A 144,179-nucleotide genomic window follows, 5' to 3' on the forward strand; every position below is an offset into this window, starting at 1 on the left:
GTAACGCCTCTGCGTTTGTGTCGAAGAACATGGGGGCGTGGTCTGAGCTCGTGAAGGTACCATACTTTATAAAAGCGTTCGGGAATTTATGGGCGAAGCTAGTGCTAGCAATGGCTCGATCTAGTCGTTGATATAATCCTGGGTGGGATTGGGATTTCCAGGAGAAAGACTGTTGCAGACAAGCGATGTCTGTAGCAATGGTTCTATTGATAAATCTGGGAAGTCTTTGACATTGGTTTAGAGTGACCGGGTTACCTCCGAGCTTATCTGAAGGTTGTAAAAGTTCGTTAAAATCGCCGACAAGAATCCAAGGGGTGTGGATATTTTCGTAAAACGTAGACATTGACTCCCAGAAAGGGTCTTTGTCTGGGTTTTGAGCGGGAAAGTATGCCCCTGATACTAGAATCTGTTCGTTAGTTGGTTTATATAAAACGTTAAGGTGAGCACACCGATCCACAAGCGTGTAGTTTTGAACCAGGATTGAGTCGTTATTCCAGCAGACCCAAAGTCCACCACTATGCCCCATAGGGTTGATGATTATATGTTTTTGGAAACGAAAACCTCTGATAACATTTCTACTAGTGGAATTAGTCGTCATAGTTTCAAGAATGAATAAAATGTCTGGTTTAAAGGTGGTGATGTAGTGGTTGATATCACCAATTGCTTGGAGTTTTTTACCTCCTTGAATATTCCATGTGAGAATTTTCATAATTATGAATTAGCATAAATAAAAGGCCTTTAGCCCATACGTTTCAAAGCGGAGCAAAGTCCGGTTCCAGTTAGCCCAAGCAATGGAGGCTAAGATCAAACGAATAAAAGCAACAACTTTGTAATGAAAAGGAAAACTTATTACATAACCAAAGTTAAGAGGAACATTATTAACATTCCAGGAGAAGGAGCAAAAGATGTTCGAAGTCCAGGAGTGGAAACGCCATACTTGTGCATTGAAGGTATGAGTAAAATACCAACTGAGAATGCAAAAAACAGAAGTGAGAGTTAGCCAGAAGTTTCTAAACAACATTTGCACAGTTGACCAAGACCCCAAGTAAGGGAGCCAAATTGACATGAGGAGGTGATGGTTATTTAGAACAAAAAGGTCCTCAGGTAGGAAACATGTAATGTTTCTTACAACATCATAGGAGATGAACCAAAGGCTATCTTTGGACTCAACCAAAAGGCACCAAGCAAAGAGCTTCCTGAAACTTAGGTTCCTCCATTTGAAAGGGAACCAAGAGGTGGTCCAAAGACTAACCTTGATTCTGATCAAGGCAAAAGAAATGTTCCACAGTTTAAAGTCCAAGATAACATGAAGCCAAGGCAAACAACGAAATAAGGAGAGCCAACACAGAACAAAATCCATTAAAGTCAAATTATCATTAATATTACAATTAAGCACAATACAAGATTGCTGAAGCTGATTAACTACAGTAGAAGTATGCCTAGCTAAGAAGCTACCTACAGGTTTGCAAAAGCAGAAAAAAAAGAACCTGTAGGAGACAATAGACCAGTAGCACAAGCTAAGCATATTACTACTAAACCCTAAAGGCATAACTACCAGTAAGAACTGGTCAAAAAGATGTGTTGAGATAATTGATATAAAAAAAGAAGTAGAAGGAGACACACAAGTCAACCAGCAGAAGGAGAAGGAGAGAGATCACCATCACCTCTCTTCCTTCTCTTAGAGTTCTCAGTTTCCATGGGAGGAGCACAGTCAGAAAATATTGGGTCATTCTCATCAAAACCATCACCATCACAAATCTCCAAGTCCATATCAAGCTCATCATCCCCCTGAACATCCTTGACACCAAGTGGAGCAAGCTCCAGTGGGTCAAAATCCGGCAGAATATCCTCATAGGGTTGAACTGCAGGAGGATTGAGAGTAATGGTGTCTCCAGTAGACACTTGAAAATCCTGCAGACCCTGAAAGCTGTTGGCAAGGGGAATGACAGGCAAACCAGCACCCAACCCTTGAGAAGGGGAGTGTAAAGGTCTAGTCTGGACAGGAGGAGGATGATGATAAGGCTTGGCATGGGACTTCCTTGTATTACTCCTGGGCTTGGCTCTTCTTCTTGGCACCACAGCCAGCCAGTCAGAAGGAGTGGCTTGTCCTCCACTATCCCCAGGCATCCCCATGGACAGTTTTGCCTCATCCAGCTGAGCCACAACCAGCTCAAGACAGGGAGGAGGCCTCTTAGGACAAGCATTCAGAAAGTGGTTTGGATCACCACAGAGAGGGCAAACCTCCCAAACACCTTCATAAGACAGAAAGTACTCCTGGATATCATAACCAAAGTTAAGAGTGATAGACCTAGGCACAGGCTTGGTTATATTAAGGTTGAGACAGACTCTAGCAAACTGACCCTTTTCAGTGTTTTCAGAAGTGAATTTATCAAGTTTGATGGGTTGACCTACACAACTGGCAATCTGGTTTAGGTAGTGCCAAGTCCAGTACTCAGTAGGGAGAAAGGGGATTTTCACCCATTGATCCACATGGGTAATGGAGCTAAACTGAGCTTTGAAGGAGGCTCTCCAAGGCAAAAGAACAAAATTAAGACCCTGCACAAACCAAGGTCTACCCTCCCAAACCTCATCCTTGTCAAGGGGGTTAGAAAATTTGATGAGAAACCAACCATTCCCAATGAACCTAAGAGAAACCTCACCCCTTAAAAAAGACCAGTCTTTCTTCATCCTAGCTATAACAGCAGCCTGGGGCACAAATTCCCCCCATACTTTCCCAAACAGACAGGATGCTTCCATAAGCTTGACTTGCTCATTGTCAAGTTTAGGGGCATCTAAGGTGATGGTGGCACTATTCGAACCAGGAACCTGTGGTGCATTACTGTGTGAACTGTCCTTAGGTGGGGGATTGGAATCATGATTAAGACTGCTACCTCCCAAGAGAAAGGAGCTATGGGTGGGGTGGCTGAAGAAGCTGGAAGAACCTGGATCACTAGGTAAGCTGGTAGGTTGAGATTCATTGGAAACTGGAGAAGGGTTCTTCTTAAGAAGTGAGGCATAGCTAGACACTACAGGGTTGTTAGACATTAAAACCCAAAGACGAGGACTGAAACTGGGAATTTTCACTAAAATTTGGAAGTTTAATCTTGCAAACACACAAAGAGAAAATACAGAGCTAAATTGATGAAGACTGGAAAACGTGGAGAAGATGCTACTACTGAGGAAAAAAGACCAGTATTTATAGGCTTGATATAAAGACTTAAGAATACTAATGGTTGCAAGAAAAAACCACATCAGATTGAAAACAACCACAGAAGGATCTAGAAAGCCAGAAATAAATTGCAGCAACTGAGTAATCATCACACAGCTAAAATCGAAACACAAACCAACAAAAAGCAAGCATTGAAAAAACGCGAACCCAAGTAATAAATGACAGAATTGGAGTGAAAAGGCAAAGAAGAGTATAGAGAAGGACTTCCCTGCGACATTTTTTGGAAAAAGAAGAAATCTTAGTGCTCCTGCAAATGGATAAGCTCCTCCATTGGCCCAAACAGGACGGTAAAAATGCATTAGTGGAGTAAAACCTTTAATTAACCCCATTAAATCATCATTATTGTTGAAAAACCCAAGATCTAGTGACTCAGCATCGATCTCCACCTTTGGATCAATCTTGCCTTGCTGAAGAAGGCAATCTGAAGGTCGGAAAAGAGGAAGAACACCTCGATACAAACGATGCACCAAACTGCTGCCAAGGAAGCCATAATTACCCCTATTAAAGCTTAGTCTAGAGATTTTTTGGGGAATCTCATTCCGGTAAGAGGACAAGGAGGAAGACGAAGAGTTTTGCAAGGCAAAACTTAGATCTGTGAACAATTTGAGCTTGAGAAGGGGGCTAGACCAACCTAGGGTTTTCACTCTCTCTCTAGAAAAACTTAGGCCTCTCATGTTTCTTTTTTTTTCTCTCTCTTTTCATTTTTTTAATACGGAGTATTCAAATAGATAAATATTACTAATGAAATTTTAAGCATGATTGAAATATACTTCAATTGCTTCAAAGTACTAATATAAAATTTATTACAACAAAAAACGAATCTAGTAAATATGATGAAATGAAAAAGAAAGTGTGAGTAATGTTTTTAGGAGAAAAATATGTAAAGTACCAAGGTTGATAGTGGTTGTAATAATAGGCAATAGTAGGACAAAAGAGTTATTTTCAACCACTTTCTCAAACCTCTAATTGAAAAAAGTTGAGCTTTTTCAAAATTAGCTTTTTCACCCCAAAACTCTTTTCCATTCCTCTCCTAACCAAACACTCCCAATTAGCTTTTTTTAAAGGTCAAACCTCTAATTCACCCTAAAAAGCTCTTTTTCCCTCAAACCTCTCCTAACCAAACACCCCCAAAGCAAATATCGAAGGAATCCATCGCAATATTCGCATGTAAAAGTAAGGATATTCGCATGTAAAAGTAAATGCCAAATGATTTATAGATAGATATTGTATTAATGTTTGTACGGTCTTTATATGTGGTGAGAAAGGGAAGAGGGTCGGCCCCTACGTTAACTTGAGATACTTGACGGTGGTGAAAGGCTGAATAAGCTCGCTAGTTCTGAAACGATAGAGATTAGAGACCACATCTTGAAATCTAGTTTGGTAGTACAAATCACGGCAAGGACCCGCGCATCAATGGCATCATTCATGTCATGTCGCCAAAAACAGTACTGGTAAAAAAACACCCATCAAAATAAAGTGAAACCATGCCTTAAACAACTTGGAATAGTGTTCCAAAGTTTTAGGAATGGAAAAGTACTACTAAGACTTACATACGAAATATATACGGAGTATAGAATTTGATAGAAAATACTTCCTTCGTTCTTATTTACATCACACAATTGAGTTTTAGACAATATTTACATAAGCTTTTTTGACTTCCTTTTGTGAGTTATTCTTAAGAAAAAACATAGTCGTGTGGGATCTTATTAGATTCGTCTCAATAAATATTTTTTAAATATCAACTTTTTATAATTTGTTCTTATCCATAATTGAAGATATTAACGTTTAAAACCGTGTATTGACAAACGTGCCTAAATAATTGTGTCATTTAAAAAAGAACAGATGAAGTATAATTCTTTTAGGATATAAATTGTACAAATTTAGTTACCTACATACATCCACCAATACATGGTGAGCCACCCATCACTCTAACCAGACTACCACCAACCTCCCCACAAATGCAAACTGTTATGGGTCGTTTGGTATCGCACGTGTCGTGGTTGGATCCTACATTCAAGGAGTTGTTATCTACATTTCATACTTGATGGACAAGGTCAATGAAGCCAGAAAGGATCTTTCAAACGGTTAGAAGAGACAACATTATTCTCTCTTCTGTGTCAAACCTAGTACTATATTAGTATATACAACCTACAAGGGCAACCCGATACCTACCGTATAACCTAGCTAATACCTCCCCACTAACTACATTACCTTACCATTACATTATTTCCCTAATGCTACTTCTCCCCGTAGCTCTTACACTTAATAGCAATGAGCTTGTTTCTTTCACCTCCACATAAGCATTCCACCATTACTTTCCATACCACTGCTACTATATTTTATCCCCACCATTCTCCTAATCATCACTGCCTAAATCCCTTTGGATCGCAAGTACGTACTAACCAAATACCTTCTTCCTGATATATACTTCATGCCTCAAAATAACCTTCTGCCGTATTACCAGCGGTATTATCCTAATCTACCTATGATCCTATACTATATTTTACTTATGCTTATTGTCAGCTATATTTACATATATGCATATAAACATTGTACTTGTGTTTAATAAGGCTTTTTATGCCAACAACATTGTGGATTGATGGATTCATTGCCACCAGCGGTTTTTATCCCTTTCGGGTTTTCCACGTCACCATCTCTTGTCTCACGTCTCTTTATTATGTCATTTATTTTCTGTTATTTACTTAATCTAGTTAATCTAGTTGTCTATGTCTCAACCAAAGGTCGTCCAATACACATATCCACAGTTTGGCGCTGTCTGTGGGGAGATGGCTAGATTTTACCTCCAAACACATATCCACAAAAATCCTTTCCAAACACAAAATCCAACCCGCTTGAGTTCACCAAAAACGTTGTCAGCAGGTTATGCGTCGTGGCCATACTGTGTCGCCACCAAGAGATGGAGTTACGTCAGGACACATGTCGTCGCCATGTCAGGCATCCTCATCAAACTACGTCGTCGCCAGAAGATGGAATGACACCAGGGGACATGTTGTCGCCAGGTCAGGTGTAGTCATCATACTGCATCGTCCCTAGAAGATGGAATGACGTCAGGGCACATGTCGTCTCCTGGTCAGGCGTCCTCATCAGACTGCGTCGTCCCCATAAGATGGAATGGCGCCAGGGGACATGTCATTGCCAGGTCTGGCGTCGTCATCAGACTGCGTCATGGCCAGAAGATGAAATGACGCCATGGGACACGTCGTCGCCAGGTCATGTGTCGTCATCAGGCCCGTCGGTCGCTAAAATGTGGAAGGACGTCAAGGTACATAACATCGCCAGATTAGGTGTTGGCATCAGAAGGTGTTGTCGCTGGAAGTGACGCGTCGGAGTGGTCGAATTCAACCTAGATGATGCGGATCGTGACAACAATGACATCGGCCCTTAACAACATCGAAAATAGGTACTACTCCCTCCGTCCCTTAATACTCGCACCGGTTTGACCGGTGCGGAGTTTAAGACACTTGAATTGACTTATTAATTTAATGGGTATTAGTTGATAGTGGGGTATTTTTTTTAATATAGTTAGTGGGAAATGTGTAAGGGGTGGGGAGTGGTGAGTGGGGAGTGTGAATTTTTAAATGATTTTTTGTAGGGAGTAGGAGTGTAGGTGGGTTAGTAGGTAGGTGTGAGAAATAATATAATATTGGTAAAATTTTCCATTTATAGAAGCGGTGCAAGTATTAAGGGACGACCCAAAAAGGAAAGCGGTGCGAGTATTAAGGGACGGAGGGAGTAATATTTATAATATTCAATTCTAACCATTTGGCCTTGTTTTCGAATACGTGATAGGTTTCGATCTAGACGTCACCACCCATAATGTAGATTTCACCACAAACGAGAGACAATATGAGTCGTCTCGTACCTTATCAGGCTCTCGAGGTGACTGATCACTTGAAGTCACGAAAAGTATGGTATAAAACTCAAACACAGTGATTTTCAATTAAACTAATATTGTTTCTAGTCCTTGTTGTCACTAAAACAAATATGAGCATGTGACGTCATCCATCAATGACATGACATGACGTCAACGTAGTCTTGTCCGATGTCTCCTCCACATCAGTCGGCGACGTCTCCACAAACGAAGGCGAAAAATGGAGATTCAGCAGCAAATTGTCGGCAACACCATATCTTGTGGCTAACTTTAGTCCAAGTGCCAAGTAGGAGACCTTGTAACTGTCCTGAAGTCGTCACAGGGGAGCATATAGTATACTCTATCTGATTTAATTTTCATATAGTACACTTTATTTGATTTAATTTTTATTTGTTTTAAAAACACTTTGAAGTATATGTTATATGTTGTTGTCCCACTTTTTGTACTAACGTCGTAACCGCTTGTCGTCTGATCATGTCGTGTCGCCAGGTATTGTCTTGTCTACAGGTATTGACTTATCGCTTGGATAAGTTGTGTGTAAAGCAGGCGACCGACATTAGAAGGCAGGTGACAAGTGTTAGGTTATGATACATATGAACAACATAAATCATGCGGAAAAACCTTAATTCCAGGAATCATATTAATTGCACATAATCATATAATTAGTCTAGGATGCATACACTTTGTAGCGTGCCCTCCCTAGCTGCGCCCGAACCGAACAAGAACAAGTCTTTAGGACTCCAAGTGTCGTCCCTCCGTAGAAAGTCCACAGCACGTCCGGATCCGCCTTAAGATTGACCAACTAGAATCTCCCTTAAGGTACTATTACTTTCGGCTAGATAGGCAAGGTTTATGGCTGATTTTTCTGCTTAAAAATCCTAGCTTTTATTATTTGAATACCTATTAAACTCGTCTATGAATTTGTGACCCTAGGCACATACTTATATAGTTATGGAAAAGGATTTAAAATCCTATTAGAATACAAAATTATTTAATTAGAATCCCTTTAGAACTCTATTTAATTAATTTCTATCTTCTAGGATTATGATTTAATCATAGCACGAATTCCTATAGCTTTAGGATTCGTATAGCACACGACCGCACACGAGCACGGGCACCGCACAGCCCGCGCGCACGCCTCGCGGCCCACGCGAGCTGCACGGCGTGCAGCCCTTTGCTCGCAGCCCACTTTGTTACGCGCGCGCCATGCCTTGCTGGGCCTGGCCTTGCGCTGGGCCTGGCGAGGCTTTGGCGTGTGTGTTGATGCGTATGGCTTGCTGGGCGAGGGCCTGGCTTCGTGCTGGGCCTTCGTCTAGCAAGTCTCGTCCGATGCTAATTCGTACGATACGCTTTTGATTAAATTCCCGATTCCGGAATTCATTTCTGATACGAACAATATTTAACATTTCCGATTCCGGAATTAATTTCCGTTTCGAACAAATATTTAATATTTCCGTTTCCGGAATTATTTTCCGATTCCGATAATATTTCTGATTCTGACAATATTTCCTTTTCCGGCAATATTTCCGATTCCGGTAATATTTTCATTTCCGATAATATTTTCCGATACGTACCATGTTTCCGTTTCCGGCAACATCTACGACTTGGATAATATTTATATTTCCGATACAATCCATATTTCCGTTTCCGGCAATATCATCGTTTCCGCAGTATTCATTTACTTGCCTTTGACGATCTCAGCTCCCACTGAAACCAAGATCCGTCGATTCCGAATATCCATAGATGGAGTATTTAATGCCATTAAATACTTGATCCGTTTACGTACTATTTGTGTGACCTTACTGGTTCATTCAAGAGTAAGCTGTGGATTAATATCATTAATTCCACTTGAACTGAAGCGGCCTCTAGCTAGGCATTCAGCTCACTTGATCTCACTGAGTTATTAACTTGTTAATTAATCCTGAACCGCATTTATTAGACTTAACATTAAATGCATACTTGGACCAAGGGCATTATTTCCTTCAGTCTCCCACTTGTCCTTAGGGACAAGTGTGCATTTCCTAATTCCTTTGTCGCTTGATGCTTGCTCTTGAACATAAGGTAAGAGTTGTCATCCTTATTATGTCCAGAGGTGTTTCTCGGTTTCAGAGTTCAACTGATCAAATAAACTGATAATCATAGCCTATGATTCATCTGAGCACGGCCATGCATTTTACAGTTTCTAGCTCTCCGAGTGGCCTTGTACAACTTTCAGTGTCTCATCCCGATTGATGGGAGGACAATCCCAATCTTGCAATCTTGAGATTAGACTTCGTTTGATAGGTGATTACCTGAGCGTTGCCTTTATAGCCTCCTTTTACGGTGCGACGTTTGACAACGTCAAAGTAAGCAGTTCTCAAACAAGTAGTCTCAAATCACTCAGGTATTGAGGATTAGTGTCTAATAATTTTAATGAAATTTACTTATGACAGATTTTCATCTCTTATAGTAAAGTTTCATAGGTCTGTCCGATACTAGTCTTCTCAAAGTAAGTATCTATGCAAATGATTACGACATTGCCATGTCCACATAGTTCAAGAAACAGAACTACTAGTCATCGTGCATTCTAGTCGTCTAACGTTTTCTATGCGTCCATCTTTATATAAAACTCCGACCAGGGACCATTTTCAATTTTTTTGACATTCAAGTTCACTTGATAGACATTTCTTAGTCACAGGCCTGGTTCTGACAGTCTATCTTGAATATTTCGTCAAATTGAAAGGACTCATCATTTAATAAATCACAAATTAAATGGAAAAACGAATTCTATTCATTTATTATGAATGATTGACCCATAATGTTTTACAAAGTATTAAAATCTAAAACTTTAAAACATTAAACAAGGACATCAAAGCCATTCTCCAATATGCGAGTGGTGTGCGAGTTGTGCTTCGCCTGCGGCAGAGGTTTAGTCAATGGATCTGAGATGTTATCATCAGTTCCAATCTTACTTATCTCGACTTCTTTTCCTTCAACGAACTCTCGTAGAAGGTGAAATCTACGAAGTACATGCTTGACTCTTTGGTGGTGTCTAGGCTCCTTTGCCTGTGCAATAGCTCCGTTATTATCACAATATAGAGCTATTGGTCCTTTAATGGAGGGGACTACACCAAGTTCACCTATGAACTTCCTTAGCCATATAGCTTCCTTTGCTGCTTCATGTGCAGCAATGTACTTCACTTCAGTTGTAGAATCCGCAATGGTGCTTTGCTTAGCACTTTTCCAGCTTACTGCACCTCCGTTGAGGCAGAAGACAAACCCAGACCGTGATCTGAAATCATCTTTGTCGGTTTGGAAACTTGCGTCCGTATAGCCTTTAATAATTAATTCATCATCTCCACCATAGACCAGGAAATCATCTTTGTGCCTTTTCAGGTACTTCAGAATGTTCTTGGCAGCAGCCAAATGTGCCTCTCCTAGGTCTGACTGGTATCTTCTCGTAGCACTGAGTGCATACGCAACATCCGGGCGTGTACATATCATAGCATACATTATTGGACCAATCAATGATGCGTATGGAATCCAATTCATTCGCCTACGCTCATCAAGTGTTTTTGGGCACTGAGTCTTGCTTAGAGTCATTCCATGAGACATGGGTAGGTAGCCTCTCTTGGAGTCTGCCATCTTGAACCTTTTAAGCACCTAATTGATATAAGTGCTTTGACTAAGTCCAATCATCTTCTTAGATCTATCTCTGTAAATCTTGATGCCCAGTATGTACTTTGCTTCTCCTAGATCTTTCATCGAAAAACATTTCCCAAGCCAAATCTTGACAGAGTTCAACATAGGAATGTCATTTCCGATAAGTAATATGTCGTCGACATATAATACTAGAAAAGCAATTTTGCTCCCACTGAGTTTTTTGTATACACAAGATTCGTCTGCGTTCTTGATGAAACCAAAGTCACTGACTGCTTCATCAAAACGTATATTCCAGCTCCTTTATGCCTGCTTCAATCCGTAGATTGATTTCTTAAGCTTGCATACCTTTTTAGCATTCTTTGGATCCTCAAAACCCTCAGGTTGTTTCATAAACACAGTTTCTGTTAAAACACCGTTTAAGAAAGCAGTTTTGACATCCATCTGCCATATTTCGTAATCGTAATATGCATCGATTGCTAACATTATCCGAATAGACTTTAGCATTGCAACTGGTGAAAATGTTTCATCGTAATCCACACCATGGACTTGCCTGTAACCTTTTGCAACCAATATAGCTTTGAAAACTTCAAGTTTCCCATCCTTGTCCTTTTTCAGTTTGAAAACCCATTTGCTTCCTATGGCTTGGTAGCCATCTGGCAAATCGACCAAATCCCAAACTTGGTTTTCTGACATGGAGTCTAATTCAGATTGCATGGCTTCTTGCCATTGCTTGGAGCTAGGGCTCGTCATAGCTTGCTTGTAAGTCGCAGGTTCATCACTTTCAAGTAATAGAACGTCATAGCTCTCGTTCGTCAAAATACCTAAGTATCTTTCCGGTTGAGATCTATATCTTTGTGATCTACGCGGGGTTACTTTTCTAGATGGTCCATGATTCTCACCAGGTACTTCTAAAGATCTTTGAGTTTCATCCTGGATGTCATCTTGAGCATTCTCTAGATTTTGTTGTTCGACTCGAATTTCTTCGAGGTCTACTTTTCTCCCACTTGTCATTTTGGAAATGTGATCCTTTTCCAAAAAGATACCATCTCGAGCAACAAACACCTTGTTCTCAGATGTATTGTAGAAGTAATACCCCTTTGTTTCCTTTGGATAGCCCACAAGGATATATTTGTCAGATTTTGGATGAAGTTTGTCTGAAATTAATCGTTTGACGTATACTTCACATCCCCAAATCTTAAGAGAAGACACATTTGGAGGCTTTCCAAACCATAACTCATATGGAGTCTTTTCAACAGCTTTAGACGGAGCTCTATTTATAGTGAGTGCAGCTGTATTTAGTGCATGTCCCCAAAATTCTATTGGAAGTTCGGCCTGACCCATCATTGATCTAACCATGTCTAGCAAGGTTCTGTTCCTCCGTTCCGACACACCGTTCCATTGTGGTGTTCCAGGAGGAGTCAATTCTGATAGAATTCCACATTCTTTCTAATGGTCATCAAATTCATAGCTCAGATATTCACCGCCTCTATCAGACCGCAGTGCCTTAATCTTCTTGCCTAATTGATTCTCTACTTCACTCTGAAATTCCTTGAATTTGTCAAAGGATTAAGACTTATGCTTCATTAGGTAGACATAACCATATCTACTGAAGTCATCAGTGAAAGTGATAAAGTAGCTGAAACCACCTTTAGCATTTGTACTCATTGGTCCACATACATCTGTATGGATTAAACTCAATAGTTCAGTTGCTCTTTCTCCAACTTTAGAGAAAGGTTGCTTTGTCATTTTGCCAAGTAAACATGATTCGCACTTACCATAATCCTCTAAGTCAAATGGTTCTAGAATTCCTTCTTTTTGAAGTCTTTCTATGCGTTTCAAGTTAATATGGCCTAATCGACAATGCCACAGATAGGTGAGATCTGAATCATCCTTTTTGGCCTTTTTGGTATTTATGTTATAAACTTGTTTGTCGTGATCTAATAAATAAAGTCCATTGACTAATCTAGCAGATCCATAAAACATCTCTTTAAAATAAAACGAGCAACTATTGTCTTTTATTAAAAAGCAAAATTCCTTAGCATCCAAGCAAGAAACATAAATGATGTTTTTAGTAAGACTTGGAACATGGAAATAGTCTTCCAGTTCCAAAACTAGCCCAGAGGGCAACGCCAAATAATAAGTTCCTACAGCTAATGCAGCAATCCTTGCTCCATTTCCCACTCGTAGGTCGACTTCACCCTTTCTTAACCTTCTACTTCTTCTTAGTCCCTGTGGATTGGAACATAAGTGTGAGCCACAACCTGTATCTAATACCCAAGAAGTTGAATTAGCAAGTATACAGTCTATAACGACAATACTTGAAGATGGAACGACTGTTCCGTTCTTCTGATCTTCCTTTAGCTTCAAGCAATCTCTCTTCCAATGCCTCTTCTTCTTGCAGTAGAAGCATTCGGATTCAGAAGTGGGTTGACTGACCTTCCTCTTTTCAGACTTGGCGCCAGTTTGCTTAGTCGGGCTGGCCTTCTTGCCACCTTTCTTAGCATTCCTCTTCTTACCAGATTTCTTGAACTTGCCCCCACGCACCATAAGCATATCTTGCTTATCACTTTTGAGCGTCTTTTCCACGGTCTTTAGCATACCGTGAAGCTCAGTGAGCGTTTTGTCCAGACTATTCATACTGTAGTTCAGTTTGAACTGATCATACCCGTTATGAAGAGAATGGAGGATGGTGTCTACAGCCATTTCCTGAGAGAATTGCTGATCCAGCCGACTCATATTCTCAATGAGTCTAATCATTTTGAGAACATGTGGACTTACGGGCTCGCCTTTCTTAAACTTGGTCTCAAGAATTTGCCTATGAGTCTCGAATCTTTCGACCGGAGCCAGATCTTGGAAACTCACTGATGGTCGTGAAAGCATCTGAGTTGATGAACGTTTTCTGTAGATCTGCACTCATGAGTTTCAAGCATTAGACATTTCACATCCTTGTTGGCATCAATCCAACGATTGAGGGCTGCCTGAGTGACCCCGTCGCCCGCGGCTTCGGGCATCGCCTCTTCCAGGACATACTCCTTTTCTCCTTCTTAAGAACTATTTGCAAGTTCCTTTGCCAGTCAAGGAAGTTTTTCTCGTTCAACTTCTCCTTTTCGAGAATTGATCGAATGTTGAATGAATTGTTGTTTGCCATAGTTAAAACTACAATTGAAAAAGAATAACAAATAAATAATCATTCACAGTTTCTCTTAATAAACTTAAATTCTAGCATGCATGCATAATTTAATGTTCATTAAGCATTTTATTCAAGTTATGTGTTCCGGCAAGTGTGAATAAAATGATTCCAAGACCCTAAAACCATTGAAGAATTAAGCAAATTATGTATTTAGACTCAATTCTAAAATATTTTAGGTAAGCAAAAGCCTTTTGCTAATAGTCTAGAAACTACTCTTGGTTAATAGGTACGTCTAAGTACTTATTAGGTAAACCTATCAATTTTGCCACGACATAAAAGGACTCCTTACTTATATCGTTGAGTTTCACCAAAACTAACATGTACTCACAATGATTTGTGTACCTTGCCCCTTTAGGATCAATAAGTAACACCTCGCTGAGCGTAAAACTATTACTAGATTGATGTAAAGGTTATCCAAGTAAGTGTTATTTTGGCATGGCACCTTTTAACTCAATTTTTAAAGTTTGGAACTTAAGGCTCTTACTATGTTGGTTAGATTTTAAGTGAACTAAAATCCTTAATCATGCAACATAATCAAGCCATAATCTCATGCATAATTAAGACATATTTAAAGCAATAAATAACTTAAAGTATGCATAAGATAAACGTGATCTAGTATGGCCCGACTTCATCTTGAAGCTTCAACTTCAAAGTCCGTCTTGAAAATGGATTGGAAACTCCGTCTTGAATTTCACCATGGGAGGCGCCATTTTCTTCAAATAGGATAAGCTATAATTAAACTAATTACAACTATTTGATGGTACGCAGACCATATTTGAATTGAAAAACAAACTTTGGTGCATTAGACCAATTACATTCAAATCCTTAATCATGCAACATAATCAAGCCATAATCTCATGCATAATTAAGACATATTTAAAGCAATAAATAACTTAAAGTATGCATAAGATAAACGTGATCTAGTATGGCCCGACTTCATCTTGAAGCTTCAACTTCAAAGTCCCTCTTGAAAATGGATTGGAAACTCCGTCTTGAATTTCACCATGGGAGGCGCCATTTTCTTCAAATAGGATAAGCTATAATTAAACTAATTACAACTATTTGATGGTACGCAGACCATATTTGAATTGAAAAACAAACTTTGGTGCATTAGAGCAATTACATTCAAATTAATGGTACGCAGACCATATTTTCTATCCTATTTGGGCCATACTAGTCACTTCATAACCTGCAAAACAGTACATATACAATATATACCATTCACCCATTCATTATCATGAATAGCCCACATAGCTGGTTAGTAAAACACATTGTTATGCATCACATAAATATTTGCAGCAATTAATCAAGGGCACCAATAATCTACCAATTATTCAGTCCTTATTAACTCTAATTAAGTTGTTTTAACCTTAAAGGATTTGTAGACCTAATCAAGAGTTTATGACTAAAAATTCTCCCACTTAAACCAATAACTTTATATGCTTTACTAATTTTAAACATAAAAATGTATTTCTAGTCTAACCGGAAACATACAAGTTTAACTAAAATTTAAAGCTCATATAAAATTATAATCGAATCCATTAATTTAATTTATTTTCGGTTGAATTAAACGAATTTAAATTAATTCAAGGTTTAATTTTAGTAAAATAATTAGTATAAATTAAAATTTATAATAATTATAATAATCAAAATTAAATCCCGAGAAAACAATTTAAATTATTAATTATAAAATTAATTAAAATTATTTCCGAACTGAAAATTCAAAATTAAAACCAAAACGTGTAAATCGTAGCAAGACGAGGCACTTGGGCTTGTGCCCAAGCCCCATCGAGCCACGAGGCCGCATCGGCCCTCGACTGACCGTTGCACAAGGCACGAGTGGCAGCAGCCACGCGCAAACGCAGCAAGCCAAGCCACGCTAGCGCGCAGCCTTCCCGCGCACATCGCATCGCATCGCAGCAGCTCCCCTCGCGAGGCATCGCTCGCTGCACGCGAGCCATCGCTCGCTGCGTGAGCCAGCTCTCGCTGGCGCGAGTCATCGCTCGCTGGCGCGAGGTGTGAGGGGGTCGAAAAAGCACGAGGCTAATGCATGACCTCGTCCCTCGTGGGCGGGACGTTGTCAGATCAAGTGTAGTTAGATTTCCTGTGAGTTTACACCCAATCGACTAGTAATATAGGAGTCGCCATTCAGTTTTTAACGACAATGAGAAAAACTGACAAAAGTCGGTTATCGTAACATAAAGGGAGTGCAATTATGTTCGACCACGACGGCCATAGGTTTCCTTGTGATCCCTGGTGTGGGGATCGCTCAACGTACACCCGCAGGGCAGAGATTGAGAGTTCGGGGGACTGTAACTACCGAGAGGAGTGCTCATCGATAACTCCAGAGGCAGGTTATCCTTACTAGCTCAGCATAAGTAATTGCAGGGAGATGCGTTAAACTATTAAACTATTCTGAATTGATTTTAGCAATATGCAACACATAATACTAAATCGATCGTGATTATCTTATTTAGATTGATTTAAGGTACCTAGCATGATAGTTCAATTGTCCAAGGTATTATCTTTATTAGGCGTGATAGATCAATCAAATTAATAGTTTAACAATTTTATGAAAGGGTGATGAAAGCGATTAAATCATACGAAGGGACACATTACAACGCACCCTTGAGAGGTGCGTTGTGGTTCTTAGAAAACTAACCACTTTGGCTTTGCTATTTCTCCTTTTATTTAACGGCTCTCGGGTTTCCAAGCAATGTTCCAGTATTTAGGCTTAAATCATCAGCTACAAGGGGCAGGACGCGTTCTGTTCGACTTTTGGGTCGATTGCGACAGAACGCGGGATCAATTTCGCAGCGTGAGGCTAGGCTTTAGGCTAGAGTCAATACTCAGGTTATGGAATTGTGTGTGTGTCCTCTTCACGTCGGTTTTGAGGCTATATTTATAGGGAAAGAGTTTGTGGAAAGATAGATTTTAAGATACTAATCCAAAAAGAATCCGGAGATAAAACGGATCCAGGCATTTTCAGTGCCCAGGGCTGGGCGTTAAAGATTTCGGCGCCCAGCTCTGGGCGTTGAAAATGGGATCTGGGCCGTTTTCCTTGTCAGATTTGGACTCTTAGAACACGGAGTTTCTTGAGACTTATCCGAGTCTTTTAGTGCATATTAACTTATGACGGAATGCGCCTGGGCCCGTTACGAACTCTAGGCTCGTTAGGAATTTTAATTAATACGTAACTCTTATTTTTGAATTATACTAGGAACATAATTCCTTTTGTAAATTCTATCTCTTTTAGGATTTATGTTGGAGTGCAACACCTAATTCTGACAGGTTTCTATCTTTTATGACTTGCCACTTTTAACAACTACCTTTTATGGCAGTTACTATTCTTAGCAGGTTTCTATAAATAGCAGGTTTGGCTGAAATGAAAAGGGTGATTGAGATTCGTTATTTTATAGGAGATGCGTTGCCAAGTGGAGATTTATGTTCTCATCATCGAACCTTCCCTTTCGGGAATGGGGACAAAAGTAGGTGTCTACAGTTAGCCCCCACTTTGACTGAGTCTCGAGATGAGACGATGGTCAAAGTACTAGACGGAGTGCGTCATACAAGCCATGGTGTATGTGACCTGTTTTGCGAGGGTCTCACGAGCCCCCGAGTGATAACATTTAACTTAAGGGTCATCACATGAAGTGTTAACACATTCCTCACGTGTCATTGGAATTTGTTAAGTATAGAAACTCCCTCACTTTGTCATTGGAAGTACCTACAGATGTATAGAGACTCCCTCACTTTGTCATTGGAAGTGTCTATAGATGTTTTCGAAATCAAAGCTATAAAGTGTAACCAGGCGGTAAAAATGTTTTTAAAGATTCTCATTTTCAGGGTTAGCTAAACGAGAAAACCCCCTTGTTTTTATAGGACGTAAAACGAAGGAAAATCCAGCACATCGCTCTTTTTTGGAAAAACGGAAAACCAATCCTTTAATTTTTGGAAAAAGGGAAAACCAGAAAAAGTTATCGCTGCAGCGACTAAGGACCTGCGCGGTTAGTGGCGCATACCCCGCCGGCTGAAGGTGGCGAGCCTGTCCGCTGAGGGTGGACACCCCGTCCGATAAAAGTGGACGAATCTGTTTTGATGTTTTTTTAAAAATAAGGACCTACGCGGTTAGTGACGTAGCCCCGCCGGCTGAAGATGGCGAGCCTGTCCTCTAAGGGTGGACACCCCGTCCGATAGAAGTGGACGAATCTGTTTTGAAGTTTTTTGAAAATAAGGACCTACGCGGTTTGTGACGTAGACCCCGCCGGCTGAAGATGGCGAGCCTGTTTTTATTTTGAAGATTTTATTTTCTTTTCATTTTCGAAAACTGAGGACTTGCGCGGTTAGTGACGCAGGCCCCGCCCGCTGAAGGTGGGCGAGCCTTGTCCGCTAAGGGTGGACGCCCCGCGCGCCCGCTGGAGGTGAGCGAACCTGAATTCGTCTTTTCAATTTGGGACTCGCGTAGTTCGTGGCGCGATCTTGTCCGATTGGGGTGGGCAAGTCCCTATTTCGTATGTTCTTTCTTTTGAGAATTTCTTTTATTCATTCTTGTAGGAGCGAATTCTTTAGAGGGATGCTCGGATTTAGTTGTAACCTGAATGTGGGTTGACAACGTGCTTAGACGGACCATTGTCTCGTGGTCATCGTCTTTCATGGTTTTGAGCTAGTTTTTATGTCTCAATTTTGCCACTACCTCGGTCCTTGATTAGGGGACTATGTATAAGTATCAACGACGACCTTTGTCTTGAGGTCGTAATCCATTTTTATCTTTTGAGATTATCCAAACACGGGACTTCGTACAGCATAGTCTGGGAATATTGTTTTAACTTTGAATACTCTCTTTTGAAAGATATATTTTCTTTCGAGCCCTCAAGCACTCGTGCTTGACGGTCATTTCTTGTCAAAGAGGTTCCTTGGGGATACGCATTTTGTAATGTTCTTGATCGTGTTTGGGATCGTGCTCGTAAGTGCGAGCGGTCTTTGTAGTGGTGTGCTACTCTTAACAAAGCCTTGAGGTGCGACTTTCAGTAAAGAAATCGACAATTTTCGAGTCGAATGGATACGGCAGGGCCCTATAGAAGTCAGGGCTTTTTTTTGGGCCTGGGCTCATTTTCGGCGCCCAGGCCTAGGCGTGGAAATAATTCACGCCCAGGTGGGGCGTTGAAAATGTTGTTTGGGCTGGTCTTTTGATGACACAGTTCGCCTATTGTTCGTTCGTTTATTTCACTTGGAAATTCTACGTATTCTATTCTCTTTTGTTTTTCTTTATTTTTGGTTTTCAGCGCCCAGAGCTGGGCGTCGGAATATCTGGCGCCTGGTCCTGGGCGTTGAAAGTGCGTCCCAGGCAGGAATTTCTCGTGATGATTTCTCGAGAAGCCGTAGCCGATTGGTGGACTACGGTGTTTGTCGCTTTGGGGCGATTATTTAAAGGAACTGTTGCTCTTAAGGCGTACAGTTATTGCAATAGTCGGGCGAGTCTATATGGCCCGAGGAACATACCTTGAGGCGTAAGACTTTGATCGCTCTTGTTGTTATTTTGAACGTATATATTTTTTCCTTTTGAACGCGTTCATGAATGTTCGATTCTTAGAACGATGATATGTATGTGCGAACGAGCGTTCATAGAATGGTCGTTGCGTGCGGTCCATTAATCAGTTCGCTTGAATCATTTTTTTTTTGAGCAATGACTGATTTTGAATAGTTTGCTTAGAAGCTTGATAGGGGTCAGGCCCATTCACGAAGTGGGCTCAAGCATCGTGCCCTTTCGATCGTTCAAACATTTGCCTCGAGATTTTTTATTTTGCTATGGTCGTTTCTTAGCTTGGAGCCCCCAAGTATGCATGTTGGGATGCTTCCTTTTGGCGTACGATTTTTGTAGGTTCTTTCGAGAAAGATGCCTTGGGGTTCCGCTCATGTAGGTGCGAGCTATCCCTTCCGTGGTAGGTAATATTTTGCTACCTTTAATCCTTAATGTAGAAGTCGTGTGGCTTGCATTTTGAATTTGGGCGATAAGTAGTCTTTACCTCATGCTCTTGGTCGTGCCCGCATTAGTGCAATATGCCTTACTCTTTTTTTTAGACTTGTACTGTGGGATGGTTGAACTTATGGTGCGACGTAGGCTTGTGTGGCCTAACAACATGTATTAGAACATTTCTCCAGGTGTTGGGATATCATTATTATTTTTTGCATTGGAGTACTTCATCACGCCTTGTTCAGGTGCTCGAACAAGTGTAGCACCTTCTGCGTGGGTGTGCACGGCTTATTACTTCGTTCGATGCGAGGATTCATAGATGTTTCTTTCTTGTTTTTATATCTGGGAAAAATTTGGCAAGCCGAGAGAATCTGCGCCCAGGCTGGGGCGTTAAAGATATCGGCGCCCAGCTCTGGGCGTTGAAAATGATTTCTGGGCAGAATTTGACAGTTTTTTTTATCCTTGATTTTTCTTTTGCTTTTGCTTTGGAACGACGTAGACTGTGTAACAGGCGCTTGTAGGGCGAGCGTTATGTGCAGTAGTTTGATCGGAGTTTTGGTGACTCGCGATTTTCAGTTACCCTTGTTAGTGGGGTAACTTTATACATTCTAAGTAGTGCTTAGAATTAGGGAGGGGTTGTAGCCATTCTAAGGTTTGTTCGATTAAAGCTTAGGATTGTGCCCCTATGACGTGTGTATAGCATTAGCGTCGAGAATTTGCAATAAAATCATCATTTCGAGCATTTTTATAGTGTTTTTCTCAAGCCCCCAAATGTAGCTACGGGATTGGCTTGGTGCTATAATGCTTGGCATACGTCTTTATGCATTCATGGTGACATGGATCATGAATAGTTTGAACCAGACTCGTTTAGTGCGAGGTACGTTCGAATAGTGATTTGCTACTTCTCTTGTAAATGTCGTATTGTGCGACATTGCCATGGTCAAGGTAGTCACATGTTGAAGTGTGCCTTGACCAAAATCTAGGTGCCTTTCTTTACCCATAATCATATTTAGAAATCTTTTTGACTCACTTGCAACATCGAGATAAACGCATACTTAGATTAAACCAACGACACTTTATTATGTTCGAAGAAGTCTTTGAAAATTATTTGAAATCCGAGTCCTACTGTGTACAATCCGAGGTGTCCTAAGTAAGTTGGCTTATAGAAGGGTTCGTACAGGATTACATGAGTGAATCAAAATACTGTTACGATTTTCAGGATGATGTGTAAGGATTCGCTGGAAGCCAGGGTGCAGGCGTCAAGATATTACTTGTGCCCGTGTGGCACATGCTTTAGGCTTTTAGAGCCATCTTTTCCAGAATTGCGGGAATATAAACCGTTTTAGATTTACTTGGTGTATGTCTGTACAAAAGGTCAAGGTACACTTAGTTCTTTCCCTAGCTCTTTCATTTCAATTTTTAGCCCCCAGTTGCTATTATGTCTTCTCATTAATGATGCTTTCAGATTTCGATTTTAGATGCCCGTGTCATATGTCTGAGTAGGGTGAGCCTTGGTTAAGTGCCAAGTCCTATTGATTTTTGGGATTCGCAAGCATTTGAATTACCATGAACGGGTGCCCTGAGTTCGAAGGAACGATGGGGCGATGCCTTAGAACAATCCTCTTTATTGCAAGCTTAAATCCTTTACTACTTGTTGGCGATTATGACTGTGTCTAGCGGTGAAAGAAGGTCTTTAAGTGAGTTACTTTGCTTTAGGGAGGGTCAAGTCGAGTACTTTGGGGGTCATGGACGCTCGTGCTAGCCCCCATTCAATTGAGGCAAAGCGATCTTTTGAGTATTGGCTAAGTGCCTAGGAGTGTGAGTGCTCCTTCTGGCAAGGGTACGTGCCCTTATTTATTTTTCGATGTGTGCTTGTTTTGGCATCTTGATGACTTGGATTCTTCCTTTGACTTAAATTTTTTTCGACTTGGATTGCAAGTAATTAAATTTCAATAAGGGACTCTATTTTTTATTCTTGTTATTCTATAGGCTTTAACATTTTTGCAAATTGGTTGGACCGAATCATGGATTGCCTACGTATCCGCCTTAAATAGATTTAATTTGGAATCAGGTCTTGCGTAGTTCTTAGTCAGAAAATGGTTTCTTAGAATGCCAATTTTAAACAAGTACGTTCGAGTGGAACCGTAATGTTTGAAATAAGTGTACGAAAATTTTGCAGCGCGCGTATTTTGCGTATTTTATATGATATTTTAACCCCCAAGTGTTCGTTATTCTTCCGCATGTATATAGGAAAATGTACGAACACTTTTAGAAATTGGGAGTTGAAAAGTGATAAGCAGGAACGGCGCCCAGAGCTGGGCGTTATTATTTTTGGCGCCCAGGGCTGGGCGTTGAAAATGCGTTCTGGGCTACCTTTTGCGCTGCTCCTTTTCGTTTTGTGCCAAATATTTGCGAATTTTTTTTGTGCGCTAAATGCTTCTTTTTTGTTTTTTTAGACGAACTTTAAAGGCGCTTTGCAAAGTTTCTTTTTTATTATTTTTTTACGTTAAGCGTAGAATGTACTTTTTGCTTGTCCTTTTTTACTCGTGACTCAAGACGGTTTGAAAGATGGGTTGAATGAGATAGGATAATTTGTATAGGTATTAGTCAAGCATGAGGATTGGAAAGGGTAGAAGATCGTAGAACTTTATGTAGTTTTTGTGGTATGATTTGGATTGGTTGACTCAATTCTTTTCCTTCGTTTACTTGGGTAAATTTCGCACTTTGGGAGGTACGGGCTAACTCAATTCTTTCCCTTCGTTTACTTGGGTAGATTTCGCACTTTGGGAGGTACGGGCTAAGTATTTAATGGCTCGCTCTTTTCGCTCTCCCTTTTCTTTCTCTTTTTTCTTTTTTTGCTTGGGATTTCTCCCCCTTTTTATTTGGGCTAAAAGGTAGATGGTTGTGGTCTTTCACTAGTAGAAAAAATCACATTTGCAGCGCGGTTAAAACGGGTTTTTTGCAACGTTTTCGCGCGCTGCAAATGTGATGGCTGCAAATACTGTAAGATTTTTTGCAGCGCCTATGTTCGCTGCAAATAATAGGTTAATTGCAGCGCGGGTATACATGTATAAGTTGTAAATAGTGTATTAGTTGCAGCGCGGGTCAACCCATATAAGTTGTAAATAAAAAGTATTTGCAACGCCTTGTTGTGAAATACGCGCTGCAATTAGTTGTCATTTTGCAACTTGGTGCTACCACACGCGCTGCAATTTATATATATATATATTTTTTTTTAAATAAATATAATAGCTACGATCAGATGCATATTTATATATTTATCCCTGGACAATCCTATTATTTTGACAAAAAATTATAATAAAAACATTATAAATAGTTTAATAGGTTGCAAAATTTTTGCCATAGTATCCTTTGTAATTTGCGAAACCCGGCAAAACGGGAATTTATAAATTAGACCTGTATATTACATATATGTTCCAACAACCATATATATGCTCCAAGTAGCATCCAACGTCATATCCAACACATAACAAAAACATAAAACATAACATTACTAGACAACAAACTCATTCGCCGGCATCCATCAAATAGTTGTCCTTAAAATACTTTGCCCATTGTTCTCGAGTTTCTTCTAATTCCTCAACAGAATATGGCATTTCTCTTTGTACATAACCCTTCAAAAAACAAAAACTTGGTATTAATTACTCGAAAACTAATTTAAGAGAAAATTGAATCTTATACCTAATTAAATAAGTTCACGTACGTACCTCAGACAAATTATCCTTGTATTCATTGTATACTGTGACAACATCATGCATGTATTTCATCACATGATAACCACTATCCACTGCATCAACTTGTTGAGCACACTATTTACACAAATGAGGCACGTATATATGTGTCAAAGCAAATATTTTCAAATTAAGAGATTTAAGGAGTACAAACTTTAATTAGTACCTTCATCTGTATGAATCGTAACTTTTGTGACTTAATCTTCCGTTTGTCATTTTCAAGATTAGTCCAATAAATTCTATATGCCCTACATAAATAATAATTATAACACTTTAGTTCTCTATCAAAAATCTAATCATATTACTTTCAATAAAGAAATTAAATATAGCATGTGTTTTATTGACATAATATAATGAGTTGCAAATGGGTTTGTACATTCAACTTACATTTGTATACAATTGAACCCTTCTAACTTCCGTGTCTCGGGAGGGGGAGGAGTGGCCGAATCAAACACGTATGCTAGGCCAAAGACAAGATCAAGGACGATAAGAACCCAATGATTCCTATTATAAAGTACCCAATTATATGATTAGTTGCATGAAAACAAGAGTTGTAATAATATTAAAAAATAAATAACATATATAAAAGTTAGCAGGTTATATAAGATACCCTTCATGGTAGGGAGCCAACAAGAATTTTGACTGCACATCCTTTTTCCTTCATTTAAGAAAGCATCTTTTATATAGTCAATAACGCTTAAACGATTCTTCTTCATTGCGGCACAAGAAATTGCATCGGGACACAAAAAGTTAATATGAGACAACTGTAAGGGGCATATGTATTCATGATACAAGTACCTACATATGCAAACATAGGGTCATTAACCATAAGATCAAAGGATGACAAAGATTTTATAAATCGCCATGTAGGTAGAATCAAATGAGATAGCATAGGCAGAATAACATACATCATATAAACTTGAAGTACTTTAATACCGGCGAAATCCTTCGTGAGAAACTCAGAGATATCACGAGATTTGACAGAAGTCAGTGTGTCCTTTTTGTACGAGAAAATTGAAGCAGGAAGTGATAATGCTGATGAAAATTTAGGCATATTGGACATCATGTAAGATAGTAGTTCACACTCAACCTAAGGCCATCAACTTTACTACCAATGGGGTTATCACTTTTTGATGCATCTTTGTTTTTTGATCCAGATCCCTTTTTAAGGACACAACTACCTTTGGTGCTCCCTTTCTCACTTCCTTTACCATGGTGCGGTTTAGCCTTCTTCTTTGGCGGCGGCGTCACCATTTCCTTTAAAACAAAAAAACTCTATGAAAAAAGAAAACGGAAAGTTGCACTAATGCTTTCAACAATATAACTAAGAACATTGAGAAATCAGTAACTTAAATGGTTTAGTGACATTTTCGCTCCCATTTTAAACCTAATGAACCTAATGATTCATTTTAAACATTGAGACTTTTTTTCAAAGAACAGTCTTCGGTGTTTTTTCCTGTTTTCCGCATTTACCATAACTCGTTTCAATATTCTTGATCTTCTCATAAATTTATTTTCCAGTCAAAGGCGTACGAGCTTGTCTTTCCTCCGTGCACCCATTGAATTGCCTTTTCTTCTTACGATATGGGTGATGACGAGGGAGAAACTTTCTGAATTCCAGATACACATTTTTTTTTGAAGTAGTCCAACCATTCGGGTGTCATCTCCTCCTCACAAATAGGGCATGCCTTCTCTCCTTTAATCTTGTACCCGGACAAGTTCCGGTAAGCCAGAAAGTCATTAATGGTACAAAAAATCATGGCCCGCAAAGTGAAGTCAGTTTTGGTATGGGCATCATACATTGGAACACCTTCATTTCACAATAGCTTCAAATCATCTATGAGGGGTGCCAAGTATACATCTATGTCATTTCCGGGTTGTTTAGGCCCCGAAATTAAAAGTGACAACATCAAGTACTTACGCTTCATACACAACCAAGGAGGGAGATTGTATATCTCTAATAAGACCGGCCATGTGCTCCAGTGACTGCTAAGTGTACCATACGGGTTCATCTCGTCCGTACATAAAGCAAGTCTAAGATTTTTAACCTCCTTTTTAAATTCTGGATATGCCCTATCAATGTTTCTCCATTGCGGAGAATCGGCCGGATGCCTAAGTAACCCATCTTTCTTTCTCCCTTCATCATGCCACTTAAGATTCTTAGCATCACTCTCAGTTGCAAACAGACGCCTAAACCTTGGTATTATCGGTAGATACCACATCACCTTTGCCGGGGGGGCTTTCTTTTTTGGATCATCACCATCTGTTCGTTTGTAGCATGATTCGCCGCACTTTGGACACTTATCCAAATTTTCATACTCTTTTCGATAGAGTATACAATCATTCGGGCATGCATGGATCTTGATATAATCTAACCCAAAAGGACACATTAGTTTTTCTGCGTAGTAGGTAGAAGAGGGGAGGGTATTCCCCTCTGGTAATATTTCACCAAATTTTGCTAACAAATGATCAAAGCCCACGTCAGAGATATCGAACTTTGTTTTCACATTATGAAGTTTTAAGGTACCAGACAACTTTGTGAACTTCGTACAACCAGGGTACAACGGTGTTTTAGCAGCCTCGTTCAAGTTTTCCGTCATCTTAGATTGTGGTTTTACATGATCTCCAATCCCATCCATCATATCACTCATCCGGTCTTCCTCGTCGCCATCTTCTTCATCCATCTCATCACTCTCAACACTTTCTGCATCACTACTATCATCATTATCCTCATGATCAACACCATCTTCATTCATTGAATCAAGACTCTCACCATGCCAATACCATGTGTGATAGTCTTGTTTAAACCCGCGACGAACCAGATGGTCTTCTATGACCTCTATGTCATCCCATCTCTTGACATTTTTGCAGTCACAACAAGGGCAAAATATTGTTCCAACCCCAATACTCCTTTGGTGTTCCACAACTTGTCTACAAAATTACTCCACTCCGGACAAGTATTCAAGACTAGTCCGTTTGCCGTCTATCCCAGGACGCCTAATTTTCAACAAATAACACCTTACATATACATGAGTAAACCAAACATATAAATATATATATAAAAAAACATATGAACCATTTTCGCTCCCAACTTTGCACTACAAAACCTAAGGACTCATTTTAAACTAATTACATGTTTTATATGCTTTGTTTAAACTTTCTAAGACTCATTCCAATTAAGTTATGCACGTTTTAGTCTTGTGGGTCGTTATGGAAATATTTAGGCTAAAATGAGACATTTTCGCTCCCATTTTTTAACTAATGAACCTAAGGACTCATTTAGAACTAATTACATGTTTTATATGCTATGTTTAAACTTTCTAAGACTCATTCCAATCAAGTTATGCACGTTTTAGGCTTGTTAGGTCGTTATGGATATATTTAGGCAAAAATGAGACATTTTCGCTCCCATTTTTTAACTAATGAACCCAAGGACTCATTTAAAACTAATTACATGTTTTATATGCTTTGTTTAAACTTTCTAAGACTCATTCCAATCAAGTTATGCACGTTATAGGCTAGTTGGGTGGTTATGGACATATTTAGGCTAAAATGAGACATTTTCGCTCCCATTTTTGAACTAATGAATCTAAGGACTCATTTAGAACTAATTACATGTTTTATATGCTTAGTTTAAACTTTCTAAGACTCATTCCAATCAAGTTATGCACGTTTTAGGCTTTTTGGGTCGTTATGGACATATTTAGGCTAAAATGAGACATTTTCGCTCTTATTTTTGAACTAATGAACCTAAGGACTCATTTTAAACTAATTACATGTTTTATATGCTTTGTTTAAACTTTCTAAGACTCATTCCAATCAAGTTATGAACGTTTTAGGCTTGTTGGGTAGTTATGGACATATTTAGGCTAAAATGAGACATTTTCGTTCTCATTTTTTAACTAATGAACCTAAGGACTCATTTAAAACTAATTACATGTTTTATATGCTTTGTTTAAAATTTTAAGACTCATTCCAATCAAGTTATTCACGTTATAGGCTTTTTGGGTCGTTATGGACATATTTAGGCTAAAATGAGACATTTTCGCTCCCATTTTTGAACTAATGAACCTAAGGACCTATGTTACTCAGACACGGGTGTCGGTGTCGTGTCCGACACGTGTCGGGTGTGGTGTCGCGGGTCGGGTCGTGTCGACACTGACACCCACCGCCGGAAGAAGTGTCGGAGTAACATAGCTAAGGACTCATTTAGAACTAATTACATGTTTGATATGCTTATTTTAAACTTTCTAAGACTCATTCCAATCAAGTTATGCACGATTTAGGCTTGTTGGGTTGTTATGGACATATTTAAGCTAAAATGAGACATTGTCGCTCCCATTTTTGAACTAATGAACCTAATGATTCATTTTAAACTAATTACATGTTTTATATGAACCTAACTCGGAAAATAAATAACACAAACAACTAATAAGAAACAATTTGTAAACCTACAAAAGCTATTAAAAAATTATCTCGAAACTCACATATAAGAAAATTATATTAAATTAAAATGGAAGAGGAGAATGACAGTCGGGAGATTATGCTCACCTAGTAGAAGAACTCACGCCTTGATAGTTCAAATGGATGATTTGGTTCAAGAAACTAGCAATACCAGCAAGGGGTCCTGAAAATGAAAACATACAAAATTGAATAAATTTATAATAATATTACTTCAAACAAGTCAAACAATAAATTTTATGATTATACACATAAAATTAACAAAAAATCTAGGGTGTTCCTGCAATAATCAGAAGCGAATTACGGTCATCTTTTACAAGGAGAGAACAGGAACAACAATAGCAATAATTCAATATTCCGAGCAACAGCAATAATTCAATATCTTGAATTCATGAACTATCTGCTTCAAATGTTGTTTTAAGTCCATTTCATATAGTCAACATGATCAGAAGCAGAAGCAAAAACAAAAAGTTATTGAAGTATTAAACACACACTAACATCACATCAGCTTATTACACCAAGCTACCTCTTTCAGAAATCGCCCTTTATTTTGGTTGCTTATACTGATTAACAAAATCTGAAGTCTGAAATTTCTTGATAAAACCATTCAGACTTTAAAAAATGTAAAAATTGGACAACAATTTATAGAGTAATGCTAAAAAACCAGCAAATGAGAAACATGAAACATATTGGAATCATCAAATAGAAAAAGGCTTGCAAGGTATCAGCTATGTTCTGTGTCACTGCGATAGACCAAAGAAACAACACTAAAACAGATATTTCCGGTTGTCGGTTGAAAACATGGATAACAAGGATGAGTAGGAACTCAAGTTAATTAACAGATAAGAAAAACATGTTCCGGAACCACATGACGTCAAGAATAAGTATTAAAAGAGAACTAATGGCATCCAGCCCCAAAAGATTTTCAACAACAACATGCTTTTAGATGACAATTAAAATATGACAATCTTTTCTTTACTATCTTCTTTCAACAAAGGCTTTCATGATATACAACCCAAATTTGAGAGAACAGGCCATAAAGGCCTAACCGCCCAACAATCTGCGAAAATTCCACATTAAGACATTCAGTTGCAAAATTGAAGAGATTAAAAATAAAATTTAACAATTCATCCTATTCCTATCAGCTACAAAACTGATTCCCTACATTTCTCAGAAAATTACACTATTCAAATTTAACAATTCATCTACCAAAGCCCACTTTGAAATAAGTGGTATTCAGAAGTTCCAAGTTAACTCAAAACTGAACCCTTGCACTCTTCAACATGCCAGAATACAAAAGTAAATTTGAATCAATGATGTGAAATTTTAAAAAAAATATGGCCCCTTTTATCAGCAAAAATCTTATCAACAAAGATTCCTGTAAAGAGAGGGGTGATATGATTACTGATACTCCACACCTACAACCCAAAGGATTTTGCTCATAATTATAGCCATCTCTTCAAGTATCTGCCAAAACCCCATTTCATATTTTTCGTATTCTCCACGGAGGCCAAAAAAAAAAAACAAGGTAAAGATTTAAGACTATGAATTGTAAGTTTGTAACCAAATGTTGAAGAAAAGAAAGTCCCAAAACACATCTACAGGCTCGTGTTTTAAGCATCTTTATAGAAATATTACCAGCCAGGCACAGACAAAGGAATTCAAACAATGGGAAATACTCGATAAAAATAAATCATAAAAACCAACTCCATATATGTTACAAACTAGACTAATCAATGTCGGTATTGGTTAACATTGATCCAAATGACAAGACTACAAGACTCGTAAAAGTGAAGATGATGAAGATATCAAACAAAATACCATTTCCATTGTGAATCTCGATTTCTAAGACACTTTATTCGAGACATTGCAAGATTAACAAATTCAATCAAGCACATTCATGATTATCTCTAAACAATAACAAGAAAGAATGAAATTGCAGCATTCCCACCAGGTCAAAAACTGCACAACGATCTAATTTCAACGATTAATCCCCATAATAGCTAACAAAATCATATGAAACGCGAATTGAATTGCAAAAATCATATGAAACGCGAAATGTGAAATTGCAGAATTGAATTACATGAAACGCGAAATTAATTCAACAAAATTAAAATTGGGAGAATATTTTTTTTATTAATTCAACAAAATTAAAATTGGGAAAATTAATTCAAGAAATTATAACAACCGAATTGAAAAAGAACAGATCGATTACCTTTCCCGTGAACAGATCGAAAAAGAACAGACGGTGGAGCAGCGGAGAAGAGGAAGGTACGTAGTGGAGCAGAGGAGAAGATGAAGGTACGCAGGCGGTGAAGATGCGGAGGAGCGAGCTGCAAATGCGGAGGAGCGAGCGAGCTGCGGTGAAGTAGCGAGTGGCTATGGAGATTGGGAGAATATGCGGAGGAGAGAGATTGCGATTCTAGATCTGTGGTGGCTGGGTTGAGAAGATAGATTGAGATTGCGAATTGAATGTTTTCCGAAAAAATTTCCTTGAATTGCAGCAAACTCGAGACATGGAGGCTGTGAATATTATAAGTTGCAGCATTCAGTACGGCCACAAGCTGCGATTAATGAGTTTAATTTCAACTTGTACATGCTTCCCGCGCTGCGAAATCCTCTTTCAAAAAAAAAATTAGCTTTTTCGTAGTGCTTGGTCAATGAAGTTGCTGCGAATAGTTCATTAAAACGTTGACCCGCGTTGACCAAACCCTTGTTGCAACTCGTATGACTTGCGTGGGTTGCAATTGATGAGTTGCAAATGACGATTTCTCTACTAGTGTTTGAGTCACGAGGCGAGACTGAGTGAGCCTCGTTTGGTAGGCCTATAGTGGACCTTTAATTTTAGTAGGCCTAGGGTGGACCTTTAAATTTAGTAGGCCTAGGGTGGACCTTTAAATTGTCTTACTTTGCAAGCATATTTAGTCGTTTCTTAAAATGTGCAAATAGCGTAGATTCAAAATGTTGTTTTTACTTTATTGAAATTTAACGAAAGAATTACATCGAAAATAATTTTTTTGCTTATTTTCAGATTCCAGTTTCCGGGATTTAATTAGAAGTTGTGATTTAGACTCGAACTTTCATTAATTTTTCTGATTATAACCCGTGTATGAATACGAGGAGGTGGCCTAGACTCAAAATAATGACGTGGCGTAAGCCTATAATACTTGACCAAGCAACTTTCAGACTTAGGCTAATTGGACCATAACTTTCGTTGGTTGACACTTTAGATTTTAACCCTTGGGTGTTCATTTGTCATGCGTCATTTTGCTTAATGTTGGCAAGGTAGTTAGTTGAGGAGATCAAACTTTCATTTTTGCAAGACTAGAATCATTAGTGCGGCTTCCCTCTTAGTGTGTATTGCTTTACCCCAATGGTAGCCTTATGGTATGCTGATTTGGGTATTTTCATGGTTCTTCATGTTGCATTCATGGAAAATCTTTTAGTCCGTACCTAGGAGTATTTCAAGGAGCGAGTGGCTCGAGAGGACTATGATAGTCGTGACCCAATGTGATCATAATCCTTGAGGCCATTAATTTTTTCTTGCCAATGATATTGACATCTTAGGCTCACTTTGGGGGTTGTGCGACTTGAAGGAAATAATGCCCTTGGTCCAAGTATGCATTCAATGTTAAGTCTAATAAATGCGGTTCAGTATTAATTAACAAGTTAATAATTCAGTGAGATCAAGTGAGCTGAATGCCTAGCTAGAGGCCGCTTCAGTTCAAGTGGAATTAATGATATTAATCCACAGCTTACTCTTGACTGAACCCGTAGGGTCACACAAATAGTACGTAAACGGATCAAGTATTTAATGGCATTAAATACTCCATCTATGGATATTCGGAATCGACGGATCTTGGTTTCAGTGGGAGCTGAGATCGTCACAGGCAAGAAATGAATACTCCGGAAACGATGATATTGCCGGAAACGGAAATATGGATCATATCGGAAATATAAATATTATCCAAGTCGTAGATGTTGCCGGAAACGGAAACATGGTACGTATCGGAAAATATTATCGGAAATGGAAATATTGCCGGAATCGGAAATATTGCCGGAAACGGAAATATTGTCAGAAACGGAAATATTATCGGAATCGGAAAATAATTCCGGAAACGGAAATATTAAATATTTGTTCGAAACGGAAATTAATTCCGGAATCGGAAATATTAAATATTGTTCGTATCGGAAATAAATTCCGGAATCGGGAATTTAATCGAAAGCGTATCGTACAAATTAGCATCGGACGAGGCTCGCTAGACGAAGGCCAAGGCCATCGCCCAGCAAGCCACACGCATCACCAACACACGCCAAAGCCTCGACCAGGCCCAGCGCAAGCCAGGCCCAGCCGAAGCCATGGGCGCGCGCGGACAGTAGCATGGGCCGAGCGCTGTGCGCTCAGCGTGGGCCGTAAGGCCTGCGCGGGTGTACGGTGCTCGTGCGATGCTCGTGTGCGAATCCTAAAGCTATCGGGATTCGATAAAAGATTAAATCCTAAACCTATTAGATAAAGTTTATTTAAATAGAGTCCTAGCAGGATTCTAATTAAATAAATTAGTATCCTAATAGGATTCCAATTCCTTTTCCATACCTCTATAAATAAGGGGCCTAGGGTCATTATTTATACATAAGTTTTCAAGTATTCAAAGCTAGGATTTTTAAGCAGAAAAATCAGCCATAACTCTTGCCCATTTAGTCGAAAATAAGTAGTACCTTAAGGGCGATTCTAGTTGGTCAATCTTAAGGCGGATCCGGACGTGCTGTGGACTATCTACGGAGGGACGACACTTGGAGTCCTAAAGACTTGTTCTTGTTCAGTTCGGGCGCAGCTAGGGAAGGCACGCAACAAAGAGTATGCATCTAAACTATGCTAAATGATTATGTGTAAATAATATGTTTTTTCCTGGCTTTATGGTTTTTCCTGGCCGAACCCAGAATTCTCAAATTCGAAGCCTAACTATGACTTTTTGGAGGTTTTAGTTTTTCGAATGCAAAATTTCGTAAATTTAAGATGTTAAATTAAATATTTGCGATTCTTGTTGATAAATCTTGAATTTTTGATTGACCTACTGTATATGTTTAACAAGTTTGAATGCCTAGCCTTGTTAATTATGCAATCTAATTTGTAATTATGATTAATTTGTTGAAAATTAGAATAATTTAGAATTAATTTGATTTTCATAATTAATTATAATTTAATTAGATACCTATGATTAAAAACCACCATAAAAATTGTAAATTTATGTTAAATTTTAAATTTTTATGACCTAGACTTGAATCCATGTTAATCGGAAATCAATTGAATAATAAATTTTCGATTTTTCGCCCTAAAATTATGAAATTAATATTATTTATTAATTTGTCATTAATTTTGAATATAAATTTTAAATTTTTATGCGATTCGCTCATATAACTTGCACGCACAAAGCAATGGACGTTACGTGTCACCCTCAAGGGGTGTTGTATAGTGCGGGCATGTGACGACGAGCAAGGGAGCTCGTCGCCCATGCGGTACGAATGCAATGAGCAAGGCCATGGTGCACGAGCACAAGGCAGCAGCCCTGCCTTGTGTCGTGGGCTGTGTGCAATGGGCGAATGGGCGAGGGCGAGAGCAAGGCACGAGCAGTCGCGTGTGGGCAGCAAGCGAGCTGGGCCACAGCGCGCACTGCCTCGCGCAAGCGTGCGGAGCCTCGCGCGCAGCGAGCGTAAGCTCGCGTGCCACGAGTGCTGCGCCAAGCATCGATCGCTCGCGCGCACCGAGCGCTATTGTGCGTGCGACGAGCGCTGCGCCCAGCGATGGCGTGCGAGTGCTTGTTGTGCGTGCGACGAGCGCTGCGCCCAGCGATGGCGTGCGAGTGCTTATTGTGCGTGCGACGAGCGCTGCGCCCAGCGATGGCGTGCGGGTGCGTGTTGCGACGTGCGACGAGCGCTGCGCCCAGCGATGGGCTGCGGCAGCATGCTCGTGCGTCGAGCGCTGGCGCGCGCAGCGAGCAAAATGCGTGATGCCTTGCGATGGTGAGCAGCAGCGATGCGAGGCAGCGCATGGGCTGCGTGCACATGGCCAGCGATGGCTGTGTGCGTGTGGCCCATGGGCGTGCGTTGCGTGGGATTGTTGCGTTGCGATTAGATCGTTTTGAAAAATTAATTTGAAATTTTCAGTTTACGTAATTTTAATTAATTTTAAAATTAATAATTTAAATTATTTTCTTGGATTTTAATTTTGAATATTGTAATTATAATAAATTTTATTTATTCTAATTATTTTACTAAAATTAAAATCATGAATTAATTTAAATACGACTGAAATTAAATTAAACTTTTTGGATTCAATTATAAATTTATATGAGCTTTAAATTTTAATTAAATTTGTATGTTTCCGGTTAGACTAGAAATACATTTTTATGTTTAAAATTAGTAAAGCATATGAATTTATTGGTTTAAGTGGGAGCCCCTTTTAGTCATAAACTCTTGATTAGGTCTACAAATCCTTAAGGTTAAAACAACTTGATTAGAATTAATAAGGACTGAATAATTTGTAGATTATTGGTGCCCTTGATTAATTGCTGCAAATGTTTATGTGATGCATAATGTGTTTTACTAACCAGCTATGTGGGCCATTCATGATAATGAATGGGTGAATGGTATATATTGTATATGTACTGTTTTGCAGGTTATGAAGTGACTAGTATGGCCCAAATAGGATAGAAAATATGGTCTGCGCACCATTAATTTGAATGTAATTGGTCTAAAGTACCAAAGTTGTTTTTCAATTCAAATATGGTCTGCGTACCATCAAATAGTTGTAATTAGTTTTAATTATAGCTTATTCTATTTGAAGAAAATGGTGCCTCCCACGGAGATTTTCAAGACGGACTTTGAAGTTAAATCTTCAAGATGAAGTCGGGCCATACTAGATCACATTTATCTTATGCATGTTTTAAGTTATTTATTGCTTTTGAATATGTCTTAAAATGCATGAGATCAAAAGCTTGATTATGTTGCATGATTAAGGATTTTAGTTCACTTAAAATCTAACCAACATAGTAAGAGCCTTAAGTTCCAAACTTAAAAATTGAGTTAAAAGGTGCCATGCCAAAATATACACTTGCTTGGATATCCTTTACATCAATCTAGTAATAGTTTTCGCTCAGCGAGGTGTTACTTATTGGTCCTAAAGGGGCAAGGTACACAAATAATTGTGAGTACATGTTAGTTTTGGTGAAACTCAACGATATAAGTAAGGAGTCCTTTTATGTCGTGGCAAAATCGATAGGTTTACCTAATAAGTTCTTAGACGTACCTATCAACCAAGAATAGTTTCTAGACTATTAGCAAAAGGCTTTTGCTTACCTAAGATGTTTTAGGATTAAGTCGATAAACTGTGCTTAGTTCTTCAAGGATTTTAGGATCTTGGAATCATTTTATTCACACCTGCCGGAACACATAACTTGAATAAAATGCTTAATGAACATTGAATTATGCATGTATGCTAGAATTTAAGTTTATTAAGAGAAACTGTGAATGGTTATTTATTTGTTTATTCTTTTCAATTGTAGTTTTAACTATGGCAAACAACAATTCATTCAACATTCGATCAATTCTCGAAAAGGAGAAGTTGAACGGGAAAAAACTTCCTTGACTGGCAAAGGAACTTGCAAATAGTTCTTATGCAGGAAGAAAAGGAGTATGTCCTAGAAGAGGCGATGCCCGAAGCCGCAGGCGACGGGGTCACTCAGGCAGCCCTCAATCGTTCGATTGATGCCAACAAGGATGTGAAATGTCTAACGCTCGCCACCATGAGTGCAGATCTGCAGAAAACGTTCATCAACTCAGATGCTTTCACAATCATCAGTGAGTTGAAGAACATGTTCCAAGATCTGGCTCGAGTCGAAAGATTCGAGACTCATAGGCAAATTCTTGAGACCAAGCTTAAGAAAGGCGAGCCAGTAAGTCCACATGTTCTCAAAATGATTGGACTCATTGAGAATATGAGTCGGCTGGATCAGCAATTTTTTCAGGAAATGGCTATAGACACCATCCTCCATTCTCTTCATAGCGGGTATGATCAGTTCAAACTGAACTACAGTATGAATAGTCTGGACAAAACGCTCACTGAGCTTCACGGTATGCTGAAGACCGCTGAAAAAAACGCTCAAAAGTGATAAGCAGGATGTGCTTATGGTGCGTGGGGGCAAGTTCAAGAAATCTAGAAAGAAGAGGAATGCTAAGAAAGGTGGCAACAAGGCCAACCCAACTAAGCAAACTGGCGCCAAATCTGTAAAGAGGAAGGTCAGTCAACCCACTTCTGAATCCGAATGCTTCTACTGCAAGAAGAAGGGGCATTGGAAGAGAGATTGCTTGAAGCTAAAGGAAGATCAGAAGAACGGAACAGTCGTTCCATCTTCAGGTATTTTCGTTATAGACTGTATACTTGCTAATTCAACTTCTTGGGTATTAGATACAGGTTGTGGCTCACACTTATGTTCCAATCCACAGGGACTAAGAAGAAGTAGAAAGTTAAGCAAGGGTGAAGTCGACCTACGAGTGGGAAATGGAGCACGGATTGCTGCATTAGCTGTAGGAACTTATTATTTGTCGTTGCCCTCCGGGCTAGTTTTGGAACTGGAAGAGTGTTTCCATGTTCCAAGTCTTACTAAAAACATCATTTCAGTTTCTTGCTTAGATGCTAAGGGATTTTCCTTTTTAATAAAAGACAATAGTTGTTCGTTTTATTTTAAAGAGATGTTTTATGGATCTGCTAGATTAGTCAATGGACTTTATTTATTAGATCACGACAAACAAGTATATAACATAAATACCAAAAAGGCCAAAAAGAATGATTCAGATCTCACCTATCTGTGGCATTGTCGATTAGGCCATATAAACTTGAAACGCTTAGAAAGACTTCAAAAGGAAGGAATTCTAGAACCATTTGACTTAGAGGATTATGGTAAATGCGAATCATGTTTACTTGGCAAAATGACAAAGCAACCTTTCTCTAAAGTTGGAGAAAGAGCAAATGAACTATTGGGTTTAATCCATACAGATGTATGTGGACCAATGAGTACAAATGCTACAGGTGGTTTCAGCTACTTTATCACTTTCACTGATGACTTCAGTAGATATGGTTATGTCTACCTAATGAAGCATAAGTCTGAATCCTTTGACAAATTCAAGGAATTTCAGAGTGAAGTAGAGAATCAATTAGGCAAGAAGATTAAGGCACTGCGATCTGATAGAGGCGGTGAATATCTGAGCTATGAATTTGATGACCATCTGAAAGAATGTGGAATTCTATCAGAATTGACTCCTCCTGGAACACCACAATGGAACGGTGTGTCGGAATGGAGGAACAGAACCTTGCTAGACATGGTCAGGTCAATGATGGGTCAGGCCAAACTTCCATTAGAATTTTGGGGACATGCACTAAATACAGCTGCACTCACTATAAATAGAGCTCCGTCTAAAGCTGTCGAAAAGACTCCATATGAGTTATGGTTTGGAAAGCCTCCAAATGTGTCTTTTCTTAAGATTTGGGGATGTGAAGTATACGTCAAACGATTAATTCCAGACAAACTTCATCCAAAATCTGACAAATGTATCCTTGTGGGCTATCCAAAGGAAACAAAGGGGTATTACTTCTACAATACATCTGAGAACAAGGTGTTTGTTGCTCGAGATGGTGTCTTTTTGGAGAAAGATCACATTTCCAAAATGACAAGTGGGAGAAAAGTAGACCTCGAAGAAATTCGAGTCGAACAACAAACTCTAGAGAATGCTCAAGATGACATTCAGGATGAAACTCAGAGATCTTTAGAAGAATCTGGTGAGAATCATGGTCAATCTAGAAATGTTACCCCGCGTAGATCGCAAAGATATAGATCTCAACCGGAAAGGTACTTAGGTATTTTGACGAACGAGAGCTATGACGTTCTATTACTTGAAAGTGATGAACCTGCGACTTACAAACAAGCTATGACGAGCCCTAGATCCAAGCAATGGCAAGAAGCCATGCAATCTGAATTAGACTCCATGTCTTAAAACCAAGTATGGGGTTTGGTCGATTTGCCAGATGGCTACCAAGCCATTGGAAGCAAATGGGTTTTCAAACTGAAAAAGGACAAGGATGGGAAACTTGAAGTTTTCAAAGCTAGATTGGTTGCAAAAGGTTACAGGCAAGTCCACGGTGTGGATTACGATGAAACCTTTTCACCAGTTGCAATGCTAAAGTCTATTCGGATAATGTTAGCAATCGCTGCATATTACGATTACGAAATATGGCAGATGGATGTCAAAACTGCTTTCTTAAACGGTGTTTTAACAGAAACTGTGTTTATGACATAGCCTGAAGGTTTTGAGGATCCAAAGAATGCTAAAAAGGTATGCAAGCTAAAGAAGTCAATCTACGGATTGAAGCAGGCATCCAGGAGCTGGAATATACGTTTTGATGAAGCAGTCAGTGACTTTGGTTTCATCAAGAACGCAGACGAATCTTGTGTATACAAGAAGGTCAGTGGGAGAAAAATTGCTTTCCTAGTATTATATGTCGATGACATATTACTTATCGGAAATGACATTCCTATGTTGAACTCTGTCAAGATTTGGCTTGGGAAATGTTTTTCGATGAAAGATCTAGGAGAAGCACAATACATATTGGGCATCAAGATTTACAGAGATAGATCTAAAAAGATGATTGGACTTAGTCAAAGCACTTATATCAATTAGGTGCTTGATAGGTTCAAGATGGCGGACTCCAAGCGAGGCTACCTACCCATGTCTCATGGAATAACTCTAAGCAAGACTCAGTGCCCGAAAACACTTGATGAGCGTAGACGAATGAATGGGATTCCATATGCATCATTGATTGGTTCAATAATGTATGCTATGATATGTACACGCCCGGATGTTGCGTATGCACTCAGTGCTACGAGCAGATACCAGTCAGACCCAAGAGAGGCACATTGGACTGCTGCCAAGAATATTCTGAAGTACCTGAAAAGGCACAAAGATGACTTCCTGGTCTATGGTGGAGATAATGAATTAATTGTTAAAGGCTATACGGACGCAAGTTTCCAAACCGACAAAGATGATTTCAGATCACAGTCTGGGTTTGTCTTCTGCCTCAACGGGGGTGCAGTAAGCTGGAAAAGTGCTAAGCAAAGCACCATTGCGGATTCTACAACTGAAGCGGAGTACATTGCTGCACATGAAGCAGCAAAGGAAGCTATATGGCTAAGGAAGTTCATAGGTGAACTTGGTGTAGTCCCCTCCATTAAAGGACCAATAGCCCTGTATTGTGATAATAACGGAGCTATTGCACAGGCAAAGGAGCCTAGACACCACCAGAGAGTCAAGCATGTACTTCGTAGATTTCACCTTCTACGAGAGTTCGTTGAAAGAAAAGAAGTCGAGATAAACAAGATTGGAACTGATGACAACATATCAGATCCATTGACTAAACCTCTGCCGCAGGCGAAGCACAACTCGCACACTGCCGCTATGGGAATCAAGCATATTGGAGAATGGCTTTGATATCCCTGTTTAATGTTTTAAAGTTTTAGAGTTTAAATCTTTGTAAAACATTATTGGTCAATCATTCACAATAAATGAAAAGAATTCATTTTTCCATTTAATTTGTGGTTTATTAAATGATGAGTCCCTTCAATTTGACAATATATTCAAGATAGACTGTCAGGACCAGTCCTGTGACTAAGAAATGTCTATCAAGTGAACTTGAATGTCAAAGGTTGAAAATGGTCCCTAGTCGGAGTTTTCTATAAAATTGGACGCATAGAAAACGTTAGACGATTAGAATGCAAGATGACTAGTAGTTTTGTTTCTTGAACTATGTGGACATGGCAATGTCATAATCATTTGCATAGATACTTACTTTAGGAAGACTAGTATCGGACAAGACCTATGAAACTTTACTGTAAGAGATGAAAATCTGTCATAAGTAAATTTCATTAAAATTATTAGACACTAAATCCTCAATACCTGAGTGATTTGAGATTACTTGTTTGAGAACTGGTTGCTTTGACGTTGACCAACCGTCGCACCGTAAAAGGAGGCTATAAAGGCAACGCTCAGGTAATCACCTATCAAACGAAGTCTAATCTCAAGATCGCAAGATTGGGATTGTCCTCCCATAAATCGGGATGAGATGCTTAAAAGTTGTACAAGGCCACTCGGAGAGCTAGAAACTGTGAAATGCATGGCCGTGCTCGGATGAATCATAGGCTATGATTATCTGTTTATTTGATCAGTTGAACTCTGAAACCGAGGAACACCTCTGGACATAATAAGGATGACAACTCTTACCTTATGTTCAAGAGCAAGCATCGAGCGACAAAGGAATTAGGAAATGCACACTTGTCCCTAAGGACAAGTGGGAGACTGAAGGAAATAATGCCCTTGGTCCAAGTATGCATTCAATGTTAAGTCTAATAAATGCGGTTCAGTATTAATTAACAAGTTAATAATTCAGTGAGATCAAGTGAGCTGAATGCCTAGCTAGAGGCCGCTTCAGTTCAAGTGGAATTAATGATATTAATGCACAGCTTACTCTTGACTGAACCCGTAGGGTCACACAAATAGTACGTAAACGGATCAGGTATTTAATGGCATTAAATACTCCATCTATGGATATTCGGAATCGACGGATCTTGGTTTCAGTGGGAGCTGAGATCGTCACAGGCAAGAAATGAATATTCCGGAAACGATGATATTGCCGGAAACGGAAATATGGATCGTATCGGAAATATAAATATTATCCAAGTCGTAGATGTTGCCGGAAACGGAAACATGGTACGTATCGGAAAATATTATCGGAAATGGAAATATTGCCGGAATCGGAAATATTGCCGGAAACGGAAATATTGTCAGAAACGGAAATATTATCGGAATCGGAAAATAATTCCGGAAACGGAAATATTAAATATTTGTTCGAAACGGAAATTAATTCCGGAATCGAAAATATTAAATATTGTTCGTATCGGAAATAAATTTCGGAATCGGGAATTTAATCGAAAGCGTATCGTACGAATTAGCATCGGACGAGGCTCGCTAGACGAAGGCCCAGCACGAAGCCAGGCCATCGCCCAGCAAGCCACACGCATCACCAACACACGCCAAAGCCTCGACCAGGCCCAGCCGAAGCCATGGGCGCGCGCGGACAGTAGCATGGGCCGAGCGCTGTGCGCTCAGCGTGGGCCGCAAGGCCTGCGCGGGTGTACGGTGCTCGTGCGATGCTCGTGTGCGAATCCTAAAGCTATCGGGATTCGATAAAAGATTAAATCCTAAACCTATTAGATAAAGTTTATTTAAATAGAGTCCTAGCAGGATTCTAATTAAATAAATTAGTATCCTAATAGGATTCCAATTCCTTTTCCATACCTCTATAAATAAGGGGCCTAGGGTCATTATTTATACATAAGTTTTCAAGTATTCAAAGCTAGGATTTTTAAGCAGAAAAATCAGCCATAACTCTTGCCCATTTAGCCGAAAATAAGTAGTACCTTAAGGGCGATTCTAGTTGGTCAATCTTAAGGCGGATCCGGACGTGCTGTGGACTATCTACGGAGGGACGACACTTGGAGTCCTAAAGACTTGTTCTTGTTCGGTTCGGGTGCAGCTAGGGAAGGCACGCAACAAAGAGTATGCATCTAAACTATGCTAAATGATTATGTGTAAATAATATGTTTTCCTGGCTTTATGGTTTTTCCGCATGATTTATGAATTGTCATATGTATCATAACCTAACACGACTATGGAGGAATGATTTTTAGAATGTGACTGTTTCCATTTGGCAAATACTTGAATTACGTAATATATTCTTTTTATTGGTGAGAGAGAGTGTTGAGGCCGTAGGTTTTTAGCAAGGGATGACAATTACATAGGGGTGCTTATTGATTTAAATGTTAGGAAGGGAGACTCAATATGTTTTAACCTTTTAACTTGCAGAACGACACCAAGCATTAGGACCGATTATATGTATAAGACAACTAAGACTTAGGATTTAGATTGTACTTTGGCATAGCCTAGTCTAGACTCGGATTTATTTATTTTTTATTCGAACATTATTTTTCCTTGAAAACTTTATTTGAACATCATTTTTTGAATACTTTGCCCATGTGACATTCAAAGTTATTTAAATTAGCATGCTCGGTTTTTGGTGCCGAACATTATCGTCATAGGAGGCCTAACGACGACACAAGAGTTGTTTATTTTATAAGTCGTTCTTAGAATCGAGTGCCTTTTCTCATACGTCCTCGTAGAAAATTTGTTATAAATCTTTTTTGTCGCTACGTATATTTTATGCGCGGGTACCGAGGCTACTGTGCCTGACCAAAAGGTCAGGCAACAACTTCAGCGCCCAGCAAGGGGCGTTGGAATGATTGGCGCCCAACCAGGGGCGCTGAAACTGCGTCCCTGACTGGTACTCGTATTATGTTCGCGTATCTCTTTTTTCGTACATACGACTTAATTTTGCGTGCTTGCCTAATAACGTCCTTTACGCGTTGTGCAGCGTTGTGGGATCCGTTACAGGCCGTCCTGAGTGTCGCTTATTTTTGTGGCGATCGTTCGGGGTTGTGGAACACGTATTTTGGTACAACTCTTTGGCCAATTGGTGTTTATGAATGTTTGGGCAATTTTTTTAAGGTCGTTGGTTTTCTAGCGTTATTTGTCACACACAATCACAACACAATCACGTAATTCTCTACACATAACTAACATTACAACATGAAGCAAATATAACATGTCACGTAGTTTATGATAGGCTTCTATGGGTAATATTTGCGCCGGCTTGGTACCGCTTTTATCGTAGATCCAACACATGCCCCGGTCGAGGTAGTGCATTCAACAGACGAATTTCGTCCCAAGAGGCCAATCACGATGTAAGCCAAGGGGGCATGCACCAATGAGAGGGGCCTTAGTGGGCGAGCGATTGGGTTTGGGACGGGTGTACTACTAGCAAAAAGTGCCGAGTGGACAACATTCGAAGCGTATGCACCCCCCGGTTGGCGATGGGTATCCTTAGTCCCAACTCCCGAGATGAAACATGCTAAGGGAGCCGAGATTCGTTATGCGGTTCTGTCCGTTCACATTAATATGCTGATTTTCAGGTCGTCCCAACTTGATAAGGAAATAAACGCGGAGTAGGATCGTTTCACTCTTCGGCTATTTTGATTACCTACGAGCACGAGTATTTCATTGACGTCCCCAGTGGAGTCGCCACTGTGAGGGGGTCGAAAAAGCACGAGGCTAATGCATGACCTCGTCCCTCGTGGGCGTGACTTTGTCAGATCAAGTGTAGTTAGATTTCCTGTGAGTTTACACCCAATCGACTAGTAATATAGGAGTCGCCATTCAGTTTTTAACGACAATGAGAAAAACTGACAAAACCCAGTTATCGTGACATATAGGGAGTGCAATTATGTTCGACCACGACGGCCATAGGTTCCCTTGTGATCCCTGGTGTGGGGATCGCTCAACGTACACCCGCAGGGCAGAGATTGAGAGTTCGGGGGACTGTAACTACCGAGAGGAGTGCTCATCGATAACTCAAGAGGCAGGTTATCCTTACTAGCTTAGCATAAATAATTGAAGGGACATGCGTTAAACTATTAAACTATTTTGAATTGATTTTAGCAATATGCAACACATAATACTAAATCGATCGTGATTATCTTATTTAGATTGATTTAAGGTACCTAGCATGATAGTTCAATTGTCCAAGGTATTATCTTTATTAGGCGTGATAGATCAATCAAATTAATAGTTTAACAATTTTATAAAAGGGTGATGAAAGCGATTAAATCATACAAAGGGACACATTACAACGCACCCTTGAGAGGTGCGTTGTGGTTCTCAGAAAACTAACCACTTTGGCTTTGCTATTTCTCCTTTTATTTAACGAATCTCGGGTTTTCAAGCAATGTTCCAGTATTTAGGCTTAAATCATCAGCTACAAGGGGCAGGACGCGTTCTGTTCGACTTTTGGGTCGATTGCGACAGAACGCGGGATCAATTTCGCAGCGTGAGGCTAGGCTTTAGGCTAGAGTCAATACTCAGGTTATGGAATTGTGTGTGTGTCCTCTTCACGTCGGTTTTGAGGCTATATTTATAGGGAAAGAGTTTGTGGAAAGATAGATTTTAAGATACTATTCCAAAAAGAATCCGGAGATAAAACGGCCCCAGGCATTTTCAGTGCCCAGGGCTGGGCGTTAAAGATTTCGGCGCCCAGCTCTGGGCGTTGAAAATGGGATCTGGGCCGTTTTCCTTGTCAGATTTGGACTCTTAGAACACGGAGCTTCTTGAGACTTATCCGAGTCTTTTAGTGCGTTTTAACTTATGACGGAATGCGTCTGGGCGGAACTCTAGCCTCGTTAGGAATTTTAATTAATACGTAACTCTTATTTTTGAATTATACCAGGAACATAATTCCTTTTGTAAATTCTATCTCTTTTAGGATTTATGTTGGAGTGCAACACCTAATTCTGACAGGTTTCTATCTTTTATGACTTGCCACTTTTAACAACTACCCTTTCTGGCAGTTACTATTCTTAGCAGGTTTTTATAAATAGCAGGTTTGGCTGAAATGAAAAGGGTGATTGAGATTCGTTATTTTATAGGAGATGCGTTGCCAAGTGGAGATTTATGTTCTCATCATCGAACCTCCCCTTTCGGGAATGGGGACAAAAGTAGGTGTCTACACGAGGCAGTGCGCGCTGTGGCGCAACACGCTTGCTGCCCACACGCGACTGCTCGCAGTGCCTTGCCTGTCGCCCATCGCTCATCGCCCATCGCATAGCACACACGGCCATCACCATTGCCTCACGCGCGCACCATGCTATGTTGCTCGTTGCATTCGTACCGCACGGGCGACGAGCTCCCTTGCTCGTCGTCGCGTGCCCGCACTATACAACACCCCTTAAGGGTAACACGTAGCGTCCTTTGCTTTGTGCGTGCAACATTTATGAGCGTTTTTCATAAAAATTTCAAAATTTTAATTCAAAATTAATGACAAATTAATAAATCATATTAATTTCATAATTTTAGGGCAAAAAATCGAAAATTTATTAATTAATTAATTTCCGATTAACATGGATTCAAATCTAGGTCATAAAAATTTAAAATTTATCATAAATTAACAATTTTTATGGTGGTTTTTAATCATGTATACCTAATTAAATCATTAATTAATTATGAAAATCAAATCAATTCTAAATTATTCGAATTTCAACAAATTAATCATAATTACAAATTAGGTTGTATAATTAACAAGTCTAGGCATTCAAATTTGTTAAACATATACAGTAGGTCAATCAAAAATTCAAGATTTATCAACAAGAATCGCAAATATTCAATTTAACATCTTAAATTTACAAACTTTTGCGTTCGAAAAACTAAAACCTACGAAAAGTCATAGTTATGCTTCGAAATTGGGAATTCTGGGTTCGGCCGAAAATTATTATTTTTGTCAAAATTTTAGAATACCTTTTACATGCGAAATTGACACAAAAATCACTGGATTTGGATGAGTAACGAAGAAACTGCCGAAAAACTGCGTACATATAATTAAATAAACACAATTTGCAATTAATTAACAATTACGAAAATTAATCACCCCTTTTTAATTCTTTGCAAATTTGTAAAATTTAACCATGTTTAAGCAATTATAGATCATGCAATTAATAAGGTGCTCTGATACCACTGTTAGGTTATTAGACTTAACATTAAATGCATACTTGGACCAAGGGCATTATTTCCTTCAACAAGTTAATGTCTTGTCTACAGGTATTGACGTGTCGATTGGCTAGATCGCAAGTAAAGCAGGCGACCGACATTAGAAGGCAGGCGACAAGGTCGTGAGTAAACCAGGCGACCGACATTATAAGGCAGGCGACAAGGTTATGAGGAAATCAGGAGGATGACGACAGTATACCACAATGCTCTTGAATTAAACTAACATTATTTTTAGTTTTTGTTGTCACTAAAACATATATGAGCAAGTGACGTCATCCATCAACGACATGGCGTCAATACACTCTCATCCGGCGTCACCTCCACACTAGTCGTCGACGTCTCTCCGCCAATGAAGGTGACGAATAGAGAGTCAACAGCAAGTTAATGGCGGTACCATATTTTGTGGCTAACTTCAGTTCAAGTGTCAAGTAGGAGACTGTATAAGTGTCCTGAACTGGCCAAGGAGGAGCATACAATATACTTTGATTTAAATTTCATATAGTTTACTTTGTTTGAGTTAATTTCCGAAAAAAATTTGAATTATTTTTACCATGTTAATGCATGCCGCTTGCTATGATTTCAAATTTAGTTAAGAATAAATTTTTCATATGAGAATATGGTTGTAAACAAGATGTTAACCAGGTACGTGACATTGGGGGCTCGACATCACATGATTATTCACACAACCAGACCCAACAAAAATGTAACACCTCAAAGTGACTTCACACATCGACATTTCCAAGCCTACGACACAATCACCTCTCAAAAATTTAACCTTTCGCCATTACACTATCCATGTCATCATATTTTCAACCCCCACCAACATCAAACCACTTGACATCATAAACCTGGCGTCGTGTCCTTTTCCTATCTCCTCATCACCAAGATTCATCATCAGCCCATCATAACACATTGTTGTGACAGCGTGTCACGACAACAAGACTCTATCAGCCACACAAAAAGATAAGAAGTCGTTTGGCGTCAAGCATGACCTAATGAAATTGTAACAGCCCACCCTTAACGAGCTGCTTTCTAAACACACCTAGACTTAATTTAAACAAACTGAACGTAATTTCAACTTTAAACCCTGCTAAACAAATTTTAACTTTCCAAACAACTTCAAAGATTTAATCACGGGTTTAGCCTATCTCAATGACACTAATCGAGACCCTTAAACTTAATTAAAAATTTCGGCAGCACTTCCCCTAAATATGGACAACCTAAAACATTGCTTAGGATATTACGTCAGATTTTCTTTCACCTTCTTCAATTACAACATTTCAATATATAACATTTCCCAAGACATCACCAGGGTGTCACCAAACTCAACAAGGATATATAATCCATAAATAATAAACCAAAAAGCTCTAGAAAGGAATAATACAATCCATTAACAAATTGGAAAAGACTTAAATACACTTGGAGAATCGATAAACCCGCCTTGAAACATATAAAACATCCGGAGTACTCTACGCACCTTGAACCTCAACTGAAACTTGATTCTCGCTACCTGCAAAATATTTTAACTCTGCCCCCACTAGGACAGGTTCATTGAACAAAATCAGCGGAAATCTGAGTACACACATCCAACCTAAAATATATTTGATAGGTGGCTCAAAATAGTTTTAGTTTAAGTTTTATATTGTGTTTTAATAGCAACTTCACTTATTAAACTCACATGGAAAAACAATTACATGATCAAAGCATACTTGATTCTTTTGAAACCTATTTCACAAAATTCTTATCGTTCAACAATAATTTTAGAAACAATCCAACATAGTGTTATCAAGACAACTTGAGACCTTACCTCTATGTCACTAATATCCAAATTCACAATCAACATAATTATTTAAGCTGACAACTCATCATTCATCTAGTTACTCTCATACTCTTAATCATTTTCAATCGTCAACCTTATTCGACAATTACTTATAACCATAGACCAAGTATTTCTCCAAGAGTAAATTCCCCCAAACCATAATTTATGTTGCAAGGTGAAACTCTATATACATATATTCACAACTTAATGTGAAACTCATTGGTACAACATTGACAAAGTCATATAACTTGATTCATAAAATTCTCATAACACAATTCAAATGCATAATACATATTCATATAAAATTTATAACTCGTTGCGAAAACACACAACTCCAACTCAACATAATAGCTTAAACAATCAAAACATATTAGCTTACTGCTGGGGAAAGTGAACAGGAATACAGAGGGGTTTTTCAACCAACTGTCTCTATTTGGTGGGGGTCGTCACCCTCCTGGTAAGCATACGCTTGCAAGACTTAACTAGGATATGTCCCTAATTACGGGTCTATCCCGCCTCTACGAGTCTACTTTTGTAGCACTCGCTCTACGGCCAAGCCGCTTTAACGGGTCTATCCCGCCGAACTATGGGTCAAGCCCATTTACCACGAGTCTACTGATGTAGCACTCGCTTCCAATGTTTTTCATCACCGATACATGTGAGCACTATGCAACACATACACGGCTACTTTCCCCTACTTAAACATTTTATTTTCAATATATGCAATTTCGTTCTCAAAATATCATTTGCATTCCTTTACTCAAGTATTAGCTTCATTCTCATCATATCTCAACTCACTTTATTTCTCAGAATAAATCCACAACCCAATTTAATATCAATCTCAAGACTCGCTGACACTTTCTCTTACTCTTAATCAAACTGTAATGATTTAATTAAAATTTGGACATTCTTCTCAACTACTCCCTTTTAGCTTAGAATCACTCTTTACCCTTAGTTATACTCTTAGACCATTGATTAATAATTGACTACTAGTGAGTAACACTCATTTAAGATCCCAAGGTTATCATCAGGATATACTTTCCTCGAATCCGCATTCATTATTTAATAGCTTAGTGTGCCTGAAATGTGTTTTAAAAACGTTTATATAAAACTCAATTACTCAAATTAAACTTTATTATTCATACAAATGCCCACTAGTTATCTCTTAAATTAATAGGTTTCAAAAATATAAAAACTTGATTATTTATTTTAAAGTATATCGATATTCTTTACCATAGTTTCTTTTATAAAACTTGTCAAAGATTTACTTATTTGCAACTATATGTATTTAAAGAACTTAAAGAAAACCGAGAGCATCTTTAGTTTATTGTTTCATGATCTTAAGTTCATTAAACACTTTAATATTGTTCAAAGCTAGTTCAAGTTCCATAATTCATAGTTTTAGGAAAAAAAGCATGTGACTTTTAGGAAATTCCAAAATAAATATGGCTTGTAAGGAATGATTACAAACCCTTGAAACGACTCATTCAAGAATCATTAAAGACAGCTTTTGTTATACTTAAAATAGTTTAGAGATTTCTCATTTACTACATTAAAAGAATCTTTTTATTATTAACCCTTGATTAAGATAAACATATGTCCTTTAAGAAATTAAAAACAAGTATGACCCAGTTGAGAGTAAACATAAAACTTTATTGCAAACAAGAATTTAAAATTAAAAGTGATGTCTTTGGTTCCACTAAATCTTACTTTAGGATCTCTTATGTGGTTTAACACTAAGACTTCAACTCCTTAGAAACTCAAGTAGGACTACTTCCATTATGCAAGGACCTCTACCTGATCATTAACTCTCAATTAACACTCTCATAACCTTTTGACTGTTTCACATATCTCACGATTCCCAAGTTCAATCTCAAGATACTTATTCAACTCAATTCTCTAGCCGCTCAATGCCTCAACTCAAACCATCTCTCACTTGGGTTCTCATTGACACAAACATTCGTTTAACAGAAACATGATGCTTAAAAGCATTACAATAAAATTCAATTTACGAAGAAAAAATCAATTTTTCAAATACAATTCAGTTTTGCAAGACACAATTCAATTCGCAACATAACATTCAATTTCAAAACAACATTCAATCTATACGTATATATGAATACATAATACTTAAACTCAAGATATATTTTCAAACATTGAAGTTGGTTGGACGATGTGTACCTTTGATCACCAACACATGGACTCCAAAGACTATGTATCCGATTATAAAGCCCCACCTAATTCCATAATTCAACTTCTCCTTAATCATTCTTCAACAATCCACCTCAACAACAAAGACATAAATTAATAACTACTAACTTGAATTGAATGAAAAATCTTAATTAAGCTTTCTTAGAAATGCTAAACTAATTTCAAAAACTCATTTTGAAAACAAGATAGAGCATAATAAGTGTTTTTTTTTATAACAAAACTAGATGGGTTTTGGATGAAAGACTGAGATTAAAGTCAAAATATTCGACAATAATTATCCCATATCATAAAAAAATAAATAAAGTAATTACATCTTCCTTTAGAAAATCCTTTGGAAAATAAACCAGAATTGTTTAGCCAAAACCTTGAAATCATTTATGATAACTTACTAGAAAACAACTTAACAGATCATATTACAATTGAAATCCGTCAAATCAAATAACCGAAATGATTAATACTCATGAAACAGAATTCCAATTGTATTAGGTAATAGAATTATCAATCGAAAGGAGTGAGTTGAGTTTGAGGTTATACCCATGACGGAAGTAGGGAGGGAATGAATGGCAGCAACAGGAACAAACAGAACAACTACAGCACAACAGCGGCTACCGGAAGCAGGGTCGCCGGGGATGACCATTGCGGCGGTCTGCCAAGGCAAGGCTAACGCATGAGAGGGGAAAATATGGAGGTGCCGAAATAGGAACAACAACCACCTACAACAACGATTTCAACCACTCTGTTCACCATCTCAGACGACGGCGACCAACTAGGGCGGTGGCACCGCCTCTAACCGGTGTTGAAGTGAGAAAATCAAGGAAGGAGAAAGTTAGGGTTTGAGATTGGTAAATCAAACATAACCAAATAAATCAAGGGAGGGAGATTAATTATATTACCAATTGATAATGAAGTATTGTGGACGGAGGATTTGTGACCACCGTTGGTGGCGGTGGTACGGACCACAGACGAGAGAGGAGAGCCAAGAGACAATAGCAACAAAGAAATCATCACAACCACCAATAATGAACCTCAACACCAGCACCAAGGTCGCCGGTGAGAACGGAACGGCAGGAAAGGCGGTGCGGTGGTGGAGGAACAAGAGGAGAGAGAGAGTGTCGAGTGAAGAGGAGGGAGGTCGGGTTAGAGGAGAGAGAATCGAGTGAGAGAGATGAGGGAGTGGGTTTGGTTTCCTGGGTTGAAGCTCCTAGGATATTTGACAACAAGGCAACTCACTTGGACACTTGGCTAGGAAAATGGTAGGTTGGCTTCAATTGAGGTGACATGTAGCAAAAGGAAATAGGAAGAGATTGAACTTCATTAGCATCAACAATATTATAAATATAATTACTATATTTTAAACTAGAATATAAATAAGTTTGAATATAAATAACCTTGTTTATTTCAATTAAATTCTTTTCAAACTAATTTAAAATTCATTTACTTAGGGAAGATGATCTTAAATAAAATAAACAAATAAACTTTTTTTTTTTAAATATAAAGTTAGAAACTTTAATTTCATAAGTAATCCTTGAGTTTTAAAAGACTTATTTTGGAATCACAAAAACTCTCAAATCATTAAATGAATCCTATTTCACAAACTATCTCGAGGCAAAGCTCGAAATCATATCGAAGACTAACTTAGATATAATATTAAAAATTTCAAATTCATTCACTAGTTTAAAGGAAAATTCAAGATCTGAATCTCAAATTGGGTTTAAGAAAGATTCTGATAACACGTTTTAGACGATAATTATTCTTAATATCATATTAAGAACTGCTTAAAATCAGGGCTGTTACACTATACCACCCTTAAAATAAGTTTTGTCCTCAAAACTTCATCACGTAAAACCTTAGGACATATTCAATAATCATTTTGAAATCGAGTCTTGAAATCATAGTGTAGCATACAAAGCGAGGTAACTCGATCTCTACTTAGGAAATTTCAGAATAAAATAAATCAATACTCAAAACCTTAGGAATAACACTGGATAGAATAACTTAACTTCTAGAGGTAGTTGGGAGTTCAACTAGGGTTTTGAATCTTAGCAATAACGAGTCAAGCTTCAAGCTTCAACATTGCTTGTTTAAATTGACGTGTAAGAGGGTTGGATAGATTGACAAGGAAACAACATACATAGTTGGTTAGGAGAGAGTGATTGGATTTTATAATTCAATTGGAGGAATGAATTTGATAAATAATGTTCCCGAGTCATTTTGAAAAGAATCTAAAATTTTTCATTAAAATTATGATGAATATTTAGTTAAAACATTTTAAACCTTGACTATTTCTTTATATTTTTCTTTAAACAAGCTTCATTTTCGAAATTCAAAAACAAAAACCTTAAGATCATTTAAAATGATAAGTTCACACGTCAAGGAACACCAAATCATATACGACTCATATTTTTATTATTCTTCATTCTCACTCATTCTTTCATTTACAAAAATCCTTAATTCCCAGGCTCGAACTATCAAATCTTAACTCTAATTCTAATAATTTCAAACGAGCAATCAAGGAATTAATAAAGAAATCCCGAATCTTCAACTGAAAATTTCATAATTTCAAATGCATTACTCTGCTTAGACTCACATTTCTAAGTTACTTCCTTCACAAACTCATCATAAAGTCAAATGAACTATATTTAATCCTTTAACATACGCTTCAACCTCTATTACTTATATCCTTTCCCTACATTCCAATTAGACATTTCACCAGCCCGAAAATCATCATTTCAAATCTCCAATTCAATGTTTATTTTCTAACACCCATATTAACCAGAATCCTTAAGTCTCTATCTAATAAACTAACAAAATCAAATTATTTCAAGACCTTAATAATGACGACTAGGGGTTTAGTTTTGAAATCAAATTAACTAGGATCAATCTTTCAAAATCTTATGAATAAGCAAAATTCACCTTTTTGCTCCAAATTCCATATTAAAAATTTTAGTCCATTGGAATTACAACCCCTTAGTACATCCCTTAGTGTAAAATACCATAATTCAACCAAGTAAAAGAACATAATTTTGAGTTATACACTCGTATTCTTCATTTCATTTGCTCTAATCTAACTCCTTAATTTACATCCCAATTACATCATGTAAATAGAGAATTCAATACCTCATATCTAATATCCCAACGATGAAAGTTGATAATTTTCATTTGACTTTCCAACAGAACATGTCCACTTTAACTAACAAGAACACTTTAAAACCTCAAAATTCCAATAATCTCAATCACTTTCCTTGTTATCAAAATCAATTCCTTTCGAAATCAGCTTAAAATGGAACGTTAATACACCATACCCAATCAATCTTTACTAGACCCACTACTCATAGTCTCAAACGTCATTCCTTCATTTACATATTCCCAACAAAACTAATTTCTAACCCTATAACTCAATCCATCGCGTATGGCCCTCTTGGCCGTACAACTCAAAATTTTCAACATTAGTCCTTGATATCACAAACTACCAGCGAATCATCCCAAATAGAAATTCATACATTCTTGACTCTTAATCGACCCCATATATAATTCCCAAATCATATGCCACGATATGAGGATCATAGCAATCCCAAAATCAATCTCGGCTCTGATACCACCTGTAACAGCCCGCCCTTAACGAGTTGCTTTCTAAACACACCTAGACTTAATTTAAACAAACTGAACGTAATTTCAACTTTAAACCCTGCTAAACAAATTTTAACTTTTCAAACAACTTCAAAGATTTAATCACGGGTTTGGCCTATCTCAATGACACTAATCGAGACCCTTAAACTTAATTAAAAATTCCGGCAGCACTTCCCCTAAATATGGACAACCTAAAACATTGCTTAGGATATTACGTCAGATTTTCTTTCACCTGCTTCAATTACAACATTTCAATATATAACATTTCCCAAGACATCACCAGGGTGTCACCAAACTCAACAAGGATATGTAATCCATAAATAATAAACCAAAAATCTCTAGAAAGGAATAATACAATCCATTAACAAATTGGAAAAGACTTAAATACACTTGGAGAATCGATAAACCCGCCTTGAAACATATAAAACATCCGGAGTACTCTACGCACCTTGAACCTAAACTGAAACTCAATTCTCGCTACCTGCAAACCATTTTAACTCTGCCCCCACCAGGACAGGTTCATTGAACAAAATCAACTGAAATCTGAGTACACACATCCAACCTAAAATATATTTGATAGGTGGCTCAAAATAGTTTTAGTTTTAGTTTTATATTGTGTTTTGAAAAGCAACTTCGCATATTAAACTCACTTGGAAAAACAATTACATGATCAAAGCATACTTGATTCTTTTGAAACCTATTTCACAAAATTCTTATCGTTCAACAATAATTTTAGAAACAATCCAACATAGTGTTATCAAGACAACTTGAGACCTTACCTCTATGTCACTAATATCCAAATTCACAATCAACATAATTATTAAAGCTCACAACTCATGATTCATCTAGTTACTCTCATACTCTTTATCATTTTCAATCGCCAACCTTATTCGACAATTACTTATAACCATAGACCAAGTATTTCTCCAAGAGTAAATTCCCCCATACCATAATTTATGTTGCAAGGTGAAACTCAATATACATATATTCACAACTTAATGTGAAACTCATTGGTACAACATTGACAAAGTCATATAACTTGATTCATAAAATTCTCATAACACAATTCAAATTCATAATACATATTCATAGAAAATTTATAACTCGTTGCGAAAACACACAACTCCAACTCAACATAATAGCTTACACAATCACAACATATTAGCTTACTCTTGGGGAAAGTGAACACGAATAGAGAGGGGTTTTTCAACCAACTGTCTCTATTTGGTGGGGGTTGTCACCCTCCTGGTAAGCATACTGATAGGGCGTATTTTCCGTCGTTGAATAGAAATTCACCTCACCAAACAAAATTTATAAAACACCTAAACTACCGGCTATATTGACTATAGCGGCAAGTATAGGGATCGTCCCATAGGAATGGATATGCTTGACTATTCAATCTATGCGTTCACAAGCTAGTTCAGATGGAATTTGATTTTGAATTCTAATCTAATGAAAGCAAGTAATTCAAACTAATAAAGAAATTCTAGAGGATTCGGGAATCGGCAATGGGAATCGAATCAATGAAATAACAAGGTCAAGACATTCATGAATATGCAACGACATAGCAAATAGGGGAATGAAAACTAATGACGTGCTCTCCACCTCTCGGATAGAGCACGCGAAGCAACCTAACCTATGGAAAGCTTTCGCATAGTCCTAAGCTAGATTAGCTTGCATATAATAGGAACTATCATTCACTTGCACGAATTAGGCTCACAATGTCTTGCCAAACCTAAATCATACATTCCAATCTAATTCAATCAAATAGCATTTGCAACTACTACTCAATTGATCATGGAAAATCCTAGCACTAAATCACATTTAATCACAACATTAATCATGAATTTTCCCTAAAAATTCCCAAATTGAATGCCAAGGTTTCATCCCTAACCTCTAGACTAAACTACTCAATTAGCATGATTAACATCAACATTAAACTAATATTAATCCTAATCATGAAACTAATTGAACTAATGAAGCTAATTGAAACAATAAAATTCAGAAAATTCAAACTACAAAAATTGGGAAAAACTAAGAACATTCAAAGAATGAAACTAATCCTAGAATTCAAGCATGAAATCAAAGCATAAACGAAATTAATGAAGCAATTAAAGAATTAAAGAACAAATTAAAAAGAAAATTAGAATTATACCTTGAATTGAAGAATTAGCATCAAACTTTGAAGAACAAAATGAAGAACAATACTCAAAGCAAAAGGAAAGAAATCTGAAAATTAAAGATGATTGTATTGAATTTAGAATCAAGAATTTGAGGCTAGGAATCCTTAATCCTAATCTCTAATCTAAGCCCTAAACTAATTCTAGAGAGAGAATTCTAAGCTAAGCCTAAAATCTCAAAAATCGGAAAATTACGTAAATGAAAAGCCTCATTACAATGCTGTGATTTTCGGGCTTTATAGTAGCAGCCCCGCGGCCGTATTCGATGGAATTGAGGGTACGTTTGGTCGCACAGATTCTGTGCGGTCGCACAAAGACAAGCATTCGGTCGCACAACAAATTTAAGAGCTTCTGCCTGAGAATTCCAGTTTGTTCGACCGTACATAATGAACTGTTCGACCGAACAGCAACCTGTTCGACCGCACAGATGCCTGTTCGACCGAACAGAACTGCAGGCTGCTTGTTCTGCTGCGCTGCACTGCTGCGCCATTCTGCTCATGTTGCTGCGATGATCTGCTGCGAGCTGTAGCTGTTGTGGCTATGCTGTGACTATGCTGTGATAGCGTGGCTATTGCTGTGGTGAACCAGAGCTCAAAGTGTGCACAGCAACAGCAGCTATGTTGTCTGTTTGTTCGTGTGCAAAGGCTGCTGTTGTGGCTTCTTGCTATGCGCTGCTCTTCTGCTTGCGGGTTCTGTGATGCTGCTATGCCTTGGCCCTTGCAATGTTGTGCCATGCTGTGGCTGCCACTATGCTAATGTATAGCTGCTGGGTATACACTTCAAAGCAGCCATGTGAAGAGTCCACAAGCTGCTGCAAAGGTGAGCGCACAAGAGCCGATGCAAGTGTGCTCGTGCATAGCTGTGAGTGTACAGCTACTGTTCGAGCTGTTACTGGCAGAGGTGTGCTCATTGCTTGCTTCGTCGCTGCACAAAGAATATCGTCGCTGCACTCAATCAAACAACGAATAGCCAAGTTATTCAAATCGCCTAGCACACTTATTAAATCGCGTAGCATATTTATTAATTCGTATCGTATTTTTGCAAATCGTAAAATCACTTTAAACATCGTCAAGCATAATGGCACAATATTAAACGCATTAATACTCAAAACAAACCTTACGCGATGAGAATGCGCGCAAAAGCCATATTTAGAGCAAAAACGACTAAAATATGCGCAAGACGAGAAAATATAACGATTAATGCAAAAATGCGATAAACGAACTAAAAACACAAAAACTAAGAGAAAATAATAATAAAAAGCTAATAAAATGAACTAAAATCCTAAGCTAAGAGCGACATAAATGTCGCTCATCAAACTCCCCCAAGCTAACCCTTTGCTTGTCCTCAAGCAAAGCTAGAATGAGAAACATGGAGGAGAATGAGCTTAATTATTCAAAATCAAAATTACGAAAATAACATCTACAAGAATGCACACTAACTCACTTTCGTAGGAATCACGGTTGCATTTAAGCGCATGCAACAAGCTCTTTGAACCCCACAATCGCTCATGAGGGAGAGTGGGATCTCGCAAGGGTTTCCAAAGAGAAACACCCATAACTCTTCCAAAATTTCGAATCAAGGCAAGACCTAAAATGAAAAACATACCAAGAAAAAGAAAGAAAAGAAAAGAAAAAGAAAAGAAAGGAAAGGAAAAGAAAAGAAAGAAAAAGAAAAGAAAGAAAAAGAAAAGAAAGAAAAACGAAACTACAAAACTCAAGATAAGGGCCTTTATTATGGAACGAGCACAAAAAGAATGCTAATATTATTAACTAAATAGACGCAAGCACGCTAAACAATGTCCTAAATCGAGTGAAAGATTCAAATGCCAAGCAAAGTGAACTAAGGGTAAGCACTTATCAATTCCCCTACAACCGAGCATACCACGTCAAATATCTAGATCCTATCCCCCCTTGAGAATAGCGTCTCGAGACACCACGAAGGCGCCGGAAAACAAGATTAGGCTACCCGACATCTTAGCATGACAATCCATTCCATGAACTTGACCAAATCCTCCCTCCACCGACAATGACTCAACTCAAAAGGGTCAAGAGGACTTTTAGGGTGTAACGTAGGCTAGGGGTAGGGTGTGGAACAAATTTGGTAATTTGGTGCTCATACCTAAAATGAAGCGCAATCAATGAACTCAACTCAAGCATATCGAACCAAAAACAAACTCAAACCACTTATTTGGGGCACCCCCAAGCTTATTCAACAACTATTCTAAACTACAACTCTTTTTGCACTTTTCTTGATTTGATTTTCTCTTTTTTCTGTGTTTCAATTCAAACTTTTCTTATTGCCTTGTTTTTCTCTATTTTTGGCTTTTTCAAAACTTTACTTTGCATCATTTATTCAATATATACAACATACTTCCCAAACTTTGCCATTCAATCCAATAACAATCATTCCTAAACTTTGCATAATCAATCAAAACCAACAAGCATCATAACTCTAAGCTTCACTATCACTTCTAAGGGTGAAAACAAAACAAAGGCTATTAGGCTTGTAATGTGCTCATAAGAAATGAAGGGGCAAGGCTCAAATGGCTAGCAAGGGGGCAAATGCAAACAAAAACATATGAGAAAAATAGAAAAATAAAGTCCTAAACTAGAAAGAAAAATAGTCACCGAAAGAAATGCCTCTATCGTCCCCTAAAGTAGTTCGGTCGCGGTCTCGGAAGGAAATAGTCAAACTCGGGAGATAAGTAAGTCAATGCTAAGGATCCATGCCACTCAATATATGTATATGTGTTTGGGCTAATTTGAACATGAACCTCACAAGGGAGCAAATACCACTCTCTCTGGTTTCAAATCACTAGAGAGATCGACACCATCTTACCACAAGCCAAGGGTTCAAGACACATGCTACCCAAAGTTCAACCAACTTTCTTAACACCAAATCCTAGATTCGACCCAAGACATTGAAAACCGTGCAAACATCTACCAATTAGGAATAAAAGCATTCTAGTCTACAAGTTCCAATTTTATTTGCCCAAATCAAGAATAATGCCTAAAAAGCTAGAAAAACTTGCCTTGACAAAGATCGAAAAGGAAAAAGAAAGAAAGAGAAAAGAGAAAGAAAATAAGGAAAAGAAAATGAAAAGAAAAGAAAAGGAAACAAAATCAAATATTCACAAAATCAATGAAACTAATCAAGGAATATGCACAAAATCCAAAATATTCACAAAATCAAGCAACCCATCACACGAAGATCAAAGTAGCAAACAATAGAATCTCCCCCAAGCTCGAATTAGGACATATCCTCAAGGCCTAAAACAAAACTAGGAGGGGCACAACTACCCATCCAACCAATGCACTGCAATAAAGATGCCCAACCCAAAGCATGCATGTGAGTTAGAAGGATATTACCGGTGATGACGTGGGAGCAAGTCCCGCAAAGAACCGTAATAACGAACGAACTCACCAAGAAGAATAGCCGGACATGGCAAAGATGGATGCAAAGTTTTCCACATCAAGAAAGGTTGAGCCACAAAAAAATTCAAAAATCAAGAAAAATTAGTATACATGGGCCAAATGGCCAACACCCACGGGTTGCCTCCCGAGAAGCGCTCTTTTTACGTCATTAGCGTGACGCCTCTTACCTCTAGTAAATACCCCGACAACGATCGCAATAGTTTGTCATATGCAATGGCAAACATATCCAATAGTAACAAGTAGGCAAGAGTCAAATGAGATGCAAGCACAAAGTAGAATGCAACTCTATGCCTACAAGGTGCGGGGAGCCAAAAATAAGAAAAATCAAAATGAAAAACAAAAGAAATACTCCCTTCTTCATGCTCCTTTGGGGAAGGAGAATCATTAGGATCAATAGAGGAAAAAGAATCCTCAAGCGGTGGGAGTCTTGACAAAAAGGGAAAAGAAATGGGAAATGAAGGATAAATGTTGAGTTTTCTCTTTCGGAGTGGGGAATGAGGGAAGGGAGTGGGAACAAGAGATTCACAAACAACTTCACTCACATCACATAAAGCACAAGAAATCTCAACATAAGATCCTTCATTCACTTTAAAATCTTTTTGGTTGGCACATTCACTCTTTTCCTCAATTTGAATCGACTTAAGAACTTCAAGGCAAAATGGAGCATATAAATTTTCATCACCATCATCGTTGCAGTCACTCAAAGAGGAACGAGTAGGAACAAACTCTCCAATACTCAACTCCTCAATGTCATGCATCATAGGTGGCAATGTAGCCTCAAACTCTTCTCTTCTCCTTGATACTTCCTTAATAGACTCTTGCAATAGGTTAGAAATTCCCAAAAAGCCTTTTACAACTCGTTGGGACATGTCCTCAAATAAATTCAAACACGAATCTATTCTTTGATCTTCTTGAATTTCAAGATACTTCATGAAAAGTAGCATCTCACGCAATGGTTGGGTAGATTCAACTTTCAAAGAGCTTAAGAATTTATCATGGAAATAGAGAAGATCATCAAGCGAAATCGATTCGTCATCTTGAGAAACAAAAGAATTTGCCATTTTTTCGGTTTTCAAAGAAAAAGAAAATGAAAAATGAACTAGACTAGTGAACTAGAATGAAGAATCAAACAATGATGCCATTCACCGGCAACGGCGCCATTTTGATAGGGCGTATTTTCCGTCGTTGAATAGAAATTCACCTCACCAAACAAAATTTATAAAACACCTAAACTACCGGCTATATTGACTATAACGGCAAGTATAGGGATCGTCCCATAGGAATGGATATGCTTGACTATTCAATCTATGCGTTCACAAGCTAGTTCGGATGGAATTTGATTTTGAATTCTAATCTAATGAAAGCAAGTAATTCAAACTAATAAAGAAATTCTAGAGGATTCGGGAATCGGCAATGGGAATCGAATCAATGAAATAACAAGGTCAAGACATTCATGAATATGCAACGACATAGCAAATATGGGAATGAAAACTAATGACGTGCTCTCCACCTCTCGGATAGAGCACGCGAAGCAACCTAACCTATGGAAAGCTTTCGCATAGTCCTAAGCTAGATTAGCTTGCATATAATAGGAACTATCATTCACTTGCACGAATTAGGCTCACAATGTCTTGCCAAACCTAAATCATACATTCCAATCTAATTCAATCAACTAGCATTTGCAACTACTACTCAATTAATCATGGAAAATCCTAGCACTAAATCACATTTAATCATGAATTTTCCCTAAAATTCCCCAAATTCAATGCCAAGGCTTCATCCCTAACCTCTAGACTAAACTACTCAATTAGCATGATTAACATCAACATTAAACTAATATTAATCCTAATCATGAAACTAATTGAACTAATGAAGCTAATTGAAACAATAAAATTTAGAAAATTCAAACTACAAAAATTGGGGAAAAACTAAGAACATTCAAAGCATGAAACTAATCCTAGAATTCAAGCATGAAATCAAAGCATAAACGAAATTAATGACAATTAAAGAATTAAAGAACAAATCAAAAAGAAAATTAGAATTATACCTTGAATTGAAGAATTAGCATCAAACTTTGAAGAACAAAATGAAGAACAATACTCAAAGCAAAAGGAAAGAAATCTGAAAATTAAAGATGATTGTATTGAATTTAGAATCAAGAATTTGAGGCTAAGAATCCTTAATCCTAATCTCTAATCTAAGCCCTAAACTAATTCTAGAGAGAGAATTCTAAGCTAAGCCTAAAATCTCAAAAATCGGAAAATTACGTAAATGAAAAGCCTCATTACAATGCTGTGATTTTTGGGCTTTATAGTAGCAGCCCCGCGGCCGTATTCGATGGAATTGAGGGTACGTTTGGTCGCACAGATTCTGTGCGGTCGCACAAAGACAAGCATTCGGTCGCACAACAAATTTAAGAGCTTCTGCCTGAGAATTCCAGTTTGTTCGACCATACATAATGAACTGTTCGACCGAACAGCAACCTGTTCGACCGCACAGATGCCTGTTCGACCGAACAGAACTGCTGGCTGCTTGTTCTGCTGCGCTGCACTGCTGCGCCATTCTGCTCGTGTTGCTGCGATGATCTGCTGCGAGCTGTAGCTGCTGTGGCTATGCCGTGACTATGTTGTGATAGCATGGCTGTTGTTGTGGTGAACTATAGCTCAAAGTGTACACAACAACAGCAGCTATGATGTCTGTTTGTTCGTGTGCAAAGGCTTCTGTTGTGGCTTCTTGCTGTGTGCTGCTCTTCTGCTTGCGTGTTCTGTGATGCTGCTATGTCTTGGCCCTTGCAATGTTGTTCCATGTTGTGGCTGCCACTATGCTAATGTATAGCTGCTGGGTATACACTTCAAAGCAGCCATGTGAAGAGTCCACAAGCTGCTGCAAAGGTGAGCGCACAAGAGCCGATGCAAGTGTGCTCGTGCATAGCTGTGAGTGTACAGCTACTGTTCGAGCTGTTGCTGGCAGAGGTGTGCTCATTTCTTGCTTCGTCGCTTCACAAAGAATAACGTCGCTGCACTCAATCAAACAACGAATAGCCAAGTTATTCAAATCGCCTAGCACGCTTATTAAATCGCGTAGCATATTTATTAATTCGTATCATATTTTTGCAAATCGTAAAATCACTTTAAACATCGTCAAGCATAATGGCACAATATTAAACGCGTTAATACTCAAAACGAACCTTACGCGATGAGAATGCGCGCAAAAGGCATAGTTAGAGCAAAAACGACTAAAATATGCGCAAGACGAGAAAATGTAACGATTAATGCAAAAATGCGATAAACGAACTAAAAACGAAAAAACTAAGCGAAAATAATAATAAAAAGCTAATAAAATGAACTAAAATCCTAAGCTAAGAGCGACATAAATGTCGCTCATCACATACGCTTGCAAGACTTAACTAGGACATGTCCCTAATTACGGGTCTATCCTGCCTCTACGAGTCTACTTTTGTAGCACTCGCTCTACGGCCAAGCCGCTTTAACGGGTCTATCCCGCCGAACTATGGGTCAAGCCCATTTACCACGAGTCTACTGATGTAGCACTCGCTTCCAATGTTTTTCATCACCGATACATGTGAGCACTATGCAACACATACACGGCTACTTTCCCCTACTTAAGCATTTTATTTCCAATATATGCAATTTCGTTCTCAAAATATCATTCGCATTCCTTTACTCAAGTATTAGCTTCATTCTCATCATATCTCAACTCACTTTATTTCTTAGAATAAATCCTCAACCCAATTAAATATCAATCTCAAGACTCGCTGACACTTTCTCTTACTTTTAATCAAACTGTAATGATTTAATTAAAATTTGGACATTCTTCTCAACTACTCCCTTTTAGCTTAGAATCACTCTTTACCCTTAGTTATACTCTTAGACCATTGATTAATAATTTGACTGCTAGTGAGTAACACTCATTTAAGATCCCAAGGTTATCATATGGATATACTTTCCTCGAATCCGCATTCATTATTTAATAGCTTAGTGTGCGTGAAATGTGTTTTAAAAACGTTTACATAAAACTCAATTACTCAAATTAAACTTTATTATTCATACAAATTCCCACTAGTTATATATTAAATTAATAGGTTTCAAAAATATGAAAACTTGATTATTTATTTTAAAGTATATCGATATTCTTTACCATAGTTTCTTTTATAAAACTTGTCAAAGATTTACTTATTTGCAACTATATGTATTAAAAGAACTTAAAGAAAACCAAAAACATCTTTAGTTTATTGTTTCAACTCTTAAGTTCATTAAACACTTTAATATTGTTCAAAGCTAGTTCAAGTTCCATAATTCATAGTTTTAGGAAAAAAAAACATGTGACTTTTAGGAAATTCCAAATAAATATGGCTTGTAAGGAATGATTACAAACCCTTGAAACGACTCATTCAAGAATCATTAAAGACAACTTTTGTTATACTTACAATAGTTTAGAGATTTCTCATTTACTACATTAAAAGACTCCTTTTATTATTAACCCTTGATTATGATAAACATATGTCCTTTAAGAAATTAAAAACAAGTATGACCCAGTTGAGAGAAAACATAAAACTTTATTGCAAACAAGAATTTAAAATTAAAAGTGATGTCTTTGGTTCCACTAAATCTTACTTTAGGATCTCTTATGTGGTTTAACACTAAGACTTCAACTTCTTAGAAACTCAAGTAGGACTACTTCCATTATGCAAGGACCTCTACCTGATCATTAACTCTCAATTAACACTCTCTTAACCTTTTGACTGTTTCACATATCTCACGATTCCCAAGTTCAACCTCAAGATATTTAATGAACTCAATTCTCTAGCCGCTCAATGCCTCAACTCAAACCATCTCTCACTTGGGTTCTCATTGACACAAACATTCGTTTAACAGAAACATAATGCTTAAAAGCATTACAATAAAATTCAATTTACAAAGAACAAATCAATTTTTTATATACAATTCAGTTTTGCAAGATACAATTTAATTCGCAACATAACATTCAATTTCAAAACAACATTCAATCTATACATATATATGTATACATAATACTTAAACTCGAGATATATTTTAAAACATTAAAGTTGGTTGGACGATGTGTACCTTTGATCACCAACACATGGACTCCAAAGACTATGTATCCGATTATAAATCCCTGCCTAATTCCATAATTCAACTTCTCCTTAATCATTCTTCAACAATCCACCTCAACAACAAAGACATAAATTAATAACTACTAACTTGAATTGAATGAAAAATCTTAATTAAGCTTTCTTAGAAATGCTAAACTAATTTCAAAAACTCATTTAGAAAACAAGATAGAGCATAATAAGTGTTTTTTTTTATAACAAAACTAGATGGGTTTTGGATGAAAGACTGAGATTAAAGTCAAAATATTCGACAATAATTATCCCATATGATAAAATAATAAATAAAGTAATTACATCTTCCTTTAGAAAATCCTTTGGAAAATAAACCAGAATTGTTTAGCCAAAACCTTGAAATCATTTATGATAACTTACTAGAAAACAACTTAACAGATCATATTACAATTGAAATGCGTCAAATCAAATATCCGAAATGATTAATACTCATGAAACAGAATTCCAATTGTATTAGGTAATAGAATTATCAATCGAAAGGAGTGAGTTGAGTTTGAGGTTATACCCATGACGGAAGTAGGGAGGGAATGAATGGCAGCAACAGGAACAAAAAGAACAACTACAGCACAGCAGCGGCTACCGGAAGCAGGGTCGCCGGGGGTGACCATTGCGGCGGTCTGCCAAGGCAAGGCTAACGCATGAGAGGGGAAAAGATGGAGGTGCCGAAACAGGAACAACAACCACCTACAACAACGATTTCAACCACTTTGTTCACCATCTCAGACGGCGGCGGCCAACTAGGGCGGTGGCACCGCCTCTCACCGGTGTTGAAGTGAGAAAATCAAGGAAGGAGAAAGTTAGGGTTTGAGATTGGTAAATCAAATATAACCAAATAAATCAAGGGAGGGAGATTAATTATATTACCAATTGATAATGAAGTATTGTGGACGGAGGATTTGTGACCACCGTTGGTGGCGGTGGTACGGACCACATACGAGAGAGGAGAGCCAAGAGACAATAGCAACAAAGAAATCATCACAACCACCAATAATGAACCTCAACACCAGCACCAAGGTCGCCGGTGAGAAAGGAACGGCAGGAAAGGCGGTGCGGTGGTGGAGGAACAAGAGGAGAGAGAGAGTGTCGAGTGAAGAGGAGGGAGGTCGGGTTAGAGGAGAGAGAATCGGGTGAGAGAGATGAGGGAGTGGGTTTGGTTTCCTGGGTTGAAGTTCCTAGGATATTTGACAACAAGACAACTCACCTGGACACTTGGCTAGGAAAATGGTAGGTTGGCTTCAATTGAGGTGACATGTAGCAAAAGGAAATAGGAAGAGATTGAACTTAATTAGCATCAACAATATTATAAAGGAAAATTTGTTAAAAATAATCCCACCTTTGGCCGGTTTTCTTTAATTAATCCTACCTACAACTTATTATTTATTAATCCCACCTTAAGTACCCATTAACTTTTATTGAACCAACTTGACTGGTGACCGGCTAATTAGTCAACGATTATTACGTTGACAAAAAAAACTTGGTTTCCCCCCAAAAATCTTTGCCACGTCATACATTAATTAAAAATCTCCCAAAAAATTAAAAACCTAAACACTAAGTCAGCGATTGTACGTCATCTCCTCTCTAAAACCTCTGCTCGCAATTTCCTCTCTCTCTCCTCCATTACTAACCTCCAACTGCAATTGTGCTTCCTCATGATATCATCAGCGTCGTTTTTGGTGGAATTAGTCAACTTCATCAACGCGCATTGAATTTCTGCCCCCACAAATCGTACAATTGAAGGTCAGACCTACAAACCCTAATTTTTTTGCTTACCATTTTTGGTTGTTTTTTTAATCTAGGCTTGATTTCTCGTGTTTTTCTCAAAACCCTAGCTTTTCTGCTAATTAGTTGGTAATGCAGTTGTTAATTTCTTTTAATTTTCGTAAATTTGAAAAAACGTTGGGTAAAAATTCGTTATTGAATTCAAATTTAAAGGATTGTTTATGTGTTTGAATTAGTTGAATTGTTGTTGATTTATCTATTTATGTTTGAAAATTGGTAGGATGGCTCCGGGTACTCTGAAATTTTGGCATAGTGGTGTGTTTAAAAAGGTTTCGAATGGTGAGACAGTTTACGAGGGAGGTCGAGGTAGAACCTTTAATGTTGATATTGATGAGTTGTGTTGGTGGGATTTAGAAGATTTAGCTAAGAAATGTGGACATGAGAGTATTGAAGGGCTTTATTACTTGATTCCTGGGCAAAGTTTAGCAAATGGATTAAGGAAGGTGTATAAAGATGAAGAGGTTTTGAAGTTGGTTGAATTGGTGTTGAAGTATAGGTGTGTTGAGCTATATGTGTTTCATGGTGCTGAGTTACCTAACTTAAAAGACACAAACACAACAGTTAAAAATGTTGCTTTTTCATGCCCCCCAAAAATTCCTGCCTTGTCATCAGCAGCTAAGAAAGATGCTGCCACCTCATTAACAGGAAAAAAAGATGCTTCCACCTCACATTTAGCCAAAAATGATGTTGCCACCTCATCAACTACCATAAAAGATGATGCCACAGCCAAAAAGAAATTGTCCCCTACCCCTGGAAACCCCACAAAACAAACCAAAACAGATCTGCTACCCAAAAAAACCAAGTCCACCCCAAAAAAATCCAGAAAAAACATCAACTCCCCCTCTCAAAAATCTGAAAATCTCAACAGCAACCCCCCCCTTGAAACCAATGAAAATGAATTCCTAGAAAACTATGAATGGGAGGATCCCAAACCTGAAAGTCCATTGAAATACAGAGAATTGCTCTCTGACATAAGTGATGAAGATGATGTGGATTCCAACTTTGAGGTAGAAGAAGGTGAATCAGATGGTGAGCTGAGTGACTATGTTGATAATCTGGAGTTGGAGGTAGAGAACGAGGAGTTGTTAGCTGATGAGAAACAATCTGACTCGGATGAAAGCGATGAGGAGCATGTTGTAGCTAGGGAAAGGATAAAGAGCTGTAACAACAAGCTCTTTGAAGTAGCTCAACAACTTCAAAGGGAGGCAGCTGAGGGAAAGTTAGGTTATGTTCCGTCAAAGCCTACAACAGGGGAGGGTACTAGTGCTGATGGTGGTTATGTGAGTGAGTACGAGGATAACGAGGATGATATACACACTCCCCCTGATAGTGGTGATGAGGATTTGACTGTTGGGAGGAGGAGAAGGCGAGTTGTCTTGGTTGGTGAACACACAGATTTTTCTGTGTTCCACTGGAAAGTGGGGCAAAGGTTTCCCAACAGGGCTGCCTTCAAAGATGCAGTGGCCAAGTATGCTGTTCTACAAGGGAGAAATTTGTTCATACAAGCTAGCAACATGCGTAGGCAACAAAGGTTAGGGGTGAAGTGTGTCACTGGTTGTCCGTTCTACGTATATGCTTCTTGGGATTCTAGGAGAGCAATACTGGTTGTGAAGAGGGTATATGGTGAGCATAGCTGTCACAGAAATATGAAAAGAAATCGGCAGTTGAAGACGACTTGGGTGGCAAAACAATTTCTCGAGGTGTTCAAGGCTAGACCCCATTGGCCAGCTAGTGAAATTATGGAGACTATAAGAAGTGCATTCAAGATTGTTGTGAAAAAGGAGTTTGCATATAAGGTGAAGTATGCCGCGCACAAGCTGTTACATGGGTCGATGCACGAGCATTACAAGAAAGTTGGGGGGTATGTGGAAGCACTGAAAAGTAAGAGCCTTGGTACCATGGTGGAGGTAGTGACTGATGTCAGTAAACAGGCATTCCCTCCTGTTTTCCAGAGGTTTTATACCTGTTTTGAGGGATTGCAGAAGGGTTGGAAGTTGGGTTGCATGAAGGTGATAGCTGTCGATGCTTGTTTCCTGAAAACCTTCCTGGGTGGGCAGTTGATGAGTGCTATAGGGACGGATGGGAATGACCAGATGTACCCTATTGCTTGGGCAGTAGTAGAGGTGAGAATAACTTGTCTTGGCAGTGGTTTTTTCTCCTACTTCAGAGGTCCCTCGATCTTGGCGAAGGAGAGGGAATTGCCATCATTTCAGATGAGCATCAGGTTTGTTTTCTACATCTTAACAAGTTGTATGTATTTACATATATTTGTTGTATGTGTGTGTAGCTAGGTTGTGTAGTTTATGTTAACTTTGACTCATACTAACCCAAGTTGGCCTAACATGACCTAAGTTGACCCAATATAACTTAATATTACCTAAATTGAAACAATCGTGCTCATGTTGGCCAAATGTGACTTAAATTGACTTAAATGGCCTAATATTACCTTAGTTTACCTAAATTGACCTTACTTGATATAGTTTGACCCAAAATTACCCAAATTGACCCAAATTGACCTTACTTGATAAATTTTGACCCAAATTGGCCTTAGTTTACCTAAAATGACCCAAGTTGACCCAAATTGACCTTACTTGATATATTTTGACCCAAATTGGCCTTAGTTTACCTAAAATGACCCAAGTTGACCTAAATTGACCTTACTTGATATATTTTGACCCAAATTGGCCTTAGTTTACCTAAATGGACCCAAAATGACCCAAGTTGACCCAAATTGACCTTACTTGATATATTTTGACCCAAATGTACCTTAGTTTACCTAAATTGACCCAAATTGACCTTACTTGATATATTTTGACCCAAATGTACCTTAGTTCACCTAGATTGACTCATACTAACCCAAGTTGACCCAAATTCACCTTACTTGATGTATTTTGACCAAAATTGCCTAATATGACTTAGATTGACTTAAATGGCCTAATATTACCTAAATTGAAACGATCGTGCTCAAGTTGGCCTAATGTGACTTCAATTGACTTAAGTTGGCCCAAATTGGCCTAAGTTGGACCAAAATGAGGTAATTAGGACTAATTTAACCTTAGTTGACCCAAATTGAGGTAATGTGACTTCAATTGACCTAAGTTTGACCTAGTTGACCAGAGATAACTACAGTTGATCTAAATTCAACTAATGTTGATCACAACTGACCTAAGTTCACAAGATTTAGGCCTAAGTACTACATTTGACCTAAATTCTCTTTAGTTGATCATAACTGACCTAAGTTCACATGATTTGAACCATGTAATATGGCCCGGGTACGTGTCAAAGTATCCGACTCGAATCTGGATACATGATGCATTGTTGAATCTCTGAACATGTGTTCTGTTTTTTTATACCTGGTGCATTGTTTTCTGTTTTGAATCCCTGATTCTGTAAATATTATCCTAATATGTGGTTATTTTTGTTGCTTCAAAGGCTATATTAAATGCAGTGGAATCAGTTCTACCAAAAGCAGAGCATCGACATTGTGCAAGGCATATTTTTGCCCATTGGCACAAGTCTTACAGAGGTGATGAGATGAAGCTCCTGTTCTGGAAGATTGCCAAAGCCTACAACCTTGCTGACTACAATGATGACATGGACGAACTAACTCAGTTGAATGAGGATGCTGCCACTGCTTTTAAGGGGTACAGACCAGAGGTATTCTGTAGAGGTTTCCTCGGTACATCAATGAAGACCGATGCAATAACCTCCAACATAGCAGAAACATTCAACGGTTATATTATTCAAGCCAGAACCAAACATTTGATCTTCATGTTAGAAGATATCAGAAACAATTTGATGCAAAGGTTGGTGGTGAAAAGACAGCAAATGGAAAAGTCCACATCTATCCTATGCCCAAGAATCCAACAGAAGCTGGAAAAGGAGAAGGACAAGGCTGCCAACTGCGATGTCATACCCTCGACAGACACGTTGTTCAATGTGAACTACTATCTCGATCAGTTGGTGGTGGACTTGGAAGCAAGGACATGTACATGCAGAAAGTGGGACATGCTAGGAATCCCACGTTGTCATGCCATTGCATGCATCTTTTTCCAAAACAAAGAAGCCGAGGAATTTGTTGATCAATGCTACAGGAGACAGGAATACTTAACTGCATACGCAGGTACATGCCTTGTTTCATTGTGTGTAATTGTAGGTGTATGCTCTGAAAGCTATGTGTGCGTAACATTCTTCCCGTTTTTGTGTTTGTGTATGTATACAGGTTCAATACCTCCTATTGATGGAATACCACTTGGATCCCCCTCCCATCAAAATAGGGCCTGGCAGACCAAGGACAAAAAGGGTGAAGGACCCTTTTGAGAACCCGAAGAAACCTGGTCACCTGTCAAGGACTGGAATTGAAATGACTTGCAGCATATGTCAAGTCAAAGGCCATAACAAACGAAGGTGTCCTAACAGGGACACAGCTGGTGTTGCAGAACCAGCCCCAAAAAGGCCTAGGGGTAGACCAAGACATGATGGTCAACCCCCTCATGCTCGTGCTCCGTCTGTCACTGCTCCATCTACTGCTGCTGCCTCTACAGTAGCAGCACCTACACCAAACGTATCCACCTCACAAGTTGCTTCTTCCCGAATCACTCGATCGACTAATAATCAACAACACTCTTCTACATGTCAACCGAGCCAACTTGGTAGAGGTGGGAGGATGATTCTATCTGGTAGGGGTTCAAGAGGTGGGAGAGGTGGAACAACTGGAAGAGGTGGAAGAGGTGGAACAATTGGAACAACCGGACGAGGTGGAACAACTGGAAGAGGAAGGGGAAATAGTGGAGGGAGGATACCAAATAAGGTAAGTCTATCCTATTGTTTTGCTTTTTGGTTTTATAAATTTTAGTGGAAAGTTTGGTGTGACTCCTCTGATGATAGGTTCCTGTTGGTGTTGGAATGATTGTTGCTTGGGACGGGACTGCAATGACAAGTGCAAGCAAGGGGAGAGGGAGGCCTACAAAACAGGTACAACTCTTGTACATAGTTGCATTACTGAGTACTGATGTTGTGTAGTAGTTGAAATCACAAGTGGACTTCCTGTTATGTATGCTTACTGATGTTGTCAAACTTGGTGACACATACGACAAGCAATATTGGAACGCAGTCGAGCCAAGTCTCGAGTGGACATAAACCAACACAGTAGCATCCTTGAACCAAGCTTACAGTAGCAGCAGCAAGCTTACAGTAGCAGCAGCAAGCAACTCCAGAAGCTAACTCCAGTAGCGTCATTTCATGTTTTTGTGTAGTTCAGAACAAGCAATGGCTACTTATAAGTCAACTCTGCCTAGTTAAAAGTCAACTGTGGGATTTTATGGTGTAGTTAAAAGTCAACTGTGGGATTTTTTGGGGTAGTTAAAAGTCAACTGTGGGATTTTTTGTGTAGTTAACTGTGGCCTTCATGTTAGCAGATTTTGCAAACAACCAAGTCAAATGCCATCTTTTGTGTAGTTCAGAACATGATATGGAAAATTTGTGACTTTAATTAATGCGCATTTCACAACTTACACTAGTATCATCTTCAATTTACGCAAATTATTTAAGTGGACCTATGTCGGTGCAACTAACATCCACTTATGTTCATCTAAAGTGAAAGTGCACATTTTTTCATATCTTATGCTCCTATCAAAATTTGATATTAGCATTGTCGTTTCAAGGTTCGTTTCAAGTCAACTCTTGCTCGTTCGTTTCAAGTCAACTCTTGCTCGTTCGTTTCAAGTCAACTCTTGCTCGCTCGTTTAAAGTCAACTCTTGCTCGTTCATTTAAAGTCAACTAATTGTCATAAAATTAGTTATATAAGTACGACTACGCAAATGTGTCAAAATAACTCACGCTTTAAAGTCAACAACCGAACCTTGATAATTTTATTCATGGTAACATTGTCACCTACTTCAACCAAAATACAACAAGGGAAAATATCAACTTATTGTCATCTACTTCAACCAAAATACAACAAGGGAAAAAATCACCCATGATAAATACAGAGCCATTATACAATTCCTTTCGTTCCTTGAACTCTTCATCAACTCAATACGCATTTCGCAAAGTTCGTTCTTCATTTCATGTGCATCTTCCTCCAGATTTTCCTTTTTAATCTGCAATTTCCTTATCTTTTCCTCCAGCAACTTTTTCTCATACTCCATCTCAGCTATAGTCGTATTAGCTTCAAAAACATGAACTTGAAGGTTGTCAACTGCATTGCTATCAGGAAGAATCCACCTGAAAAATTCACACTTCGTATCCTACGATACGATTACAACAACCAAAATAATCGACCAAACCATCAGAATTTTATCAACAAAACCCAAATCAATCAAACCCACAACAAATCAATTAAACACAAATTCACCCCACAAAAATCAATTATACCCAAATTCGTTATAAAAATTGTACCTTAATTACCCTAATTACACCTAATTGCAAATTTCATAGACTTACTCACCCTCTACCCTAAATTCGTCAATTTTAGGGGAAACAAAATTGAGGAGATTCAGAGACCTTACCGGCCATAAAGGACAACCATGAAACTTCATTCCAACATTAGGGCCGCGCTTAACAGTACGCACAACAGCTACATTTCCGCACTCACATATCAACAACGGTACAATTCCTCCCTTTGAATTTGATGAAGAACCAGATCCCACAGAAAATGTGTTTAAGCCAGCCATTGTAGTGGGCGAACTCGTTTTTCCAAATTCCAAAATTACAGAACAATTGAGAAAAATGATGGAAGACAGAAGTTGAAGATGCAAAAATGGTGGAGAAATGAACCAGAGGAGCGCGAAAAAATGAGAAGGAAAGAGAAAGAGAAACCTGTTAAAAAGATAAACAAAAAACAATCAAAATTATTAATTTTGCAACGGATATATGCCACGTAGGACTTTTTACCGAATAAATCCGGTTTTTGACCTGCTAGGTTCGATAAAAGTCAATGGGTACTTAAGGTGGGATTAATAAATAATATGTTGTAGGTGGGATTAATTAAAGGAAACCGGCCAAAAGTGGGATTATTTTTAACAAATTTTCCTATTATAAATATAATTACTATATTTTAAACTAGAATATAAATAAGTTTGAATATAAATAACCTTATTTATTTCAATGAAATTCTTTTCAAACTAATTTAAAATTCATTTACTTAGGGAAGATGATCTTAAATAAAATAAACAAATAAACTTTTTTTTAAAAAAAAAATCTAAAGTTAGAAACTTTAATTTCATAAGCAATCCTTGAGTTTTAAAAGACTTATTTTGGAATCACAAAAACTCTCAAATCATTAAATGAATCCTATTTCACAAACTATCTCGAGGCAAAGCTCGAAATCATATCGAAGACTAACTTAGATATAATATTAAAATTTTCAAATTCATTTACCAGTTTAAAGGAAAATTCAAGATCTGAATCTCAAATTGGGTTTAAGAAAGATTCTGATAACACGTTTTAGACGATAATTATTCTTAATATCATATTAAGAACTGCTTAAAATCAGGGCTGTTACAGAAATAATTACATATATGACATTTTTACATTTCTTTGGTGATAGTACGACACGACATGAGGTCATGACGCGACATGAGGTCACGACATGACATGAGTTCACGACACAACATGAGGTCACGACATGACATGAGGGCATGACATGACTCCACGACAGCAGGACGCGACCATCCTAGTTATGCCCATGATGACAAGAAGTTTCTTGGCGTTAAAAATGGTACGTAGAAATAATTTTCTAATGTCTTCATTTTAACCATATATTTCTTCGTAAGTTTGCCAATAGATCGTTGATACATGACTAGCAATGGGGGATAAATGACACATACATATTCTCGAAGTAAGTTATTTCTTACCTATATATTTATTGTCGTTATCATGTATAGTGCAGATCGTGATGGTCATCGGCGCAACCGAATGGTAAGTTGACAAAATTTATTTACATTAATTAGTTACATTAAAAAGAAAAGTTTTTTATGAACTAACATGTTATACCATATTAAAATTTTCTCACATATTATTAGTGATAACTATTTTTCATTCACTAACGACATGACGCGACTATAAACGTTAGGACGAATATTAATGACAACATGTTACCTTAAGATCACATTTAGCTAGGTTGACCATGACGGCGTGCTTCAACGCTATGACCAGTAATACGACGCCACCAGACCGTTATAACGCCAAAGAAGTTTGGAACATCAAATTACCGTCATCAATAATCATGATGACACATGAGTAACCTCTAATCTATTTTGCACACACTTTCTCATTTTATTTACTATCGTTCTCTTACGTTCACATGTCTCGTATTTACATTCACTAAGTTAACTAATAAATTATTGTTTCGCCCTACGTATATCTCGATTTCCCTAATGACTAATCATTTTATCAAATCATTTTGAGGTAATTTTACTTGACATGACGTTTAGAGGTTGCATCATGCTGGCACGCATGTACGACATCCAATACAAACAAACGTCATCACATATGTGGCTGACTTCAGTCACAATATCTTCCCAAAGTCGCCATAGGGGGAAAGATAGTATATACTCCTTTTGAGTTTAATGTATTTGTTATAACTTTGAAATGCAACTAACGATGTGATAATATGATTTATTTTTCATATATTTTTCATGATGATCTTGTCATGAGACTTTGACATCAGGTATGACGCTACATACATTTGGGGCTCAACCACTATCACACATCGAAGTGGTGGATAAAGCAAACTCACAGGGTTCCTTAACGACGATAAGTGGCAGGACGTCAACCGATTAAAAAGAAAGGGTGATGTTAGATGCAACAACGACAACATAGGTGATGACAATGATCCCCGTAACGACAACAAGATTGGTGAAGAGAAGTGCCACGTCGTCAAGACAATGAAGTTGATTGTGGAGTCGTCATCAAGGGACAGCCAGCGACATGACGTAATCTCGCTGCACAGACCATCTTAAGTAATATCTAACACTTACTTCGTGAATCAATTAATATAGTCATATTTTGACTACACTGTGATTAAAGTTCAGTTTCAGTTTTTCTTATTTGTCACGTTAAATATCACTTTCTAAACGCAATTATATCATATTCATGTTTCTTTTTATTTATTTGAAAAGCAACGCTAACATCGCATCAAGCGAACTCCCACCTCTACCTTTGTTGTTTTCTATAGATCACTTGTTGACAACATCACTAGTTATAAACAGCAACGAGCGACGTCATCAGAAGATGACATCAATAAACAACGCCATCAACTACAAGAGACGACGTCTCCATGGTAATGACCCTTAAACTTATTGGATCCCGACGACAACATGTCACCACTAAGCGCGACTACTAAACAACGCAGGTATTGCTAATGTTCACATATTTTGTTCTTCGAGTACCTCACATGTGACATCTATTCCACAGCAAACAACAGAGACAACGTAGACAACGTCTTAAGCTTACGACAGTCTTCCATCCCCAACACTTGTCCAAATGTCTAACCAATTGCCAAAAACAAAATAGCAAAAACGCATGTCTTTCCCCCTTAACACTAACGATAAACAAAGCCAACCCGGAATGCTTGAAACCTACAGAAATTATTGTTCTGAAAATCCCATAGACTAAACTTTCCTTCCAGATACTGCACCGCCATCTTACCTCTTGTCCTCACGATTAGAGAACCTCACAACCCTTCAACTCTTCTAGACATTCATCGTAAAGTTTCTTCAAACCATTCATTTCATTCACCTATAACTTCAACTTAGTCGCCACAAATTTCAATTATTGTCTTCTCTAAATCTCTCCCAATCATTGACCTTTAACATTTCTAAAACCTCGCCCACCTTCCTGTCAGTCGCCTGCTATCTATCCTCACATGACATTGCAACCGTCTAAAATGATTCACCCTTATGCCCTCTCGACGCGAATTCCTTTTCTAAATTCTTCGCACGACTACGAACAAACGAAGAGGCTTATATCGCCTGCACACGATAGATGTCACACAAACAACGACAATAGAGGCACGCCTGTAAACATCAGACGACATACTAAGATACAACAGTTGTCCATGACGCCTGTAAACATCAGACGATAGACTAAGGTACAACAGCTGGTCATGACGCTTGTAAGCATCAAACGGCGGACGAAGATACAAGTTGGCCATGACGCCGGATACCTAACTAACATTATGTCTTAAACAAGTCTTAGTGCAGGTTTCTTAAGAATTACATACTATTGTCTTATGTTTATTAAGCAAAACGGTTCTTTCACAAGATGTCAGGTTTGCATCAAAGTTGATGGCACCAAAGTCGACATGAAGACATCAATATACGCATGACGACATGAAGGGCTGTTAGAGACCGTGGATGACACCAGGAGGCGACGTCATTGATCAAGATTAGATATGGAAATGCCAAAGATAGTGACAGATTGGCGTCGACAATGAATGAACGTGGTGAAAGACTTCGAAGATTATTTTCCTAACTTCCGGCTCACTACAATTAGGAAAATGGGGGCTATTGTTATGGGGCGTTTTGTACCGAACGTGTTGTGGCTGGTTCCTACATTCAAGGAGTTGTTATCTCCATTTCATACTTGTTGGACAAGGTCAAGGAAGCTAGCAAGGATCTTTCAAACGGTTAGTGGAGATCAAGGGATCAGTTGAGAATATCAAAGAGCAACTAACAACATTATTCTCTCTTCTGTGTCAAACTTAGTACTATATAGATACATCCAACCTACAACGAGAAGGGAAACCCAATACCTATCGTATAACCTAGCTAATACCTCCCCACTAACTGTATTACCTTACCATCACATTATTTCCCTAATGTTACTTCTCCCCGTAGCTCTTACAATAAATAACAACGAGCTTGTTTCTTTCACCTCCACATAAGCATTCCACCATTACTTCCATAACATAGCTACTATATTTTATTCCCACCATTCTCCTAATCAGCACTTCCTAAATCCCTTGGATCGCAAATACGTACTAACCAAATACCTTCTTCCGGATATATACTTTATGCCTCAAAATAACCTTATGCCGTATTACGAGCGGTATTATCCTAATCTACCTATCATCCTATACTACCCTTTACTCATTCTTTATTATTATCTATATTTACATATATGCATATAAACCTTGTACTTGTGCTTAATAAGGCTTTTTATGCCACCAATATAGTGGATTGGTGGACTCATTGCCACCCGAGGTTTTTATTCCTTTCGAGTTTTCCGTGTCACCATCTCTTTTCTCGTCTCTCTTTATTTATGTCATTTATTTCTTGTTATTTGCTTAATCTAGTTAATTTGGCATAAACACAAACACAGGCTCAACATAGAATTTTTAATCCGAACCACAAATATGATTAACTAAGTAACATGTGCGTAGGACCCCCTTTTCGCCGATCTCCATTCCCCAAAAACCATAAATAAGCTTTGGCCGATCGAAATTGGGATCCCGCCCGATGCAAGATAAATACAATGCTTTAATTAAAATAGGGACATGAAATTTGGTACCTAGGTCTACGGGGGTGATTATTGCCAATTGCATGTGGATTTTTATTCATAAATAAAATGACAAAGATGGCTTCAAAAGGCACAAAAATCGTCTTATTTGTGATGGAAGGTCACAGGAGGTCGGAGTTGATTGTGATGAGACTTTTAGTCTAGTTGTAAAACCAGCTATTGTTCTCATAGTTTTGGGTTTGGTTATGGCTTGAAAGTGGTCTATTTATCAACTAGATGTCAATTTTTTTTCCTTCATGGTGATTTAGAAGAGACAGCTTATATGCATTAACCTATCGGGTTTATTGATCGTAGGGCTCCTAATCATGCTTGCCTACGCCGCACGCATTATATGGTCGCAAACAGGCACCTCGTGCTTGTTACCAAAGATTTGCTAACTTTTTGTTGCATATGGGTTTTGTGATTGACATGAGCGATACATCTTGGTTCACATTCAAACATGGAGACGACATGTCCTGTCTACTTCTCTAGGTCTATCGTGTTATTTTGTTCATCTCTTTAGATAATTTGCGAGACCGCATAACTACTCATTTGCGGGTCGAGTTTCCTATGTCTGATTTAGGCTTGATTAATTATTTTTTGTGCATTTTAGTTACTTGCACTCCTTCTTTATGATTCTCTCTTAACATAAGTATGCACATGAAATTTTAGAGGTGTAGATGAAATTGTAAAGCGTGCACATGAAAGTTTATGAGCGATTGTGAGTCTGCAACTACTCCTGTGGACACTCAGTCCAAATTGAGTGGAGAATCGGGTCCGCAAGTTCAAGATCCTACTAAGTACTTAAGATTGGCAGGTTCTCTTCAGTACCTCACTTTTACTCGTTGATATAACTTATATGAATGGTACAACAGGTGTGTCTTTTATGCAAGATCCCCGTGAGCACCAATTTAATATGATGCGTTAAAGCATATCTTGCGATATGTTCAGGGCACCATTGATCACGGGCTACATTTATTTTCTACTGCCTCTTTGCAATTGATTAATTATATATACTTATGCGGATTGGGGCATAATTTCTTGGTCCTCCAAGCATCAACATACATTGTCTAAGTGTAATACCTCGAATTTTTAAAACTTGATTAATTGTGCTAAATTATTTTTATTTAGCTTAAAATCGTTTTAAGTCCTAATTTCAAAATTTATTTTAATTAACGAAGTTTTATTGCGATTGAGTTTTAATATCGTTACATGATTTATTCATTTTTCAAATTTTATAATTTAATATTTACGAGCTTAAACTACCTTTTTAAATCTTATTTATTTCGAATTTTTTTAATAATTTCAGAACGTTCTTATTTTATTCGAAAACTAAATTTATTTTATGTTATCGATATTTTATAAAGAATTATTTGAAAATATGATTTTTAATTAAACATTCCTATTTATATCAATTCCTAAATATAGCAAAGGAATTTCAAAAATTTTGCCTAACTTTTGGAAATGGCTGAAATACCCCTAAGGAACACAATTTCTATTTCTCTTCTCTTCCTTCTCTTCACGTACAAGAATGAAGAAATTTCTTCTTCATTCCTCTCTTCCCTTAAAACAGTCCTTGTTCATGCCTTGCTCCTCAAGGACTTCAGCTTCTCTTTCACTCTACTTAAAACTATAAATTAGAGCAAAAATCTGTCCAAAATCATCACACAAATTAGTTCAATTTCAGATTCAATTTCACTACCAAAAACCACCGTTAACCACCTTCTACCACCACCAATGTCTGTCCACCACCATTAACCGCTCCACCTACTGTCTATAACCACCACATCCACCCAGCATCACTTGACACCACCCACCACCGCAATCACCACCACACCCCCCCCCCCCGCATCCCCTGCTTTCGGGTTTCACACTCCTCCCCTGCATTTTCTCTCCTTCGCGCCCAGCCGCCAGCACCGCCGTGCTGCCGCGCTCCACCCTCCATCTCCTCCGCGCAAGCTGCGCACAACCACTCAGCCACCCTTACCTTCGCGGTCCACCGCGCTCTGCCTCCCTCCTCACTCGACTCCCCTATTCTCTCTCTGAAAAGCACATCCACCGCGCCGACGTGCTGGCGTTACCGCCGGCTTTCTGCCGCCGCCCAGGCCGCACAGACCCGCCGCCCACCCTCCATCCTTTTCTCCTCCCCCATCATGCTTGCTGCCCTGCCCTCCCCTGTTCCTCGTGCTTCCTTGTCCGTGTTTTCCTTCCAGAAAACAAGTTCCATTTAGTAACTTTGTTTTTATTTATATCCCAATCCAAGCCCAATTCCCTTAGCCCAATTTCCCAATGTAAGTTTTGCTATTTTGGTCCATTTTCTAATCCTAATGTTTTATAAATTGGTTACTTAAAATAAAAATAGATTTTTAATTGTGATTTTATATATATATATATATATTTTTTGACAGAAATTTGATTTAAATAATGTTTTCGTTAATTTATGAAATTCAAGTAATATATTTACTGAAAATCGATTTATGAAATTATATTTTTATTAAAATTCGTTATTTATAAATTTATTATTTATAAATTTTATTATTTATAAAATATCGATTTTAGATTATTTATCGTTTTAAATAACTACTTGAATAATTTAATATTCTGAAAGAAATCGGACTTGGAGCTCAGGACGAACGATCAATCGAACAGGAAGTATAAACTACAATTGAGGTAACATATATTGCTAACACCCACAATCCCCTTATGAAATGTGTTTTATGAGATTGTGAAATGTATTTATAATGATATGCTTTTTATTGGATTGTGGGATATGAAATGTGTTTATAAGTATGTTTTATGAATGACGATGCTCAAATATGTTTATGAATGATTTTATAAGAATGATGTTTATGAGTTACGAATAAGATACGAAACATGATAAATAAAAGTGTAACCGGTTCTGGCAGTTAGTGGGGTTACTATTTTTAGGTCGTGCACGTACCGCCGTACCGCGGGACACCCAACAAGGGAGAGTGCTCCTTGAGGGTTACCGCAAGCTAAAAAAAGAAACTAATTAGGTACGGGCGTATGTCCAACAAGGGAGAGTGCTCCTTGAGGACTATCGCAGGGTGGGAGATGTCCCGCAAGGCTAACTTGTCAGTTACCAAATAAAATGAAGGTTTTCTGAAAGATAATGGAAACTACTAAAGTTTCAAGTTATAAATGATGTTTTATTATGATGCTTTATGAAAGTGATTTACTATATTCTATTCTCCCTGATTGCAAAGTAAATTAAATGAATTGAAATGAGTTTACGATGTTAGGGTAGTATGTTACTGGGCCTCGGCTCACGATGTTGCTTTTGTTTTAGGTACGAAGAAGATCATGAGATGCCTTAGAGTGAGGATGCAACCATCAAATTCACGATCGATGTTTAGTAAAGTTAACTATGTCTCACTAGTAATAATGGATGTATTAACTAAACTCTAAGTTTAATTTCAAGTATTGAGTTAGATTTTAATATTAATGTTTAATCAATGCTAGAAGTATTTATTATTAAAGTTTATTTAGTAATTTAAAAAGGTTATGTCGCCTTGTATTTCCCACGAGGGGGATACGGCATGTGACGCTCCGACTAAGCTAGGGTTTTCCGCTGCTAATTAAAGATAATTAACCTAATTAATGGTGTTTAAATGTCGGGGTGTTACACTAAGTCAAGTGCAGAAGCAACATATCGAGGCGTCACAAATGTTGTTGGCGAGGCATGTTGGCTTTTTAATCTCTTACTAGAGCTACATTCTCCACTCCGACAGGCTATTATATTTTGTTGTGATAATGTCAATGCAATATATCTCACTCGCAACTCAGAAACTACACCAATACACTAAACACGCCGAGATGAATATCCATTTTGTTAGGGAGAAGGTTGCATTCGGTCAAGTACTTGCAAGGCTATCAAAATCGTGATTCTACTTTGAATCGGAAGGGACTCTTAGAATCGAATCTTAGAATTGTAAGATTCTACTAACAAGTATTATCAAGATTTTATTATCAAATTTCATTTAAATTTCCTATATTATAGGGAAAAATATAATAACTAAAATATGTAGTTGTTTAATAGTTACATAAACAATAATTAACACTATTTTTTTATTAATAACTTTCTCAATATGATTTAAGTATATGATGTTTTCGCTAGTCAAGAAAAAAGTGTAGAATCGTATAGAATCGTAAACTGAATTGGAAGACATATTTGAATCATAGAATCGTAAGAGTTTATGATTTGAATCACAATTTTAATAACCATGAATACAGGTGTTTCATGTTCTTTCGAGATATCAGTTTGAAGACATATTCACGAAAGACCTTCTACGACAATATTTTTATTTATTTATTTTCGAAACAGTCTAGTGTACGACCTCCTCCCACGCACTATAACTAGCTACGGGGTGTGATAGAGAATAAAATTCTCTTAGGATATAAATTGTACAAATCTAGTCACATTAGGTTTTCTAATACAATATAGGCTAATATAACACTATATATATGATCAATGTAATACACTCGAATAGAGGGAGTTTACACAATCTAACAAAATTGAAGTATATACCCGGTAATAACTACATAGTACTTGAGAACTTCATTTTATCTACCGCCTCCTTCACCCACCTTCAATCTTTAATTTGCTTTGAAAATAAAGGTAGCAATTAAAATCTGACAGGACAAGACACGACAACACTACATGAACCGAATATGAAAAAAAGTGGCTTAGTGAGCAACATGACACGATATATTTAATTAAACACGTGAGGTTATTGTTCAACACAAAGCCAACACGACTCCTATCGTCTAAGAATAATCAACCAATTATTTAATATACTTAGTAACACACCTATGGAATGAGGCCAACTTTAATGAGCAAACACAACAATACTACATGAAAAAAACTATTTAGGTTAAGGATTTCCGACTTAATTGATTAAATGGGTCAACACTACATGACACAACATGTTTAACAAAACTCTACTTGGGTTAGTGTTGATATTTTTCAACCCATTTATATTCAACATGCTCGACCCGACACGACACGATACGAGTGTCAAGCCTAATATTCATAGTATGAAGTGTTTAGTTGATTTAACTTTCATACATTTGTTATTAAAAAAAATTAGACGCCGTATAATGTTTTATCAACAAATTAAAAAAAAATTAGTCAAATAAAATTATGCATAACAAAGCTGGCAAAAATCAAATTATCTATGTTTTTATGGATTCTACTACATGTACACCTAGTGTACAAGGTGTTTTGTACATCATACTTTTCTATTGGTTGAAATGACATATTTATAGTCTTTTATTCTCATTTTTTAGTGGGTTTGGTGATGTGTCAACAAATTAATGGTGGTGTACAAGAGAATCTTGTACACTAGATGTACATGTAGCCTTTTCCTATTTTTACGGATTTTTTAAAAATAAAAGATAATATCTCACCAACTTGATTTTATCACCCTATTTCAAACATAAATGTTTTGGATTTCCAATAATTTGGTTAAGAAGGAAGGAATAAATAGTAGGGATTGCAATATTTAAAGGGTTGGCGAATTTTAAGTGATCAACTAACCTGATTAGTAATTGATTATCCTCTTTAATCAATGTATATGTATGGATGTTAACTAGTATAGTTGGTAAAGTGTGTGAGGTCGGGATGATAACAAGACCTAGAATTGAATCTCCCATCTATACCATTTGTCCCTTTATATAGTTACACTTTGTGCCTCTCTCTGCACACAAAAAATATACCGATAATGTATTGATCTAATGGTTAAAATTGAGGTATGTGTATGTGAATCATTCACGATAACAAATCCGGAACAATATATTAGGGGGTGCACATATTCTTTTTTTTTTTTTAGTAGATGCTAATGGCCCAAAATTGTACAGAAAAATTAGAATTTTATTGATTTTTATAATAATTGCCAAAATTATATAAATAAGTGGGGTGAAATAACTCCATAGGCCAATAGTCAGAACATTAGCTCTGCTCTTGATCATTCGCACCAAACATAAACTTTGATGTATAATTAAATAATTATATAGTCAAGATTTCCTTCTAAACCTCGATCTCTTTCTCATCTAATCAATAACTTAAATATTATGAGTATTTTAATTTGTTATCTTTGTCTCATTGGTTAGGGCATCCTTGTTAGATTGCCAAGTAGCATTCACTTGAGCATCGAGTGAGGTGTATAAGTTAATTCCTTTTTTGAAGTTTCTGGGAATTACAATTTCGTTTCATGGAAAGCCCTTTGGAAAATCACGGCCCCTTTTAAATATAGAATGTTATTATGGAATTGTGTTCATGAAATTTTGCCAGTTGCAGATACTTTATCGAAGTACATGGAGTCAATTTCTAGATATTGTAGTCGTTGCTCCTATATTCCTGAAACTCATCTACACTTATTTCGTGATTGTGGTGATTCAAGCATTCTTTGGAATTTCATTTTCCAACGTATTACAGTAGCCAAAGAAGTTTTCTTGAATTCTTTCTTTAATTTGAATTGGCAACAATGGATGGCCTATAATCTTAGTTTAAGCAGAAGTTGGAGAATGGTTTTCATTGTGGCTGTGTGGCATATTTGGAAGGCACGAAATAGAGCAGTGTTTGAGTTGAAAATGATCAAACCTTTTTCTGTCTATAATGCTTTTTATGTAGATTATAGGGAAAATATTTTAATGATGCAGGGAAAGGGAGCAGGAAACTGGTTGCAGAAGGCTCCAGCGTGGAAACCACCAGCACCAAGCTTTTTAAAATTGAACATAGATGGTAGCTGGAAAGAGAAAGATGAAGCAGGAGGTGGTGGTGTGTTTCGAAGCGAGACAGGAAATTGGTATATTGGTTTTGCGAGTAAATACAATGCCATTACACCACTTGCAGCAGAACTTTATGCGTTGAGGGAAGGCCTTCAAATGGCAGTCGAGTATGGAGTGCAAAAACTTGAAGTGGAAACGGATGCGGAGCTGTTGATAAAATTGTTGACATCAATGGAAGATTATTATCATCATGAATTGGCTCCGGTTATCAAAGACGTAGCTTGCCTGATGACAAGATTCAGTTCTTTCTCGATCACTCATCTTCCAAGGTTATTCAACAAGCTAGCTCATTGTATGGGGCAGTATGCAATTTCAATGGCATTGGGACATAAAGTGTTCCTGGATCCGCCACCATTCACGGATGTAGTGTATCAGACTCAGCTTAAGCAGGCCAAGGATAGTTTAAAGCAGATGGGGGAGTCTTCTTCAGCATCTCAACGACGGGAACAAGTAATCAACTTGGAGATTCCTCCCCCACCAGAAGAACATCCCTCCATAACGGTCACAACAGAAATTATGTTTGGAACTATACCTACCAAAGTGACTACTCATTTGGTGAGTGCAAAGACAGCTTCAGATGCAAAGAAAGGCCAATTCTCAAGCGATAAAGAGTAGTTTCGGTAGTTTAAGTATCCCCTTTCCTTATCTAGATGAATATAATGTTGGGCTTAGTGTATTTAGGGGGGGATCAGTTTTTGGGTTAAGGAATAGATGTTACAGTAGCTTTTGGTTTAATCTGTACGAGCTGCAAGTTTTTGTGGTCTTGCTCGTACCTTTTGTAAAGTTTGGACTACTATCTTATGTTTTAGCTTAATATAATATATCCTTCGTTGCGTTAAAAAAGAGTGAGGTGTATTATTTTGGTGCAAAAGGTCTTGCGCGTACAAGGTGCACAATAAATTTGTTGTACACCAATATAACTTTTACTCATTTTCTTGTAACTTTAACCTAGTTTTGATTAACTTTTATATTAGTAAAAAAAAGTTGATAGATAAACATTTTAAAGGGTTATATGATTAATTTTATACATTATTAGAAATTTTGAAGAAATAAGTTTTATTAAAAATGAAAAAAAATTCACTAAAAAATAGATAACTTTTACATATATAAGCTTGACTTTTAAGCAATTTGAGTTAACTTTTACTCTAATGTACAATATTTATTGTACAACCTTTATAAATAAGAATTTGTGATTTTGGTTTACCTTTTAATTAATTTGCAGAGTATCTATTAAATATTTTTATAGAAAACGATTATACCCGCACGTTAGTACGTTAGGGACAAATGTACTATCAACACTTCGTATTTGAAAATTGAAAATTTTGTAAAGAAAATCTAACATTTGATCGAGGAAGTCAAAATCTCATGTTGTGATGTACCACTAAAAATATAACAGTAACTAAGAGATAAAATAAAGAAAAGACAAAACTGTTTATTGTCATATTTTTTTTGGAATAATTATGAATACGAACAAATGATACTGGTACAAAAAATGAAATAAAATGGTATATTTTAAATAAGAATGGTATTTTGTAAATAAAAATGGTGTTTTTAAAAAAAATGTTACTTGTTTTTCAAAGAAATGGTGAAAATGGTACTGTTGTTTAAGAAAATGGTACTGTTGTTAAGAAAATGACACTTTGTAAAAGAGAAATGGTACTTCATGTCACTTTCTCTCTCCTCTTTTTCTGTCATTCTCTTCTCTTTTATTTATTAATTTTGTCCTTTTCCTCTATTTGTCAAATAAAATATTTGTCCTTTTCCGGTTGTCCTATTCATTTTGTCTTATTCCTGATTTGTTTGATGTTGGTGTAAATTTACGAAAATACCCCTGTGATGTGTTTGCTCACACATCACAGCATGCCCCCTCTCCAACCTCGCTCACATTTGACTACTCTTTTAAAAACAATACCATATTTACATTATTCAGGAATAATCCAAGGTTTAGATTTATCTTCCAATTAAAACAGATGTTTTACCTACAACATAAATAGCAGTTTAATTTGGAAAATTTGGTAATATTAATCTGAATTTTAACCGATTTATTTTATTAATTCCACCTACGATATATTTTTTAATAATCTCACATTTACTACCCAACGACTTTTATTGGGCTTAAGTGACGGATAACCGGTGAAAAAGTCAACGAGATGGTGATGAATTGATGATAATGACTGAATATATCGAGAGAGTACTGCCACGTAAGGAAATATTATCGCCTACAGCAGTTTTATGACCTATTGGACCCAATAAAAGTCATTGGTAGTATACATGATATTGTTCCTAGGTTTTGGTTGATGACACACACATTGCAAACTTCGTGATTGATGTTGCTAATGAATATAGATAGGTAAGTGCCTGAGTTCCTATTAGGATAGGAACTTGGATCAGCTACTGAAGTTCCTGATATGCACTTGGAACAGCTACTGGAGTTCCTGAGTTGGAAGCAGTAAGACCTGGAGTTTCAAAGTCACCATAGTCAAGAGCAACACCTATTACAAATCGAGTGTTTTTCACACACACAGGAAAAGCTACAGATTCATAGTTCTGAGTTCCTCTGTGAACATAAGAGGAACTCATCAATGTTCCAGAGCAGGAACAAGTGAAGCTTTAGAGTTGAATGCCTCACCAAAGGGAAGACATATATGTCTAGGTAGTCTACTTCACTTAGAGTTTATGTAAAAATATTAGTATGCTACGTGATATATAAGGAACTGGAGGAACTTGGAATACTTGGTTGTTTTTATCAAAATATCTGGCAATACAGTTTAAAGGAAATTGTTTTAAATAAAATATCTCTTTGCGTTTAAATCAGATTTTTACTATATCTTGTTTATTAAATAAAAACAGTTTTAACTATACTAAAACTTCTCCTAAATATTTTGATAAAATAAATAAACAATTTTTAAGAAAACAAGGGTGATTGACTTAGTCTTAACACGTTCAGTAATTGAGGAGGTTGAGTGGGAAGTGGTCTTCCCTTGTTCCTCAAGTCTAGGGACGTGACAAACAAAGTGGCAGTTAGTTGGTAGGTGAGTTTTTGAAGGGAACAAACCCTAAGGACAAAACTCTATATAAGGCCACAACGTTTTATGGAAAAATACACAAACATTCCAAGAGCTTTGCATTCCTAAAACGTTTTAAAGAGTTTTTCTAAAAACGAGTTTGTGTCCTAGTTTAATCCAAGTTCCTAAAGTTCTTTATATATACTTAAGCTTATTAATATCTAGGGTTCTCAAAACTAAAATTTTATTTCAGATTAGAAAGGATAGAGTTATCCTGTAAAGACTTAGAGTTTAAGTCTGAGAGAAAGAGAAGAAAAGTGAGTTGTAATCTAAGTAGGTTACTGTGAGGAACTCAAGTTTGAGAGGAACTCGAGTTGGAGAGTTATTGTAATCGAGGTATTACTATAATATAAAGGAATTCTCTTCTTGATTATTGTCAAGAAGTTTTCTAAATTGTTACTTTTGCTTTTCTAATTCTCAGTTCCTTTATTATTTCTAAGTTCCGCAAGAAACTTTAACAAAGTTTCAATTACAATTCACCCCCCCTCTTGTGTGTGTTCCTACTGGAATATCAATTGGTATCAGAGCCAGTACTCACTAAAATCACAGGAAACCCTGTTTGAGTCAAGTTCCTGATAGTATGAACTCACAAGAGAAACTGGAAGAAGGCTACTCCACGCAAAGGCCACCAATGTTCAATGGAAAGTTTTACACATATTGGAAGAAAAGGATGGAGATATTCATCAAAGCTGAAAACTACCAAGTTTGGCGTGTGATAGAAGTTGGAGATTTTGAGGTGACAAAAACCAATGTAGAAAACAAGGTAGTTCCTAAACCAATGTCTGAATTTGCCAAAGAAGACTTTGAAAAATATGAGATAAATGCTATGGTTGTTAAAATCTTACATTGTGGGCTTGGACCCCATGAACATAATAGGGTCATAGGGTGCAAGAACGCAAAACAGATTTGGGAATTACTACAAGTAAACCATGAAGGAACAAACGAAGTCAAGCATTCCAAGATTGATCTTTTAATGTCTAAATACGAAAGATTTGAAATGCTTCCTAAAGAAACTATTCAAGAGATGTTCACTAGATTTACTAACATAACAAATGAATTAGTTTCTCTTGGTAGAATCATTCCCACTGATGAACAGGTGAGAAAGATACTAAGGAGCATGCCACAAGATGATCGTTGGAGAACAGGAGAACCAAGGACTTTACAAAGTTCAACATTGAACAACTTGTTGGTTCCTTGATGACACATGAACTGCATCTTGGAGCTGTTGTTCCTGAGAGCTCCAGAAACCGAGGGCTTGCTCTAAAAGTTGAGGAACTCGATGAATCTGAACCAGATGAAGAGGAGGCTGCCATGCTGGTCAGAAGGATGAGAAAGCTCTATAGGAACTTCAAACCAGGCAACCAGAAAGGAAGGACCTTTGCAAGGAAAATTGCCAGTTCCAAAACTGAACAAGGCTGTTTTAAATGTGGAGAAATTGATCATCAAATTTGTGAATGCCCTCTGTGGGAAAACGACAAAGCCAAAGGAAAAGGAAAGGAACAGTCTAAGGAGCGCTACAACAAGTCCACCTTTAACAAGCCAAATTTCAAAAAGGCCATGATAACTGCATGGGGCGAAGCAACAGACTCAGAAGATGATGAGGAACAACCAACTGAAGAAACTGCAAATCTTTGCCTCATGGAAAGAACGGATGGAACTGAACCAGTTCCATCAGATGAAGTAAGTTCCTCCACTCTTCAGTGTCTTTCAAAGTCAAAACTAATTGAACTGTTGCTAGAGACTCTACATGATTACAAAAAGCTAAGTATACTAAAAGCACAAAGTGATAGGGCCTTGGAACTCAGTAAAGACCATATGAATTATCTCAACAATGTTTGATCTGATGTTCAAGGTAGGTTCTTTGAATTGCTAGATAGGAATACCTCCATCATTGAGTCATTCAAGAAAATTAGGAATGAAAATATCCTTCTACAAGTGGAACTCGGTCAATATAAAATGTTTAATCTAAGTCTAGACCCTACAAAATCCTTGGAGATTAACATGGGAATTTTCAATGTCGACCTAGAAAGATTAAACAAAGACCTGATCACCACAAAGGAACATAAAGAAAAACTAGAAAGGGAACTAGCCATGGCCAGGGCTTAAAGATAACCACCTAAGGTTCCTCCCAAGTGGATTGAGAATGCTCAATCCAAGAGAACAGAAGGTTTAGGCTTTAGCCACAAAACCAGTCATAAGAAAAGTATGTGGAACTCCCAAGTGTGAAAGTCTGTTTCTCATGTGGAAGTTTAAATCATGTCAGTACTGAATGTTCCAAGAAGAAAGAACAGGATCAAAGAAATCTAAATTATGTAAAACAAAAATGGGTTAAGAAGTCAAATATTGTAGTTTAAAAGGAACTCGGGGAAACCCGAGTTCCTGTAACTAACCTTTGATTCTTTTACAGGCTCCAGTGAGGGGGAACAGCTCGTGGTATCTCGACAGTGGGTGTTCCAAACACATGACAGGAGACAAATCTAAATTCCTCTCACTAGAAGCCTACAATGGAGGAACTGTGACCTTTGGTGACAACATGAAAGGAGAAATTGTTGGAATCGGAAAAATTGGAAGGTCAAGTTCCTACGCCATTGAAAATGTATTTTTGGTTGAGGGCCTAATGCACAGTCTACTAAGTATTTCCCAATTTTGTGACAAAGGGAACTCTGTAAGTTTTACTTCTAAAAACTGTCAAATTATTAACAATAACACTGGGAAGGTTATTTTGGAAGGAACTCGTAAAGGGAACACATATTCTGTGGATCTCAATACGGTTCCAAGGAACAATCTAACCTGCCTCAGCTCCATTGAAGAAGATCCACTACTATGGCACAGGAGGTTTGGACATGCTAGTTTCTCACTGCTCGACAAACTAAGATCAAAGGAACTGGTTTGAGGACTCCCCTCAATCAAGTTCCTAAATGATAAAGTTTGTGATGCATGTGCAAAAGGCAAGCATGTCTGAAGTTCCTTTAAGCCTAAGAAATTGGTAAGCACAACAAAGCCATTGGAACTCATCCATATGGACTTGTGTGGACCAATGCGAAATCAAAGTAGAAGTGGGAAAAAATATGTTTTAGTTATTGTTGATGATTATTCTCGCTTTACTTGGGTCATATTTCTAACAAGCAAAGATGAAACATTTGATGAGTTTGTCACATTTTCAAAGAAAATCCAAAAACCCACAGGTCATCAATTGATTCACATAAGATCTGATCATGGAACAGAGTTTGAAAACTACAAATTCGATGAATACTGCAAGGAACAAGGTATGGATCACAATTTCTCAGCTCCCAGGACTCCACAACAAAATAGAGTAGTTGAGAGAAAAAACAGAACCTTGGAAGATATGGCAAGAACCATGTTAATAGCCAGTTCCTTGCCCAGGAACTTATGGGCTAAAGCAGTTAATACAGCTTGCTATATTGTAATAGAGTTATGATTCGAGCAATCTTAAATAAAACTACCTATGAACTATTAAAAGGTATTAAACCCAACATCTCTTATTTTAGAGCTTTTGGTAGTAAATGTTTTGTCCACGACAATGGCAAAAGGAACTTGGGGAAGTTTGATGAAAGAAGCGATGAGGCAGTGTTCCTAGGATATGCTCTAAATAGCAAATCTTACAGAGTCTATAACAAAAGGTCATTGTGCGTTGAGGAAAGTGTAAATATAATATTTGATGAATCTAACAAAACTGATACAGTACAGGAACAAGAACATTTCGAAATTGGTTTGTCTCGTGCTGCAGACAATGATGAGGAGTTCCAACCAAGTAGACAAACAGCCAGAGGAACTGTTCAACAAAACCAAGAAGTTCCAGTACAAGAGGAACACGAAGAAATCCAAGAAGATCCAGAAGCAACTCTAGAACCTGAGGAACTCCACACTGACCAACAAGGAACTCAGGTCACAGAAGGAACTGAAGATAATGCCACAACACCAGCATCACAGTTTCAACCTAGACCCTGGAAACATCAAAAATCTCATCCAATGGAACTCATTATGAGTGACATTAGAAAAGGAACCCAGACAAGGTCACAGCTAAGGAACTTCTGTGCATTCCACGCGTTCCTCTCCATATTTGAGCCAAGAAATCATATTGAGGCTCTAGAAGATGCCGACTGGATCATAGCCATGCAAGAAGAATTTAATGAATTTAAAAGAAACAAAGTGTGGCACTTGGAACCCAAACTAAAGCACCAGAAAGTAATAGGACTGGAATGGGTGTTCCGGAACAAGAAAGATGAACATGCAACAATCATAAGGAACAAGGCAAGGTTAGTGGTCAAAGGCTATAACCAACGGGAAGGTATTGACTTCGAAGAAACTTTTGCACCTGTTGCTAGACTAGAAGCCATTAGAATTTTAATTGCTTTTGCTACCTTTATGGGTTTTAAGCCTTGTCAAATGGATGTTAAATGTGCTTTCTTAAATGGTTTCCTAGAAGAGAATGTCTATGTGGAACAACCTCCTGGCTTTGAAAATCCCGAATTTCCAAATCATATTTACAAGCTAGATAAAGCTCTCTATGGACTAAAACAAGCCCCTAGGTCTTGGTATGAGAGACTATCAAAGTTCCTCCTACAAAATGATTTCAAAAGGGGTAGAATAGATAAAACTTTATTCCTAAAATCAAGAGGAACTGACTTGTTAGTAGTTCAAATTTATGTTGATGATATATTATTTGGAGCAACTAACGAGAACTTGTTCAAGGATTTTGCAAGCTTGATGAGCAGTGAATTTGAAATGAGCATGATACGGGAAGTCAACGTTTTCCTTGGTTTGCAAATCAAGCAAACCGAGGAAGGAATCATGATCCACCAACAACAGTATGTGAAGGAACTCCTAAAGAAATATGAGCTAGAATCAGCCAAAGTGAATCACACTCCCATGGGAACAACTACCAGATTAGACACTGATCCAAATGGGAAAAGTGTAAATCAAACGAAGTATAGAGGTATGATTGGATCACTATTATACTTAACAGCTAGTAGACCTGACATTTCTTTTAGTGTAGGACTATGTGCAAGGTTTCAATCCAATCCAAAGGAGTCTCACTTAACTACTGTAAAAAGAATACTAAGATATCTCAAAGGAACAGATGACCTATGCCTATTCTATCCAAGAAGTGGATAATTCGAGTTAAAAGGATATGCTGATGCTGATTATGCAGGTGAACTAGTGAATAGAAAAAGCACATCAGGTATCATACAGTTCCTAGGTCCATGCATGGTTTCTTGGGGTTCCAAGAAACAAAACACTGTTGCTCTATCCACAGCTGAAGCTGAATACGTAGCTGCTGCAGCTTGTTGCTCACAAATACTATGGATAAAACAACAGTTAAGAGATTTTGGTAGTTTCTATGATTGTGTTCCTATCTATTGTGATAACACTAGTGCTATTTGTATTTCAAAAGACCCGGTACATCATTCCCGGGTTAAACATATTTGATCGAGGGGAAAACTAGGTCGTTACTAGTCTCTCCTAGTGAAACAAATTACCTAAACTAATCACTAAACACAAGTAAAACGATAAGCAAGGGTCGGAATCCACAAGGACTAAGGTGCACTAATTTATGTTAATCAATTGATAAGCTAGGTCGGAACGGGGTTTTGGAGAATCCTAATAGACTAAAACTAATTAAACTAAATTAAGAAATCAAAAGTAAACGAGATTAGGGAATGGGTCAAACAACAACAAATCACGGGATGGACATAAGACAATTGAAAACGGGGAAGATTCACAAGCACTACATGAATAAGCGTTGAATTCACAAATAGTTCCAACCATCTTCCGATGCGCGAACAATTTCCCTAAGCATCAAGGATGAACTCCCGTTCTACCCTATCACACCCGAGGTAAATCAAAATCCCAATTCAACAACATAGCCAAGCTTAGGTCTTTAATCCCTTTTCAACCCAACTAGACTACTCCAAACAATCATGGAACACTTAATTGATCAAGTTAAATGCAACATGTATTGGAAATGCCTAAACATGCAATAATTTAATCATGAAAATCCCTAATTTACAATCACAAACACCCAAATCAATCATGGTTGAGTTTTCACCCAAACCCTAACCAATAAACTACTCCATAATCCTAAAAATATGAAATTTAACGAAATTAACAATTAAGGTTTGTTAGGTTATGATTCATATGACAAAACATAAATCATGCGGAAAAACCATAAATCCAAGAAAGCATATTATTTACACATAATCATTTAGCATAGTTTAGATGCATACACTTTGTTGCGTGCCTTCCCTAGCTGCGCCTGAACCGAACAAGAATAAGTCTTTAGGACTCCAAATGTCGTCCCTCCGTAGATAGTCCACAGCACATCCGGATCCGCCTTAAGCTTGACCAACTAGGATCGCCCTTAAGGTACTTAGAATTTTCGGCTATTGTAGGCAATTGTATGACTGAATTTTTGCTCTCAAAAATCACTTTGAATACTTGAATTGTGTATATAAATTATGACCCTAGGCACCTATTTATAGAGGTATGGAAAAGGAACTGGAATCCTATTAGGATACGAATTAATTAAACTAGAATCCTAATAGAATTCTTATTTAATTAATTCATCCTTTTAGGTTTAGGAATTTAATCATATGTCGAAACCTGATAGCTTTAGGATTCGTATAGCACACAAACACACACACGCACGCACAGCAGCCCACGAGGGGCGCCATGCGCGCGCGCGCAGCCCGCGAGCTCGCAGCCCATTGCCACGAGGCTCACACGCTGCAGAAGCCTTGGCGCGCGCTGGGCCTGCCTTGCGGTGGGCCTGGCGCAGCCTTGGCTGGTGCGTTGTGGCGCGCTGGCTTGCTGGGCGATGGCCCGACTTCGTGTTGGGCCTTCGTCTGGCAGGCCTCGTCCGATGCTAATTCGTACGATACGCTTCCGATTAATTTCCCGATTCCGGAATTCATTTCCGATACGAACAATATTTAATATTTCCGATTCCGGAATTAATTTCCGTTTCGAACAAATATTTAATATTTCCGTTTCCGGAATTATTTTCCGATTCCGATAATATTTCCGATTCTGACAATATTTCCGTTTCCGGCAATATTTCCGATTCCGGCAATATTTCCATTTCCGATAATATTTTCCGATACGTACCATGTTTCCGTTTCCGGCAACATCTACGACTTGGATAATATTTATATTTCCGATACGATCCATATTTCCGTTTCCGGCAATATCATCGTTTCCGGAGTATTCATTTCTTGCCTTGTGACGATCTCAGCTCCCACTGAAACCAAGATCCGTCGATTCCGAATATCCATAGATGGAGTATTTAATGCCATTAAATACTTGATCTGTTTACGTACTATTTGTGTGACCCTACGGGTTCAGTCAAGAGTAAGCTGTGGATTAATATCATTAATTCCACTTGAACTGAAGCGGCCTCTAGCTAGGCATTCAGCTCACTTGATCTCACTGAATTATTAACTTGTTAATTAATACTGAACCGCATTTATTAGACTTAATATTATATGCATACTTGGACCAAGGGCACTATTTCCTTCAGTCTCCCACTTGTCCTTAGGGACAAGTGTGCATTTCCTAATTCCTTTGTCGCTCGATGCTTGCTCTTGAACATAAGGTAAGAGTTGTCATCCTTATTATGTCCAGAGGTGTTCCTCGGTTTCAGAGTTCAACTGATCAAATAAACAGATAATCATAGCCTATGATTCATCCGAGCACGGCCATGCATTTCACAGTTTCTAGCTCTCCGAATGGCCTTGTACAACTTTTAAGCATCTCATCCCGATTTATGGGAGGACAATCCCAATCTTGCGATCTTGAGATTAGACTTCGTTTGATAGGTGATTACCTGAGCGTTGCCTTTATAGCCTCCTTTTACGGTGCGACGGTTGGTCAACGTCAAAGCAACCAGTTCTCAAACAAGTAATCTCAAATCACTCAGGTATTGAGGATTTAGTGTCTAATAATTTTAATGAAATTTACTTATGACAGATTTTCATCTCTTACAGTAAAGTTTCATAGGTCTTGTCCGATACTAGTCTTCCCAAAGTAAGTATCTATGCAAATGATTATGACATTGCCATGTCCACATAGTTCAAGAAACAGAACTACTAATCATCTTGCATTCTAATCGTCTAACGTTTTCTATGCGTCCAATTTTATAGAAAACTCCGACTAGGGACCATTTTCAACCTTTGACATTCAAGTTCACTTGATAGAAATTTCTTAGTCACAGGACTGGTCCTGACAGTCTATCTTGAATATATCGTCAAATTGAAGGGAATCATCATTTAATACTAAACCAAGATTAAATGGAATATGAAAATACATTTCATATATGATAAATGTTCAACCCCAATGTTTTACAACCATGGCCCTCTAACCCATCTTTAAAAGATTTCATGGAATTCAAAGCTATGCTTGATTTCCAGTGCTACAACGTGAGTGTTGCTTCTCACTTGTTGCATAGGTTTAGTTATCATGCTTTGCCAATCTTAATATCCTTTTCATCGAATGTTCTTCGAGATATGATGATAAGATCTTTTGAGTTTGTTTATTATGTGATCTAGTCTTTCTTACTTCGATAGTGGTTCTACGCATTTTGCAATGAAGAACCATCAAGTTAGCAGACATGTGATCCACCCAAGTTCAATGAAGAACTCATTAATATAAACAACTCTGTTTTATTGCTTCTTAGGCAATAAGTACTTTTACTTCAACTGTTTAGGTTGCTAGTGATGCTTTGTTTGGATTTGCTTATCCAAGCAGTTCACAGATATGTGGAAGACTTTCCAGCTGTATCTTAGAACATAGAAATTAATATTTAATTTCCCACACAACAATTCATGGTCTCCAATCCATGTTGCCATTTCAAAACACGATGCTCTATAGCTCGTCCTTATTAATGGTTAACTCCAAAGGGTCTTTGCTTGATCCTTTGCCAGTGTTTATGCGTGTAGCATCAATATTTAGCATATCTTTATTTCCTTGAATCAAGAACTATTCCTATGTACCTTTTCAAGTACCATAAGTATTCTTGATCTCAATCTAGTTGATCTTTACTTAGATCAATAGAGATTGGTATATGTTCGTCATGCCTAAAGTCATATGATACGTTTTTGGCGATCCTCATATTATATCATACATGATAAATTCTTTTGCAGAATAATTCCAATTGAATTCTATTCATGCAACTTTAGCTCATCTAGTTTCAGTAGATACTAAATCCAGCTAAATTCTTTGACATACAATATAGGTTAAGAATTTTACTCAGATCCTTTGATGTTTAACTTAGTAAATGCTTATACATAGTTCAAACATTCTTTACTTAGATTTATTCACATGGGTCGAATATCTCCAATGGAGTATTTCGTGTTTGATTTAGTAAATGCCATTACTTAATCCAAAACAATAATATAAGATCTTTGTAAATAGATCTTAATACCCAGTATGTACTAAGTTTCGCCTTGGTCCGTCATTGATGAATAATTTCAAATCTAAGTTATTAGCATTTGAATGTTATTTCACAATAGAGAGATATGTGTGTGATACACATAGGACCAATTAGATTTTATGTACTCCCACTAAACTTCTTATATATCTATAAGAATCATGTACATTTTATGAAACTAAAATACTTATTAGCTTCACTAAAATACATTTCTAATTCCCAATTTCTTGCTTAAATCTATACTTAGATTTCTTAAGCTAGCATTCATTTCAAGCATTATTTGGATCCACAAATCCTATGACATGCCATGTACATAGTTTTCTTCCATCATTTGATTGAGGAATACGTTTTGTCATCCAATTGCCATATGTACCAATATGCAATCATTACTTGAATTATAGACTTAAGCATTACGATTATGCATGAGGTTTCAACACAATCCACACGGTGAATTTGCTTGTAACCTTTAGCAACTAATCTAGCTTTGTGTGTGAACACAATTCCATGTTTGATGGTTTTTATCCTTAAAACAAACTTGCAACCAATAGGTGTGAAACTATTCTTGCAAATCAACAAAATTTCAATTTTGTCATCAAACCATTGAGTATGTTTTATGGCCTCTAACCATTTAAAACATTGAGTCTATATATGGCCTCTAACCATTTTAGGGAATCTGGGTTTCGTCATAGCTTTCTTACAGGTCACAAACTCATTAATCTTCATGATAATAGTTTGACTGTAAGTTGTAGGTTTCTTCACTATCTAATAGAAGAATCGCATAGTTTCAGTGACCTGAACTCCATGTTTCTTCACTATCTAATAGAAGAATCTCATAGTTTCAGTGATTTGAACTCTATGCCTACTTGGATATAGAACATCAAACAATAGAATATCAATAGCCACTTGAAAGTCCTTTAAATATTCTGTTCTCCTTGAAGCACTTGTAAAGTCTTCTAAGAGATGTCTATTATTTAAAGCCACTTCTAAAGTCCTTAAAGAATAAGTTTGGATTTTCTGAAGCACTTCGAAAAGCCTCCGGAATGTCCGTTTATGTTTGTTGTTCGCCTCGAAGACCTTCGAAGTCTATTTTCTCCCACTTGTCATTTTGGAAACGAATCTCCAAAAGGACATTATTTCGAGCAAACAAACATTATGTTCTCAAAAATTCGTGGTAGAAACAATACCCTTGTGTCTCATTTGAATAAATCACAATGAAACATATATCTATACTTGGGCCTTAGTTTGTTGAATAACAAACACTAAGCTCCCACTGAGTTTAGGAACTCTTTAGATATATTATGAAAAGATATTCTGAAATTACTTTTCAAAAGCTTTGACGAATTTGGTTTAGTTTGGTGGTAGTTGAGCATTTTGTTTTAGAAATTATAGGAAAAGTCTTTATGATTCATCATTGATCGAATCAAGTACCAATTGACTTCGATCATTCCAACTTAGATATGCCATATCTTATGGAACTAGATCGTGAAATTACAACACACAATCATTGATGATCATTCTTGGTCTCAAGCAATCATTAATATGATCTAACCTAGATCTTTATGATTTCTTGCCAAGTGGGATTTATACTTCTGAATCTTTGAACTAGCCAAACATATTCAAACTTATATCACATTGAGTAAATAAACCTATATTCACTCAAATCTGTGTGAAATAATAAAGTCATAAAACCTTTCTTTAGCTTTGAACTCTATCGTCTAGGCGTTCTAACAATAGTTCATATCTTTTGTTACTTTCAACAAGTAAGACTAGTTGTCTTAAATTGATCTAGAAATCAATGAACTTTCAAAAGTCCATCAAAATAGAGCTTTTGAATGTTAACTTGTTGATATGGTCTAAGTAACAATGCCAAAGATTAGTGGAACTCAAATCAAGGGGTTGATTTGAACCTAGTAAAGTTCTTATTGTTAAAGAGTTATCTGTTTTAATCAAGCATATTGACTCAACCCATAATTGACCATTTCATTCAAATAAACAAACAAACATTGTTTTTGTTCTTCTGAATGTGAGTCTTTCTGTGTTTGAAAACAGAAATTTAGGTATGCTGATTGTGGAACAAAATAGCCATTAAGTTCCAGCCTTTGAAAGGACTTAAAACAAACTAGATGACCCTACAACTAATGTAGCATTGCCATGCTTCATTTCCCACTTGTAGGGCATTAGTGTATCCTAGCTTCCATTGTTTGAGTTATTACCGAAGTAAGAACCTCAAGCGGTATATGATACCAAGGAAGTTTGATTGCTAGGTCACTGCTCTTTTAAACATAAACTTATAGGTAGAAACGGAATTGTAAATTCCTTTCATTTGTTCCTTGTTTTCCTATTTCTTGTACCCTTTCTAATAGCCTTAAGAATAGAATTCTTTAGTGTTGACTTTTATACTTTGTTAGACATGTCCAATGTCACTCCAACAAGGTTCTTAATTACCATTTAATTTATGTTGAATATTTTGTTTCAACTAGATGATCTTACCAGAAGCTTCTAAAGTTCTCTAAGCATCGATCTACTCGAATGTATAGTGTCTAGACTCATTCGAGAATTAAATGGAAAAAGATTTTAGGTTGTTAACCATTGGTAAAGCTGAGCGTTTAAACTCAATGCTTTATGATCTCAAAACTACAGTGTATTTTGAATTCACAAGCACCAATTGGTTTGCCATTCGATTTTGATACTCGAAAACAACCATAAAAGTCGCTATAAGAAACGTACATTTTAAATTGCTCATTTTCTCTCATTTCCGTGAATCGTTCTTGGATTCACTACCAATCGAGGAAATTTACTGTTACCTTTCTAAAAGGATTTATTGCAGTGCAAGATATTTAATTATAAACAATAATTAAAACATACATTGAAGCATGCAAAGTCTAAACATTTATCATGAATAATAACTTGAAAATGAAAGCAATCATGCAATTTAAACAAGTCATTAGCATTTTATTCGAATTATGTGTTCCGGCAGGTGTGAATAAAATGATTCCAAGACCCTAAAACCATTGAAGAATTAAGCACAGTTTGTCGACTCAATTCTAAAACATTTTAGGTAAGCAAAAGCCTTTTGCTAATAGTCTAGAAACTACTCTTGGTTGATAGGTACGTCTAAGAACTTATTAGGTAAACCTATCGATTTTGCCACGACATAAAAGGACTCCTTACTTATATCGTTGAGTTTCACCAAAACTAACATGTACTCACAATTATTTGTGTACCTTGCCCCTTTAGGACCAATAAGTAACACCTCGCTGAGCGAAAACTATTACTAGATTGATGTAAAGGATATCCAAGCAAGTGTATATTTTGGCATGGCACCTTTTAACTCAATTTTTAAGTTTGGAACTTAAGGCTCTTACTATGTTGGTTAGATTTTAAGTGAACTAAAATCCTTAATCATGCAACATAATCAAGCTTTGATCTCATGCATTTTAAGACATATTTAAAAGCAATAAATAACTTAAAACATGCATAAGATAAATGTGATCTAGTATGGCCCGACTTCATCTTGAAGCTTCAACTTCAAAGTCCGTCTTGAAAATCTCCGTGGGAGGCACCATTTTCTTCAAATAGGATAAGTTATAATTAAAACTAATTACAACTATTTGATGGTACGCAGACCATATTTGAATTGAAAAACAACTTTGGTACTTTAGACCAATTACATTCAAATTAATGGTACGCAGACCATATTTTTTATCCTATTTGGGCCATACTAGTCACTTCATAACCTGCAAAACAGTACATATACAATATATACCATTCACCCATTCATTATCATGAATGGCCCACATAGCTGGTTAGTAAAACACATTATGCATCACATAAACATTTGCAGCAATTAATCAAGGGCACCAATAATCTACAAATTATTCAGTCCTTATTAATTCTAATCAAGTTGTTTTAACCTTAAGGATTTGTAGACCTAATCAAGAGTTTATGACTAAAAAGGGGCTCCCACTTAAACCAATAAATTCATATGCTTTACTAATTTTAAACATAAAAATGTATTTCTAGTCTAACCGGAAACATACAAATTTAATTAAAATTTAAAGCTCATATAAATTTATAATTGAATCCAAAAAGTTTAATTTAATTTCAGTCGTATTTAAATTAATTCATGATTTTAATTTTAGTAAAATAATTAGAATAAATAAAATTTATTATAATTACAATATTCAAAATTAAAATCCAAGAAAATAATTTAAATTATTAATTTTAAAATTAATTAAAATTACGTAAACTGAAAATTTCAAATTAAAATTTCAAAACGATCTAATCGCAACGCAACAATCCCACGCAACGCACGCCCATGGGCCACACGCACACAGGCATCGCTGGCCATGTGCGCGCAGCCCATGCGCTTCGTCGCATCGCTGCTGCTCACCATCGCAAGGCATCACGCGAGCTGGTGCTCGCTGCGCGCGCCAGCGCTCGATGCACGCGAGACATCGCTCGCTGCGCTCGCTCGCCAGCGCTCGATCCATGCGAGCCATCGCTCGCTGCGCGCCTGCCTTTCCCGCACACGAGCTTGCGCTCATCGCACGAGGCAGCAGTATGCGAGCTGGCACTCGCTGCGCGCGAGGCATCGACGTTGTGCGTAGCGCTCGTGGCACGCGAGCTTGCTCTCGCTGCGCGCGAGGCTTCGCATGCTTGCGCGAGGCAGTGCGCGCTGTGGCGCAGCACGCTTGCTGCCCACACACGACTGTTGTGCCTTGCTTTCGCCCCTGCCCACACGCCCATTTCTCACAGCCCACGACACAAGGCAGGGCTGCTGCCTTGTGCTCGTGCACCATGCCCTTGCTCGCTGCATTCGTACCGCATGGGCGACGAGCTCCCTTGCTCGTCGTCGCATGCCCGTACTATACAACACCCCTTAAGGGTAACACGTAGCGTCCATTGCTTTGTGCGTGCAAGTTATATGAGCGAGTCGCATAAAAATTAAAATTTTATATTCAAAATTAATGACAAATTAATAAATAATATTAATTTCATAATTTTACGGCGAAAAATCGAAAATTTATTATTTAATTGATTTCCGATTAACATGGATTCAAGTCTAGGTCATAAAAATTTAAAATTTAACATAAATTTACAATTTTTTATGGTGGTTTTTAATCATAGGTATCTAATTAAATTATAACTAATTATGAAAATCAAATTAATTCTAAATTATTCCAATTTTCAACAAATTAATCATAATTACAAATTAGATTGCATAATTAACAAGGCTAGGCATTCAAATTTGTTAAACATATACAGCAGGTCAATCAAAAATTCAAGATTTATCAACAAGAATCGCAAATATTTAATTTAACATCTTAAATTTACGAAATTTTGCATTCGAAAAACTAAAACCTCCGAAAAGTCATAGTTAGGCTTCGAATTTGAGAATTCTGGGTTCGGCCGAAAAATATTTTTTTGTCAAAATTTTAGAATGCCTTTTACATGCGGAATTGACACAAAAATCACTCGATTTGGATGAGTAACGAAGAAACTGCCGAAAAACTGCGTACGTATAATTAAATAAACGCAATTTGCAATTAATTAACAATTACGAAAATTAATCACCCCTTTTAATTCTTGCAAATTTGTAATATTTAACCATGTTCATGCAATTTAGATTATGAAAATAATAAGCGGTTCGTGATACCACTGTTAGGTTATGATTCATATGACAAAACATAAATCATGCGGAAAAACCATAAATCCAAGAAAGCATATTATTTACACATAATCATTTAGCATAGTTTAGATGCATACACTTTGTTGCGTGCCTTCCCTAGCTGCGCCTGAACCGAACAAGAACAAGTCTTTAGGACTCCAAATGTCGTCCCTCCGTAGATAGTCCACAGCACGTCCGGATCCGCCTTAAGCTTGACCAACTAGGATCGCCCTTAAGGTACTTAGAATTTTCGGCTATTGTAGGCAATTGTATGACTGAATTTTTGCTCTCAAAAATCACTTTGAATACTTGAATTGTGTATATAAATTATGACCCTAGGCACCTATTTATAGAGGTATGGAAAAGGAACTGGAATCCTATTAGGATACGAATTAATTAAACTAGAATCCTAATAGAATTCTTATTTAATTAATTCATCCTTTTAGGTTTAGGAATTTAATCATATGTCGAAACCTGATAGCTTTAGGATTCGTATAGCACACAAACACACACACGCACGCACAGCAGCCCACGAGGGGCTCGCAGCCCATTGCCACGAGGCTCACACGCTGCAGCAGCCTTGGCGCGCGCTGGACATGCCTTGCGGTGGGCCTGGCGCAGCCTTGGCTGGTGCGTTGTGGCGCGCTGGCTTGCTGGGCGATGGCCCAGCTTCGTGCTGGGCCTTCGTCTGGCAGGCCTCGTCCGATGCTAATTCGTACGATACGCTTCCGATTAATTTCCCGATTCCGGAATTCATTTCCGATACGAACAATATTTAATATTTCCGATTCCGGAATTAATTTCCATTTCGAACAAATATTTAATATTTCCGTTTCCGGAATTATTTTCCGATTCCGATAATATTTCCGATTCTGACAATATTTCCGATTTCGGCAATATTTCCGATTCCGGCAATATTTCCATTTCCGATAATATTTTCCGATACGTACCAAGTTTCCGTTTCCGGCAACATCTACGACTTGGATAATATTTATATTTCCGATACGATCCATATTTCCGTTTCCGGCAATATCATCGTTTCCGGAGTATTCATTTCTTGCTTTGTGAGGATCTCAGCTCCCACTGAAACCAAGATCCGTCGATTCCGAATATCCATAGATGGAGTATTTAATGCCATTAAATACTTGATCCGTTTACGTACTATTTGTGTGACCCTACGGGTTCAGTCAAGAGTAAGCTGTGGATTAATATCATTAATTCCACTTGAACTGAAGCGGCCTCTAGCTAGGCATTCAGCTCACTTGATCTCACTGAATTATTAACTTGTTAATTAATACTGAACCGCATTTATTAGACTTAATATTATATGCATACTTGGACCAAGGGCACTATTTCCTTCAAGGTTGGCATGAGTGGTTAAGGGCCTCTTGCTCCTTAACCAAGGTCTCGGGTTCGAGCCTTGGGAATGGAAAAAATCTCAACTGGGAGGGATGCTGCCCATCGAGGAGATTAGTCCACTCGCCGAAGGCGGTGGGAACTCCTGGTAGTAGAACCAAAAAAAAAAAAAACATGATTCTAAACATTAATAACAACTAATCTAAACATGAATCATTAAACTAAACCAAAACAATTAAACTAATTAAAACAATAAATAAAACAATAAATAAATAAATAAATGAGGAGAGAGAGTAAGAAATTTCTCATTGATTAATGGTGGAAATCTTGAACAAAATTGCCACACTTAAATTCAAAAGCCCTAATTTTTCATTTATTTTCCTCACTTTATCTCTCTAAAAGCTAAACATAAACTCTAAAATATTCTAAGTATTTACATGGTAATCCCAAATTAGAAAAGTAAAAGAGTATTTATACTACAAAGCTAAAAAGAAAACAAAAAAAAGAAAAATATATAAAAAAAGAAAATAAAAATGGAAAACAAAATCTAAAAATAAAAATCTAAAAGTAAATAAAGAAAGAATGAAAAAGTTAAAAAAAAGGAAAAAATGAATAAGAAAAGGAAAAAGAGAGAAGAAAAGAGGGTTCCCAAGAAAAAGGAGTAAAAACGGATGAGGACAAAAAAATTAAAAGCCCACTCAAAAGAAATGGATCAGCCATTTCCTCCTTTTTGATCCAAACCTCTTCCCCCTCCTTTGCCTTCTTCGTCCCTTTTCTTCTCCGTTGCGCTGCTCACCAGCCGCCGTCATCAACCGTCAATCCTCATCACCCACAATCAATCATTCATCATCATCATCTCATCAACCATTATCATCACCGTCCACCGCTCATCATCACCCACGCATCATCATCGTTAATTCTTCATCAATCAATCATCATCACCGTCGATTCATCCATCAACCTCAACCATCATCACCGTCGATCTTCCATCAACCTCAACCACGAGCGCAACCACGTGACTTCATTAATTCCATACAACAATTGAGCGCTTAAATGTTCGGTCGAACATAAGGGAGGTTCGGTCGAACTTAGTTGTGGTTTGGGCGAACTTCATTCAGGTTTGACCGAACCTCATCCAATCCGGAACTCTAAATTTTCGGTTCGGTCGAACTCGATACGGGTTCGAACGAACCAATATACTCTGTTTTTCTCTGTATTTTACTCTGTTTTGACAGCGATTTTGGGTGACTTTTGGCCTTGTTTGTTGATGCATTGTTGGTGGTGGTGTGGTGGAGTGTTGCTGGAGCTTGGTGCTAGTATGAGTGGTGCTAGAATCAGAAATATAAAAATAAACATAGATATAACAAAAGTAAAACAATAAAAATAAAATTAATTAGGATGAAAATAAAATAGAAAATTAATAAAGAAAATTATAATAATTAAACTATAAAATTACAAAACAAATAAAATAAATAAATTATCAATTTAAGATCTAAAAACTATCAAAATTAGCTAAAAACGCTAAACTAAACTATCAATAATTAAAATAAGAAATCAAGTAGAAAAAAGGCTAAAAATTGCTAAAAACATAATAAAACCGACTCAAATAGTGCCTAAATTACTATCCTATGAGTGACATAAATGTCACTCATCAATATCCACATTAGACACCATTTCCTTAAAGATAATTTTGAGAAAGGATTAATTAAGTTATATTTTTGCCAAACTGATCATCAAATTGCTGACAGTTTGACTAAGCCTTTAAATAGGGAAAAACATGAGAAAATGAGGATGGAACTCAGAATGATCAAGCTGAGGTAATTGCAAATTGAAGTTCCTCTAAGGCAAAGGCAAAAACTATGGTACATATAGACTATTACAAACACAAACGTGTGCAAACATAGTTGAAGCTTACCATTGTTGAAGACAGACTCACTCTACAAATATGCTAGGTAAGCAGTTCCTCTTAAGCCGGTTAATTTAAGATGCAAAATTAAGCAAGTCAAAACCAAGTCAAACAATTTTATTTTTTTATTTTTATTGTTAATTTTCTTTCAACAAACTTTTAAAATTCAAAACCAAATACCCAATTCAAAGAACATCTGGGTCGGTTCCATTGGCAATAAATAGGAGAAACTCTTCATGTTGTGGGGTTTTTCCGGTAAGCTGATGACTTGGAGGTTTCCGGTAGCCTGCGATACGATCTCCGCTCCGACTTCCGATGCTTAAGTAAGTATGTGTTTGTAGAGAGAGAAAGTAGAGAGAAGGCAGAGCAATTAATATATCTGATTGTGTTGTGATTGTAACCCTTTTTTCTTGGGAAATGAGGCTTTATATAGTACTAGGTTTTGGGGAGAATGACCTAATATTCCCTCATATGATTGGCTGAGGTAGGAGGAGAGGACAAGTGTCCTTTCCCTTTTGCAGTTATTGGCCTTTTAGGACATAAGTGGGCTTTTTGGGATTTTGTGCCATCATAAGGTATTTGCTGAAGGAAATAATTCCCTTGGTCCAAGTATGCATTTAATGTTAAGTCAAATAAATGCGGTTCAGTATTAATTAAACAAGTTAATAATTCAGTGAGATCAAGTGAGCTGAATGCCTAGCGAGAGGTCGCTTCAGTTCAAGTGGAATTAATGATATTAATCCACATCTTATTCTTGACTGAACCCGTAGGGTCACACAAATAGTACGTAAACTGATCAAGTATTTAATGGAATTAAATACATCATCTATGGATATTCGGAATCGACGGATCTTGGTTTCAGTGGGAGCTAAGATCGTCAAAGGCAAACAATGAATACTCCGGAAACGATGATATTGCCGGAAACAGAAATATGGATCGTATCGGAAATATAAATATTATCCAAGTCGTAGATGTTGCCGGAAACGGAAACATGGTACGTATCGGAAAATATTATCGGAAATGGAAATATTGCCGGAATCGGAAATATTGCCGGAAACGGAAATATTGTCAGAATCGGAAATATTATCGGAATCGGAAAATAATTCCGGAAACGGAAATATTAAATATTTGTTCGTAACGGAAATTAATTCCGGAATCGGAAATGTTAAATATTGTTCGTATCGGAAATGAATTCCGGAATCGGGAATTTAATCGGAAGTGCATCGTACGAATTAGCATCGGACGAGACTTGCTAGACGAAGGCCCAACACGAAGCCAGGCCCGCATCCAGCAAGCCAAGCGCCCAACACAACGCTGCCAAAGCCTCGCCAGGCCCAGCGCAAGGCCAGGCCCAGCAAGGCCATGGCGCGCGCGCGAGCTCGTGGGCTGCGGGCTGTGCATCTCGCGTGGGCCGCAAGGCTTGCGCGGGCTGTGCGGCTCGTGCTCGTGCTCGTGCTCATGCAACGCTTGTGTTCAATACGAATCCTAAAGCTAATGGAATTCGTTCTCTAATTAAATCCTAATCCTAATAGATAGAATTTGTTTAATAGAGTTTTAATGAGATTCTAATTAAACTAATTGGTATCCTAATAGGTTTCTAAATCCCTTTCCATGACTCTATAAATATGTTCCTAGGTTCACAATTTATCGACGAGTTTTTTCAAGTATTCAAAGGTAAGATTTTCAAGCAAAAATCAGCCAAACACTTGCCACATACTAGCTGAAAATTCTAAGTATCTTAAGGGCGATTCTAGTTGGTCAAGCTTAAGGCGGATCCGGACGTGCTGTGGACTTTCTACAGAGGGACGACACTTGGAGTCCTAAAGACTTGTTCTTGTTCGGTTCGGGCGCAGCTAGGGAGGGCACGCTACAAAGTGTAAGCATCCTAGACTAATTATATTATTATGTGCAATTAATATGAATCCTGGCATATAGGTTTTTCCGCATGATTTATGTTGTTCATATGTATCATAACCTAACATTTTCCAAGTATGCCACTTATGTATGGACATGAATACATACATTTATTCGTATATGAATACAAATACGTATACTCCGTAGATACTTAGTACCTACACTCCAGATAAAAAGGCGTATGGTTTGCTTACGAGGCATAATACGTGCCACGTGTCGTATCTTTATTGGTACAAGTTGGCATGGTAATTTTGCCCACAACATTTGCCCCTCAAGAAGGGCATTTCTGGAAACAATCTTTCAGATATCGCTTCTTGACCCTTGATATTCAGATACATTTTTGGACAAGTGTTGAGATAGTGACAAGTGTCACTTTTTCTCTTTTTTGCCCCTCTCTATATATAGGGGGAGGTAAATTTTCATTTTTTACGTTTCATTTTCACAAAGTTCCAGACAGGCGATTTTCGGTGAAGATCAACCACTAGTAGGCGATTTTCGGCCGCCGTGAGATTCAACCTGTTCTTCATCAAATTCAATCTGTTCTTCGTCAGACTCAATCTGTTCTTCACCAATTTCTTCTCAGATCTTTTAAGGTTAGTTTTTACCTATTTTGCATGTTTTTTGTCATATGGTCGTCATTTATTATCTTTGTTGGTAAAAGGTCGGCACCTTAGTATTAGGTAAGGATTCACTGGGTTAATGAGGCATTTAAGCCGCTCATCCTTTGTCTGGGAGGACGCCCAGTCACGTCTTTGTCTTCATTGTTAGTCACCCCTAAGCCGTGCTCTGTTCACTATGCAGAGAGCATGGCATGAACTAAGCAGACGACGGAACCTACTTGTCTGGGTTTGCAAGAGGGGCCGGCTACACCTCCTATGGAGAGGTATTCTTCCACTGACCCGGTAGTAGACGAGGAGTATGCCGATCTCTTTTAAGAGATCAATGAATATGCCGAGGCTGAGGGGGATCAAACAGCAAGCTCGTCCGAGCATACAGCGAGCCGGGCAGTCGGGGAGCCGAGCGTAGCTCTACTGCCTTTGGTTGCCGAGGAGCAGGAGGCTGCTCAAACAATAGTTAGGCCGAGGGGCCGAGAAGAAGCTCAGCTTCTCCCTTCGGAGATTCATCCAGACATTGGCTGGATGAGGTGGCTGGAGAAGAAAGGGGCCGAAATGAGAGACGACCTCTGCGTCGGCGAGGGGTATCAGATGCTGGTGCCGGCTGGCTTGGACTCAACGGTTAGCCTGCTGGCCGAGCTGAGGGAGAGTTTCTCGTTTATGCCGCCACCATTAAGCTGGGCATGAGGTTCCCTCCAAATCCATTTGTTGTGGAGGTGCTAGATGGGTTCAACATTGGGGTGGCTCAACTGACCCCAAATTCCTGGGCGGACATATTCGGCTATATTGCCAAATGCGCGCTGAACAATGTGCAGCCGTCTTTCAATGCTTTCTTGCATTTGGTTTCTATCTCCCGTTCTCCTAAGGCCGCCTAGGGGTGGTTTAACCTAAGCAGCCGAGGCAGCTACCAAACTGTGGTGGATAAGCTCAACAAATGGCATAAGTGGAGGAAGAGATGGGTCGTGTTTCATACTGACGGCGAGGAGATGTATGATAGAATGAGCCGCTGGAGTCGCACGGAAAATTACATGGAGCATGACGAGGCTCTCCCGCCCCTCACCGCGGATGAGTGGGATCACATAATGGTGTTGTTTAAGGCCAACACCTACCATCTGACTGCTGATAAGATATTTCATGTGCCGGCCGAGTGGTTACCGCACATAAGCCAATTACGGGATGAAGCGTTTTTGGCTGATGTGGGTTTAGGGTATTCCATGACCCAAGGTAGAATGTTAGGTTATATGCCATCTGACTTTGTTCCATTCTTTCTCTAACCATTACTCCTTTTTGTGTGCAGAAGAAGGAATGAGTAAGCTGTCTGAAGCAGATAAAGGCAAAGGCGATATGACTGACTGGATGGCCGACATCTACGAGGCCAAAATGAAGAAGGCCAAGGCCAAGTTGGAGGAGAAGGTGAGTAACAAACCTTTTGATTTCTTTCCACTTTGTTCTTTTTTACAAGGATCGTGTAAAGTACCCGCGTCTTTCGGGTGGACGAGTCACTGTGATAAATTATGGTTTGTGTTTGCTGAAGTACGCTTCGTTATATATTAATGACGAGCGTTATTTTTTAGTGACGAGCCACCTGTTTGAGAGTGGCTTGTGATCACAAAGATACGCCTCGTCACTAATGTTTGGACGAGCGTCTCTTTTGATGACGAGCCACCTCTTTGAGAGTGGCTTGTGATCACAAAGATACGCCTCGTCACTAATGCTTGGACGAGCGTCTCTTTTGGTGACGAGCCACCTCTTTGAGAGTGGCTTGTGATCACAAAGATACGCCTCATCACTAATGTATGGACGAGCGTCTCTTTTGGTGACGAGCCACCTCTTTGAGAGTGGCTTGTGATCACAAAGATACGCCTCGTCACTAATGTATGGACGAGTGTCTCTTTTGATGACGAGCCACTTCTTTGAGAGTGGCTTGTGCTCAGAAAGATACGCCTCGTCACTAATGTATGGACGAGCGTCTCTTTTGGTGACGAGCCACTTCTTTGAGAGTGGCTTGTGATCACAAAGATACGCCTCGTCACTAATGTATGGACGAGCGTCTCTTTTGGTGACGAGCCACCTCTTTGAGAGTGGCTTGTGATCACAAAGATACGCCTCGTTACTAATGTTTGGACGAGCGTCTCTTTTGGTGACGAGACACTTCTTTGAGAGTGGCTTGTGATCACAAAGATATGCCTCGTCACTAATGTTTGGACGAGCGTCTCTTTTGGTGACGATGTTAGGTTATGATACATATGATATTACATAAATCATGCGGAAACAACCATTAACCCAGGAATACATATTATTTACACATAATCATATAGCATAATTTAGATGCATACTCTTTGTTGCGTGCCCTCCCTAGCTGCGCCCGAACCGAGCAAGAACAAGTCTTTAGGACTCCAAGTGTCGTCCCTCCGTAGATAGTCCACAGCACGTCCGGATCCGCCTTAAGATTGACCAACTAGAATCGCCCTTAAGGTACTAGAATTTTCGGCACTTTTGAGCAAGATGTGTGACTGAATTTTTCTCTCAAAAACTCACTTTGAATACTTTAAAACTCGTTATAAATTGTGAACCCAGGCCACATATTTATAGGGGTATGGAAAGAGAATTGGAATCATATTAGGATACGAATTAATTAAACTTAGAATCCTACAAGAACTCTAATTAATTAATTTATCAAATAGAATTAGGAATTTAATCATTAACCGAACTCTGTACGTTTTAGGAATCGTGCATGAACACAAACTCACACACACACACACGGCAGCCACGATGGGCCGCCCATGCGCGTGCGTGCGAGCAGCAGCCCACGCAGCGAGGCCCACGCAGCCGCGGCCTTGGCGCGCGCTGGGCCTGCCTTGCGGTAGGCCTAGGCGCTGCCTTGGCTGGGCTTGTGGCGCGCGTTTGGCTTGCTGGGCGATGGCCTGGCTTCGAGCTGGGCCCTCGTCCGGCAGGCCTCGTCCGATGCTTATTCGTACGATACGCTTCCGATTAAATTTCCGATTCCGGAATTCATTTCCGATACGAACAATATTTAACATTTCCGATTCCGGAATTAATTTCCGTTTCGAACAAATATTTAATATTTCCGTTTCCGGAATTATTTTCCGATTCCGATAATATTTCCGATTCTGACAATATTTCCGTTTCCGGCAATATTTCCGATTCTGGCAATATTTCCATTTCCGATAATATTTTCCGATACGTACCATGTTTCCGTTTCCGGCAACATCTACGACTTGGATAATATTTATATTTCCGATACGATCCATATTTCCGCTTCCGGCAATATCATCGTTTCCGGAGTATTCATTTCTTGCCTGTGACGATCTCAGCTCCCACTGAAACCAAGATCCGTCGATTCCGAATATTCATAGATGGAGTATTTAATGCCATTAAATACTTGATCCGTTTACGTAATATTTGTGTGACCCTACGGGTTCAGTCAAGAGTAAGCTGTGGATTAATATCATTAATTCCACTTGAACTGAAGCGGCCTCTAGCTAGGCATTCAGCTCACTTGATCTCACCGAATTATTAACTTGTTAATCAATACTGAACCGCATTTATTAGACTTATCATAGAATGCATACTTGGACCAAGGGCATTATTTCCTTCAGTCTCCCACTTGTCCTTAGGGACAAGTGTGCATTTCCTAATTCCTTTGTCGCTCGATGCTTGCTCTTGAACATAAGGTAAGAGTTGTCATCCTTATTATGTCCAGAGGTGTTCCTCGGTTTCAGAGTTCAACTGATCAAATAAACAGATAATCATAGCCTATGATTCATCCGAGCACGGCCATGCATTTCACAGTTTCTAGCTCTCCGAGTGGCCTTGTACAACTTTTAAGCATCTCATCCCGATTTATGGGAGGACAATCCCAATCTTGCGATCTTGAGATTAGACTTCGTTTGATAGGTGATTACCTGAGCGTTGCCTTTATAGCCTCCTTTTACGGTGCGACGGTTGGTCAACGTCAAAGCAACCAGTTCTCAAACAAGTAATCTCAAATCACTCAGGTATTGAGGATTTAGTGTCTAATAATTTAATGAAATTTACTTATGACAGATTTTCATCTCTTACAGTAAAGTTTCATAGGTCTTGTCCGATACTAATCTTCCCAAAGTAAGTATCTATGCAAATGATTATGACATTGCCATGTCCACATAGTTCAAGAAACAGAACTACTAGTCATCTTGCATTCTAATCGTCTAACGTTTTCTATGCGTCCAATTTTATAGAAAACTTCGATTAGGGACCATTTTCAACCTTTGACATTCAAGTTCACTTGATAGACATTTCTTAGTCACAGGACTGGTCCTGACAGTCTATCTTGAATATATCGTCAAATTGAAGGGACTCATCATTTAATAAACCACAAATTAAATGGAAAAATGAATACTTTTCATTTATTGTGAATGATTAACCAATAATGTTTTACAAAGATTTAAACTCTAAAACTTTAAAACATTAAATAGAGACATCAAAGCCATTCTCCAATATGCTTGATTCCCATAGCTGCAGTGTGCGAGTTGTGCTTCGCTTGCGGCAGAGGTTTAGTTAATGGATCTGATATGTTGTCATCAGTTCCAATCTTGCTTATCTCGACTTCTTTTCTTTCAACGAACTCTCGTAGAAGGTGAAATCTACGAAGTACATGCTTGACTCTCTGGTGGTGTCTAGGCTCTTTTGCCTGTGCAATAGCTCCGTTATTGTCACAATACAGGGCTATTCGTCCTTTAATGGAGGGGACTACACCAAGTTCACCTATGAACTTCCTTAGCCATATAGCTTTCTTTGCTGCTTCATGTGCAGCAATGTACTCCGCTTCAGTTGTAGAATCCGCAATGGTGCTTTGCTTAGCACTTTTCCAGCTTACTGCTCCTCCGTTGAGGCAGAAGACAAACCCAGACTGTGATCTGAAATCATCTTTGTCGGTTTGGAAACTTGCGTCCGTATAGCCTTTAACAATTAATTCATCATCTCCACCATAGACCAGGAAGTCATCTTTGTGCCTTTTTAGGTACTTCAGAATGTTCTTGGCAGCAGTCCAATGCGCCTCTCCTGGGTCTGACTGGTATCTGCTCGTAGCACTGAGTGCGTACGCAACATCCGGGCGTGTACATATCATAGCATACATTATTGAACCAATCAATGATGCATATGGAATCCCATTCATTCGTCTACGCTCATCAAGTGTTTTTGGGCACTGAGTCTTGCTTAGAGTCATTCCATAAGACATGGGTAGGTAGCCTCGCTTGGAGTCCGCCATCTTGAACCTATCAAGCACCTTATTGATATAAGTGCTTTGACTAAGTCCAATCATCCTTTTAGATCTATCTCTGTAAATCTTGATGCCCAATATGTACTGTGCTTCTCCTAGATCCTTCATCGAAAAACATTTCCCAAGCCAAATCTTGACAGAGTTCAAAATAGGAATGTCATTTCCGATAAGTAATATGTCGTCGACATATAATACTAGGAAAGCAATTTTGCTCCCACTGACCTTCTTGTATACACAAGATTCGTCTGCGTTCTTGATGAAACCAAAGTCACTGACTGCTTCATCGAAACGTATATTCCAGCTCCTGGATGCCTGCTTCAATCCGTAGATTGACTTCTTTAGCTTGCATACCTTTTTAGCATTCTTTGGATCCTCAAAACCTTCAGGCTGTGTCATAAACACAGTTTCTGTTAAAACGCCGTTTAAGAAAGCAGTTTTGACATCCATCTGCCATATTTCGTAATCGTAATATTCAGCGATTGCTAACATTATCCGAATAGACTTTAGCATTGCAACTGGTGAAAAAGTTTCATCGTAATCCACACCGTGGACTTGCCTGTAACCTTTTGCAACCAATCTAGCTTTGAAAACTTCAAGTTTCCCATCCTTGTCCTTTTTCAGTTTGAAAACCCATTTGCTTCCAATGGCTTGGTAGCCATCTGGCAAATCGACCAAATCCCATACTTGGTTTTCAGACATGGAGTCTAATTCAGATTGCATGGCTTCTTGCCATTGCTTGGAGCTAGGGCTCGTCATAGCTTGTTTGTAAGTCGCAGGTTCATCACTTTCAAGTAATAGAACGTCATAGCTCTCGTTCGTCAAAATACCTAAGTACCTTTCCGGTTGAGATCTATATCTTTGCGATCTACGCGGGGTAACATTTCTAGATTGACCATGATTCTCACCAGATTCTTCTAAAGATCTCTGAGTTTCATCCTGAATGTCATCTTGAGCATTCTCTAGAGTTTGTTGTTCGACTCGAATTTCTTCGAGGTCTACTTTTCTCCCACTTGTCATTTTGGAAATGTGATCTTTCTCCAAAAAGACACCATCTCGAGCAACAAACACCTTGTTCTCAGATGTATTGTAGAAGTAATACCCCTTTGTTTCCTTTGGATAGCCCACAAGGATACATTTGTCAGATTTTGGATGAAGTTTGTCTGAAATTAATCGTTTGACGTATACTTCACATCCCCAAATCTTAAGAAAAGACACATTTGGAGGCTTTCCAAACCATAATTCGTATGGAGTCTTTTCGACAGCTTTAGACGGAGCTCTATTTATAGTGAGTGCAGCTGTATTTAGTGCATGTCCCCAAAATTCTAATGGAAGTTCGGCCTGACCCATCATTGACCTGACCATGTCTAGCAAGGTCCTGTTCCTCCGTTCCGACACACCGTTCCATTGTGGTGTTCCAGGAGGAGTCAATTCTGATAGAATTCCACATTCTTTCAGATGGTCATCAAATTCATAGCTCAGATATTCACCGCCTCTATCAGACCGCAGTGCCTTAATCTTCTTGCCTAATTGATTCTCTACTTCACTCTGAAATTCCTTGAATTTGTCAAAGGATTCAGACTTATGCTTCATTAGGTAGACATAACCATACCTACTGAAGTCATCAGTGAAAGTGATAAAGTAGCTGAAACCACCTCTAGCATTTGTACTCATTGGTCCACATACATATGTATGGATTAAACCCAATAGTTCATTTGCTCTTTCTCCAACTTTAGAGAAAGGTTGCTTTGTCATTTTGCCAAGTAAACATGATTCGCATTTACCATAATCCTCTAAGTCAAATGGTTCTAGAATTCCTTCATTTTGAAGTCTTTCTAAGCGTTTCAAGTTTATATGGCCTAATCGACAATGCCACAGATAGGTGAGATCTGAATCATCCTTTTTGGCCCTTTTGGTATTTATGTTATATACTTGTTTGTCGTGATCTAATAAATAAAGTCCATTGACTAATCTATCAGATCCATAAAACATCTCTTTAAAATAAAACGAACCACTATTGTCTTTTATTAAAAAGGAAAATCCCTTAGCATCTAAGAAAGAAACTGAAATGATGTTTTTAGTAAGACTTGGAACATGGAAACATTCTTCCAGTTCCAAAACTAGCCCGGAGGGCAACGACAAATAGTAAGTTCCTACAGCTAATGCAGCAATCCGTGCTCCATTTCCCACTCGTAGGTCGACTTCACCCTTGCTTAACTTTCTACTTCTTCTTAGTCCCTGTGGATTGGAACATAAGTGTGAGCCACAACCAGTATCTAATACCCAAGAAGTTGAATTAGCAAGTATACAGTCTATAACGAAAATACCTGAAGATGGAACGACTGTTCCGTTCTTCTGATCTTCCTTTACCTTCAAGCAATCTCTCTTCCAATGCCCCTTCTTCTTGCAGTAGAAGCATTCGGATTCAGAAGTGGGTTGACTGACCTTCCTCTTTACAGATTTGGCGCCAGTTTGCTTAGTTGGGCTGGCCTTGTTGCCACCTTTCTTAGCATTCCTCTTCTTTCCAGATTTCTTGAACTTGCCCCCACGCACCATAAGCACATCCTGCTTATCACTTTTGAGCGTCTTTTCAGCGGTCTTCAGCATACCGTGAAGCTCAGTGAGCGTTTTGTCCAGACTATTCATACTGTAGTTCAGTTTGAACTGATCATACCCGCTATGAAGAGAATGGAGGATGGTGTCTATAGCCATTTCCTGAGAAAATTGCTGATCCAGCCGACTCATATTCTCAATGAGTCCAATCATTTTGAGAACATGTGGACTTACGGGCTCGCCTTTCTTAAGCTTGGTCTCAAGAATTTGCCTATGAGTCTCGAATCTTTCGACTCGAGCCAGATCTTGGAACATGTTCTTCAACTCACTGATGATTGTGAAAGCATCTGAGTTGATGAACGTTTTCTGCAGATCCGCACTCATGGTGGCGAGCATTAGACATTTCACATCCTTGTTGGCATCAATCCAACGATTGAGGGCTGCCTGAGTGACCCCGTCGCCTGCAGCTTCGGGCATCGCCTCATATAGGACATACTCCTTTTCTTCCTGCATAAGAACTATTTGCAAGTTCCTTTGCCAGTCAAGGAAGTTTTTCCCGTTCAACTTCTCCTTTTCGAGAATTGATCGAATGTTGAATGAATTGTTGTTTGCCATATTAAAAACTACAATTGAAAAGAATAAACAAATAAATAACCATTCACAGTTTCTCTTAATAAACTTAAATTCTAGCATACATGCATAATTCAATGTTTATTAAGCATTTTATTCAAGTTATGTGTTCCGGCAGGTGTGAATAAAATGATTCCAAGATCCTAAAATCATTGAAGAACTAAACACAGTTTGTCGACTTAATCCTAAAACATCTTAGGTAAGCAAAAGCCTTTTGCTAATAGTCTAGAAACTATTCTTGGTTGATAGGTACGTCTAAGAACTTATTAGGTAAACCTATCGATTTTGCCACGACATAAAAGGACTCCTTACTTATATCGTTGAGTTTCACCAAAACTAACATGTACTCACAATTATTTGTGTACCTTGCCCCTTTAGGACCAATAAGTAACACCTCGATGAGCGAAAACTATTACTAGATTGATGTAAAGGATATCCAAGCAAGTGTATATTTTGGCATGGCACCTTTTAACTCAATTTTTAAGTTTGGAACTTAAGGCTCTTACTATGTTGGTTAGATTTTAAGTGAACTAAAATCCTTAATCATGCAACATAATCAAGCCACAATCTTACGCATAATTAAGACATATTTAAAGCAATAAATAACTTAAAGCATGCATAAGATAAATGTGATCTAGTATGGCCCGACTTCATCTTGAAGCTTTGACTTCAAAGTCCGTCTTGAAAATCTGCGTGGGAGGCACCATTTTCTTCAAATAGGATAAGCTATAACTAATTACAACTATTTGATGGTACGCAGACCATATTTGAATTGAAAAATAACTTTGGTACTTTAGACCAATTACATTCAAATTAATGGTACGCATACCATATTTTCTATCCTATTTGGGCCATACTAGTCACTTCATAACCTGCAAAACAGTACATATACAATATATACCATTCACCCATTCATTATCATGAATGGCCCACATAGCTGGTTAGTAAAACACATTATGCATCACGTAAACATTTGCAGCAATTAATCAAGGGCACTAATAATCTACCAATTATTCAGTCCTTATTAATTCTAATCAAGTTGTTTTAACCTTAAGGATTTGTAGACCTAATCAAGAGTTTATGACTAAAAAGCGCTCCCACGTACTTAAACCAATAAATTCATATGCTTTACTAATTTTAAACATAAAAATGTATTTCTAGTCTAACCGGAAACATACAAATTTAATTAAAATTTAAAGCTCATATAAATTTATAATTGAATCCAAAAAGTTTAATTTAATTTCAGTCGTTATTTAAATTAATTCATGATTTTAATTTTAGTAAAATAATTAGAATAAATAAAATTTATTATAATTACAATATTCAAAATTAAAATCCAAGAAAATAATTTAAATTATTAATTTTAAAATTAATTAAAATTACGCGAACTGAAATTTTCAAATTAAACATTCAAAACGATCTAATCGTAACGCAAACACCCTACGAATTGCACGCCCATGGGCCGCACGCACACAGCCATTGCTGGCCATGTGCGCGCAGCCCATGCGCTCGTCGCATAGCTGCTGCATCTCCCATCGCAAGCCATCGCACGCTGTGGTGCTCGCTGCGCGCGCGCCAGCGCTCGTCGCACGCGAGCCATCGCTCGCAGTGCGCGCTCGCCAGCGCTCGCTGTGCGCGCTCCATAGCTCGCTGTCCGCGCGAGCCATTGCTCGCTGTGCGCGCGAGCCATCGCTCGCTGTGCGCGCGAGCCATCGCTCGTTGCGCGCGCGAGCCATCGCTCGCTGTGCGCGCGACATCGCTCGCTGGGCGCGCGACATCGCTCGCTGTGCGCGCGAGCAACGCTGGGCGCAGCGCTCGTGGCACGCGAGCTTGCGCTCGCTGCGCGCTCTTGCGCGAGGCAGTGCGCATTGTGGCGCAGCTCGCTTGCTGCCCACACGCGACTGCCTTGGCTTGCCTTTCGCCCATGCCCATTTGTTCATAGCTCGTGGCCCACGACACAAGGCAGGGCTGCTGCCTTGTGCTCGTGCACCATGCCTTGCTCATTGCATTGGTGCCGCACGGGCGACGAGCTCCCTTGCTCGTCGTCGTATGCCCGCACTATACAACACCCCTTAAGGGTAACACGAAGCGTCCATTGCTTTGTGCGTGCAAGTTATATGAACGAATCGCATAAAATTTAAAATTTATATTTAAAATTAATGACAAATTAATAAATAATATTAATTTCATAATTTTAGGGCGAAAAAATCGAAAATTTATTATTCAATTGATTTCCGATTGTTATGGATTCAAGTCTAGGTCATAAAAATTTAAAATTTATCATAAATTTACAATTTTTATGGTGGTTTTTAATCATAGGTTTCTAATTAAATTATAATTAATTATGAAAATCAAATTAATTCTAAATTATTCTAATTTTCAACAAATTAATCATAATTACAAATTAGATTGCATAATTAACAAGGCTAGGCATTCAAACTTGTTAAACATATACAGTAGGTCAATCAAAAATTCAAGATTTATCAACAAGAATCGCAAATATTTAATTTAACATCTTAAATTTACGAAATTTTGCATTCGAAAAACTAAAACCTTCGAAAAGTCATAGTTAGGCTTCGAATTTGAGAATTCTGGGTTCGGCAGAAAAATACTACTTTTGTCAAAATTTTAGAATGCCTTTTACATGCGGAATTGACACAAAAATCACTCGATTTGGATGAGTAACGAAGAAACTGCCGAAAAACTGCGTACGTATAATTAAATAAACGCAATTTGCAATTAATTAACAATTACGAAAATTAATCACCCCTTTTAATTCTTGCAAATTTGTAATATTTAACCATGTTCATGCAAATTAGATTATGAAAATAATAAGGGGCTCGTGATACCACTGTTAGGTTATGATACATATGATATTACATAAATCATGCGGAAACAACCATTAACCCAGGAATACATATTATTTACACATAATCATATAGCATAATTTAGATGCATACTCTTTGTTGCGTGCCCTCCCTAGCTGCGCCCGAACCGAGCAAGAACAAGTCTTTAGGACTCCAAGTGTCGTCCCTCCGTAGATAGTCCACAGCACGTCCGGATCCGCCTTAAGATTGACCAACTAGAATCGCCCTTAAGGTACTAGAATTTTCGGCACTTTTGAGCAAGATGTGTGACTGAATTTTTCTCTCAAAAACTCACTTTGAATACTTTAAAACTCGTTATAAATTGTGAACCCAGGCCACATATTTATATGGGTATGGAAAGAGAATTGGAATCCTATTAGGATACGAATTAATTAAACTTAGAATCCTACAAGAACTCTAATTAATTAATTTATCAAATAGAATTAGGAATTTAATCATTAACCGAACTCTGCACGTTTTAGGAATCGTGCATGAACACAAACTCACACACACACACACGGCAGCCACGATGGGCCGCCCATGCGCGTGCGTGCGAGCAGCAGCCCACGCAGCGAGGCCCACGCAGCCGCGGCCTTGGCGCGCGCTGGGCCTGCCTTGCGGTAGGCCTGGGCGCTGCCTTGGCTGGGCTTGTGGCGCGCGTTTGGCTTGCTGGGCGATGGCCTGGCTTCGAGCTGGGCCCTCGTCCGGCAGGCCTCGTCCGATGCTTATTCGTACGATACGCTTCCGATTAAATTTCCGATTCCGGAATTCATTTCCGATACGAACAATATTTAACATTTCCGATTCCGGAATTAATTTCCGTTTCGAACAAATATTTAATATTTCCGTTTCCGGAATTATTTTCCGATTCCGATAATATTTCCGATTCTGACAATATTTCCGTTTCCGGCAATATTTCCGGTTCTGGCAATATTTCCATTTCCGATAATATTTTCCGATACATACCATGTTTCCGTTTCCGGCAACATCTACGACTTGGATAATATTTATATTTCCGATACGATCCATATTTCCGTTTCCGGCAATATCATCGTTTCCGGAGTATTCATTTCTTGCCTGTGACGATCTCAGCTCCCACTGAAACCAAGATCCGTCGATTCCGAATATTTATAGATGGAGTATTTAATGCCATTAAATACTTGATCCGTTTACGTACTATTTGTGTGACCCTACGGGTTCAGTCAAGAGTAAGCTGTGGATTAATATCATTAATTCCACTTGAACTGAAGCGGCCTCTAGCTAGGCATTCAGCTCACTTGATCTCACTGAATTATTAACTTGTTAATCAATACTGAACTGCATTTATTAGACTTATCATAGAATGCATACTTGGACCAAGGGCATTATTTCCTTCAGACGAGACACCTCTTTGAGAGTGGCTTGTGATCACAAAGATACGCCTCGTCACTAATGTATGGACGAGCGTTTCTTTTGGTGACCAGCCACCTCTTTGAGAGTGGCTTGTGATCACAAAGATACGCCTCGTCACTAATGTATGGACGAGCGTCTCTTTTGGTGACGAGCCACTTCTTTGAGAGTGGCTTGTGATCACAAAGATACGCCTCGTCACTAATGTATGGACGAGCGTCTCTTTTGGTGACGAGCCACCTCTTTGAGAGTGGCTTGTGATCACAAAGATACGCTCCATTACTAATGTATGGACGAACGTCTCTTTTGGTGACGAGCCACTTCTTTGAGAATGGCTTGTGATCACAAAGATACGCCTCGTCACTAATGTATGGACGAACTCCTCTTTCGGTGATGTGCCCCCACTTTGAGAGTGGCTTGTGATCCATCAATTTTCTGAGTTTGCCTTGTATTCTTTGTTAGCAAGCGAAGGATGCGGCCAAGGCGGCTGCGAGAGCGAAAGGGACCACTCTTTCGCAGCTGAAGAAGAGGTCGTTGCCGGCTGATTCGGAGACCCCGGGCAGCTTTAAGAAGCCACGGCCCAAACCCTTTCGTCTAGCAAAGAAGGAGGAATCACAGGCCGCCGAGGGTGGTCACCCTGCTGAGGACGAGCAAGCAGTGGATAAGCCTTCCTCGGTTGTGGACTTGGTGTCCAAATCGAAGTCGGGTGGGCTCCAAATTGAGCCAGCGGATCCTTTAGCTGGAACTCCGGCTAACGTCCGTCCTCAAATCCCTGCAGAGGTGGCCCGCCGAGCTAGGTCATCGGGTGGTAAGTTTTACTCGAACGTCGTACAGACGTATCGAGCCTCATCTGGAAGTTCTTCTTACTCTCTGTGTCATCCTAAGGCCATTTGTTTTTCCTATAGCTAGAGAAGACAAAGGGAAGGAAGCATCTCTGACAGAGGCGAGAATATCCCCGCTACTCCTCACTATTCGTCAAGGGAAAGGGCGGCTATATGCCGCAAGGTTTTTAAGGTCGTCCCAAAAGAATATGTCACTTCTCTTCCTGGTCGTTGGACAGATGCTCAATTTGGTGCCGTCCAAGCCAGCCTACTTGACGTGAGTTTGTCTGCATTGATTATTAAATTTACCTGTATGTAAATGTTTTTTGGACTGTTTACTAACATATAGATCTTTTTGTAGTTGTTCTGCCGCATGGAGTTTTGCAAGAGTTGGAAGACCAACACGGCTGAGGAGCTCAAAACTCAGGTGGATGTGTCCGTTCATCATGGTGATTATGCTTTCAAGTCAATTGAGGAGGTCCGCTTGGAAATGCAGACGACCATAGATCTTCAGGCGAAGGAGTTGGCATCGTTAAAATCCAACAAGGTGGAGCTGCTGAAAAGGATCTTGAAGCAGGACAAGGACATAATGGAGATGGTGGAGGAAGGCAAGAAGGCCGCGGCGGAAATACAGACGCTCCAAGAACAACTTCAAGAGTACCCTCAAGTCAAGGAAGCAGCCGGACATGCTGAGTGGCTTAAGGGAGAGCTGGAAACTGCTAGGTCGCAGGTTCCCACCTTGAGAGAGCGTCTCCACGAGTCCTATGACCAAGGGGAGCAGGCTGTGAAGGATGCCGTCAAGCATGCCTTGGAGAACCACATGGAGGAGCATGACCCCGCGTGGTTTCAGCGGTGTTTAGAGCACAGTGCTGCTGTGTTGGCTGCTGAGCGTCTCGGGCAGCCGCCCCGGGAGTTTGCTACCTCCTGCTTTTATAAAAAATCTTTTTTAATGTTCTTATGCCTGAGGGCAAAAACAATTTCTATCTCTGTATTTTGCGCCGCTGGCGTGTGTACTATTGTGCCTGCTGAGCACACAACAATTTCATTTTCTTTTCCTACTTTTGCACGCCTAACTATGGCCGTTGTTTTATGAGTAGGGTTGTTCGTTGCTTCTTTATCTCGTGTTTATGTGTTTTTCGCACTTTGGTTTCTCTTATCAACGATGCTTCCAATCAATAGGTATGGTCGTCAGTTCATCTGACGATCATGTCTAAAGTGAATTGGTTGACGCAAGCTAATCAACAAGTATAACCTGCTCGTCAGATGAAGTTGGCGACCAAGGAATGAATGGCATGAAATGCTGCAGCAAACAACCTTTGTTCCAAGGACATTCTTGCCGCGGGCAACTAAGTATGCGCTAGGCACTTCTATGGTCGTCACGTTCTTTGACGAGCGTGTCTACAATGATATTGATTGACGCAAGTCAATCACTAGGTATGATTGCCACTAGACATGCTCGTCAAATGAAGTGGACGACCAAGGAATGGACACAAACAACCTTTGTTCCAAGGACCTTCGTGCCGCCAAACTTTTGGGCAAACAACCTTTGTTCCAAGGACATTCTTGCCGCGGGCAACTAAGTATGCGCTAGGCACTTTTGTGGTCGTCACGTTCTTTGACGAGCGTGTCTACAATGATATTGATTGACGCAAGTCAATCAATAGGTATGATTGCCGCTAGACATGCTCGTTAAATGAAGTGGACGACCAAGGAATGGACACAAACAACGAATGTTCCAAGGACATTCGTGCCGCCGAACTTTTGGGCAAACAACCTTTGTTTCAAGGTCATACGTGCCGCTGAACGTTTGGGCAAACAACCTTTGTTCCAAGGACATTCTTTCCGCGGGCAACTAAGTAAACGCTAGACACTTATGTGGTCGTCACGTTCTTTGACGAGCGTGTCTACAATGATATTGATTGACGCAAGTCAATCAATAGGTATGATTGCCGCTAGACATGCTCATCAAATGAAGTGGACGACCAAGGAATGGACACAAACAACGAATGTTCAAAGGACATTCGTGCCGCCGAACTTTTGGGCAAACAACCTTTGTTTCAAGGTCATACGTGCCGCTGAACTTTTGGGCAAACAACCTTTGTTCCAAGGTCATTCTTGTCGCTGAACTTTTGGGAAAATAACCTTTGTTCAAAGGTCATTCTTGTCGCTGAACTTTTGGGCAAACAACCTTTGTTCCAAGGTCATTCTTGCCGCTGAACTTTTGGGCAAACAACCTTTGTTCCAAGGTCATTCTTACCACTGAGCTTTTGGGCAAACAACCTTTGTTCTAAGGTCATCCTTGCCGCAAGCAACCAATTATGGCGTATATGAATTAGAGACTTAATATGCATGCTAGTGTGCCGCTAGGCGGTTAGCAAGAAAAACCTTGCTTTTTCATATAGTTTACCAGCGGCATGTTGTGCCGCTGTGGTGAAAGTTGGATAGGTGATCATCCTACAACTTAGTGCTAATCTAGGCCACTTTAGGCTTTAAACAATTAGTCTTGTTATGAATAAGTGCTAATCTGGGCCACTTCTTAGGCCTTCATTCAATTAGGCTTTGGTATACATGTATTGAATAATTTTGTATTCGACGTGCGAGTAATAAATAATATGAAACAGTAGAGAAGTATTATTTATAACTTTGCAAGGAAAATATAGCCGGTTACAAGAGTGGTTACTACCCTATCAGGACCATTAGAGGTCGCCCCTTAAGCAACAGATCCTTCTATGTAAGACGAAGCTAGCATCCATCTAGAAGAAACATTTCTTGAGATTGTCGGCATTCCAAGTGCGCAGAATAGGTCGGCCTTGCATGTCTTGAATGTGGTAAGTTCCATCCCTGACTTCTTCATAGATCTCATAAGGTCCTTCCCAGGTAGGCGTCAACTTACCCTGCTCATTGGCTCGGCCTATGGATTCCATCTTTCGGAGGACAAAATCTCCCACTTTGAGAACTCTGTTAGAGAATTTCTTGTTGTATTCCCTCGCCATTCTTATCTTGTACAGCTGTTGCCTTAGGGCTGCATTTCCTCTAACCTCAGGCAAGAAATCAAAGGCCACCTTCATCATTTCCCAATTAACATTTTCGTCGTATAGCATGACCCTCAAGGTCGGTTTACACATCTCTATGGGTAGGACGCCCTCGGCACCATAAGCTAGTAAGAAAGGGGTTTCGCCGGTGGAGTTCTTAGCCATGGTGCGGATTGACCATAAGACATTTGACAACTCATCAACCCACAGACCCTTGGCTTCGTCAAGTTTCTTTTTAATCTCTTCAGAGATTATTTTGTTGAACGCCTCAACCTGGCCATTGGCTTGGGGACGTCCGACAGAGGCAAAACAACTGTGTATGCCATGGTCTGCTAACCATTCTTTCAGCTTAGGCGTCTCAAACTGAGGCCCATTATCAAAGACGATAGCCTGGGGAATTTCGAAACGAGTCATGATATTTTTCCAAATGAACGCTATTACATCGCTGGTCCTTATATTCTTGAGTGCTTCTGCTTCCACCCACTTGGTGAAGTAATCTACAACAACAATGACATAACGCCTCCCTCCGGGAGCGGCAGTATATGGGCCTAGGAGATCCATTCCCCAATTAGCAAAATGAATTGGACTTGGATGGGTGTCAGAACTCGAGCCGGTCGATGTATTAGGTGAGCAAAGCGTTGACAAAAAGAAATCTCGAGACTTTTGTGAAAATATCGGCAAACTGATACCTCAAAAGCGCTCAGAGAAGGAGATTCAAATGGTCCGAAGGAGATTTTCTTACTTGTTAGAGTAAGGGCAGTCATCGCTTTGACAAATCAGTGGCGTGGTGAGCGAAGTGCTTTCGGGTGGGGGGGGGGGGATCTTTAGGTTTTTGCCATAAACCTTTCATACGCAATTTTTCGATCCAATTTCGATTGGTAGGTCACCGGGTTATTCAAATAAGTCGCAGAGCTCCAAGGAGAAGAGCGTGGATTTTCAAAATGTAGCGACGCCTCGGTATTCTGCTTCTGCACTTGATTTAGTTTGTCACACTTCTTCACCAATGAGATTGCATCATCCTTAAGAGTCGGCCAGTAGTAGCCAGTTCGAAGTGCCTTTTCTGCCAAAGCCCTTCCCCCAATATGCGAGCTACATAGTCCCTAATGAAGGTCTTCTAGAATTTCCTTCCCCTTCTCAGGCGTCACACATCTCAACAAAGGGCGGGAGTAGGCCTTTTTGTAAAGTGTGCCGTTCCACATTTCAAACCAGGTGCATTTTTTCTGAAGTTTTTCCGCTTGCCTTGAGTCTTCTGGCAAGAGTCCATTCATTTTGAAGTTAATTATGTCATCCATCCACATGGAGGTCCTGTCCAGAGTTGCTACCTCCACTTGCTCAACGCTTTTATGCTCCTTTACCTCCCAAAACACGTGACGAGGGGTATCACAAGATGCAGAACTAGCCAATTTTGACAAGGCATCAGCTTGATTGTTTTCTGAGCGAGGGACTTGCCTTACTTCAAAGCTTTTCAGTTGCTCCACCTCTTGGTGGACGGCCTGCATATACTTAATCATCGTCGGATCCCTAGCCTCGTAGGTTCCATTGACTTCGCTCACAATCAGTTGACAGTCAGATAGTGCTAAGATCTCCTCGGCGCCGGCCGCTTTACACATTTTAATGCCACAAAGAAGGGCCTCATACTCGGCCTCATTGTTGGACGCCTGAAAGTTAAACCGCATAGCATACTCGAAAGTATCCCCTTCTGGCGATTGACAGATTATCCCAGCTCCACATCCGTTCTGCGTGGACGAACCGTCTACATACAGTGTCCACACCGTCTACATACAGTGTCCACACCGTCTTCGTATTCTCGGCAAAGACAGGCCTCGTCATTTCAACAATAAAATCTACGCAAGCTTGCCCCTTGACGGCTTTCCTGGGTTCATAAGTGATATCAAAGGCATTCAGCTGGATAGCCCAATTCAGCATTCGGCCTGACGCCTCCATCTTCGTGAAAGGTAGTTTAAGCGGTTGGTCAGTGTAGACCACTAACCTGTGGGCTAGGAAATAAGGACGAAGCTTTTTGCTGGCCATGAACAAGGCTAAACCAAATTTTTCCACTGTTGGGTATCTAATTTCAGCATTTTGAAGTACATGACTGACAAAATACACTAGCATTTGTATTCCTTCCCTCTCTGTCAGCAGAACGGCATTCAGCGAGTGTTCAGATACAGCAAGATACATGTATAACGTCTCTCCCTGCAAAGGGCTAACAAGACAAAGTAAGGTGTGCAAATGATCTTTTAATTTTACCAGTGCCGCCTCAGCTTCATCCGACCATTCAAACTTAGCCTTCTTTCTGATTGCTTTAAAAACGTAGTGACATTTGTCTCCGGCTCTGGAAAGGAATCTGCCCAGGGAGGCCAGACAACCTGTGAGCCGCTGGACTTCTTTTACCGTCTTTGGTGAGCTCATATCAATTACTGCTTGGATCTTGTCTGGGTTGGCTTCAATTTCTCTTTCGTCAATCAAAAAACCTAAGAATTCGCCCGATGTTACCCCAAACACACATTTCTTAGGATTCAGCCTCATGTTATAAGATCGAATAGTCTCAAATGTTTCCCTGAAATCTGCTATATGTGCTGCCCGCTGCTTAGTTTTTACTATCATATCATCAATATAAGTTTCAATGTTTCTGCCGAGCTGTTTGCTGAACACAGTGTAAATGAGACGCTGAACGGTGGCTGGCGCGTTCTTTAACCCAAACGGCATTACTTTGTAGCAGTATAGACCTTGTTCTGTAACAAATGACGTTTTTTCCTGGTCATCAGGCCACAGGGGAATTTGATGAAACCCCGAGTATGCATCCATGAAGCTCATCATGGCATGCCCCGCCGTGGAGTCGACAAGCCGGTCGATCTTTGGCAATGGGAAGCTGTCTTTGGGACATGCCTTATTGAGGTTGGTGTAGTCAACACACATCCTCCAGGTGCCGTTTGGTTTTGGGACGAGGACCACATTAGCAACCCAGTCCGGGTATTGGCTAGGTCGAACAAACCCTGCATCCATCAACTTCTTTACTTCTGCCGCTGTCGCCTGATTTCTATCTTCCCCATGGTTCCTTTTTTTTCTGAAGGACCGGTTTGAAATTTGGGTCCACATTCAGCTTATGGACGACCACAGCAGGATCAATGCCGGGCATTTCTTCAACAGTAAAAGCAAAGATATCATCAAATTCTCTCCATAAGTGGACCAACTCTGCCGTTAGCGGGTCGTTAGGAGGAATTCCAATGGGCACTACTCTGTCTGGCTTGTCCGTATTCAACACCACATTGTAATGAGCCCCAAGAGGCTCTGGTCGTCGTTCTTCCATATGCGCCGCTGATACAGTAAGTGTTTCTTTCAGGGATTTGGATTGTGTGCCGCCGCACTTCCGTTTGTTACCTAACACATCTTTCTCTTCACCTGACCCCCACGCCTCTGGACTCAAGGTGGTTAAATAGCAGTCTCTAGCTTGCTGCTGATCACCATGTATGGTGCTGACGCTCCCATCATCACAGACAAACTTTAGAAGCATCAAGTGAGTAACAATAACATCCTTTTCCCTGTTCAAAGTAGGACGCCCCAAAATAATATTATAGGCAGTCAGATCTTTCACTATTTGGAAACGGACGTCTATTTGACGAGATTCTTTCTTATTTCCCATCCGCAGAGGGAGAGAAATGATGTCGACCGGGTGGATGACACTACCTCCGAAACCTATAATGGGATAGTGAATTTTCTCTATTTTTGAGGAATCATGCTGTAGTCGGTTTAAACACTCAAGACTAATTATATCTGACGAACTCCCTGTATCAACCAGGTGTGAGGTTATGATACATATGACAATTCATAAATCATGCGGAAACAACCATTAAGCCAGGAATACATATTATTTACACATAATCATTTAGCATAGTTTAGATGCATACTCTTTGTTGCGTGCCTTCCCTAGCTGCGCCCGAACCGAATAAGAACAAGTCTTTAGGACTCCAAGTGTCGTCCCTCCGTAGATAGTCCACAGCACGTCCGGATCCGCCTTAAGATTGACCAACTAGAATCGCCCCTAAGGTACTATAAATTTTCGGCACTTTTGAGCAAGATGTGTAACTGAATTTTTCTCTCAAAAACTCACTTTGAATACTTGAATAACTCGTTATAAATTGTGAACCCAGGCCACATATTTATAGGGGTATGGAAAGAGAATTGGAATCCTATTAGGATACGAATTAATTAAATTAGAATTATAATAAAACTCTTATTTAATTAATTTATCAAATAGAATTAGGAATTTAATTATTAAACGAATTCTGCACGTTTTAGGTTTCGTATGCGAACACAAACACTTACGCGAGCATGACCCGCAAGCGTGCAGGCCATGCCCGCGCACAGCCCACACGGCCGCACGGCCCACGCGAGCTACAAGCCCACGCGAGCTGCAGCAATGCTCGCAGCCCACTGCTCGCAGCTGTGCGCGCTGCCACGGCCTGGCCTTGCGCTGGGCCTGGCGTGGCCTTGGCTGTTCGTGTGGCGCGCTTGGCTTGCTGGGCGATGGCCTGGCTTCGTGCTGGGCCCTCGTCCGGCAGGCCTCGTCCGATGCTTATTCGTACGATACGCTTCCGATTAAATTCCCGATTCCGGAATATATTTCCGATACGAACAATATTTAATATTTTCGATTCCGGAATTAATTTCCGTTTCGAACAAATATTTAATATTTCCGTTTCCGGAATTATTTTCCGATTCCGATAATATTTCCGATTCTGACAATATTTCCGTTTCCGGCAATATTTCCGATTCCGGCAATATTTCCATTTCCGATAATATTTCCAGATACGTACCATGTTTCCGTTTCCGGCAACATCTACGACTTGGATAATATTTATATTTCCGATACGATCCATATTTCCGTTTCCGGCAATATCATCGTTTCCGGAGTATTCATTTCTTGCCTGTGACGATCTCAGCTCCCACTGAAACCAAGATCCGTCGATTCCGAATATCCATAGTTGGAGTATTTAATGCCATTAAATACTTGATCCGTTTACGTACTATTTGTGTGACCCTACGGGTTCAGTCAAGAGTAAGCTGTGGATTAATATCATTAATTCCACTTGAACTGAAGCGACCTCTAGCTAGGCATTCAGCTCACTTGATCTCACTGAATTATTAACTTGTTAATTAATAATGAACCGCATTTATTAGACTTAACATTGAATGCATACTTGGACCAAGGGCATTATTTCCTTCAGTCTCCCGCTTGTCCTTAGGGACAAGTGTGCATTTCCTAATTCCTTTGTCGCTCGATGCTTGCTCTTGAACATAAGGTAAGAGTTGTCATCCTTATTATGTCCAGAGGTGTTCTTCGGTTTCAGAGGTCAACTGATCAAATAAACAGATAATCATAGCCTATGATTCATCCGAGCACGGCCATGCATTTCACAGTTTCTAGCTCTCCGAGTGGCCTTGTACAACTTTTAAGCATCTCATCCCGATTTATGGGAGGACAATCCCAATCTTGTGATCTTGAGATTAGACTTCGTTTGATAGGTGATTACCTGAGCGTTGCCTTTATAGCCTCCTTTTATGGTGCGACGGTTGGTCAACGTCAAAGCAACCAGTTCTCAAACAAGTAATCTCAAATCACTCAGGTATTGAGGATTTAGTGTCTAATAATTTTAATGAAATTTACTTATGACAGATTTTCATCTCTTACAGTAAAGTTTCATAGGTCTTGTCCGATACTAGTCTTCCCAAAGTAAGTATCTATGCAAATGATTATGACATTGCCATGTCCACATAGTTCAAGAAACAGAACTACTAGTCATCTTGTATTCTAATCGTCTAACGTTTTCTGTGCGTCCAATTTTATAGAAAACTCCGACTAGGGACCATTTTCAACCTTTGACATTCAAGTTCACTTGATAGACATTTCTTAGTCACAGGACTGGTCCTGACAGTCTATCTTGAATATATCGTCAAATTGAAGGGACTCATCATTTAATAAACCACAAATTAAATGGAAAAATGAATTCTTTTCATTTATTGTTAATGATTAACCAATAATGTTTTACAAAGATTTAAACTCTAAAACTTTAAAACATTAAACAGAGACATCAAAGCCATTCTCCAATATGCTTGATTCCCATAGTTGCAGTGTGCGAGTTGTGCTTCGCCTGCGGCAGAGGTTTAGTTAATGGATCTGATATGTTGTCATCAGTACCAATTTTGCTTATCTCGACTTCTTTTCTTTCAACGAACTCTCGTAGAAGGTGAAATCTACGAAGTACATGCTTGACTCTCTGGTGGTGTCTAGGCTCCTTTGCCTGTGCAATAGCTCTGTTATTATCACAATATAGGGCTATTGGTCCTTTAATGGAGGGGACTACACCGAGTTCACCTATGAACTTCCTTAGCCATATAGCTTCCTTTGCTGCTTCATGTGCAGCAATGTACTCCGCTTTAGTTGTAGAATCCGCAATGGTGCTTTGCTTAGCACTTTTCCAGCTTACTGCTCCTCCGTTGAGGCAGAAGACAAACCCAGTCTGTGATCTGAAATCATCTTTGTCGGTTTGGAAACTTGCGTCCGTATAGCCTTTAACAATTAATTCATCATCTCCACCATAGACCAGGAAGTCATCTTTGTGCCTTTTCAGGTACTTCAGAATGTTCTTGGCAGCAGTCCAATGCGCCTCTCCTGGGTCTGACTGGTATCCGCTCGTAGCACTGAGTGCGTACGCAACATCCGGGCGTGTACATATCATAGCATACATTATTGAACCAATCAATGATGCATATGGAATCTCATTCATTCGTCTACGCTCATCAAGTGTTTTTGGGCACTGAGTCTTGCTTAGAGTCATTCCATGAGACATGGGTAGGTAGCCTCGCTTGGAGTCCGCCATCTTGAACCTATCAAGCACCTTATTGATATAAGTGCTTTGACTAAGTCCAATCATCTTTTTAGATCTATCTCTGTAAATCTTGATGCCCAATATGTACTGTGCTTCTCCTAGATCTTTCATCGAAAAACATTTCCCAAGCCAAATCTTGACAGAGTTCAACATAGGAATGTCATTTCCGATAAGTAATATGTCGTCGACATATAATACTAGGAAAGAAATTTTTCTCCCACTGACCTTCTTGTATACACAAGATTCGTCCGCGTTCTTGATGAAACCAAAGTCACTGACTGCTTCATCAAAACGTATATTCCAGCTCCTGGATGCCTGCTTCAATCCGTAGATTGACTTCTTTAGCTTGCATACCTTTTTAGCATTCTTTGGATCCTCAAAACCTTCAGGCTGTGTCATAAACACAGTTTCTGTTAAAACGCCGTTTAAGAAAGCAGTTTTGACATCCATCTGCCATATTTCGTAATCGTAATATGCAGCGATTGCTAACATTATCCGAATAGACTTTAGCATTGCAACTGGTGAAAAGGTTTCATCGTAATCCACACCGTGGACTTGCCTGTAACCTTTTGCAACTAATCTAGCTTTGAAAACTTCAAGTTTCCCATCCTTGTCCTTTTTCAGTTTGAAAACCCATTTGCTTCCAATGGCTTGGTAGCCATCTGGCAAATCGACCAAATCCCATACTTGGTTTTCAGACATGGAGTCTAATTCAGATCGCATGGCTTCTTGCCACTGCTTGGAGCTAGGGCTCGTCATAGCTTGTTTGTAAGTCGCAGGTTCATTACTTTCAAGTAATAGAACGTCATAGCTCTCGTTCGTCAAAATACCTAAGTACCTTTCCGGTTGAGATCTATATCTTTGCGATCTACGCGGGGTAACATTTCTAGATTGACCATGATTCTCACCAGATTCTTCTAAAGATCTCTGAGTTTCATCCTGAATGTCATCTTGAGCATTCTCTAGAGTTTGTTGTTCGACTCGAATTTCTTCGAGGTCTACTTTTCTCCCACTTGTCATTTTGGAAATGTGATCTTTCTCCAAAAAGACACCATCTCGAGCAACAAACACCTTGTTCTCAGATGTATTGTAGAAGTAATACCCCTTTGTTTCCTTTGGATAGCCCACAAGGATACATTTGTCAGATTTTGGATGAAGTTTGTCTGAAATTAATCGTTTGACGTATACTTCACATCCCCAAATCTGAAGAAAAGACACATTTGGAGGCTTTCCAAACCATAATTCGTATGGAGTCTTTTCGACAGCTTTAGACGGAGCTCTATTTATAGTGAGTGCAGCTGTATTTAGTGCATGTCCCCAAAATTCTAATGGAAGTTCGGCCTGACCCATCATTGACCTGACCATGTCTAGCAAGGTTCTGTTCCTCCGTTCCGACACACCGTTCCATTGTAGTGTTCCAGGAGGAGTCAATTCTGATAGAATTCCACATTCTTTCAGATGGTCATCAAATTCATAGCTCAGATATTCACCGCCTCTATCAGACCGCAGTGCCTTAATCTTCTTGCCTAATTGATTCTCTACTTCACTCTGAAATTCCTTGAATTTGTCAAAGGATTCAGACTTATGCTTCATTAGGTAGACATAACCATATCTACTGAAGTCATCAGTGAAAGTGATAAAGTAGCTGAAACCACCTCTAGCATTTGTACTCATTGGTCCACATACATCTGTATGGATTAAACCCAATAGTTCATTTGCTCTTTCTCCAACTTTAGAGAAAGGTTGCTTTGTCATTTTGCCAAGTAAACATGATTCGCATTTACCATAATCCTCTAAGTCAAATGGTTCTAGAATTCCTTCCTTTTAAAGTCTTTCTAAGCGTTTCAAGTTTATATGGCCTAATCAACAATGCCACAGATAGGTGAGATCTGAATCATTCTTTTTGGCCTTTTTGGTATTTATGTTATATACTTGTTTGTCGTGATCTAATAAATAAAGTCCATTGACTAATCTAGCAGATCCATAAAACATCTCTTTAAAATAAAACGAACAACTATTGTCTTTTATTAAAAAGGAAAATCCCTTAGCATCTAAGCAAGAAACTGAAATGATGTTTTTAGTAAGACTTGGAACATGGAAACATTCTTCCAGTTCCAAAACTAGCCCGGAGGGCAACGACAAATAGTAAGTTCCTACAGCTAATGCAGCAATCCGTGCTCCATTTCCCACTCGTAGGTCGACTTCACCCTTGCTTAACTTTCTACTTCTTCTTAGTCCCTGTGGATTGGAACATAAGTGTGAGCCACAACCTGCATCTAATACCCAAGAAGTTGAATTAGCAAGTATACAGTCTATAACGAAAATACCTGAAGATGGAACGACTGTTCCGTTCTTCTGATCTTCCTTTAGCTTCAAGCAATCTCTCTTCCAATGCCCCTTCTTCTTGCAGTAGAAGCATTCGGATTCAGAAGTGGGTTGACTGACCTTCCTCTTTACAGATTTGGCGTCAGTTTGCTTAGTTGGGCTGGCCTTGTTGCCACCTTTCTTAGCATTCCTCTTCTTTCCAGATTTCTTGAACTTGCCCCCACGCACCATAAGCACATCCTGCTTATCACTTTTGAGCGTCTTTTCAGCGGTCTTCAGCATACCGTGAAGCTCAGTGAGCGTTTTGTCCAGACTATTCATACTGTAGTTCAGTTTGAACTGATCATACCCGCTATGAAGAGAATGGAGGATGGTGTCTATAGCCATTTCCTGAGAAAATTGCTGATCCAGCCAACTCATATTCTCAATGAGTCCAATCATTTTGAGAACATGTGGACTTACGGGCTCGCCTTTCTTAAGCTTGGTCTCAAGAATTTGCCTATGAGTCTCGAATCTTTCGACTCGAGCCAGATCTTGGAACATGTTCTTCAACTCACTGATGATTGTGAAAGCATCTGAGTTGATGAACGTTTTCTGCAGATCCGCACTCATGGTGGCGAGCATTAGACATTTCACATCCTTGTTGGCATCAATCCAACGATTGAGGGCTGCCTGAGTGACCCCGTCGCCTGCGGCTTCGGGCATCGCCTCATCTAGGACATACTCCTTTTCTTCCTGCATAAGAACTATTTGCAAGTTCCTTTGCCAGTCAAGGAAGTTTTTCCCGTTCAACTTCTCCTTTTCGAGAATTGATCGAATGTTGAATGAATTGTTGTTTGCCATATTAAAAACTACAATTGAAAAGAATAAACAAATAAATAACCATTCACAGTTTCTCTTAATAAACTTAAATTCTAGCATACATGCATAATTCAATGTTTATTAAGCATTTTATTCAAGTTATGTGTTCCGGCAGGTGTGAATAAAATGATTCCAAGATCCTAAAATCATTGAAGAACTAAGCACAGTTTGTCGACTTAATCCTAAAACATCTTAGGTAAGCAAAAGCCTTTTGCTAATAGTCTAGAAACTATTCTTGGTTGATAGGTACGTCTAAGAACTTATTAGGTAAACCTATCGATTTTGCCACGACATAAAAGGACTCCTTACTTATATCGTTGAGTTTCACCAAAACTAACATGTACTCACAATTATTTGTGTACCTTGCCCCTTTAGGACCAATAAGTAACACCTCGCTGAGCGAAAACTATTACTAGATTGATGTAAAGGATATCCAAGCAAGTGTATATTTTGGCATGGCACCTTTTAACTCAATTTTTAAGTTTGGAACTTAAGGCTCTTACTATGTTGGTTAGATTTTAAGTGAACTAAAATCCTTAATCATGCAACATAATCAAGCCACAATCTTATGCATAATTAAGACATATTTAAAGCAATAAATAATTTAAAGCATGCATAAGATAAATGTGATCTAGTATGGCCCGACTTCATCTTGAAGCTTTGACTTCAAAGTCCGTCTGAAAATCTCCGTGGGAGGCACCATTTTCTTCAAATAGGATAAGCTATAATTAAAACTAATTACAACTATTTGATGGTACGCAGACCATATTTGAATTGAAAAACAATTTTGGTACTTTAGACCAATTATATTCAAATTAATGGTACGCAGACCATATTTTCTATCCTATTTGGGCCATACTAGTCACTTCATAACCTGCAAAACAGTACATATACAATATATACCATTCACCCATTCATTATCATGAATGGCCCACATAGCTGGTTAGTAAAACACATTATGCATCACGTAAACATTTGCAGCAATTAATCAAGGGCACCAATAATCTACCAATTATTCAGTCCTTATTAATTCTAATCAAGTTGTTTTAACCTTAAGGATTCGTAGACCTAATCAAGAGTTTATGACTAAAAAGCGCTCCCACTTAAACCAATAAATTGATATGCTTTACTAATTTTAAACTTAAAAATGTATTTCAAGTCTAACCGGAAACATACAAATTTAATTAAAATTTAAAGCCCATATAAATTTATAATTGAATCCAAAAATTTTAATTTGATTTCAGTCGTATTTAAATTAATTCATGATTTTAATTTTAGTAAAATAATTAGAATAAATAAAATTTATTATAATTACAATATTCAAAATTAAAATCCAAGAAAATAATTTAAATTATTAATTTTAAAATTAATTAAAATTACGTAAACTGAATATTTCAAATTAAACATTCAAAACGATCTAATCGTAATGCAAACACCCTACGCATCGCACGCCCATGGGCCACACGCACACAGCCATCGCTGGCCATGTGCGCGCAGCCCATGCGCTCGTCGCATAGCTGATGCATCTACCCATCGCAAGCCATCGCACAAGTTGGTGCTCGCTGCGCGCGCGCCAGCGCTCGATGCACGCGAGCCATCGCTCGCTGTGCGCGCTCCAGCGCTCGATGCACGCGAGCTATCGCTCGTTGTGCGCGAGCCATCGCTCGCTGTGCGCGATCGACGCTGGGCGCAGCGCTCGTGGCACGCGAGCTTGCACTCGCTGCGGCGCTTGCGCGAGGCAGTGCGCGTTGTGGCGCAGCTCGCTTGCTGCCCACATGCGACTGCCGTGCCTTGCCTTCGCCCATGCCCATTCGTCCATAGTTCGTGGCCCACGACACAAGGCAGGGCTGCTGCCTTGTGCTCGTGCACCATGCCCTTGCTCATTGCATTCGTGCCGCACGGGCGACGAGCTCCCTTGCTCGTCGTCGCATGCCCGCACTATACAACACCCCTTAAGGGTAACACGAAGCGTCCATTGCTTTGTGCGTGCAAGTTATATGAACGAATCGCATAAAAATTTAAAATTAAAATTAATGACAAATTAATAAATTAATATTAATTTCATAATTTTAGGGCGAAAAATCGCAAATTTATTATTCAATTGATTTCCGATTATCATGGATTCAAGCCTAGGTCATAAAAATTTAAAATTTATCATAAATTTACAATTTTTATGGTGGTTTTTAATCATAGGTTTCTAATTAAATTATAATTAATTATGAAAATCAAATTAATTCTAAATTATTCTAATTTTCAACTAATTAATCATAATTACAAATTAGATTGCATAATTAACAAGGCTAGGCATTCAAACTTGTTAAACATATACAGTAGGTCAATCAAAAATTCAAGATTTATCAACAAGAATCGCAAATATTTAATTTAACATCTTAAATTTACGAAATTTTGCATTCGAAAAACTAAAACCTTCGAAAAGTCATAGTTAGGCTTCGTATTTAAAATTTTAGAATGCCTTTTACATGCGGAATTGACACAAAAATCACTCGATTTGGATGAGTAACGAAGAAACTGCCGAAAAACTGCGTACGTATAATTAAATAAACGCAATTTGCAATTAATTAACAATTACGAAAATTAATCACCCCTTTTAATTCTTGCAAATTTGTAATATTTAACCATGTTCATGCAATTTAGATTATGAAAATAATAAGAGGCTCGTGATACCACTGTGAGGTTATGATACATATGACAATTCATAAATCATGCGGAAACAACCATTAAGCCAGGTATACATATTATTTACACATAATCATTTAGCATAGTTTAGATGCATACTCTTTGTTGCGTGCCTTCCCTAGCTGCGCCCGAACCGAACAAGAACAAGTCTTTAGGACTCCAAGTGTCCTCCCTCCGTAGATAGTCCACAGCACGTCCGGATCCGCCTTAAGATTGACCAACTAGAATCGCCCCTAAGGTACTATAAATTTTCGGCACTTTTGAGCAAGATGTGTACCTGAATTTTTCTCTCAAAAACTCACTTTGAATACTTGAATAACTCGTTATAAATTGTGAACCCAGGCCACATATTTATAGGGGTATGGAAAGAGAATTGGAATCCTATTAGGATACGAATTAATTAAATTAAAATTATAATAAAACTCTTATTTAATTAATTTATCAAATAGAATTAGGAATTTAATTATTAAACGAATTCTGCACGTTTTAGGTTTCGTATGCGAACACAAACACTTACGCGAGCATGACCCGCAAGCGTGCAGGCAATGCCCGCGCACAGCCCACACGGCCGCACGACCCACGCGAGCTACAAGCCCACGCGAGCTGCAGCAATGCTCGCAGCCCACTGCTCGCAGCTGCGCGCTGCCACGGCCTGCTGGGCCTGGCCTTGCGCTGGGCCTGGCGTGGCCTTGGCTGTTCATGTGGCGCGCTTGGCTTGCTGGGCGATGGCCTGGCTTCGTGCTGGGCCCTCGTCCGGCAGGCCTCGTCCGATGCTTATTCGTACGATACGCTTCCGATTAAATTCCCGATTCCGGAATATATTTCCGATACGAACAATATTTAATATTTTCGATTCCGGAATTAATTTCCGTTTCGAACAAATATTTAATATTTCCGTTTCCGGAATTATTTTCCGATTCCGATAATATTTCCGATTCTGACAATATTTCCGTTTCCGGCAATATTTCCGATTCCGGCAATATTTCCATTTCCGATAATATTTCCCGATACGTACCCTGTTTCCGTTTCCGGCAACATCTACGACTTGGATAATATTTATATTTCCGATACGATCCATATTTCCGTTTCCGGCAATATCATCGTTTCCGGAGTATTCATTTCTTGCCTGTGACGATCTCAGCTCCCACTGAAACCAAGATCCGTCGATTCCGAATATCCATAGTTGGAGTATTTAATGCCATTAAATACTTGATCCGTTTACGTACTATTTGTGTGACCCTACGGGTTCAGTCAAGCTGTGGATTAATATCATTAATTCCACTTGAACTGAAGCGGCCTCTAGCTAGGCATTCAGCTCACTTGATCTCACTGAATTATTAACTTGTTAATTAATACTGAACCGCATTTATTAGACTTAACATTGAATGCATACTTGGACCAAGGGCATTATTTCCTTCACCAGGATACGCCTAACCTTCGATTGGCGACCTTCAACTCGATTACCAATGGATCGTCATGTGGGGTGGCTATTTTTCCACGGTCGGCCTCGCCAATCTCTACTTTTGGGAATGGGTCGGCTGTGGCCTTTCCTGACAACATCACTTGCCCCAGCCGCTTGGCATAATCTTTCTGACCTCACATGGTTGGACCTCCGGCGGCCAACCCTCCTGATATGACGGCCACAAACTCTGGATCAGTACGGTTTCCATCCTCTTCCGAGGGAGGTGATTTGTTCTTTTTGTAGAACTGTTTTCCAGAACCTCCAGTGTTCCTGCTCATATAACTCTTTAGGAATCCCTTAGCGGCTAGGCCGTCCAGTGCCCTTTTCAGGCTCTTACACTCTTTGGTGTCATGTCCAATGTCACTATGAAAGTGATAATACATCTTGGGGTCCCTACTTTCTGGCGGCGACTTCATGGGAAATGGCCGATCAATCTCATACTTGGACCCAACGTCCATCAGGATTGTGTACATGTCTGTGTTATACTCAAATCGCTCCCGGTCATACGTTCTGGACCTCTTCTGACCTGCCGCCCCGGAAGCCCTGTCTGATTCTTTTGTAATAGCCCAAGTCCCATTAGGCCAACTCTTCTTCTCAAATTTTTCTTTCTTAGTTTCCGGCTCAGCTATATCACTTCCCCGAGGTTCTTTTGGGACGCTGCAAATTTCTGTTGCGTGGATAAAGGCCTCGGCCTCATCTAGTACCTCTTCCATGGTTCGCACACTTTTCTTTGCCAAGTCAAACTTGAATGAGCCTTTCTTAAGACCCCTAATAAAGTTATCAAATGTAACCCCATCCTGCAAATCTGGGATTTGCCCTGCTTCTAAGTTGAATCTTTTCACAGAGACTCATCTTTGCCTTGCTGGATTCGACTCAGATGCATGCTCGTCTTCTTTTATTCTTTGTGAGCCATGAACTGAGTGGAAAATAATAGCTCGAGCTCAGAAAAAGAACGAATGGTTCCAGCCGGAAGCCTCTCAAACCACTTAGACGCTACTCCTTTCAGCGTACCCGGGAAATACTTACACCAAGTTGAGTCGGTTGTTCCTTGAACATACATATGATGCCGGTAAACTAAGAGATGCATGTTTGGATCTGTAGTTCCATCATAGGCGTCAATGTTGGGCGGCTTAACCTTAGGTTCCTTCGGTGCTCTCAAGATATTATCTGCAAAAGGGGTGTAATGTCCTAGGGCCATGTTGGACACTCCCTCTTGAATGTGATACACAGGATCCTGGTACCTTGAGTATGGATCCCGCCGAGAGGACTCACGACGGCGAGTTTGAAGACTTGGTCGGGTGGCCCGTGGGCGCGCTTGACTCAATCGCGTGTAAGTTGGGTTTGGCAGAGGTCTATCTGGCATGACAGGGGTTGACCCAGTATCAGAAAGTTCAGATTAAGAATCAGGTACCTTCTCCGCGTGTGGCTGCTCACGTCCTCGAGACGTTTCTCCGACCAGCCGCTGAGGCAGTCGGCGCGGCAGGTTAGACAGGGTCTGATTGGCTTGGTTCTCTGGCAACCGCCTCCTGACGTCCTCCCCGGTCTGCCTGGTCCAGACATTCGGGGGACGCGGAGAAAGTGATGGTCTATTATCGGCCGGCCTCTCGTGATTGGCAGGCGCTCTGGTGTGTAAATCAGCATGCTCTTTTGTACCTCAGCGTTAACTGTCTTGCCCATATCAGCTTGAAACTCGGCCAAGATAGCTCGTAGGGCGCCCACAGACACGGGCATGTCAGGGTTCTCTTCCATTACTGTATCTGCCTGACGATCCAGGTGTCCCCCAGGGGGTGTGCGGTTGGCCTGGTCGTCCTCCTCACTGAGCACCTCTACCTCGGCAGCATGACGAGGTGTGTGCCCTGCTGCAAAAACCCGAGCGGCATCTCCTGTGATTCTTAGAGCTGGCGTCTGCTACTGCTCAGTCGGCATTTCCCTTTCCAGGGGTGGCCGCTCCACTTGAATAGGCCGCCCAGTATCATTGTCTTGCCGTTGATCTTCCATGCTACCGTACCTCCCCACAGACGGCGCCAAATGTTGTGAGGTTTTTCCGGTAAGCTGATGACTTGGAGGTTTCCGGTAGCCTGTGATACGATCTTCGCTCCGACCTGCAAAACAAGAATATTCCTCTCGGAATATTCCCTCCAATGCTTAAGTAAGTATGTGTTTGTAGAGAGAGAAAGTAGAGAGAAGGCAGAGCAATTAATATATCTGATTGTGTTGTGATTGTAACCCTTTTTTCTTTGGAAATGAGGCTTTATATAGTACTAGGTTTTGGGGAGAATGATCTAATATTCCCTCATATGATTGGCTGAGGTAGGAGGAGAGGACAAGTGTCCTTTCCCTTTTGCAGTTATTGGCCTTTTAGGACATAAGTAGGCTTTTTGGGCTTTTGTGCCATCATAAGGTATTTGCCATGTATGCCACTTATGTATGGACATGAATACATACATTTATCCGTATATGAATATAAATACGTATACTCCGTAGATACTTAGATAAGTACCTACACTCCAGATAAAAAGGCGTATGATTTGCTTACGGGGCATAATACGTGCCACGTGTTGTATCTTTGTTGGTACAAGTTGGCATGGTAATTTTGCCCACAACACTTCACTTCCCGCATTCAACCCATACAACCCCCTTTCTTCCACTCTCACACGCTCTCTCCACTGACACCACCACTCCACCCACCTATAAAAACTCTCCACCATGGTTCTCACCAGCAACAACACCGATCTCTCTTCCCTCAAACGAAAAAGAAACCCATCCTCTCCAGTTCCCATGGATACTTCACCCATGCAATCACCAATTCCCCTCCGATCTCACAGCCCCATCCTTGCCATTACTCAGGGGGAACAAATTGACATTGATATTGAAATGAAAATCCCAATCTCAAACCCTAGATCCTCCACACAAAAATCATAGAAACGCCGAGTAGAAGTTTCCGATGACCAGCTCGAGGAAATAGAGGAACCACAGGAGAGTGCTCAATCTCAAGGGGAAGGAAGGAGTTCCAAGAAACTCTCTGCAAAATATAACAATCTGGTTGAAGGATTCGCAATCAATTCCACATGGTGCGAAGCTTCAAAATTTCAAGAACTGATGGAGATCCTTGAGCACCAAAAGTGGGTAAGTTTGTTGAGTACTTATGCTAAATCACCTCTAATTCCAGAAGCCATGAAAGAATTTTGCAAAAAATTTACTTGTGTTGAGAATGTGTGTTCCAGTAAGGTGAATGGAACACGTATTGAATTTGATGCTGCATATTTGGAACAGCCGTTTGGTACTCCCAATAGGGGATTTGATATGTGGTTGAAAGGCCAAATTAAGGTAACAATTGAAAATGTAGATGAAGATGATATTGTTGGTTCAATCGGAGGAGATTCCAAAGTTTCCACCTCCACTCAACAAAATTGTTTCTCTCCCCTCCAAAAATTGTTATTCAACATTGTGTGGAGAGGTGTAGTTCCTCGAACTCAAAAGAGAAACATAGCCTATTTGATGCATGCCTCATGTATTGCCTCGAAAGAAAAATCCCTATAAATTTCCCAGCAATCATGATCAAACATCTCTCCACCTGCATCCCCAAATACAAAATCCCATACTCTTCCCTTCTCACTGAAATCTTCAAAAGTTTCTTAGTCGATCTTAGCCCCTACTATGTAATCCCCCTAAAATCAACCCAAATCCTACAATTAGAGATGTTAAGTCTGTTAAACCTTAAAGTTGTTCAGGGTAAAGTCATTAGGGCTGGCAAAGAAGAGTAAAAGGATGAGGAAGATAAGGAGGGCACTGAATTTAAAGAGGAAGAGGATGAGGAACTCGATCACTTAAAGGTGACTCTGTCTCGAGTTCCTAAAGGAAAAAGAAAAAGTGTGGGATCCCAAGGGAAACGGAAAAGCATGAGGGTGGCTATGCAGGAAAACAAGAAGAGAGGTCCAGTTTTTATGGAGATTAATGAGGAAGGGGAGGTAAAGGAAATAACCATAGAAGAGGATGATGTTCCTATCAAGCAGGAGGAACTTCCTAAAGCTGCTGTGCCAAGGAACAGGGCACCTAAAACCTCTAGGAAGTCCAAATCTCGTCGTGTTCCATCTGAACAGGAACCTGTTCCAGATCATGGTGGTGCCTGGAACACCAAAGATGACCAGATATTGTAACACAAGGCTAAAGTTGCTCGTTTGGTGGAACTGCAGGAAGGAACAGACCACAGAATCAGTCTGATGCAAGCTCACATTGGTGCCTTGGTTGACAGTGTCAAAACCCTCCAAGCCAATCTCCAACACTACTCAATTGAAGCCAATGATACTTGAGCCACCATTCTCTCCAAGATTAACAACCTGGAATCCTTTGAGGAAACAGTGGTCGAAGAAACAGCTGGTTCTGGTTCCCCATCCTAAGCCTAAAACTCTCCTATGCTATAATTTCTTTTGCCATGGAACAATTTCTTTTTGTCTTTCTTTTGTGGTTTGTATAATTTAAATTTGCACTTGTTCCATCTTGACTTGGCTTTCTTAAATAGTATCTTTTTTTCCTGGTTTGATCATTGCTGCTTGCCTCCTTATTGTTGTTTGAGTTGGTCCAACACTTTGAGGCTAGCTTAACTTGCCAAATATTGATCGTGGGGCACTGTGTTTGGAATGGCTATATTTCGTGCTATGCTTTTTGTTAATGTCAACAGGGGGAAGTCAAGGTGAAAACTTCCAATGTGAAATCAATCCTAGTTCCTGACTCACCATCTTGTGTACTCTTTGTAAGTTTTTTTTTTTTATTATTTTTTAAGTTTTTTTCTACTTAATTGAAGTCTGCATCTGTTCTTGTTTATGTTTAATCTCATGTTCTAAAAAGTTTGCATGTGTTGTCATCACCAAAAAGGGGGAATATTATTGTTCCTAGGTTTTGGTTGATGACACACACATTGCAAACTTCCTGATTGATTTTGCTAATGAATATAGACAGGTAAGTGCCTGAGTTCCTATTAGGAT

At 38.9% G+C, this 144,179-nt stretch overlaps 3 protein-coding genes across 3 annotated transcripts; 2 read left to right on the plus strand and 1 right to left on the minus strand.

The window, feature by feature from the left end:
- Positions 1-23,295: 23,295 nt before the first annotated feature.
- Positions 23,296-64,931, minus strand: LOC110788552 (uncharacterized). The gene is made up of 7 exons (XM_056832146.1): positions 64,836-64,931; positions 30,353-30,701; positions 28,228-28,303; positions 24,064-24,180; positions 23,843-23,924; positions 23,653-23,754; positions 23,296-23,559 (listed from the first exon to the last, which is right to left on the minus strand). The coding sequence occupies exons 1-7, from the start codon at positions 64,929-64,931 to the stop codon at positions 23,452-23,454; spliced, it is 930 nt and encodes a 309-aa protein (XP_056688124.1). The 3' UTR covers positions 23,296-23,451.
- Positions 64,932-83,881: 18,950 nt separating this feature from the next.
- Positions 83,882-85,030, plus strand: LOC110788554 (uncharacterized). The gene has a single exon (XM_021993184.2). It carries the CDS (start codon positions 83,882-83,884, stop codon positions 85,028-85,030), a length of 1,149 nt encoding a protein of 382 aa, XP_021848876.2.
- A 24,014-nt stretch (positions 85,031-109,044) lies between these two features.
- LOC130463860 (uncharacterized) lies at positions 109,045-123,150 on the plus strand. Its single transcript, XM_056833135.1, has 2 exons — positions 109,045-109,802; positions 122,292-123,150. Exons 1-2 carry the CDS (start codon positions 109,695-109,697, stop codon positions 123,021-123,023), a joined length of 840 nt encoding a protein of 279 aa, XP_056689113.1. The 5' UTR covers positions 109,045-109,694; the 3' UTR covers positions 123,024-123,150.
- The last annotated feature ends 21,029 nt before the right edge of the window (positions 123,151-144,179 follow it).

The sequence above is a fragment of the Spinacia oleracea genome, chromosome 6 (genome assembly GCF_020520425.1).
Source record: "Spinacia oleracea cultivar Varoflay chromosome 6, BTI_SOV_V1, whole genome shotgun sequence".
Classification (NCBI taxonomy): domain Eukaryota; kingdom Viridiplantae; phylum Streptophyta; class Magnoliopsida; order Caryophyllales; family Amaranthaceae; genus Spinacia; species Spinacia oleracea.

What these genes read in the sequence shown, in the direction of transcription:
- LOC110788552 (XM_056832146.1), bottom strand. Translation starts at nt 64,931, where the DNA reads ATGGTCACCCCCGGCGACCCTGCTTCCGGTAGCCGCTGCTGTGCTGTA. An exon ending in TCGATCTGTTCACGGGAAAG is followed by an intron (nt 28,304 to 30,352) that starts GTAATCGATCTG and finishes TTTCATTTTCAG; the next exon opens with GACCCCTTGCTGGTATTGCT. An exon ending in GGGTTCAATTGTATACAAAT is followed by an intron (nt 23,925 to 24,063) that starts GTAAGTTGAATG and finishes TTATTTATGTAG; the next exon opens with GGCATATAGAATTTATTGGA.
- LOC110788554 (XM_021993184.2), top strand. Translation starts at nt 83,882, where the DNA reads ATGTTATTATGGAATTGTGTTCATGAAATTTTGCCAGTTGCAGATACT.
- LOC130463860 (XM_056833135.1), top strand. Translation starts at nt 109,695, where the DNA reads ATGAGTAAGCTGTCTGAAGCAGATAAAGGCAAAGGCGATATGACTGAC. An exon ending in AGGCCAAGTTGGAGGAGAAG is followed by an intron (nt 109,803 to 122,291) that starts GTGAGTAACAAA and finishes ATCTTTTTGTAG; the next exon opens with TTGTTCTGCCGCATGGAGTT.